The sequence below is a fragment of the Vombatus ursinus genome, unplaced genomic scaffold, assembly GCF_900497805.2.
Source record: "Vombatus ursinus unplaced genomic scaffold, bare-nosed wombat genome assembly UNPS02010320.1, whole genome shotgun sequence".
Lineage (NCBI taxonomy): Eukaryota > Metazoa > Chordata > Mammalia > Diprotodontia > Vombatidae > Vombatus > Vombatus ursinus.
In genome coordinates this window covers 4,659,224-4,796,028 of record NW_020950098.1, presented here as the reverse complement: position 1 = coordinate 4,796,028, position 136,805 = coordinate 4,659,224, and the positions used below count along the sequence as shown (strand labels likewise).

General features: G+C 38.8%; 1 protein-coding gene across 1 annotated transcript; it reads right to left on the bottom strand.

The window, feature by feature from the left end:
* Window positions 1-17,358: 17,358 nt before the first annotated feature.
* WIF1 (WNT inhibitory factor 1) lies at window positions 17,359-123,897 on the bottom strand. The gene is made up of 10 exons (XM_027854178.1): window positions 123,568-123,897; window positions 122,964-123,103; window positions 67,600-67,708; window positions 56,397-56,537; window positions 45,425-45,520; window positions 43,817-43,912; window positions 35,282-35,377; window positions 23,291-23,386; window positions 22,092-22,187; window positions 17,359-17,854 (listed from the first exon to the last, which is right to left on the bottom strand). The coding sequence occupies exons 1-10, from the start codon at window positions 123,713-123,715 to the stop codon at window positions 17,733-17,735; spliced, it is 1,140 nt and encodes a 379-aa protein (XP_027709979.1). The 5' UTR covers window positions 123,716-123,897; the 3' UTR covers window positions 17,359-17,732.
* Between the last annotated feature and the right edge of the window lie 12,908 nt (window positions 123,898-136,805).

The window sequence follows — 136,805 nt, the reverse complement described above, 5'->3', positions numbered from 1 at the left end:
AGAGAGAGAGAGAGAGAGAGAGAGAGAGAGAGAGAGAGAGAGAGAGAAGCCCTCTAGAATTTGTTGGTATATATTTATTTCCTTGTCTCTTACATTAGAATGGGAGCTCCTTGAGATCAGAGACTATCTTTTTTGTTTGTTTTTGGTATCCCCAGTGCTTATCACAGTGTACACAGTAGGTGCTTAATAAATGTTTATTGACTGCCTGACATAGAAGTTAAGTGCCTTGCCCAGGGCCACACAGTTAGTAGACAGCCAGAGGCAGGGTTTGAGCTGCAGTCTTCCTAACTCCAAGCCCACCGCTACCCTGAACTACTTCTCTCTATGTGCTAATTACTGTACATCATTTTGATACATAATTGTTTGTATATATGTCATCCTCCTACTAGACTGTAAGACCCAAGAGGGCAGAAACTGCATTACTATTTGTAACTCAGCATCAACCTCAATCACCCATATTTTCTGACTCCAAAATGACTGCTCTTTCTGCTGTATTTCCACTCTCATGTGCATAATATGGTCTTAGTGAAGTTTGATTTCCAAGTCTCATTTTAAATTGTGTATTCTCTTTATATATGTTTGTGTTAAGCCTAGTTAGTGTTTATGCTTAGCTGTTCCAATAAGAATGATTTCATTTTCCGTATAGAAAAGGCACTCTTCAATGGAAAGGTCGCTACTCTCTGCCCCACTTAACCACACCTAAGGGTAATGTGGCTGTTACGACCACTCAGGGCATTAAGGAAGATGCCATCAAGTCCCCAGAGCCTAAGGAGGCTCTCAAAGGCCACTGGGAAATGCCAGAATCAGGTTCAAAACAAGCAAAGGTCATTCACAGAGAAGTGTGAAGGAGATTAACCAAAGTGGCAACAAAGTCCAAAGGGAAAGGAAGAATCAAAAGGTAATGGAGGCTCTAAAGCTTTGACACTAATGTGTGAAGTAGAGCCAGCAGGTCAGGGTCAAGAAAATATCTGATTCAGGTACAAGCAAACAGAAGCCAGGCCGGAACACAATGAACTTACACTCTGGCTTGGGTGGTTTTTTTGCTCACTAGAGACCCCTGGCTTCTCTGCTGGTTTTTATCAGTTTGCTCCCATTCCTTTGGAATGTGGGCTGGAACTGTCTTCCAACCAAAACACAAGGAATCGTCATTCACTTAGTAGCAGTTTGCCTTAGCTGCAGGCAAAGAGGCCTTGAAGAAATCACACCTTTAGAGGGCTGGTTTTATGAACAGGAGGAAGGGAGGAAGGATGGAAGGAAGGAAGAATGGAAGGAAGGAAAAAAGGAAAGAAGGAAGGAAGGGAGGGAGGGAGGAGGGGAGGGAGGAAAGAAGGGAGGAAGGAGAAAGAGAAGGGAAGAGAGAGAAGAAGGAAGAGAGGAAGAAATAAAAGAAGAAAGGGAGACAAGGGAGGGAGGAAATGAAGAAATAAAACTTTATACCAACAAAGTGTTCTGAAGAGTCACTTAAACAAGGACAAGAAAATCAGTTTTCCTTCATGATAAAGACAGTTGATCTCATAGTTCCATACTATAGGCTGAATTGTTTTTACACAGCAGGTCCTGAAGGATATTCAGAGAGCTGTTTCATGTTGGAAGAAATTCTGCTCCTCAGGCATCAGTCAACATGTTAATAAACACTTGGGCTTGGAGTCAGGAAGACTTGAGTTCAAATCCAGCCTCAGTTGGAAATATATTAGTTGTTTGACCTAGTCACTTAACTTTGGCTGCCTCAGTTTTCTCATCTGTGAAATGGGGGGGGGGGTAATAACAGCATCTACAGTATCTGAAAGCTGTTGTGAGGATCAAATAAGATAGTATTTATAAAGTGCTTAGCACAGTACCTGGCACATAGGTACTATATAAATGCTAGTTATTGTTGTTGTTGTTGTTATGTGCTAGGAGAGGCAGGGGAAGGAAACAAGCATTGATTAAATGCCTACTGTGTGCCAGGCACAGTGCTAAGCATTTTACAAATATTAACACATTTGATTCTCGCAACAACTCTGTGAGGTCGGTATTGCTATCATCCCTATTTTACAGTTGAAGAAACTGAGGCAAATAGAGGTTAAATGACTTGCCCAATGTCACACAGCTAAGACATGTCTGAGGCTAGATCTGAACTGAGGTTCTCCTAACTCCAGGCCCAGCCCCTCTATCCATGTCACCATCTCTAAGGTGTAGCTCTACCATTTCAAGGGACTACATCTAGGTGCTGAAATGAAGTTAGAATGAGATGCTGGAAAAGTGAGATACAAGAGCCATCAAATCTGACAAGTGGCATGAAGGCCCTGCTTGACTTTGCTCTGTCAGACATTTTCCTGAACATGTTGCTAGAATCAAATATTCCCCTTGTTTGGGGACGTTCCTTTACTGTCTCAGCCTTTTATAGAGATTTGGGGAATTGGATTAGGCAAGTTTTTTCCTCAACTGCCTCAATAATCATCAGATTTCTATTGGCCAGATTGCTTCCATGATCCAATTAGAAATCCTTCTGTCATGATTCTGGCTGATTTATGGAATCATTAGAGACTACAACAGTCACACTGATAAACTGCAGGACAGATGCTGCAAAATTCACCCAAAAAATATCAAATACCTTTCATTTTCCCCTGAGCCCTCAAAGCTCATGATTTTGATGGATCAAGACATTTGCTGACACTCACCTTAAAAGTAATTTGGAATAGTCCATGAGAATCAGAGGCCCAGACTAACGTAAATCCCGCCAGATGGTTATTTCTGATAGGAGGCGTCCTGTCAAAAGACTGTATTGGGAGATCACAAACTCCCTGCTGAAAGGCTCATGAAATACAACCTGTCACATAGCCTCTCTTCATGTTAACCTTGGCAGGAAATCCAAGGCTACTGGCAGGTTTGTTTGTGAATAACAGGGTATTGAAAAGGATGTGTGTATTTGCGTGGGCTCTCTGGGATAATGTTCACTACCTCTCTGGGAAGATTTAGTCTCCTGAAAGAAGCCAGTCTTAGTGGTCTAATAAATGCCCCTTGTTGGGAAACTGGGAAAAGGCAAAAAGACCTAAGGAAAGCAGATGGATGCTAGAGACAAGGGTCTTGGAGAAAGGGAGTGGGTTTTCATTTCCCAACAAGCATTTACTGTCTATTAAACGTGTGATATTGTACTAGGCCCTAGGTGACAGAGCAGTTTGAGGGGTGGGGATAAATAAAACATAAGCTTCTCTCCTCATGGAGCTCATACTTGGAAACTCTTCAAAGACTGTTGCTTATTACAGATAAATTTCCTGACTCCCAAAGGTCATTGTTTATAATTCTATGACGCACTTATCACGTAATCTTGTGCACTGTTAAATCCTTTCTCAAGAGTCAATGGCTCACATCTTAGGGAAGTGGAGGGGAGGTGGGGTTTAGAAATCAAAATCTTATAAAAAGCGAATGTTGAAAACTACAAGTAAACTAACAAACAAATGAATGAAGGAATGAATAAATAAATAAAAGAGGAAAAAAAAGAGTTGATGGTTAAAATAAGAAATGATGAGCAGGCAGATTTCAGAAAAAAGCCTAGAAAGATTTGTAGGAACTGATGCAAAGTGAAATGAGCAGAACCAGGAATTGTACACAGTAACAGCAACATTGTATGATGATCAGCTATGAATGACTTAGCTCTTCTCAGCAATCCAACGATCCAAGACATTACAATGGACTCATGATGAAAAATGCTATCCACATCCAGATAAAGAACTGATGAACTTTGAATACACATCAAAGTATACTCTTTTCACTTACTTTATTATTTTTTTACTGTTTTTTTTTCCTTTTGGTCTGTTTTTTCTTCCAAAACTGTGACTAATATGGAAATATATTTTACATGATTGCACATAAATAACCTTTATTAAATTGCTTACTTTCATTTCTGTGATTGTAATAGCAGTTTTGTCTGCCTAGAGCACTCTGGCTCTTTGATGAGGTAATTAACATGAACTTCCTAATAAATTCTTCCTAATAAGTGACTATTCCTTAATCTCTTTTATGGGTTCCATTTGTCTTTGCTTAGGTGAAACTAGAGAAGCAAGTCATGATCTAAATAAGAAAATCTCTATAAAGAATAGGTGTTTTTAAAATGACTAACACTTGGACAAATAGGAATATACTGGGATCAAGTTGGGAAACAGAGAGGAAAAAATAGGTAATTGACATCATGGAATCATTATAAAATCATAGATTTAGATCGAGAATGAAACTCAGATCTCATCTAGTCCAATATTCTCATTTTACAGATGAGGAAAGTGAGGCTGAAGTCAGTTGATTTATTTGGGAAAAAAAACCCAAACATTGTTATGTAACCAGAAATTCTTCCAGTTGCATATTTTAAAAGTTTTTTAAGCAATAAAAAGGTATAAGGCTTATTGTTTATCAATACATTTAATTATTTTATTTTGTCCCAGTTAGTTTGCATACCATGAAACACAGTACCCATTAAGATAGTAACTAAGGTCCTTGAATTAGGCTGACAATCCTTCAGATCCCAGAGAAGCAGTTAACACCTTACATTTGTATAAAAATACACTTTCACAGATGTTGCCCTATCTGACTATCAGAACAACTATATAAGGTAGCCAGGGCAGGCATTATTGTTTCTATTTATGAGGCTCAAAGGAGTCAAGTATTTTCCAAATGTTATACGTATAGATGATGTCCAACTCTTAGTCTGAAGTTTGTTCATATGTCCAGGGATTCATTCATCCACTCATTTCCATTCATTTCAGCCCCTGTTACATGCCAGGCATAGTGTTAGGTGCTGAGAATACAAAAACACATTAAAATGATCTCTTTTCCCAAGAAGTTTATACTTCTTGTAGTAGGGAGTGTGGTATATGTTGTACTGTTTTAATCTTCTAGGTTACATATGTCCACATGAATCTGTCTAGAGGTTGCTCACGGGGAAGCGTGAATAGATATCTCCAAAGGTCTCCTTCATCTACCCTTCTCCAAGGAAGATTTTGATCACTGAGAGGTAGACGGTTGGGGCCAGTGGCTGGCCTCTCTCTCTCTCTTTCTGTCTCTCTGTCTCTCTTTGTCTCTGTCTTTCTCACACACACACACACACATACACATACAAATACATATTTTCTCTCTCACCACACACATATTTTCTCTCACTCCCTCTTACACACACTAATATTTTCTCTCTTCCCCACCTCTGATACTACTAGAATTCTATCTGTTTGCACCCTTAAATGTGGCAGTTTAGGGGAAAGAATTTTTAAGTTCAAACTGAGATCTTCCTTGCTATATCTTAATGGGGAAGGAGTGCCCCAAGTGATATGTGTGTATATATATATATATATATTATATATATATATATACACATACATACATACATACATATATATCTATGTATCTGTATCTATATCTACATATATACCCAAGGGATTCCCTTCCTACCAAAAACCGGTTCCACAAGGAACATACTTAGCAAATAGCAAATGAAGCAATTTATTCAAGTCAATAGCAAATCAAAAATCAGATGAGGTATACATGTGAGAATATACCAGACAATATAAAGTGAATGAACTCTCCAATTAGGAGCAAGACAACTCAATTAAGAGAAAGAAAATCCTAGACCTCAATCAAGGAGAAATTCTCCAAAGTCTAGAGACATGGTTGAAGTGCCAGCTTCTCTACGTGGTGGCTTCTTCTGAGAGTCTTTCTCTCCCTTCAGGGTCTTGAAAAGAATCTCGAACCCTGTGTCTGCTTTCTCGAAGCTAGAAGCCACAAGAACTAGGATCTCCATTTTCCCAAGCTTTTGCTTACTTCACCCCCTCATAAAAGTGTGGAGCACTGAATATTCAATTTCTATCAATGAAGAGAGTCTTATGCAAATAGACATTGAGTCACAGATCATACTTTATTGGTGGGAAACATGTACACAGATAACTAAACACACACAAAAGATAAAATAAATACTACGTAATTTTGGAGAGAATGGAAGAGGGCATCAGCAAAAGAAAGAATCATGCCCCAAAAGCTGAGCCTTGAAGGAACCTAGGATTTCTAAGAGGAGATGAAGAATAAATGCATATGTGAAACCCAACAAAATGGATGTCTTAGCTTCAATTCTAGTGTCCTTTTTAATAAGCTCATCTGATCATAGATTTAGAGCCAGAAGGGACTCTAGAGGTTGTATAATCTAATCTGTCATTTTACAAGTGATGAAACTGATACCAGAAAGGCAAAAGGACTTTACTAAAGTCACTGAGGCAGGAACCAATACACTCCCTAATACTCAACCACTACTACAGTACAGTGTGGTAGTAGCCTCAGTATCCTCATCTGTAAAAATTGAAGGGATTGGACCAGGGGACCTCCATGATTCCTTCCTACTCTAACTCTATGATCCAAGGAAGAGGACAATAAAAGTTTTGAATCTAGGTATCATCCGGTAAAAGCCATCACATCAAATCTCTAATTATCCTTCATTGCTAGCCACATTTCTCTCCTTGATGTTTGCCTTGCTAACTCTCACAATATTGTTGGATAAGCTAAAGCCTTATTAAGCGCTCAGCAAAGCCAATGCTATGACTTGCTTCCATTTCAACCTAATCATCTTTAAAAATTTTCTGTCCCAAAGAGCAGTCACTTCAGGAATTCCAGACTGTAGACTTTTAGCTCCCACCCTGAGACAGTATGTCATAGAATCGCCTATTTTTTTCACCAGCCAGTTCAAGTGTGGCGTAAAGCTGGAGCCAGGAAGGTTGTTACATTAAGACACACTTCATTACCACGCCATTGCCTCCTCTGTCTGGTTTTGGTTCAGAAATAAGGTAATATGTAATAATAAGCCAGGACCAGATTTTCAAACGACTAAGGAGGAAAATCATTTAAAAGCTCATTTCCAATACTTTCAGTTTAGCAGTGGGGATGCCAACTAAGGATTTCCTAAGGCATCTAATATCTATGAGGTCAGGGAGCACATTATAGCTAAATTGTGTATCTCTTCCAGCACCAGCTCTATGTGAGCCAAACTGGGCATGCTCTAAAGGCCCACCCTAGTTACACAGGCAAGAAGAGAATTCTCTTTGGAGTGATGAGAGAGATGGCGATGATATGGAGCAGTACGGCCATTTCTTCCTCTAACCCCTGTCATGTCTGGACCATGATGACTCCAGAGTCACGATGAGAGCTTTCAACTGCTCTCTAGTCTCCTAGGAAGTTATAGGAAAGATCATCTAAGCACTGGGACTATTCCCTACCACTATTCTAAAAAGTTTGAAGGATTGAAGGGGTATTCGATTATAACTCCCTCAGAGGTATAGAAAATTATACCTCTTTGTGTAGGGTATTGTGGATGTTTTATTACTTGATTCTCTTTCTTGTTTCTTATACTGTTTTGTCATCTCTTAATTACGTGCTTTTACTACTGGATTTATGTATTTCAGGTGTGGCCTGGCAATTGAGTAAAATATTGGAGTTTAAACATTTACCAGCAAACCTCTGCCTATAGCATATTTAGAGGTGGGTAACTACAGTGGTGAGGAAGTTCACAACCATGTGATGTAAGAATTTTTTGAAAGACAAGGGAATGTTTACATCTTGGAAAAGACTTACCAGGGTCATGATAGCTGTCTTCAAGTATTTGATGAGTTGGCAAATGGAAAATAAATCATTCAACAACCATTTATTAAGTGCCTACTATGTGTTTAATTGAAGCTAAGATATCCATTTTGTTGGATTTCACCTATTCATTTATTCTTCATCTCCTCTTAGAAATCCTAGGTTCCTTCAAGGCTCAGCTTTTGGGGTGTGATCCCTTCTTTTGCTGTTGCCCTCTTCCACCCTCTCCAAAATTACAAAGTATGTGGTGAAGTGGATAGAGGCTCTGATGTCAGGAGGACCTGAGTTCAAATTTGAGCTCTGACACTTACTAGCTGTGTGACCCTAGGCAAGTCATTTAACCTTGATTGCCTCAGTTTCCTCATCTATGAAATGAGCTGGAGAAGAACATGGTAAATCACTTCAGTATCTTTGCCAAGAAAACTCTAAATGGGGTCATGAAGAGTCAAACATGACTAATGGACTAAACAGCAAAAATGTGTTCGGTATGTACCAGGCATTATGCAATACTCTTGGAATACAAAGACAAAAATAGAACAGTCCCTTCCTTTAAGGAGCTTACATTCTACCAGGGGAGATGTGTACATAAATAAATGTGAATTACCATCTTAATTCTTCCATTTTGTCACTGGATCACACCCATCATTATGGCTTGCTTGAATATCTCTCTGGCTGCTTTAGTGTTTGCTGTACCTTGGAGATGACATCCTGGAACCAGGGAAAGCAAGGGTCCCAAGACTTCATTCCCTTGCTAGTCTTTGTGCAAAAATTTTAACTTGCTATGTAAATATTACATTTTTACTGGTTCTGAGCATCTAGCATCATTTAGTCAGTCAGTCATTCAAGAATGTCATTCATCCTCCTGTCATGAAAATGTTTTTCTTCCTTCTATTGTTGGTAGGAACACTGGAAAGAGCTCTGGGTTCGAATCCTACTTCTGACACTTACTACTTATGTGACCTAGGCATAGACTTCCTGGTCCTCCATTTTTCTAATGTGTGAGGAAGGGGTGTGGCTGGACTAACATTGAGATCAGTGAAAAAACCCTTGGAAGGGCTTTATCTCCTTCACCCTCTGCCTGTAGGCATTTACTAAAGTAAGTAAAGTAAGTAAGCAGGCATTTACTAAAATCTTATGCTTTGTTTTTGAAGTTGTTCCTAATACCTACCTAATGGTGTTTGGGAAAGCTAGGGTACCCTTGACATAAAACTATGACTGGTCATAACTTCTTTGTGACTTAAACAGCGAGGCTGCAACACAGCGAGCCAGAGAATAGTTCGTGGCACTGAGATTAAACAGGACAGACTTTTGACTCTCAGTCCAAAACACTTGGGTTTGTTTTTCCCTAGCTCGGGGGCGAAGCTGATTAAGAGAGAAACTTATGGCTTTGATTTTATTAATAACGCCTATAAGCTCCTCAATAGCAGAGGAGATTAACCACAGAACTGGAACCATTTAGCCCTGGCTTTTGCAGAAGTCTTGAGTGAACAGCCTTTGGTGGTATTAGCAGGTACAGTCAACCTTAGGCTTCTCTTTGAGGCCAGTTAGCCTCAGGAGCGAGTTATTTCCATCATTCCATCTGACGCTGGTCTGTGCCTGGTGAGGGCTAGGCTGCTGGAGGGCAGTCTTATCCATTATTTTCTCCCAAGGAGAGGAAATTGACGAGGAAGTTGAAGGGAGGGAAAAGGTGTGGTTTGAGAAGAGTGGCCACCCCTACATTCCAAAGGTGGGAGCTGGAGGAGAGAGTGAGAGGCTATCTCTCTTTCTGTTCCATTTCCTAACTTAAACCTCTGTATCCTGTCAGAAAGTGTCGCCATATTGGTTATATGGGTCTGAAACTTGGACACCACAGAAATCCTGTAAACTGTGGATGACTTGATTAGTTTGATAAGCATTCTAATATTTCTAGCACCAATAGTAGATTTTAAGAGCTGGCCAGGGACTGAATTCTAGGAAATAGAGCAGATTAGGTTTTCAGTGAACATTTTTGAAGTACCCACTAAGCATTATTCAAAGAAAAGGAAATGAGATATAAGTTCAAAGCTTATATGTCTAATTATACTTTACTCTCTATATCTATGGTCTTGGAAACCAGATTGAGGATCCTATCTCCTTGGGAAGAGGAATATTGATCGATAAACCTGCCCTCATCCTCTTTTTCATCAATTATCTAAATCATCAATCCATATCCTCCCTTAGGAACATACCCAGGGATGCCCTACAATAATTAGAAAGAAGCTCTGAATCCCTTGTTTTTAACTAGAGTGGGAAAGTGAGAATAACCTGTGCTTATATAAGCGCATCTATTTCTATTATTCATGTGTGGCTTAATCACTTTGTGGATGAGCTGTGGCAGCTTATCATCCCATTCTGGATTTCCCTTGATACCCAGTATATTTTTTGGCTTCCTGCCTTCTGTTGGTTATATGTGCTCTCAGGGAATGAAAAGTAATTTTAAAATCTGCTTAGGCAAAACATAATTAGGAAATTATATCTTCTATCTCATAATGCAAAGGACAAATTTAACTGAATTTTAATTACTTGTGGCTTTATTTGTCCATGCCATTAATATAGGTTCTTAGTACTGATCATGGACAGTCTGTGTGCTCAATTAGTGTCATGCAGAGGCAAGAAATATAAAGTAAGGCCCCTAGAACACTGGATGGACATGCTATGAAGCATTTGGGAAAGGAATTACACAGCCTGGGAATGCACAGATGGGTTACAAGCTGCTTCTTTGGAGGAAATACCCACATCATAGAGACTGTCAGATATCAAAGAGTGATGGATAAAACTGATGATAACACTCATAAAGAGGCATGCTATGGGATCCTCCTTGTTGTGCAGATTTTATTTGTATTTTGTATTTATCTGTAAAAGCTTTATGAGTGTTATACTAAACACAGGACCACCTCTTATGACAATGTGTATTTCCCATGTAGGGTTTCTAATTTTATCTGAGGTGTTTTTGTAAATATTTACTCAATGTATTTATTTAATGTTTATGTTTAGACTGTCTGTATGAGGGATTTGACCTCCTCTGCTTATGGTGACAAAGCATCCTATTTTTATATCATCATTTGATCATATTATTCTTTTTCCATTTCTGCCTGGTCTCCCAAGGAGAGGCAACGTGATACAGTAAACAGAGTAGGGGAACCTGGATTCAAATCTTGCCTCAATAGCTACCTCAATGGACTTCTCTTTCTTTCTTTTTTTTTTTTTGATGAGACAATTGGGGTCAAGTGACTTGCCCAGGGACACACAGTTAGTAAGTGTCATGTGTCTGAGGTCAGATTTGAACTCAGGTCTTCCTGACTCCAAGGCCAGAGCTCTATCCACTGCACCACCTAGCTTCCCCTCAATGGACCTTTCTTCAACTACTAATTTGCTACTTGTACCCATTCCCCAATCATTAGCATACTTGTACCCCCTCATGTTTCCCCATCCTAGGGATTCTGAACCACTGATCATCCTCGTACAAAGACTCCTTTATTCCCTCAATCATTTCAGGTCTACTCACCCCTTCCATTGTTCTCTATGGAAATTATACAACCCCAATTGTATAATTAACAAACTTGTTTTCATCTTAAACCTTTTTCTTTCTCAGTCCTTCCATCTTCTAGCTCTCACTGAGTCTTGGCTCTTTCTTGATAATTCTCCATCCCTGGTCTTACTTTCCAGTACTGGTCGAACTTTCACTCATCTTTCTAAGTCACTGGTCTTAATGGGGGAGTCAAAATATTCTTTATTCACCATTGCCATTCCCAAATGATCCCTCTTCCCAGTAACTCCTCTTCCTTTAAGGTTCATTAAATCCAAATTCATTATCCATTCAAGATTCTGGTGGCTTTGTCCTACTGATCCTCAGAACATTCTCCTTCCTTCCTCAATGGGTTTAGTGCCTGGCTCATAGGCTTCCCCCCCCCCCTCCCAACTCCTGCCCTTGTACCAGGAATAGTTCTAAGGACCTATTCTTCTGCTCATCCCCTTGATCTTGCCATCACCTTCAAGTGTTGCACTTCCATGCTCATGAACTCTGAAATTCCTTTACCTGATTATAATCTTTCCTCATTCCATCTTTTCCTCTACCTTGCAACCCTAAATCCTGTTCTTCATCTTCATTGTGACCTCTAACCTTTATGGCCCTCAATTCTTTCCTAGACCATCACTCCTGCACTGGCTACACCCTCCTCCCTTCCCTTTCTCAACCCCTTAGTGAACCAGTTCACCTTTATCCTATCCTTTATACTTGGGTCTCTTACCCCCTTGACTTATCACCAATTGTGTTTTGCCAAACCCCAATCTTGAATTACTCCTACTAACTGTCACCTTTTCTCCTATTTACATGCCGCTAAAAAAAAGAAAAAAATAACAAAATCGAGTGTGATATAAATGTACATTATATGGTCTCAACTGGGCCCTCACTGTGGCAAAGCAATCCTCTTACACTATTCATATGACAACTCTTCCAAATCTTTTCAACCCTCCTCAAGCCTCCCACAGCAACCCTCTCCCTACCTTCTTCATTGAGAACTTTATATTTCACTGAAAAAACTGAGGCCATTTGTTAACAGGTCCCTCTTTTTGCATCCTCTTCACCTCACCTCACTCAAATGTCTTCCCCCACTCTCTCCTCCTTCATTCAAAGAAGTGGCCCCTCCATAGGCATCTTTGATCTCATTCTATCCAATCTCCTCTGGCATTTTTCCCTCTATTTTATCCCCACCTTCTCAGTAGTCCCTAATGACTCCTTCTCTTTTGACTGCTTCCCTTCTGCTTACAAACACACCTGTGTCTCTCCCATCTTTAAAAGCCCTCACTTGATCTGGCCCTCCTTGGTAGCTATTGATTGTTGAATTCCTTTCCTCCCTTTTGGGGCTAAACTCCTTGGGAAAGCCATCTACAAATGATGCTTCCATTTCCTCTCCTCTCTTTCAATGCTAAACCCTCTGCAGCAGGCTTCTGACCTTCCCATTCATCTGAAATGGTTCTTCCCAAGGTTACCAAGAGCTCTTAATTGCTAACTGTAATGACTTTTTCTCAGTCCTCATCCTTATTGCCCCTCTATAGTCTTCAGCATTGTCAATCAACCTCCTCTCCTTCATAATTTTTTCTCTCTAGGTTTTCATTATACTGCTTTCTCTTGCTTCTTTTCCTATGTGTCTGACCACTCCTCCATCTCCTTTGCCACTGCTTTCTCCATGTCATGCCCGATCATTGTGGGTGTCCCTCAGGGATCTGCCTTGGGTCTTCTTCTATCTTGTCTCGCTTGGTGATCTCATCAGTTCTAATGGGCTCAGTTATTATCTCTAACAAAATGATCCTGATCTATTTTTGTTGTTGTTGTTTAGTTATTTCAGTTGTGCCTGACTCTTCATGACCCCATTTGGGGTTTTCTTCACAAAGATACTGGAATGGTTTGCTGTTTTCTGATCTATTTATTCCTCTCTCCTAATCCTTAGTTTCACTTCACCAGCTACCTCTTGGACATTTAGAACAGGATCCCGTGAATATTTCAATGCCAGTCTCATTTATCTTTTTCCCCAAATCATCCCTGTTTTCCATCTTTTCTCACTGTTGAAGGCACTACCATTTTCCCAGTCACCAAATCTTCTGACCTGTGTCACACTCTCCACTCTTCATTCTCATCCACCATACATATTCCAACATATTGCTTGGTTTTTCCATTTCCATCTTCAGAACATCTCTCACATAAGTTCCCTTCTTTCCACTTACAACATGACCGTGCTGTTGCAGGCCCCCACCACCTCCCTTCTAAAATACTACAATAACTTGCTTATTGTTCTCTCTACTTCAAATCTCCCCCCCAGTTTTATCTGTCCTCCATACAGGCTGCCAAAGTGATTGTCCTCAAATGCAGATCTGGGGGAGGTGGGGAGAGCCAAGATGGTGGAGTAAAAGCAGTGACTTGCTTGAGCTCTCCCCCAAACCCCTCCAAATGCCTGTAAAAAACGGCTTTTAACAAATTCTAAAGCAGAAGAACCCACAAAAAGAGAGAGTGAAACAAATTTCCAGCCCAAGACAACCTGGATGGTTGATTGGAAAGGTCTCTTGCGCTGGGCTGGGAGAGGAGTGCACAGGGTGCACAGGCAAAGACAAGGCCTCTGCGAACCCGGAGCAGGCATTAGGGGACTGAATCATGGGCAGTTGTGGTGGTTTCCAGACTTCTCAACCCACAAATGCCAAAGGCAACTTAGAAGGCCAGGAGGAAAGGTCTGTGACTGCAGAGAGAGAAACTTAGTCCCGGCCCCCGGAGTGGCGGCTACTTCTGGAACTCTCAGCTCACAGACAGAGGGGGAATCGAGTGGCTGATCAGCAGTGGAATTGCAGGGATCTCTTTGCTGCTCCTGAGGAAGGATTCTTTTGCTTTGCCCATGCTTGGATCTGAGTCACGGTTCTGGGTGGTGGTCCTGGGGCGAGGAGGAGCGCTGGCGTGGGGTGAAGCTTGTAGTAGCAGTGGAGAGGAAATCCTCCTCACAGTTCCAAGGCAGAAAAAAGTGCTTGTGGTCACTCACAGACAAGAGCACAGGCCAGGAAAGGGGTAAACACCTTGCTCTTGCTCTTGATCATACCACCTTGGAAGAACTGAAAATTTACAGGTCCCTAGAAGTATCTCTGAAAACAGCTGCACAAAACCCCTGAAGCTTGGGACAGTACATTCTCCACATTGGAAGCAGACCCCTACCTTAACAATAAGTTTAAAAGTTAAGTAATTGGCTGGGAACATGAGCAAAATGCACAAAAAAAGTCAGACAATAGAATCTTTCTTTGGTGACAAAGAAGATCAAAACATACAACCAGAAGAAGACAACAAAGTCAAAACTCCTACATCCAAAGCTTCCAAAAAAAAAAAATTTGAATCAAATGCAGATTTGACCAGATCAGCTGCCTCCAGGATCAAATATAAAACTCTCTGTTTGCTTTGAAATCCCTTCACAACCTGGCCTTTTCCTACTTTTCCAGGTTTCCAGGATTCTTACACTTTACTCCCCTCCACCTCCTATCAGACCCAGTGACACTGGCACTCTTTATGTTTCTGAAATATACCTTTCCACCTCTTATTTCCATACCTTTTTACTGGCCATCCCACATGCCCAGAATTCTCTCTCCCCTCAATTCTCTCTCCTGGCTTTACCAGATTCCTTCAAGCCTCAGCTCCAATCCCACCTTCTGAAGGAGGTCTTTCCCAATTTCCTCTACTGAAAGTGCCTTCCCTCAGAGATCACACTCCCTCTACTCTGTATATAGGGCAGCTAGGTAGTGCAGTAGATAGAACACTAGATTCATCTTCCTGAGTTCAAATGTGGCCTTAGACACTTACTAGCAATATGACTCTGAGTAAGTCACTCAACCCTGTTTGCCTCAGTTTCCTCATTTGTAAAATGAGCTGGAGAAGGAAATGACAAACCACTCCAGTATCTTTGCCAACAAAACCCCAAATGGGGTCACCAAGAGTCAGAAAAGACTGAAGATGAGTGAATAATCACAACGTTAAAATAATAATTTTAGAGGATTTTACTATAAGGGTTCTACAAAGTTTTGCAAAAATGGCATCATGAAGAGTCAGACATGACTGAAACGACCCACAAAACTTTCTATGTATCTTCTATGTACAAAGTTATTTATATGTTGTCTTCTCCATTAGGCTGTGAGCTCCTTGAGGGCAGGGTCTACATTTTGGTCTTTCTTTGTATCTTCAGTGCTCAGTGCAGTGACTGGCATGCCATAAACACTTAATAAATGCTTATTGACTGCTTATATGATGGAAGAAGCCAGGGCATGGGATTTCGCAGAATGAATGAGTAGGTGAGAAGGAATTAGATCTAGGTGAGTGTTTCTAGAAGTCTGGCAATGAAGGGAATCATTAGTTGGCACACTGCTGGACAATGTGCTGAAACCTCCAGCACTCTGACCACTGCTCCAACCAGCTACCTCACTTGATGTGTCCTAGCTCAGTAGTCGGTATAAACAGAGATCTGTTTTACAGAGCTATAACTAGGGTGGGTTGACAGCAGGTAGCAACCTGCTTTAGCACCTAGTTAGGAAGAAGTCAAAGTCCCACCAAATGGTACACTCCTACCCTGGCAACCTCATCCCAGGTAAACTCTCTGCCTAGGCCTGTCTCATCCCCCACAGTGACCTCTACCCATACAGGCCAATATCCCACAGTCTTTGTCCTCCCCCAGTAGGGTCCTGTTTCCTTGGGTCTCTTCTCCCCAAATGAATTTGTCTTTAAAAGTTGATTTTAGGAAACATTTCATGCTGCTTGTCCCATAGGGACCAAAATTGCTGCTATAGGATCCAATACATAAAGGAGTTTATTACTGGGTGGCTTAGAATATCCTTATAATACTCTTCTATTCTACTTATAATACAGTTTAAGGACAGCATTAGGCTGAAGTTCCAGCATGTCTTTCTATCCTTGAGGGATTGGCCATAACATTTTAAGCTAGAGGTTTAGCTAATCACTGTAGCTTTGCAGTGGCTTTCAAATCCTTCTGTCATGAGTCTGGAGACAGATAAAGGGAAATCAGCAGCTGAATTTTCTTCTTCTCCATGACATCATAACAAATGCCCATCATTGCCATCACACACCCAATTTTCAAAAATTTTATTTTTATTGATATCTTTTATTTTTAACTTTATTTCTGAATATATTTCTCTCCACTCTCCTTTCCAGCAAGCCATCCCTTGAAACAAAATTTTTTAAAAAAAGAAAAAAAAAAGCAATTCAGCAAAATCCACCAGTGCAAATGCTGTGTTTGGCAGTGTTTGCTATGTTCAGGGGTGAGCTAAAGCCAGTTCATATCATTTTGTGAGGGCCAATTGTTCAATTTCCAATGCCAGTGTTTATACCTGGGAAATCTGCAAGTGCTACAAGTCAGAGCTTGATTTATTGTTTTGTTGATTGTCTAGACCAGGGGTAGGGAACCTGCAGCCTCCAGGCTACATATGGCCCTCTAGGTCCTCAAGTGTAACCCTTTGACTGAATCCAAGCAGATTCAAAGGGTCACACTTGAGGACCTAAAAGGCCACATGTGGCCTCAAGGTGGCAGGTTCCCCATCCCTAGGACTCTGAACTTAAGAATGTGATGAAGAAACATTCATAATTCAGATTAAACTTAAAGTGTGTCGTGACTACATTCCCTTCCTCTCCCCCTCCCCCCCAGAGATCTGATTGTTAACTATTTACCAACATACCAATGGCTATATTCCACATTCACAGTCCCCAGTTTCTACTAAAAAAAAGAAAGCAGCTGCACTATTAATTCTCAGTCATGAGACTGATTACAACGTATAAAGACCACATCATGCAACCTTTGAGAAAATTAAAGCCTCACCTTTATTTTATACACATCAGTCAGTATACAGTTTATTACACAAGAGTTGTGCTTTGTTTACAATATATTATATTGCTTCAAGACGATGCAAAAGAGATCATACATTATATTTCTACTTTACTGTATACAATATATTATATTGTATAAATGCCACTGAGCAAGTGTTGTTTTTTTTTAATACTGAGAATTCAGGAAAAACAGGAAAATCAAAACATTGTGCTGAGATTGAAAAAAAATTAGGATGCATTCGTTTTTCCTTAAAAAGCAACACAGCTTTAAATGTCTAATGTTTAGATCTAAATATCCAATATTTAGATCTAAGTAACCGATATTTAGATTTAGATCTAAATAATAAAGAAATTTTTTAAGGGCAAAACACAGTAGCCAGTCACAGCAATCATTGCCTTGCCCAATCCCTTCTCTGTGATTTGTGGTTTGTTTTTTTTTTAAGTCAAGGGTACCGCCTCTATAATGTGCTACAATCACCTACCTTACCATTGCATTTTCAGTTTTGGAAAATCATCTGCAGCTAAGCTTAACTTGATCAATGGACTTTCTAACAGAAATGTCGTTAAAAAGAATCAAAATGAGATCTACGCCACCATGCTAAAGAAGCTCGTAGAAGACTTAAAAGGAAAATCAGCTCGGTGATTTATAATGAAGCTAATAAAATTCAGGCCAGTATTCTTCCCTGTAATGAACAGCATTCTAACATTCAACACATGAAAGGTTAACAAAGGCTATGAACATGGTGTAACTTAAAACGTTTCAGATGCTGGGGGTTCACCAGATGTAATTGGATTCAGGTGGAACATGCCTCTCTTCGGCCTTTTTAAGTAAAGGCGTGTGCTGTCTGTGCTTGGTAACCGGTGGCTTTAGGGCATGCATGAGGCTGGCTCCATACCCTGAAAAATTAACCACAGTTTAAGAGAAAAGAAATGACAAACACAGATCCTTCAGGTTCATGGTTAACCATAACGATGGAATCCATTTTCCCTTTCTGGTCCAACAGGCCTGGCCACAGAAACCACAGTATGTAGCTACCTGAGTGAGGATTGTGGGAGCACAGATCCTGATTTGGAAGATGTCAGAGGTCATCTGGTAAAAAGGTTCTTAGCCTGGGGTCCGTGAACTTAAAAAATATATATATATTGACAACTGTATTTCAATATAATTGGTCTCATTCGTAATCCTATGTAGTTTATATTTTATGTTTTTAAAGACATTCTTCTGAGGATAGGTGTCACTGCCAATGGGACAAAAAAAAAGGCTAAAAACTTATGTTCTAGTCTAACCCCTTCACTTTACAGATGAAGAAACTGTCTTGCCTAACTTTACATAGGTAGGAGATGCTAAAGGTATTCATTTCCAGAAGTCCTTCTGTGATTTGAGTTGATATGTGGTACGATTTGATTGCACCATATCAGACTTATCTTTATACAAAGACCCTGTCCTAGTAACATAGTCATAACCAAGGTGGTGACCTGGGTCTTCTAGAAACTCTTATCAATGTCAAGGGCAATTAAGAGATTGAAAAGAAACTCATGTTCTTCAGCCAAGGGCCATTAAATCTATAATGCTGATTCACAAAAAGAGAATGATAAGCCCTGTAGACAACCTGATCATAGCTTTTCTTTTGCTACACTTCCAATTCAACTGAAGCCATACAGATAGGAATTAATTTCATACTCCTTCCTCCCCCCCCGTCCCGCTCCCATATGATCAGATCTATCTTGTTGTTCACTTGTGTCTGACTCTCCGTGACCCCATTTGCGGGTTTTCGTGGCAAAGATACTAAAGTGTTTTGCCATTTCCTTCTCTAGCTCATTTTACAGATGAGGAAACTGAGGCAAACAGGGTTAAGTGACTTGCCCAGGGTCACACAGTTAGTAAGTGTCTGGGGCTAGATTTGAACACATGTCATCTTGACCCCAGGTTTGGTTCTCTATCCACTACGTCACCTAATTACTCCTAGATCTATCTACTCGAGTTATTTCAATAACCAAAATGATAAACAGCAATTAATCCTGAATGAATTTAATGCCTGTTCACCATTAGGGTTAAAAAGATAATTTAAAGAGCTCATTCTCGATGATGACTTATAAATTCATGTAAATAAGGATGGAATTATACACAGGAGTTATATCTATTTGGGAACCCACTTCCCACCAACCCAGGCCAGGGGTGCAGTGATAGCAATATACCAAGAGCCCATGTAATATCATGGAAAAACTGCTAGATGAAGAGTAACTGACTTCAACCTCTGATATTTACTAATAATGTGGCCATAGGTCCACTTACTTTCTCTAAGCCTGAGTTTTTCAAGTTCTTTTTTTTTTTTTTTTTTGCTTAGGCAATGGGGTTAAGTGACTTGCCCCGGGTCACACAGCTAGTAAGTGTTACGTGTCTGAGGCCACATTTGAACTCAGGTCCTCCTGAATCCAGGGCCGGTGCTCTATCCACTGTGCCATCTAGCTGCCCCACCTTAGTTTTTCTATCTGTAAAATGGGGGTGATAATGGCATCTATTTCATGGAGTTTTTGTGAGGCTCAAATAAGTTTGTCTGTGGGAGGTGCTTTGCAAACCTTAATTCACTATATAAATATTAGTTATTATTATTTCAAGTAGCTTGACTTGCTCCAATTCTGTCTGTGAACTCTCAGAGAGGGTTCTCTCAGTAAAAGGAGGCGGGGTGTTTCAGTTGAAACACTGCTGGGTTTGGAGTCAAAGGACCAGGGTTCAAATATTTGCCCTGATATTGTGTGACCTTGGACAAGTCATGAGCTCTCTGGGTCTCAGTTTCATCATCTGTAAAATAAAGTAGTTGAATTAGATGACCTATGAAGTCTCTTTCAACTCTAAGTCTACAATCTTATAACTTTTGTTTAGCTGTATATTAGTTCTTCATCCTAATTCAAGTCACCAAATGGATTTCCCCCAAATCTGGAAAATGGGGCCATGCTGGCAACACCTTCTGCATAGTTGCCATTTTTGTTTTGTTTTAATGAAGTTTCTTTTGCAAACAATGAAATATAATTTAATAAAGTTTATATACCTTTTTTTGATGGAAAAAAAGTTTAAAAATGGATTAGTGGAGGCTTATTAAAAGTGAAAAAAACCCCTCAAGAGTAAGCTTATGCCACTGATCAAATCAGAATTGGCATCTTCTTTGGCAATTTTGACTTTCCAGTGCAGGGCTTCTTAAACTTTTTCCACTCAAGACTCCTTTTTGTGTCTCTTCGGTGTTTGTTGGTGTTGTTGGCTTGATAGCATGCACAGTGCAAAGTGAGCATGTTGTGTGTTCAGAACCAAGGCTGCAGTGAAGTCTAGTGATGTAACACTGGCAAGCCCTGAAGAAACACCTCAGATTCATTACACGTTTGATTTTTAATTAATTTTTGGTCATTGCACATTCAGAAACCTTTGACTGTTGCCAAATTTTTCACACCCACAGTTTAAGAAGTGCTGTTCTGGTATACATAACAGTCCAGGACTGAAAACATGAGGTAGGTCTATGTTTAATTATCAGGGCATATACTATAGTTTTCCATGATGATTAAAATATGAGCCAATAATGCACCAGCGCCCCTCCCCCCAAAAAATGTCTGCCACTTGTGATCCCAGCACTTCCCTTTGAGACAAGATGGTCCTGGGCAAAATGAAGTAGGTAGACGTCTTCAGCAGTCTTCCCCATCTGTCTCCACCCAGGTACCCAGTGTTTCCATGCTGCGGCCTAGGGGTTCAGGACCTCTGAGATAGTAAACAAGCTGATATAGGTTATTGTGTGTGTGTTTTAAAAAAGGGGATAGGGGATTTGATGGAAGGGGTTATTGCTGAATTTGGTGTCCAGAACCTGAGTCAGAATCCTAGCTTTGCCACTTACTACTACCTGTGTGATCTTGGGCAAATCACGTAACTTTTCTGGGCCTTTCTCTCCTCATTTGTAAAGCAAAGGGGCCAGGGTGACTAGATCAGAGGGGTCAAACATGTACCCTCAAACACTTCTGACTGCAGCTGAACCAGATTAAAATGCAATCAGGAAATATTTAGCAAAATAAATGAAAGTACAGTAAAACATAGATAATATTGCTTCTTCTTAAACTGTCAATATGGAGCCCACAGGGATCCTCACGTATTGATTGGTGGTTCCCGTTTGTACTTTATTGTACTAGATGACCTCTAAAATGACTTTCAACACAATCTAGACCTGGAGTCCTAGGACTCCAGAACCTCTGAGGTCACCTTCTAGTCTAAATCTATGATTATTCCAGATTAGCTTAAAGATGTCCAGGCTTACTAGCTCTTGGTGATTCCTTGCCCAGAGGACTCTTGGGATACTGTGTGCTTTGGAAACTACCTGCGTAGACCTCCTCACACTTCATTTTTCCCTCAGTGGGTTCACCCAAACACTACCAAAACTAGTTATCCCTTCTAAATTGTGGTGGGTAGGAGGTGGGTGGGAGTATGGTGGCCTTCCTCTGCCCTCATGATCTGGAAAATCCACGTGAAATTTTTTTTGGCCTTCCCTTTGTACTAGAGAAGAAGTCTGAATTTTTTCTTTTTCTTTTATGGATGTTTACAGAACCTTATCATAAAATTTCGGTTGATATTATATAATAATATACATATATTTATGCATTTATGAGTTTTTAAACTTCTTCTGTATTGTCTATTGGCCTTTGTGTGTCATCAGTGGCTTCCCCAAAACTTCCCCTAAATTCCCCTTAAACTTCTTATGCCAACCCATGATATATTGAAACCAAGGTGGGTATGAGATGTGGAAGGGATAACTGTATATATGACCTTACCTTACCAAATCCATTGTTAAAAGTTGTTAAGTCCATCGTACACTATCTCAATGTGCCTTGGGCACAGCGCCATTTTAAAATTCCAGAAAAGACCTTTAGACTAAAGAATCAATGTCAATGGAATGCCAATTTCAAATATGATTTAAATAGACCTAAATTACAATTGACATGTACTTCATAATTTGAAATCTGCTGCATCAATAAGTCAAAAGTTACCATTAACAGAAGGCAGCTTTAAGTTACAAGATGTCCTCACCTCTGGAGTCAGTGGGATATGACTGAAAAAAGTTAGGGGAAATTCTGGGGCACACTCCAATAGAGCAATTCTACTCACTTTTGTTGCAATGCCGTCCGTGCCAGCCTTCCCTACACTGGCATTTATTGGGCTCCTGGCAGGTCCCGTGTGCTCCACAACCGGGCTCACAGACAGCTAGAATCAGAGGGTATAACAAAGAAAGCTTTCTGAATTTTTGTTTTCAGACCAAATTACACAGTTACTTTTCCTGCTGTTCTGTAGAATGTGTTAGTTTTGACCTCATCTCTTTCACTTGTGTGGGAAGAGGTGATTTTTTTTTCCTTAAAGTCATTCTCCAGTATAAAGTTGATTTAGCATCCGGGTCCTCTCAGTTGCCTATGAGATTAAACTATGCATGATGCCTTATGTCCACAAAACAATCAACAGCCAGTAGTGCTTTGACAGTGTAGGACAATGACCTTTGATTATCTTTTAGGAAGTTTATAATATTTAGAGAGTTCAATTTGCTCCTTTTCTCCCTCTCTTCTTTTCCTTCTTCTCTCCCTTCCCTCCCTCTCTTTCCCCTTCCCTCTTTTCTGTCCCTCCCTCTCTTCTTTCCCTCACTCTCTTCTTTCTCTCCCTCTCTCCCTTCTCTCCCTCTCTTTTTTCCCTTCCTCTTCTCTCTTTTCCATCCCTCTTTCCCTCCCTCTCTCCTTTCTTTGCCTCCTCTTTCCTTCCATCTCTCCCTTCCCTCCCTTCTTTCCATCTCTCTCTCCTTTCTCTACCTCTCTCCTTTCTCTCACTCTCTCTCCCTCTCTCCTTTCCCTCCCTCTCTTCTTCCTCTCCCTCTCTTTTTCCCCTTCCTTTTCTCTCTCTTCCATCCCCCTTTCCCTCCCTCTATTTTTTATCTCTCTTTTCCTTCCTCTCTTCTTTCTCACCCTCTCTCTTTTATTTTCCTCTTTCTTTTCCCTCTCTCCTTTCCCTCCTCTCTTTTTTCTTTCCTTCTGTCTCTCTTTTGCCCCTTTCCCTCTTATCTCCTTTCCTTTTTTCCTCCACAACCCCCTTTCCTCTTTTCTTTCCTCTCTCTCTCCCCTGTTCTTTTTCCCTCTCTTCTCCTTTTCTTTATAAGCTTGGAGTTTATCTAATTCTAAGAATCCACATAAAAAAAAACTTACATATTAGTGAAGACAAGTTAAAATGCTGCCAGTCTAGCAATAATGTACAGAAAATATAGAAGTCTCAGGAGACATCTTTTATCTACCCCATAACTGAATAGATTAGGTACACCAGGTACTTACGCTTGGAACAGAGATCTCCTTGGTAGCCTTTGGAACATTTGCATTTATTTTTACCAATACATTTACCACCATTTCTACAGGCTTGCTGACATTTGCCTAAAAGAGAAAGCCATATATGTTAACAAGCATTTAGTGCCAAGACCCGAGATCAAATCCTGTCCTGGGCACTAACTAGCTATATGACCCTGGGCAAATCATTTAATCTTTCTTAGCCTCAGTTTCCCTATCCAGAAAATGGAGCTAATTATAACACCTACCTCATAGGGTTGTAATAAGAACCAAAGGAGATTATACAAACACACATACACACATATTATGTATATAAATAAAGCACTCTATAAACCTTAAAGTGATATATATATTCTACTTATCATTACAGTGATTTAGAGATAATTACATTTTTAGTTGAGTTACATGGAATGTGTAAGAGAAATGTTTTGAAATAAAAAAATTTTGCTGTACATTTTGACACGTGTGATTCGAGATCATAGATTTAGAGATGGAAGACATCTCTGGTGTCATCTAGTCCAACTTCATATATTAGATATGGGGAAACTGAGGCCCAGAGAGGTCAAGTGATTTGCCTTAAGTCATATATGTAGTAAATAACAGAGCCAGATTTGAACTCAGGATCTTCTGACTCCAAATCCAGCATTTTTTCCACTGTACCATCCCAATTTATGGTTGTTAGTCTGAATTTCTTTTCAGGAACATACTAGTTACTTCCTTTTCCTGTAGGTATAGTTAGGTATGTCTGCTAGGTGGCGCCATATTGCAGTGGAGGGTGCAGGGCTGGGAGTTGAGAAGACTCATCTTCCTGAGTTTAAATCCAGTGTCAGACCCTTATTAGCTGTGTGACCCTGGGCAAGTCACTTCACCTTGTTTGCCTCAGTTTCCTCATCTATAAAATGAGCTAGAGAAGGAAATGGCAAACCACTCCAGTGTCTTTGCCAAGAAAATCCCAAATGAAGTCACAAAGAGCTGGACACAACTGAACAACAATATAATTAAATATTCCTTTTATTTTACAAAAGAGAAGTTTTGTTAAAAGTAATTTATGTCTATCAAAGTTTTGCAAACTGAATCAAAGAAGTTCAAAGTTGGAAGGGACCCCAGTGGCCATGCAGTCCAACCCATAACTGAAAAAGAATCTTTTCTTTATTATAATAACCAATATTTGTCCAGCTCTTGCTGGACTTGTCACAGAGAACCCACCACCTCTTGAGGCAGCCCTTTCCCCTCGGGGACAGCACTAATCATTAGTAAATCTGTTTTTGACATGACATTTAAATTTGCTTCTTTGCCATATCTAATCATCGTTCCTTGTGTCACCTCTTAGGAGCAAACAGAACAAATCTAATTCCATTTCTACCAAAAAAGTCTTTCCAGTACTTGAAGACAGCTCTTATGTCCCCCTTGAGCTTTCTGTCTTCCAGATTAAACACTCACAGTTCTTTCAGTTGGCATGTCTCCATTCTAGTTGCTCTCTGGATTATATATGTCCTTTCTAAATGTGGTACCCGGAACTGAAGACAATACTCCAGATGTAGAATGACCAAGACTTATTATAGTGACCTCCTTATTTCTGAAAGCTATACCTCTCTTAATGAAGCACAAGACTGCATTAGCTTTTTTGTCTGTTTTATCACTCTGCTAATTCATCTTGATCTTGTAGTCCACTAAAACCCTCAGATCTTTTTCATACAATTTAAGTATGTCTTCACTTTTTTTGTACTTTTAAGTTGATTTCTTTTTTTGGGGGGGATGTGCTTTTAAAGTATATTTCTTGAACATACGCATAAAAGTATAAGCATTTGTCCCCAGTAAATTTCATCTTAGTGGATTCTGACCAATTTTCTTCCCTGTCAAAATGTTGTTGGATCCTGATTCTGTCAATCTGTGTATTAATTATCCTAGTGTAGTGTGTGATGAGGGGGTGGTGTGTGTGTGGAGCTCACTTTAATTCTCTCTAGACCCTCTTTTCCTGGGCTGAGTGTATATATGTTTGTATGCATGTATGTATTGCACAGGAAGAATTTAAATAACAGAAAATCTGTCCCTTTCAGTTGGGCATAATTTCAGTTGGGTTAGAAAATAGGGTTCAAGGAGATCCTCCCATCTTGACATCTTAGGGGAAATTTTAGGCAATGTTCAATGTATATTTAATATTGATTTCTCCTTTGTGAAAGAAATTTCCAATCCACGAAAGGATTACCTATACTTGGGAAACACCTTCCAAAAAAACCAGAGAGCGTGATAATTAAGGGAATAGTTTATCATCACCTGATTCTCCCAAAAGAACATGCTGTTATTACTCCCTGAAATACGGATGAAAAAGTTATTCCTTAGGAAAAAATTATTTCAAAATTCATGAAGGGTTAATGGGGAGGAAGTTTGGCACCTCCTATTTTCGCACCTTCTTAGCTGGTGAGTGTTGGCTCAGACTGAAGTCAGTCTGACTTCTAAAGGTTTTTATTTCCAGAAGTTCAGCAAAGTTAAAATAGTCAATGTTCTACTAAGTGTCAGAGCAAGACTTCAAACACAGCTCTCTCTCGACTTCAGGCCCAGCAGTCTATTTGCTGTACCATATAAAGGTAATTTTCTTACCTTCACACCTCACTCCTTCTAATTAGCCTTGTATGATCTAACCCCTTCACTCCCAGGCTTAGATCAGAGGATGAGCAAAAAAGTGAGGCAGAAACGAGGGACATTCAGCTAGCATGCTTATATGTCGCCAGCCTTCACAGTTCTCCATACCTGCCTTTTCAGCCACGTTCCTTGTTGTTCATTTGTTTCAGTCACGTCCAACTGTTTGTGATCCCGTTTGGGGTTTTCTTGGCAAAGATACTGGAATGATTTGTCATTTCCTTCTCCGGTTCATTTTATATAGATGAGGAAACTGAGGCAAACAGGGTTAAGGGACTTGCCCAGGGTCACGTAAATAAGTGTCTGAGGCCCGATTTGAACTCAGGAAGACGAGTCTGCCTGACTCCAAGTGGGATACTCAATCCACTGTGCCACCTAGCTGCCCCATCAATGTTCCTACCAGATGAAATGGGCTCCCTTTTCTGCAAAGCTATTTTGTGATGGTAGGATATATACAAATTAAGATTCTAGAATCATGGCTCTGGAGTTGGAAAAGACCTTAGAGGCCATCTAGGATGCCTTTTTCTCATTTTACAGATGAGGATACTGAGATCTAGGGAAATTAAATGGTTTATGTGACATAAATTCCAAAGATGGGATTTGAACTGAAGTCTTCTAACATTGCTGGGTGAGGGCAAGAATATTAATGTTATTCTAGCAGCCTGGCTTGATGAGGAGAGCATTGGATTTAAAGTCATACCTCCCTTGGATTAGAATTCTGTTTCTGCTATGTAACCTTAGGCGACTGGACTTCAATTTCCTCATTCGTAAAATGAGGGGGCTGGAAGATAATGTCCCTTTAAGCTCTAGATATTTTGATTCTCTATTTTGGCGGAGGATGAAGGGAATAAGCACTTACATAGAACCTACTATGTGCCGGGCCCTGTGATAAGTGTTTTTATAAATATTATCTCATATGATACTCATAACAACCCCTTTGAGGTAGCTGCTATCATAATCCCCATTTTATAGCTGAGGAAACTGAGGCAAATAGAGATGCCCAAGGTCACCCTACTAGTACTTGTCTAAAGTCAGATTTAAACTTTGTTTTTCCTGATTCCAGGTCCAATATTCTATCCAATGTTGCTTCTGCCTCAGAGGGAAGGAGTGGGGGGAGATTTCTAAGGGAGGAAAACATTATTTGGTAAAACAGTTCGAAAAATCTTTTTCTAATTGAGTTTAAACAATTTGTATGGTTTTGTCATTGGAGAGTCATTAAAGTTCCTTGGGAAGTTTGCCAACTTAAAATTACAATCCCAATGCCCACCTTATCTGCATCTTTGTTCTTGGTGACAGGATATTTCTAACTAGCACTTTAGCCAAGCTAAACGACAGGATCGAGCCAGATTTAAATTTGGGGAGCCGTTTTGCCTTAATAGATCCCAGATGAGAAGAGATTAAATACAATATTAGGAGTGCAAACTTTCCTATCATTTATATTTCCTCCCCCTCTTGGGGTAGGAAAGGAGATAGGGCCGTGTGAATAGCTTTTCCTAACTCAGGCTCTATTTCCACAATCTTTTCCTGTGTTGTAGGGCCTATTAAACTGTGATTGCCACGATTCATTTCATAAGATATGGTTGAGGTTTCTTTGGGCCTTCTTGTTACGGGCATAAGGATATGTTTACTTCTTAGGACTTTGTAATTTCTAGCCCTAGCCTTCCACTGGGGCCTGTAATGGAATTGATATTGCAACTAGGTGGTTCAGTGGATAAAGAATTAGGCCAGGAGTCAGAAAGACCTGAGTTCAAATTCAGCTTCAGACACTTACTAACCATACATGGAAAAGTAACTGCTGTCTGCCTATTTCCTTAATTGTAAAATAAAGATAGTAATAGTACCTACTATATGGGGTTGTTGTAAGCCTCAAAGGAGATAATATTCGTCAAGCACTTAACACAGTGCCTGACACATAGTGAGTGATTAATATATATTTGTTCCCTTCTCTGTCCATGGAGAATGTACATGAATGGATGTTATATATTGGTACACTGAGGCATCATTAGAATCCTTGGTAAAGTTTCCCCCTCTCCCTGTGGAATATGAATCAACATTTCATATGCAGAATCTCAAAGGAAAAATGCCATGAACTTCTCCCTCCCTCCAAAGGCTTACTCTGAGAGAACAATATAAGGCCATTCTCTTGACACCAGCTAGGCAAATTGTGTCAAAGCTTCCTGGAAAGATTCATGACCATTGGCTGGTATCCTGTAAGAATTTATTGTTTCTTACTGCCTTTTACTTTCATTTCTAGAACCAGCCAAGAAGGCCTTCCCCTCATTTCCCAATAAAAGTTCCATAGGTAACTGTGCATCTGGGCCCAAATGGCATCATAGCACCTACCATCATAGATAAGGCCCTCTAACATCCCCCTGGTCAGCTAATATTGAATAAATCAGGAAACTTTCCAATCTCATCCTCAATTAATTACTGTAATCAAAGATCTCAGATCATAGATACTGAAGCAAAGGGAGCAGATAATACCTTGCTCCCCATCAAACACTGTCCTGGAACCCCTAAAAAGGATCATTTATGCCACATGTCAGAGATGGGATTTTTCCTATTAAAAAAACAGGAAATCCGGGAAGTCATCTTTGGAGATGCCACACCATCACTCCAAACTAGGGAAATGCCACGTTATTACCCAAATCTGGACACAGATCTAAGGGCCTGCAGCATCTAACTCCCATCTCCAGCCAGCTGTAAATAATATTCTTTAATAAATCTCTTTTGGACACACAAGCCTTATGTGTGACCTTCCTTTTCCCCTGCTCTAGTGTTGACGTCAAGTTAGCACATAATCATTCACTTAGAGAGGTACTTGCAGCCAAATGAAGGAACTGAAATGGGGTAGGAGAAATTGATGAAGACCCCATTCTCATTTGAAACTCTTAAAACTCAGAAGGCTTTTATCCTAATTGTTGCAGAGTGACTTTCATTTATCCTGTAATGTGCTCCCAGCAGCAGAAACAAGAATTTCTCTAGAAGGTCCTAGGAGTAGTCAGTTAGCAATATCTAAGACCACAATCTCATGCAAAATATTTATGTAAGGACATATAAAATAAAGAGAAAACTCGATCCCTATCCACAGAAAGTTGGAAATTGAAACGGGGAGAGAAACAAAGAAACTTTAGAAAGAAACCTAGAACCAAGTGCCAAGTCTGTGTGTGAGTTCTAAAAGGGACAAGAAGTGATGAGAGTTGAGGGGGATTAACTAATAGGGTAAACTTCATCAAAGAAGAGTAATTAATAATATAAAACCACATCCTGACAATCAAAGATCCATGTTCTATGCAAACCATTGGGGTAACACATTAACACTATTAAAGAAAAAAAAGGGCTTCTTTCAAATCATCTCATCTTCCACTGCAAATATAAAACAAATAAAATAGGGGTTGAAAGTTTAAAAACAAAACAAAACGAAGTCAGTGTTTTCGGGCTTTGAACTTCCTGGAGTCCTTGGAACTGTGATTGTACCAAGACACAGTGGTGTTTGCAATAGCTATAACACAGCTGGGACAAATAAGGACCTGCAAGTTTCCATTAGCACATACACAAAGGAGGGGAGGAAGGCAGCTTCCGAGGCAGACATGGGAGCAAAGGGAGGATGGGGAGAAATGCTGGGAGAGCTCACTAGGCTGTAGCTGCTTAGTGCTTGACCTCTGCATGCTCCGTGAATATGAAATAATATAAGCATCATCCACACTGAACCGGGTTAGACACCTATGTCCATATAGATTAGCTAGAGAGGAAAAAAGATTGAAACGATTCTTTTTACACTGGGACCAGAGGGATGGATTCTTTGCCTAAGCTACTAGAATGTTGTTCTCTCTGCATTTAAGTGAATTACTAACAAAAATTCAAAGACTGTGAGCTGCTTTAGCAACTAATTCCATTTGTCTATGGCTGATAATGCAGTTAGAACTCTATGATAATGAGGCTGCCACGGTCAAGGGTTCCAGACCTCCATGAGAGATGGGTTTCTCTCTGTTTTAATGGCCACAAACTACCCCTCTAATCTGCACCATTGATCTGAGAAATGCCCACTGTTCACATGGGGCACTTGGTAAGAGAATGGGGAGGGATCTGGGCAACACTCTACCAAGAACAGATCTGTTGTTTCACTGTGCACATAAAGGTCAATAAATGAATTCCTTGCCCACCTAGAAACTACAAGCTAACTACAAAAGGTCATAAGAATTCAATTCAACAAACATTTATAATTCTGTAGCACCACTAGCTGAGGGACCAGGGGACAAATCACACGCACCTCTCAATGCCCCTGAACAATTAAATATCCATGATGGGTGCAGGGTAAGAGAGAAGAAAGCCATTCCTAAAGAGAGACACTGTCCTACAGACATGGTAGTTACGGGGGAGGACAGAGGCCAATGGGAAATAGCATAGGTGGCCATCCTCCCCTCCCATTGTCCCCAGTACCACAGGCAGGCTAGTAGTTTCGCATTCAGCAGAATGAGTGCTATGACCACAGGCCTCAAAGCCACCCAGGCCTCAAACTTACAAAGAGGATACCCCCAAAGTCTCAGTGCAGTTTTCAACTTTTAATTGCTTAAAACTACACTAAGACTTTTGCAACAGACTGTAGCACTTTATGCAAAGAGCTGATGTGATACAAACAGGTATACGTATATAGATACATATACAGATATCTGCAGGTCAAAGCAGTAGGGTAGCCTGGACCACTGAAATCAGAGTACCTTATGAATTGTTTAAGAAGGAATAAAGAATGAGGGGCAGGGACCCAGCACATTTAAAGTCTAACCATGCCATAGCAAGCAAGTGGTTGGGGAGGGGTCAATGCCCAATCTCTGGGTCAGTTAAGCCTTAGCCTTCATGCATCTTGAGGGCTGAGGACACATCAGGCAAATCGGTTGTCATCAGATAACAATGAGTTCCTGATCTGCATTGGTGAAAGGAGTTTACACTCCAAGAGTACATTATACCAATGAAATTACACTGGACCGGAAAACAAGTTTTTTTGTTTGTTTGTTTTGGTGAGGCAATAGGGTTAAGTGACTTACCCGGGGTCACACAGCTAGTGTCAACATATATTTGAAAACAAATATATTTACTAAGCTCCTATTGTGTGCAATATACTGCCCTAGGCACTGGGGATAAAAAACAAATATATTTACTAAGCTCCTACTGTGTGCAATATACTGCCCTAGGCACTGGGGATAAAAAACAAAAAATATAACCATTCCTGGCCTCAAGAAGATGATATTCTATTGGGGGATATAACAGGGACAGAAGCAGATATAATACAAAGTTGGGAATGATGGGGGCAAAGGAAAGATTGCTAATGAGGAGACTGAGAAAAACTGGAAGGATTAGAGAAAAGGCTTCACAAAGAAGGTAGAAGCTGAGATTAAGAAAGAATAGTTTTTATAAGGAATATAATAACTCCGGTGGACAAGTGATCTGTTAAGCCAGCCTGGAATCTGGGTAATAACATACACTCACTATAGTCTCTCTGTTCCCCAAGCCGTAAGGGAGAGCCTTTACCTACTGATCTTGTACAAGGCCTGTGTTTGGGTCAGGGTTTTTCTGATTTAAGAGAATCTAATGACTGCTCCACTATGGATTGCCTTTATAATTTGTTTTTAGGTTGATGTTGATAAATACGTTTTCCCTTGAACCCAGCTCGTGCTTTTCTGATTCCTACCAGCAGAAAGTGATCACTCACTTCACAGAATTCTTATAATTACATGTAACTTGAGCTTCTCTGGGCATGCCCATTTCTAACATGGAAACACCCGTGAGGGCCTTTTGAGCATGCCCAGTTTACCTGACACGGAGCCCTTCTTCCCTACCTCATGGGTGGTGGTAGCCCCCTTTGACTGGCTGCCATGTCATTAAAACTGGCTGAGCTATGGATGCTTTGCCCCCACCTTATAGTTCCCCCCGACACACACATACATGTACAACCCTGTTTCTGCTGCCCTCAGCATGGATACCAGGAATTGAATCAATGAGAGTGGATGGACTTGCCATCCTCTTCTCCTCTTTTACCCTGGCTAGGGAGAAATGAGCCTGAGAAGGTTGATTTCAGTTCTCTATTATTTGTCCTTAGTTTCAGATACTGACTGGAGGTGATCCCTACAGCTACCCTGGAGCCAGGATAAATCAGGATGCCTAAACTGGAGGGGTATTTTGGACTTGGAACTGGGAATGTGTTTCATGGGAACCTCACTAAGCTATGGACCTCATCCCCTTCCCCTGCCCAGAGAATGATGTGCGGGGTATGTGTGAGGAGCACTGTACCTCCCATGTGTTGGGGAAATAAGTTTGTGTATTTATGATTATGCCTTTTGTAATAAATATTCTCATGGAAAAGGTCCTGTCTTTTACTATTTTGTCTAGACCCTTTCCTTTGTCCATTTATCACAAAGCATTGTGGATAGGTGGCTGTATCTCTCAAGAAATACCCCCAGCATTTACCACTTACATCCATATGCGACCTCTCTGGTCTCAGTTTCCGCATAAAGAATAAATGAAAATAATACTTGTACTACCAACAGGTATTAGATACACACCCACACACATACACACACACACACATATATATATAATAAAATAAGGAGGCTAATACCTGTAGTATCTACCTTGTAGGGCTGTTATGATAAATATATATTATATGTATATACACACATGTATGTATGTATGTCACTTTACAGTTTGTAAAGTGCTTTATATAGGATTATTTCATTTGTCATGTATTTTATTTGTTATAGGTATGTTTTTATATATTACATATACACACATGTGTGGATCTCTATCTATGTAGACAGATACAAACACACACATATGTCACAGAGAGTTGGTGAACATGTGCAAAGTGCTCCTCTGACACAACCCCCTTGTGAAAGAGTTTGGGTAGCCTGTTTCTGGAAAGGCATAATGGCATGTCCTACAGGGTTCCTACTCCCTGATTTGGAGCATGCACAGACCTCCTATAACTGGTTTGGTTCACAATGTGGTGAACTAGAGTCTTTTTAATGGGCTATTGAGTGAGAATTGGGGTTCATTCAAAAGACACTAACCAGCCAAAATAAGTCTCTTGCTTTATCTTCTCCTCTCCCTGGATAAAAGGATGAGCCACTATGCCCTTTGGGTTGAGGAGGGGTTTCAGCACACTGGTAATAATTGATTATCACAATGTTTCTTTAAGAGATACTGTCTACGGGCGGCTAGGTGATGCAGTGGATAGAGCTCTGACCTTGAAGTCAGGAGGACCTGAGTTCAAATATGGCCTCAGACACTTAACATTTATTAGCTGTGTGACCCTAGGCAAGTCACTTAACCCCAACTGCCTCGCCAAAAAGCAAAAAATAAAAATAAAAACAAAAAAAATAAAAAGGGCAGTGAAAGAGATACTGTCTAGCAAGAAGCTCCATATTTACTAGAGTTTGGCCTGGAGAGCCAGAAAACTGGATTGTCTAGGCACAAAGCCAAGAGCTACTATTGCTTCTGTCTCTGTTGAATCCATTCTGTCCAGTTCCTAAGTAAATGATATTGGAGATGACCACGAGTTTACAAGCCTTAAAAAGTCAGGAAAGAAAGCCACCAGAAGTCCAGGAGCTGGATCCATGTAGGGATTTGTAGAAGCCAAAGAATAAGGAATCAAGTCCCAAATCTGACCTCAGACACTTCATAGCTGTGTGATCCTGGGCAAGCCACTTAACCCTATTTGTCTCAGTTTCCTCATCTGTCAAATGAGTTGGAGAAGGAAATGACCAACCACTCCAGTATCTTTGCCAAGAAAATCCCAAAGAGGGTCACTAAGAGTCAGACATGATTGAAAAACAACTAAACAACAGCCACAACTTTCTGACTCCATGCCCAACACTCTACCCACCTGTGCCACCCGATGGACTTGTTCAGGGAAAGGGATGCCCTGGCCGATAGGCACTAGTGATGGGCACTGGGAGTCACATGACTCAGAAGAGTGGATAGCAATGTGAGCCCCAGCAGGAGTGGACTGGCAGCATGAGAGGCTACAGTGGCAGTGGACTGGGCAGAAAGAAGTCTAGTTTGTCAGGAGCGTAAAGTATGTGAGGGGAAATAGTGTAAGATAAAGTCAATTGGACTCAGGATGTTTGGGGCCTGGAATGCCGTGCCAAGGCATTTCTTTCTTATTCTTTAGGATAGTGGTCTCAAAAGTGAGGACTATGCAGCCCTAGAGGACCCTGGAATGACCCTAATGGGTGTGTGCTCAGTCAAGCAGCAAGCTGGAAAGATGGGCAGCATCTCTGTGATAGCCGGTTGTACGCTTGTCTCCAAAGTAACCACACCATCTTCTACACCTGTTATTGCTCATTTCTTCCTGGTCTTGACCTTTCTACTACCAGGGTCCTGTGGCATTGATGTGCATTGACTCCTCAGGTCAGTTAGAGCATAACTGTGACCCAGGCACCTGAGGCAGCCTGGAAGGCTGAAGTCCTCACTCCTTCTCTGCCATTGCTTCTAAATTCTGACTCCCTCAATCACCTTACGGTTGCAGCAGGCATCTCTCAGTAGAAGGCTCAGTGCTTTGGGGCAATGGCCAGTGATTCTAAGCTCCGTGAGGTCAGTGTCTGTCTTATTTCACTGCTGTATCCCGGGCCTAGGTCAGCACCTTGTCATACATAATTCAATGGTTCAAGTCTTCATGATTTCACCTACATGGGTACATGTTTTACCAATACAGATTATAACCTCTGCATACCTTCGTAGGGTGTCTTTGTGGGTTATCATAGCCTAAAACATCTAACAGCATAGAGTCAGTCTCCTTACGATAGTCCTCTGATCCTTGGTTGAGAGACATACTGTCCATCACAATAGGCCTTTAAATGATGGCTTTCCCTCTTGGTAGGAATGACCAGAATTTTGGTTCATTGACATAGCATTCAAGAACTAAGGGCCATCTCCATGCTATTTTTCAGTCATGTCCAACTCTTCATGACTCCGTTAGGGGTTTTCTTGGCAAAGACACTAGAGTGATTTGCCATTTCCTTCTTTAGCTCATTTTACAGATGAGAAAACTGAGGCAAACAGGGTTAAGTGACTTACTCAGGGTCGCACAGCTAGTAAGGGTCTGAGTCCAGATTTGAACTCAGGCAGATGAGTCTTCCTGACTCCAGGCCTGGCACTCTATCCACTGTACCATCTAGCTGCCCATGCTACTATGAGGCAGGGCTAATTTGAGGTGCTAGTGTGGTACTTTGTACACAGTAGAAAATAAATATTTTTAGAATTAAATGTAAAGTCATCCCCACAGATCCTTCCAACTCTGAAATTCTGTGGTTGTATAAAATAATAGAACATAGAAAGTCAAGTACTCACTTATCTCACAGTGGTCTCCCTCCAGTCCTGGTGGGCAAATACACTTTCCTAAGTAAAAGCAAGTTCCTCCATTGAAGCAGGTTGTTGAGCAATTGGCTGAAAGATAACAGGAGGGTATTGCATTAGATGGTGAGTGGCCTCAAACTCAATTAGAAACTGATGCCTGCAGACCACACATTGACTTAGAAAACCACAAATTAACATTATGTAGGTTGTATTGTATTTTTTATTTTTTCAACATTTCCTAATTACATTTTCATCTCATTCAGCTGCACAATTGAGGGTCTCTGGTTTGACATCTTTGCCTTAAATTTAGGAGAAATATGATTTTGAAGGTGTTGTTCATTCTTGAGATGTTTTTCTGAACAGCTGAAACTTGCTCACTATTTTCAGATAGAAACACCTTTCTTTTGGGCAAAATGATATTAGCAGCTGCATCAATTAAAACCATTTCTATAATTTGGTGATTAGGAGAGACCCACAGAATATTGGTTGGCCAGAGAGTGGTACCGAAGAATGTGAGCAAAAGAGCAAAAGATTTGGAATCAGGTACCTGAATTTAAATCATTGATGGCCTACTAACTACCAATATGATCCTTGGCATGTCATTTACCTTCTCTAGGTCTCTGTTTTCTCATCAGAGGACCTGGGTTCAAATTCTGGCACTACCTGTGTATTATACATATATTACATAATACACATACTACCTGTGTGACCCTGGGCAAGTAACTGTATCTCTCTTGGCTTCTATTACTCATCTATAAAATGAGGGAACTGGATGTTAGATTTGGAGTCAGAGGGTCTGGGATTAAGTACCCTCTCTACTAGTTACTTCCTGTATGAGTTTGGGTAAGTCAATTAACTTGTCTGAACTTGTTTGATCACCTGGAAAATGCAGGGGTTGGATTAAGGGGGTTCTAAGGTGCCTTGTGGCTCTAAATCTAAGATCTTAGACTAAATAATTGATCTCTGAAACTCCAGGACCTAATCACAGAAAGTAAAAAGTCAATTATGAAGTGTTAAACTAACAAAAAAAAAATGTGACCACGCCTCAGCGATCCCTTTATGAAGTGTGAACAAGTCTCTTGAGTGAACTAGGAAGAGAGCAATGATATTGGTCAAAGAATGTCTAGCCATGCCCCCAAGCCACCCTTAAAAGGCAGTGGATGAAGGCAGTTTTAGTCAATTCAGGAGAACACAGTTCCTAATGAGTTGCATAGATTCGTGGAGCATGCATGGAGCTGAATAAGGCTGAGAGGAAATGTGGAGTTAGGAGCACAAAAATATGGAAATAGGTAGCAAGGGGCTGGGCCTGGGAGAACGGAGGCTGTTTGGGCCAATTGGGTGTAAGGGATATTGGGACAGATGCTGGGTCACTTTAACCACTGGACCTCAAAGTAGTAATTCTGTACTTCCTTTCCATTCTTGAAGTCTTTTCCTTTCAGACCCAGGGACAATCTGTTTACTTTTCTTTGTTTTAAATGCTTATTTTGTTTTCATAAACTGTGTGAACTATAGACATTTGCTAGTCTGGGCATACTTACTGAGAATATGGTTGGAAGGCAACAATTAAGGGGAAACATCCTCAGGGAAAAAAGAGATAGAGATGTTTTGCCAAAGTGCCCTCTGTGACTAGGGGCTCAGAGCTAAAAACAAAACAAAACAAACACTCTCTCCTCCCAAATTTTAAATTTTTTTTGGCACAATTTCCCAGAGCAGAGAAAGAATGTTTATACTGAGAAAAACCATCTATGCAATGAGTTAATAGTGATAAGATAAAGTGAATACCAGGTATAAAATGCAGTTAGTGTAGTGTGAGAATCAGGACGAATCAGATTCTATTTTTGAACACTGACTCTATTTTGCTGTCACATGTATACTCCTCCATTTTGTTGTTTTTAATTTGATTTTTAATTTAAAAATTAAAATTTTTAATTAAATTTTTAGTTTAGTTATTCATCCATCCAAATCTAGATTATGTAAGCCATCTATTGTTTCACACATGGAGGTAGGTGTAATTAATCAATATCTTTTCATTTTACGAATAGAGGACCCCAAAACCTACTCACCCCCCTCCTAACTTGGAAAGCCCCTAAACATTCCTTCAATTAGAAATTAGATTACCAAATTTTGTATCCTGGCTAATTGTTTTTGCTATAATGAATTGGACTTTTTGGATTTATTTGATTTGGGGAGAAGGTATAAAAATCTACTTTCTTCTGTATTCAGGGTCTTTAGATTAACTGGGGAGTCCACTGATTCATTCATTTGAATGCCTAGCTAATAAATCATCTATGCTTGGATTGTTTCATCAGTTATTATTAATTACCCTTTACAATAGGAGAGTAGGTGTGAATAAGAGTGGCTAAATTACTCTGCTCACCACAGCACCCACGCCTGTTATACTCTGATCCTACAACTAAATTAACTCTGAGGCCCCATTCTACTTCTAAAGCTATGTTCCTATAGGATTTTTTTGGGGGGAAAATCACAATTTCTTCCAGTGGTAGCTAATATTTTAGCAAAATGGGTCTTGGTATGAGGAGAAATAGAAGTATATAATTCAATTTTTAAAATTTTCTAATATATTTATTTTATTATTATTATTTATCTTTTTTTGTCCAAAGTTTTACCAGAAGCCTTAGTATCACATATCAAATTTCTTGAATGGCAAGTTACAATGTGGTCTGGAAAAAGATCAAGACAGGGGTGGGAAATTAGGGATACTAAGATAAGGTTAATGTGACTGGGTTAAAAGAGGTATACGGGGGAGGACCTGAAAGATGTATCAGGAGGAAGCAGGTTGTTTGAATGAGTCAGTGCCATCAACTTGAATTTGATGAAGAGAATATCTTGAATCAAGTAAAGGGTTTTAAAGAGGGACAAAACATGATGAAAGTGCTTGGAGATTACAGGGAAGGGAGGAGAAGGAGGAGGAGGAAAAAGGAGGAAAAAAAGAGAAGAAAAAGAAGGAGAAAGAGGAGGAGGAGGAGAAGGAATTGGAGAAGAGGTCCAGGAGGTGCATTTTGGATTAATCAGTCCAAAAGAGGTCAAATATAAATAAAGTTCTAGCTTCTATGTTTGGTATTCAAAGCCTCCACAATATGGCACCATTCCACTTTTCCAGTCTTATCTTATAATACACACTCTATACACCAGCCAAACTGTTCTATTCTCTGTCCCCAGATATGCCCTGTGTTTTCCTACCCCTGTCACTTTGCTTACTCTGTTCCCCATGCCTTGTATGCTTTGTCTATCTTCTCTTTGCCTGTTAAATTCTACTCATCCTTTAAAGCCCAAATCAAATGTCACATAATTGAGGAAACCATCTCTAATCCCCCCATCAATAATAACTTCGTCTCTCAGACTTCATGACATTTTGTTTATGCTTCCTCAATGCAACTATCATGCAGTTTTGTATGTTATGATTATCTGTATTAGTTTGTTTCTTCCCCAAGACCTAATATGGCATTCTACATATAGTAGGTGCTTAATGTGTATTGAAATTAAATAAAATATGAAATTCCTAGGAAAGTGAAGTTGACACTATTCTTCTATGTTATGAAAATGCTTGTTTTATTTCACAAGTTCAGAATAAAATAAATAAAATTAAAAAAAATTAAAACCTAGATTAATTAATTAATTAAGAAACTAGAGATTTCTCTAAGATGAGGAGATGAGATCATCAGAGGATTAGCCCAAGTTGAGATTGACCTCATATGAGAAGACATTGACTCATGATGCAGGAACCAGAGTGATAGATCTAAGTGTGAGGTCCTGGGATTGAATTCTACCTCTCTCTCTGACTCCCTTACTCCTCTGGGACTTTGGACCAGGCATTACACCACTGTGGGCTTTAGTTTCCTCATCTGTAAAATGAGGAGGTGAGGCTAGATCACCTCTAGCTTTCAGCACTAAGTCTGTGAACCTATGAAGGGGTTAATTTTAATATACAGAGAAGGAGAGGTTAGTGGCTAGAAAGCTAACCTCATCAGGCTTTGAAGCCAGGAAGCGCACATTTAATTCAAATCCCATGTCAGACACATACTGGCTGCGTGATCTTGGGCCTTCTCACTGTCTCAGGAGCTCTCCAAGACTATAATTTGGGGTAAAGGTGATGGATGACCTGCATTGGTAGAAGGAATTTCCTCATCTGGGAGTTTCTTATACCAAAAAAAAATCACTAGACGAGGCCTTATTTCTATAGAGCGAGAAGTAGCAAGATTCAGGGCAGATTGGGGAGTTTCTGGAGCCAGTTGTTACCTCTTGAGAGAACTGATTATTAAATTTTCAGTGGGAACATTTATACCTCAGAAATCAACAAATACTGCAAATTAGGGCTTGATTTTTTGTTTTATTGATTGTCTAGACCTAAAAAAGTGATAGATAAAAATGGTAATAATGTGGATTAAACCTCTTAAGTGTGCCGCGCATTTTCAGAGAGCTGGTTGTTAAATATTTATAAGCATGCCACTGGGGCAGATAGAAGGGAAAAAAAAATAGGAAAAAACACTGAGATTCTTCATGTGGAAATGAAGGGAGGCCTCTATAAGCCATGGCATATGGTATATATAAGTATGATATAGACTTATAAGCATCTATGTATAAGTGATGCATAAGGATGATACAGAAATTGGATGTGATAATGTGGTAATGTGGTGACTTTTACCGACTACCCTGGTGAGGGATCATCCTAGGCTGAATGCTTCATCTTTCTCTCTCCCTTATTTTGTTGCTCAAAATGCCAGAGGGAGAAAAAAAATGAAAAGAAAAAAATTAAATTTCTAAAAATAAGCAATTTGGTTATTTATTAGTAGCTCTAGAGGCTTTGAGTGCAGTGGATAAAGCACCCACCCTGGAGTGAGTTCAAATCTGGCCTCAGACACTTACTAGCTGTGTGACCCTAAGTAAGTCTCATCTGTAAAATGAGCTGGAGAAGGAAACGGCAAAACCGCTTCAGGATCTTTGCCAAGAAAACCCCAAATGGGGTCACAACTGAACAAAAATAGAGCATTTTAAAGTTTGCAAAGTGCTCTATGTCTATGTGATCCTCACAATAACCCCGTGAGGCAGGAAACCAAAGGTCCAGGGGGGCAGAATTGGAAGCATTGAGTGGAAATTGAGAAGAAGCAAATTAAGACTTTATGTTAGGAAAAAACACTTCCTAAAAATCAGATTTGTAAGTGAGATAGACTGCCTCAGGAGGAAGTGCTTGTGCAATTCCTCTTTCCATCTTCTCCTTCACCTTGGAGGTACTTAAGCAGAATCTGGGCATATAGCATGATTGCAATTCCTTTATAGGTATGGCTTAGTCTCCATGACAGCTGAGATGTCTTTCAACTCTAACGTTCGATGACTCTGTGATTTCACCAACCACCAGCCCTTGGCCTGGAATGGGAGTATAAAGACATTGCGTGTGCCTCTCAGGCTCTCTCAGACTAGAAAACCTGACAAAAGTATTAGACCACCACTTAACTGGCTATGCCAGTTAGCACTTACGTTAGAGTTTTAAATGCCTAAATAAAGCCGCTAGTCCTTGGGAAAATAGGTCTGTAATAATTCCTAGGTAGAAAACCAAAAGAGAGACACGAAGTGACTTTCATTAAAGGTGACAGGTAAATGAATAACTTCTGATCTCCTAGAGCAGGGGCTTTTAACCTGTGGTCCTCTAACTGGTTTTTAAAGTATTTTGATAACTGTATTTCAAGGTAATTGGTTTCCTTTCTAACCCTATGTATTTTATTTTGTGCAATTAAAAACATTATTCTGAAAAGCCTTTTCTAAACTGCCCAAGGGGGTGCAGGACACACAAAAATGGTTAAGAACTCTTGTCCTAAAGTGGTATTTCTTTCTTTTTTTATTTTAAAAATTTTTTATTGATTTTTTTGGTTTTTATCTCACCTTGATTTCTCAATACATTTGCCTTACTCCCTCTCCCCTAGAGCCATCCCTAATAATAAAGATTTTTCTTTAAGGGGTGAGGGGAACAGTTCAACAAAACAAACTAGTACACCGATCAGGTCTAACATTATTCGGAGAAGTGTGTTAGATCTAGCTTGTACCGGCTCAGTCAATGGTTAAATTTTCAGTGTGAGCAGTGTAAATCAACCAAACAACAAATCAAGACCTGATTTATACTGTTTGTGTGCAAAAGCTAGCTTGTACTACTAGCTCTGTCAGTTAAACTCCCACACTGAAAATTTAACCGACTGAGCTGATAACAAGCTAGCTCTAGTACAGAAACACTACAAATCAGGTCTTGATTTGTTTTTGCTTGCTTGTTTGTTTGTTTAAATATTTATTTATTTATTTAAAATAAATTTTCCGCAGTTATATGTAAAAACAATTTTTAACATTCATTTTTAAAACTTTGAGTTCCAAATTCTCTCTCTACTTTTGATTTGTTTTGTTGATTGTCTAGACTTAAAGAAAGTGATGGAGAAAATGTTAACAATGCAGGTTAAATTTAAAAGTGTGCAGGTACCTTTTTTTTTTAAATTAGAGAGCTGGTTGTTAAAAATTTACCAACACACCACCCATGGGTCCATACCAACTATACACTTCTTCTGCACTGAAAGGAGGGAGGTACAGACAAATGTGTCTTCTTTGGGAGCAAGTTTAATCATTTTAATTTTATTGAATTCTTGTGGAGTTCTTTCCATTTACATTGTAGTCATTATGTATATTGTTTTCCTGGGCCTGCTTGCACTTTGCATTAAGTCACATAAGATTCCCCATACTTCTCTGTATTCATTTAAATTTTTTCAATGATTTTTTTATTTTTAATATTCTATTCTTTTCTTTTCAAATTTTGAGTTCCAAATTCTCTTCTTTCCTCCCATCCCTTCCCTTACCTACTGAAAAGGCAAGCAATGTGATATTTATTTCTGATGACTCAAAAGCTAAAGAGTTATTTATTAACATTTCTTCAAATATGTAGAAGGTACTAACTCTATGCCAAGTCTGAAATGAAACTTTTCAGGAGCTGCTTTTTCCCCCTTCTGAATAATAAAAGCCCCTTTTGTTTGAGGAGATGAAGAACACCATTTTTAATGTTCCCAGCCTCTCTAGAGGGGCCAAATGGAATTTCACAAGATTTTCCAAAGAACAGTCTAATGTGAACTAAAAACAAAGTTGGAAAATCTTCCATCCAAGAGGTGAGATATTCCAAAAAAGTAAATGTACTGGGTTTCTAGGGTAGATATTCCTTCAACAATGCCTGAGCATCATTGATGACTGAAAGATAGAAGAAGGAAAAACACATGCACACACAAAATATTCATCAGTTGATTGTCTTTCGGGCTAACCAAGCCAATAAAGTCACATTTATGTAAACAAGTTACCAGGGTGTACGGCTTTTAGTAATGTGGAGTAGGAAGACAGATGACACTAACCTTTGAAAGCATGAGTACTAAATGTTAATTTCATGCCTCTGAAGAACATAATGCTGAAAAGGTCTTTCCTCTATTACACAAGAGCATGAAAGCATTAATGGCAGGAGTCCCCATTTAAGAAACGCCAAATTACAATTGTCGAGGTGTGAGGTGATGGAGGACTGTGCCAGGATGGCAGCTGTGTGAATGGAGAGAGGGGGACATATACATGAGATGCTATGAAGGCAAAAATGACAAGACTTGGCAAAAGGTTGAGTATGTGAGATGAATGAAAGGGGAGAGTCAAGGCAAGGGTGTCATCAAGATTGTGAGCACGGGTGACTGGAAAGATTACTTTCCACAACAATAGGAAAGTTTAAAAGAAGGGCAGGTTGGAGTAGGGAAGGGAGACAATGAGTTCTGTTTTGGACATGCTGATTTTGAGAGGCAGATGAATCATTCAATTTGAGATGTCTAAATGGCAGTTGGTCATATGGACCTGGAACTCAGGAGAATGTCTAGGGCTTGATGTCTAGATGTGGGAAATTCAAGAAGTGATGATCTTTGAACCCATGGAAAGTGATGAGATCAGCAAATGAGATAGGATAAGGGCAGCTAGGTGGTGCAGTGGATAGAGCACCAGCCCTGGATTCAGGAGGATCTGAGTTCAAATCTGGCCTCAGACAGGTAACACTTACTAGCCATGTGACCTGGGCAAGTCACTTAACCCCATTGCCTAGCCAAAAAAAAATGAGATAGGATAAAGGGAAAAGAGAAAAGGGGATCAGGGCAGAGCCCCAAGGGACAAAATGACATGGATGAAAAACTAGCCTAAAAGGAACCCAAGAAGGAGACAAGTTGCTTCATGTGCCTGAGATGTAGATCTGTTCTAGGATAATGCATCCAAACTTCACAGAACAAAAACTTTTATTAAGGGGATTTATTCTGTGAAGTTTGGATTCAGTCAAAGGGCCACACTTGAGGACCTAGAGGGCCACATGTGGCCTCAAGGTCACAGGTTCCCCACCCCCAGAACCATTGTTTGCTTCTCAGTATGAGGATCAATAAGATGTTTTTCAAAGATGTTCAATCATTTTTTTACAGTCACTAAATAAATACAATAAATACTGTACTGCTATTCTAAAACAGCAATTTGTATTACCTTTTTCACAGTTTACACCGTAGAATCCAGGTGGGCAGATGCACAAGCCAGGAGTAACACAGAGCCCACCATTCATGCATCGTGGTATGCAGAGTGCTAATTGAAAAAGAATCATGATTAAAGGCAAGTAAGATTTGGAAACATGACCATTTTGCTACCATTAGTAACATAAGCCTGTTTATTTGTTATGACCCTAAAAGTTTAATTGTCAAGTAGGCTGCAATCAGATGGAATATTTGTGGTGGAAATTATGTTATTGATACTATCTCCATCAGTTTCAAGGAAGAGAATTTGGAGATCTTTCCATAGAACAACAGCTCAATCAGAACCTGACACATATTAGGAGCTTAATAAATTCTCATTGCCATAAGTTGAACACATATCTTTTTGCCTGCATTATTTCTATAATCTTTACTTTAAACATCCAAGTTATCCTTCCCAAATTAAAATACTAGGGAAAAGAATACAAAATTTTCTTCCCTAATGTTTTTAATGATAAAAAAGTTTCATTTGGCCAAATGAGTTAATAATTAAACTTTTGTAATGATTAGTTATTTTCTTGTTTGTGCTTTTTTTTATTTTTGTTTTTGGACCACACTTGTGATTTCATTGGCTTTTTGGAATTCCCAATGAGACCACTCTCTCTATAAAACAAAATAGATGGGATAGCCAGGTGGCGCAGTGGATAGAGCACCAGCCCTGGAGTCAGGAGGACCTGAGTTCAAATCCAGCCTCAGACACTTACTAGTTATGGGACCCTGGGCAAGTCACAACCCCAATTGCCTCCAGAAAAGAAAAAATAGGCACCTTCTACACAACTGAAAGTCTTAGAAAATGTCCTGAGGCACTAGGAAGTTAAATGACTTGTCTGAAGTCACACACAATGATTATGATTTCTGATTCTGAAGTGGGTTTTCTATCTGCTATACCATGTTGCCTCTCTGTGTTGTTTTTTTCTTAGAAGAGCCTTTAAACAAACCATTTTCCCCCAAAGGTGGAATTCTCATTAAACACCTAAAGGTTTTTTTATCAGCTCTTAGATTCATAACCATTTTATGATATTAGATATTGGTGACTAGGGCTGTTTTTGAAAAACTGGAAATGAGCATTTTGAATACATTTAACTTGGGGCTGAATGGCTTTTTAACACTTCACAGGATAGAACAAAGCCCCAGACATATTATATGGCCCTATAAGCTTATCCTAAAGTAGCTAGGTGCTTTAATGGTGGCATGTGGGACCAAGCAGTGTTAGGGTCTTCCAGTTTCACCATTACAGAAGTGACTGAAGAAGTCAGCAGTCATAACTCTTCGAGGAAAGAATTTCCATTTCCTGCATAGACTTTTTGTAATTTTCTGAGATTTCACTAATGCACCCTGAACAGATTACAATAAAGTGACTTAAAACAAGAGGAGGTATGTTTATAGTATCTCTGGGTCTCTGTTTGCATACAACTATGCCATGGACAAGTTACATGAAAGAAAGAAAATAAGTAAGATCAGTCAATCAACAAAGCTTTATTAAGTGCCTGCCCAGTGCCGGGAACTGTACTGGTGTCCCAGGAATACCAAGACGAGAACAAAACTGTAACACATTGATCTTGCCTACCTTTCTCACAGTGAGGCCCGTAGAATCCATCGGTGCATTTGCAGACACGTCTTTCATTACAGATACCTCCATTTCTGCACCCTCCTGGGCATTCGGCTTGAGCAAACAGAAATAATTCTAACATTAAGGCTCTGGATACATTAAAAAAGTTAGGCGACTCATACCCAACATGAAAACAATCTGAGTCTATCATTTTCTTATTGGTATCAATAGTAATAATCCATTTGACAATGATACATCTTAGTTTTCCTGCATTTTTGCTTAGATCTCTCATTCTTCCCACCCACTTTCATTCTGCATCTCACACAGGCTTCTCCTTCAATATATGAAACTTCACCCATTCTAACTTATGACAGAGAACGGAACAAGGAAGGAAGGAGAAGGATGAGCCATTTAGCATCCAAAACAGTGCTCCCTTTAAAAATGCTGGATCGAATTACATAGTTCCAAAATATAAATATTCACATTTGGAGACTGGAATGACATTTCAGTTTCAAATTCCATTCATTTCCTTGTACAAATATTAACAAAAATACGCATTCACCGTCCCTTTTATTTAACGAAAACTTTTTATATTTTTTATAACACAGTTGCCTTTTTTTTTTTTTGCATCTAGTAGTCTACTTGATAGCAAGGAAGAAGTCAAATGAGATGGGAAGAATTCATAAATATATTTCAGTTTGTCAACCTGCTATCCTTCCCATACAATAATCGGTCAACAAATAAGCATTTATTAAATCACACATTATATGCCAGGCATTGTGCTAAGCATTAGGAATACAAATGCAAGCATGAGACAGTCCCTGGTTAGGGACTGTGAGAAGAATAGCTCAATAGCCCCTCCCATAGAGGCTCTGGATACTCATCCTGTAGCTTTAAGAAAGAATGGAATCTTGAGGGGTTTCTGTTTAACTGTTTATTGTGAGGATTCAATCTAAAGAGGATGTCAGTTTCATTGTGATTCTGTAGTCTGTTTCAGCTGCCCTGGATGGAGAGAGGCTAGGTGAGGCTCAACCATAAAGAACTAGGAGGACTTCTTTCCTGAGAGACTCTTGTCTTGTGAAGAAACATTATAAAGAGAATTTCTGAATCACTTAGGCAGCTATCCTGAGAGAACTGAATGGGAGAACTGTGTTTCCGTAATTAAAAAATTGGCAGTAGCAATAATGGTTAGAGTTGACTCTGACTGTGACTTTACTCATAGCTACTATGTTGTAAATAAATATTTATGTCTTTTTTGTTTGCTATATTGTTTGTATAGCCAATAACTTTAGTGTTTAAGATAAGGAGATGGAGGTTGATATATAAGTATATATATGTATATATATATATATACACACACACATACATAAATATATGCAAACACAAACACACATACACATATCTGCATATATGTGAACAGATAGATACAGAGATGAATGAAAGCTTATGGGAAAAGAGGTCTCTACTTTATTAAGTAATATTTAATAAATTGGGTTAGTAGCTCAGAGATAATTGATTAATTAGTGATGGATATTTTGCCATTTTAATAACTCATGAGGACATATCTGAACATGCTCCTTGATTTCCTTAGAACCTGAATAAAGAATGAATAAAATAACAAGTCAAATAGCAGATAAAGATGGGTACCGACTCCACTTAGACTACATATGGATCACCAGTTTTAAAAACTTGCTATACATGGTTGTCATAACCTCGGTTTCATTTATAATTTGTAAAAATAACAACCATTACAAAATCAGTAATGTGATTGGGTTTTTTCTATGTAAAGTTTCCCAAAATGTAGCATCATTCATGATACTCTTATTCACAATTCTTTTTCAACCATTAGTTGAGATCAACCTTTTTTCCTAACTGCTACAAAACACCCTATTTCACAAAAATAAAAAGTTTAAAACAGTAGTTAAATGTATATGAATTTGTTTGATAAACCAAAGAACTCCTTATTCATCCATAGCCAAAACATTCAGATTTTGTGTTTCAAGGAACTATCCCAAATCAAGTCTATGGGCTACTCTTCTTTTAGACAGAATAAAACCAAATGGGGATTAGTGGAAGGAACCAGGAATGTTTAGCCTCAGAAAACTCAGGGGAGACAGTATAGCTATTTTCACATATCTGAAGGATTATCATGTGAAGGAGGGATCAGACATTTTATTTGGACCCAAAGAGCAGAAATTTAGTTGCAAAAAATAAAATTGAGGCTTAATGTCAGAGAAAACTTTCTAATAATTAAAGTTGTTCAAATGGGGGTTGGACTGCTCTAAGAGGTGATAGTAAGTCTTCAAGCAAATTCGGAATGATCACTTGTCAGGAATGGTAGAGTAGGGGGAGATTCCTTAGATTAGACTTGAGATCCCTTCCAGCTCTCAAGTTTGGTGATCCTGTGTGTTTCTGAGAATGTTTCCTCATTTTGCATGGCAAATGGATTCCTTATCCATTCATATCAGACTTAAAAATAAAATGATAAAATTACTTCTGAAGTGATTTATAAACCTTCCTTTATTTTCTCCTATTTCATTTGCAGGCCAAGTATTTTAAAAATTGTAAAACATAGGAAAATATTATTTTGCAAAATTATTAGCCACAGCTGTGACTTGTTTCATAAAGGCTGTTGCTTTATCTTTCTGGATCAGAGTAGCAATTGGAGGAAGTGATTGATTTATTTAGATCACTTGGTTTAAAAAAAAAGTTCAAAAAAACCAAAAAAATAAAAGGTTCAACAAATCTACAACATTGAGGAGGAAATTTCTGATATAGAGTGAATGTAATTCATTGTTATGAATACCTCTAGGAACCTTCAAAGTGCTTTGGCTCAAGAAAGCCAGTATGTTTGGCAATAATACAGAAATGCTCTGTGTCCTAGCTGGTTCTATACTGTTGCTCAATTTTGTGAAGAGCCTTCTTTTAATAGAGTTAAAAAAAAAAAGTTGATTAACCTTACAACAACTTGAAAACTGTGTGGCTTTTTGACCATATTTATCAATACAAATGATTTTCTATAAAGCACAAATGTCCAAATTGCATAAAAGACCATTTTTAACTAGTTTTTACAGAGTTGGATTTCATTCTGACATTAATTGAACTCCATCAGTGAAAAGTCCAATGCAGTTCTCCCACAATATATAATTTTCATTTAAAAAAATTTATCAATTACATTGAAAATGTATCTTGATTTGTCTTTGCCATCAATAGGCTTACAAAGCAATAAAGCTTTCCTCCTAACATCAATTTCAACAATATATCATGCCTAAATAACCGAATAAGCATCTTTTAACTACATATGTTACTTCATCCACTTGCAATGCAAAATAGGAATATTTTAGTTTCTCAATTAATTGTTCACAAAGGTCTTCAGACATATAGGTAATTTTCCTTCCCACCATATTATATACAAGTAGAGTCATTCAAAGCCGCTTTGCACTTAATTTTTGAGAAATTTCATTTTAATTATATCAATAGATACAAATATCACCACGATGTTTCTCTTATCAAAATGAGGCTTTTTACACTTAATGATACTACAAGCAACTTTTATCATGCAAGCAATCCCTTTGAGGTTACAGATTTTGAAAAAGTTAGCTTTTGCAAATAACTGGTTTTCTCTAGGAAGATTATAGTTTCTTGCTAACTTATTCTCTGCATATACTTTCAAAACATCTTTTGAATTCATTAGGTTTTGCACTATCTGCAGCAAAAGCATTCATACAAAGGAAAGAATAGTTTTTCCTCTCCAATAACAATATTTGTAAATTTCAGTGATAAATATAATAGGTCACTTTTTTGGGGATTTGGGCTCATTACTTCATGTTTATTTCTGCTACTTAAACTATCTTTATTATCCTGGTATAAGTTTTAGTCACTCTAGTGGACTTTTTCTTCAAAGTGGGTATTTATTCATCACGAAGGGTTTTTTTTGTTTTTAAAACTGAGAAACCATAAAATATTTGACAATTGAATTGAAATTTAATTGTTGAAAATTTCAATTATAAGTACTCATTTTCAAGTCATTTTAATTTTTTTAAAAAAGTTACTGGTATTTTTTTTTAAATCAGCTTGCTATATTGTACTCAAAAAATGATCTTAAGAAAAATGGCAGATATTGTGGTACCTTCTAACTTACACAGAAAGATTGTTTAGCATTGAAATTATACATTTACTGTCAAAATGCGAAAAGCAATTCAATACTACAAACTCATTTGGATCATCAGCTTCCATAGACCAACAGGGACACACTGAAATTTGTCATTTCCTGACTCAAATTTAATTTCATCTTCACCTGTCATATTAAATAGTTTTTGGACTGGAGTCACCATCAGTTGAAGTGAATTTGCTGTGTTAGTGTTGCCTTTGTTGATTTGGATTTAAACTTTGCTTTTACTTTTTAAAAAATAGATATATTTATACGGGAATTGTATTTATAAAGGAGTTGTATTTAAAAGTGGCCAATGATTTAATCCATTGGTTTGAATTTCCTTTAGAGAATCTCATACCCATCATTTCTCCCCTGTCCGAGAACATGTCTCACAGTTTGAAAAATTCTGCCTTAATTGAATGTGATAGTTTTCACATCATTAAAAATTCTAAATCTATTGTTTTAAAATTGCTTGCTGAATATTATTTGAAAGATATGAGATGGTGGAGTGGATAAAAGGCTGGACCTAGAGTCAGAAATATCTGAGTTCAAATCTAGTCTCAGACACTTAGCTATGTGATCTGGAGCAAGTCTCTTAACCTGTCTGCCTCAGTTACCTCAACTGTAAAATGGAGCATCTATCTCCCAGGTTGTTGTGAGGATAAATTGAGATAGTATTTGTAGTAATATTTGTAAAGCACTTTGCAAACCCAAAGCATTATATAAATGCTAGCTATTGTTGCTATTATTATTTTATTTTATTTTTAAAAAAAAATTTTTTTAGGCAATTGGGGTTAAGTGACTTGCCCAGGGTCACACAGCTAGTAAGTGTCAAGTGTTTGGTCTGAGGCCAGATTTGAATTCAGGTCCTCCTGACTTCAGGGCCAGTGCTCTATCCACTGCGCCACCTAGCTGCCCCCATTTTATTTTATTTTTTATGGTAATTTTTATTTATTTTTTTGTTTTCAACATTTACTTCCACAAGATTTTGAGTTCCAAATTTTCACCCTATCTCACCCCTCCCCCCACCCCAAGATGGCATGCATTCTGAATACCCCTTCCCCTAGTCTGCCTTCCCTTCTATCTCTCCCCCCCTTCTCTTATCCCCTCCCCCTTCAATTTTCCTGTAGGGCAGGATGGATTTCTGTACCCCATTTCCTGTATTTCTTATTTCCCAGTTGCATGTGAAAGCATTTTTTTTAAACATGTGTTTTTAAAACTTTGGGTTCCAAATTTTCTCCCTTCCTCCCTCCCCACCCACCCTCATTGATAAAGCAAGCAACTAAATACAGGTTATATATGTGCAGTTATGCAAAACACTTCCATAGTAGACATGCTGTGAAAAACTAACTTTATTTCCTTTAATCCTATCCCGCCCACCCATTTATTCTATTCTTTCTTTTGACCCGGTCTCTCCTCAGAAGTATTTGCTTCTGATTACTCCCTTTCCCAATCTGCCCTCCTCTCTATCATTCCCCTACTCTCTTGTCCCCTTCCCCCCTCCCCATTTTCCTGTAGGGTAAGACAGATTTCCCCACCCAATTGAGTGTGTATGTTATTCCCTCCTTAAGTCAAATCCTATGAGAATAAGATTCACTCATTCCCTCTCACCTTCCCCTGTTTCCCCTCCACTGTAAGAGCCTTTTCTTTTCTGTTTTTTTTTGTGGGATAATTTACCCCATTCTACCTCTCCTTTTCTCCTTCTCCAAATATATTCCTCTCTCACTGCTTAATTTTATTCTCTAGATATGACCCCTTCATTTTCAACTCACCCTGTATCCTCTATCTATCTATCTATATCTATGTATATGTACATATAGTTTTTCCCCTCCAACTACCCTAATACTGACAAAGGTCTCATGAGTTACAAATATCATCTTTCCATGCAGGAATGTAAACAGTTCAACCTTAATAAGTCTCTTATGATTTTGTCTTTCCTGTTTACCTCTTCATGTTCCATTCGAGTCTTGTATTTGAAAATCAAATTTTCTATTCAACTCTGGTCTTTTCATCAAGAATGCTTCAAAGTCCTCTATTTCACTGAATGACCATTTTTTCCCCTGCAGGATTATACTCAGTTTTGCTGGGTAGGTGATTCTTGGTTGTAATCCTATCTCCTTTGCACTCCAGAATATTATATTCCATGCCCTGTGGTCCCTTAATGTAGAAGCAGCTAAATCTTGTGTTATCCTGATTGTGTTTCCACAATACTTGAATTGTTTCTTTCTGGCTGCTTGCAATATTTTCTCCCTGACCTGGGAACGCTGAAATTTGGCTACAATATTCCTAGGAGTTTTCCTTTGGGGATCTCTTTCAGGAGGAGATCGGTGGATTCTTTCAATTTCTATTTTGCCCTCTGGTTCTAAAATATCAGGACAGTTTTCCTGGATAGTTTCTTGAAAGATGATGTCTAGGCTCTTTCTTTGATCATGGCTTTCAGATAGTCCAATAATTTTTAAATTATCTCTCCTGGATCGATTTTCCAGGTCAGTTGTTTTTCCAATGAGATATTTCACATTGTTTTCTAATTTTTCATTCTTTTGGATTTGTTTTACAGTGTCTTGATTTCTCATAAAGTCACTAGCTTACAATTGCTCTTATCTAATTTTTAAGGAAGTATTTTCTTCAGTAATCTTTTGGACTTCCTTTTCCATTTGGCCAATTTTGCTTTTTAGGGCATTCTTCTCCTCATTGGCTTTTTGGACCTCTTTTGCCATTTGGGTTAGGCTATTTTTTAAGGTGGTTTTTTTGGGTCTCCTTTAGCAAGCTGTTGACTTGTTTTTCATGATTTTCTTGCATCACTCTCAGTTTTTCCTCTACTTCTCTCACTTGCTTCTCAAAATCCCTTTTGAGCTCTTCCATGGCCTGGGACTGATTCATATTTTTCTTGGAGGCTTTGGATGTAGGAGCTTTGACTTTGTTTTCTTCTTCTGGTTGTATGTTTTGATATTCTTTGTCACCAAAGTAAGATAATATAGTCTGACTCTTTTTGCACTGCTTGCTCATGATCCTGACCAATTACTTGAGTTTTAAACTCTTTGTTAAGGTAAAAGTCTGCTTCCAATGTGAAGAGTGTACTGTCCCAAGCTTCAGGGGTTTGTACAGCTGTTTTCAGAGGTACTTCTAGGGACCTGTAAATTTTCATTTCTTCCAAGGTGCTATGATAAGGGGCGAGGTGTTTTCTCTCCACCACCACAACAAGCTCCACTGCACCAGCATTCCTCCTAGCCCCAGGACCGCCCCTCAGAACTGTGACCCAGATCTGAGCATGGGCAAAGCAAGAGACTCCTGCCTCAGCACTGGCAAAGAGATCCCTGCAATCCCCCTCTGATCAGCCACTGGATTCCCCCTCAGTCTGTGGGCCAGAAGCTCAAAAGCTGCAGCCTTGGGCCACGCTCGAGACTTGAGGCTGAGACCTAGCTCCTCTCTCACCGCAGTCACAGACTTTTCCCACTGACCTTCTAAGTTGTCTTTGGTGTTCAGGGGTTGAGAAGTCTGGAAACTGCCACAGCTGCCTGTGATTCAATCCTCTGAGGCCTGCTCCAGGGTCACTGTGGCCTGCGTGCCCACATCGAACTGCGCTTCTCTCCCAGCCCGGCACGATATACCTTTCTGATCAGCCATGCAGGTTGTCTTGGGCTGGAAATTTGTTTCACTCTGTCTTTTTGTGGGTTCTGCTGCTTTAGAATTTGTTTAGAGCCATTTTTTATAGGTATTTGGAGGGCTTTGGGAGAGAGCTCAAGACAGTCACTGCTTTCCCTCCACCATCTTGGCTCTGCCCCACCCTCCGTAATGTTATTATTATTTTAGTTCTGGCACTGTACTGTCTAAAGTATACAAGTGTGATCTAATTTGAGCATTCCTTTGTATTTCAAGAGGTTTTATTTATGATAAAAAATGAAAGCAAGTGAGCTTATCTATAACTAGACTGCTGTCCTCTACAGGGGAAAAACAGATTTCTCTATATCTTCTCTACTATGGGTCTTTTAAAAGTTGTCAGAAAACAATTGGAAAAGAAGAAACTGGAGGAGACATGAAATATCATGTTTATAACCACTTAAAACATCTTTGTGGAATTTTCCATTAAAAAATTGGTTCTGTCTTATTAAGTTGTTTTTAGTCCTGGCACTGGCCACTTCTTTCCAAATAAGAATTCAAATTTTTAAATCCAGAAAAATAAGCTCTCAATTCAAATTGCAAAAACTGAACCAAAGTTAAAAACTTCATTTAAATCACTAGAATAATAAACACTGATTCAGTGGGAAAAGTACTAGATTTGAAGGTGGGGGACCTCAGCTGAAATCCTGATTCTGACACATAGACTACAATTGTAACTTGGGCAAGTCATTTGACCTCTATGAACTTCAGTTTTTCTATCTGTAAAATGAGAGATCTGGGCTCTATAACATCTTAGGTATCTTCAAGTTCTACATATATTATTAGCCTATGGAATGCTATTCCATAGCAACCTCTATGCAGTATTTATATCCTGGGCACTTTTCCCCTTGACCTTCAATTTCAGCAGTGAAAATAATGGAGTGGAAAGTGGAAAGGCTTATCAAGATAGCCATCCTCTGGATAGGCTCTAAGGTGGAGTAATCTAATGGACCCCTTCGGCCATGGTTTGGTGAAGCCTGTGGCCCTCTTCTCAAAATAATGTTTTAAATTCATAAAATAAAATATTTAGCATTACAAAGGAAACTAGTTACATTAATATTTGGCTATCTATAAACATTTATATATATACACATATTGTTGTTATTGTTGAGTTGATCAGTTGTGGCAGATTCTTTGTGATCCCATTATCGGGTTTTCTTAGAAAAGATTCTGGAGTGGTTTACCATTTCCTTCTCCAGATGACTGAGGCAAATAGAAGATAAGTGATTTGTCTAGGGTCACACAGTAAGTGTCTGAGGCTAGATTTGAATTCTGGTCTTCCTCATTCCAGGCCCAGCATTCTATCCACTGGGACACCTAGGATATACATACATACACACATACATACATACATACATATACATATATACACACACACATATATACATATGCACACATTTGTATATGTATATATTTGCATATACATGCATATGTGTACAGATACACATATATGTACAGATACACATGTGTCTATATATATCTATTTCTATGGCTCTATATCTAGCTATGTAATCATATCTATTTCTGTCTCTTTGTATCTATATCTCTATCCATCTATGTATCTCTACCTATCTCTATCTCTCTATCTATATTTATATCTATCTCTATATACATCTATTTCCATCTATCTCTATATGTTTATCTTTATCTCGTATCTATGCATCTTATTCCATGGACCTCAAATTAAGAATTCCTGCTCAAAGGTGATAATTCCCAACTCTGATTTTACAAAAACTCAGGGTGTTTCTAATTATCCTATGAGACATCTCAAAATTCTCATTTAAAAAATATAAATTACAAAGAGAAAAACATGCCATTCAGCAGTTTGAGAGGGTATAGGAAGAAAAGATAGGAAACAGGAGTGTCGCAGAATCCAACAAATGGGAATAGATTTGGACAGCCCTAAAGACTGGAAATTGTTATTGCAGTAGAAGATGTAGAACAGTGGCCCTGAATCACGTACATCTCTATGCTTCTCTGCCCATTCTCACGGTTCCAAACTTCTTTTCATATACTGCCTTTGGGCATCTACTACTTCCACTTTCTTATTTGCTTCCTTTCTTAAGATGTGAGATACAAAATGTTGGTTATGCCACATTTGCATGGCAATGCTCTTCTTACTTTTGTCCTTTATTTGGTCGTCCCCTCCCCAGTACACACACATACACACACACACACACACACACACACACACACACACACACACACTATTCCCATTTCCAATGAATCTGAGATGCACACTCAGATATTTTCCTCCTTTAGGATATGATCTGAGACTCAGATATGGGGAGTGAGTTTTTATTAATGGCCCTATAGCTTTCTTAGTAGGAAGAGGGAAATGTGATAGAGAGGAAAAACTGCTGTATTTCAAGTCAGAAGATCTGGTTTCACATCTTGGCTCTCTATCACTTATTCCCTGTGTGACCCTAGACATGTCACTTAAGCCCTCACTCTTCTCATCTGCAAAATGGGGGTGTTGGATTAAATGACATCTCAAAACTCTTTTGAATCCAGATCTTTGGGAAAGGAATTTCTCTTTTGGTTTCTCCATCTGGAGACAGAACTTTTTGGGGGGGGGGAGGCAATGGGGTTAAATGACTTGCCCAGGGTCACACAGCTAGTGTCAAGTGTCTGAGGCCAGATTTGAACTTAGGTCCTCCTGACTCCAGGGTCAGTGCTCTATCCACTGCACCAGCTAGCTGTCCCTGGAGATAGAACTTCTGATCCTTCAACATAATAGGAAATGTTTATGTTCATTGGTTACTATTGAAAGCAGGTAGAAACTCAATGCTATTAAAAAAACAAACAAACTAAAAAACTAAAACAAAAATGTTGCCTGGCAAGGTTAACTGGAATTAGTCTAGGGTTACATAGCTGTCACATATGTAATCAGAGGAAGAATTTAAACCTACGTCTTTCTGATACCAGATCAGGATTCCACAAGAACACACTGCTTCTAATATCCTAGTGCTTTTTAGCTAACATATTGTAGAGCTTTTGTGACAACTTGAAAAAAAAACTTTTTTGGAAAAAAAAAAAAGACCTAGTAGATAACATAATAGTAGTTTACAAGGTTATCCTATAAATAGAACCAGAATGTGTCAAATACAGGGCAAGTTCCCCTTAACCCAGATTATATTCGTGGACCCAGTAATCTTTACTCAACCCAACAGTGATTACCTTGTTGGCATGTTTTAAAGAAGATGGCATTCTGAGGAGTTTGGAGGATGATATCACCTTCAGAGTTCATTATGATCACATTCACTTCAAATGCTGCCACTCCATCTTGTTTTCCAAGACATGGAAATCCTACTTGAACAACTAAAAGAAAAACCAAAAAAAATGATGACCATACTAAAAAAACATTAATCTGATTCTAGTTCTCTGGCAATTTTGGAATGGGGAATGCAGACTAAAATAAAAAATGTTCACATTACATTGAAATCCCACTCATTTCGGTGGTACTTATTTGGAATCTGTAATAATGTAATAATAATCTGTAATAATAGGCTAGGTTGGTTTTGCTCAGAAAATCAATTGTGAAAACATGGTTGCAGTGAGAATGATTCTTTGCAATTTCATGTTTGGCTTTGAGGCCAACTCTCTATCCATTACACCAGGGGTGTCAAACTCAAATAGAAACAGGCCAATAAATTGTACATAAGTATTCCTACAGGCAGCAGATTGACTTAGAAAATCACATGTTCACATTATCTATGTTCTAGTGTATTTTTAATTATTTTCTAAAGCATTTTCCAATTAAGTTTTAGTCTGAATCATCAGTGCTCAGCAGAAAAGATGTACAGTGGAGGTGACCCAAGGTTTGAATATTAAAAGGAAATGACCAGCAGAAAAAATTCATGAAAGGAAAATAGTGCCCTTCTTGGGTTGGTTATAGAATCAAAATGATTATAGTATGGCCAGAGGCTCAGATAGCTCTCCTGTGCACATCCTGTTGTGGGGGCTGAGCCCCTTACTTGGGGAAGAGATGTATCCCACCCCCCCTTGCCCCACCCCCCACCATGGGAAATCCAAGGGAGAGTTGTCTAAGTAGCATGCCATAGGCTACCTATTCAGAAAGGAAGAAGAAGAGTGCAAAAAGATGAGTTGTCTCTCCATTTAAAGTCTAAGTGGGCAGTTCTTCCTGACGAAGTAGCCAGTCCTCATTGAAACAGCCCATCCCTCTGTTGGTATCATGGTAATGAAAGAATTGATGAAATATCCCAAAAACCTTCAGTGCTAGGCATATGTGCTTCCCAAAGTAGCCAGGGAAACTTATTTCAGCTCCATAAATACTCCATGGAGTGTGTGATAGCCATTGCAGGTCTAAGGGTTCCTCTAATTGCCTCCATTACATCATGAAGAAAGGGAAGGGAGGCCAGAAGGAGAAGAGATTTAGCACAGAGGCTACATGGTGTAGTATAGGGGAGTCAAACACACTGCCCCCAGCACTCAGAGGGCTGACCAACCAGACCAAAATTTAATTGGGAAATGTTTAAAAATAATTAAAAATACAATAGAGCATTTGTTGTTGAGTCATTTTAGTCATGTCTCACTCTTCATGACTGCATTTGGGGTTTTCTTGACAAAGATACTGGAGTGATTTGTAATTTCCTTCTCCAACTCATTTTACAGATGAGGAAGCTGAGGCAAGCAGTGTTAAGGGACTTGCAGAGAGTCACATAGCTAGTAATCTGAAACCAGATTTGTACTCAGGATGATGAATCTTCCTGACTCCAGGCTCACTTATTAAGTGCTTACTATGTGATGAGCAGTAGGGATTAAAATACAAGCAAGCAACAGCCCCTGGCCTCAAGGAGCTTAAGTTCTAATACAGGAAGACAGCACACAAAGAGAATCTGCAAAAGGATGAAATTGGCCATTTAAATCTTCAAAATCTGCTAATCAATCCCAACCATGGTATAATGGAAAAAAAAAACATTGAATCTTGAGTCAGAGAACTGAGTTCAGATATGAGCTCTGGTACTTACTACCTGTGTAACCTTGGGCAAGTCACTTAACCCCTTAGTTTTCTCATAGGTAAAATGCAGAAGTTGGATTAGATTATCTCTAAGGGCCCTTTGCAGCTCTGAAACTATGAAAAATCAACTAGTTGAAAGAAACTTGTTCCATTTACAAAAATGAGATCTCCTAAAGAGACGTTTCCCAACAAATAACACTCTAGGATTCTAGATCTTAATCAGGAAGGGACCTTAGATATTATCTGTCCCCTACTACATTTTCCAGATGAAGAAACTGATGCCAGAAAAAAAAAGAAAAAAAAAGATAATCCATAATTTGGGGTAGTTAGGTGGCGCAGTGGATAGAGCTCTGTCCTTGGAGTCAGGAGGACCTGAGTTCAAATTCTTACTAACTGTGTAACCCTGGGCAAATCATTTGATCTTGTTTGCCTCAGTTTCCTCCTCTGTAAAATGAGCTGGAGAAGGAAATGGCAAACCACTCCAGTATCTTTGCCAAGAAAATCCCAAATGGGGTGACAAAGTGTTGGAAATGACTGAACAACAATAAAAATAACTGAAGTCATTTCCATTTTAAACAGCACCTGGAAGAATTCTTAGAAAGTGGAGGGCAGCTAGGTGGCACAGTAGATAGAGCTCTGGCCTTGGAGTCAAGAGGATCTGAGTTCAAATCCAGCCTCAGACACTTGACACTTACTAGCTGTGTGACCATGGGCAAGTCACTTAACCTTAATTGCCTCACCAAAAAGAAAAAAAAAAGAAACTGAGGCCACCCGAAGTCACATAAGTAATAAGTACCAGGCCTTCTATTTTAACTCAGATCCTTTGACTTCAAATTCAGGCCTCCAAGAATTTCCCTTTGTTTTTGTTTCTGTCTGCCTGACTCGTCATTGCCAAACTCAGGGAAATTATCTTAGATGAAGGCAAGTCCTTTCCTTTTAGGGTTTTCATAAAACTCTTTGCTTACTTTTATAAAAAAAATGGGCTGGAAACCACTCTGTGCTTTTCTATAAAGTACTGTCTGCAAGCCAGTACCAAGGCTTTCCCAATGTATTTAGCAACCCAAAGAACATCTCGGGACTTTGATATTGTCAGTAATCATTAGAATATAGTTCCCAGAATAACAGGTAATTTTAGTTTCCCTGAATCTTTGAGACTTGAATAGCGTAAATAACTGATTAAATGAAAGAGAGAGAGAAAAAAAAAGAAACAGCAACAATTTAAAAAGAAAATATAAAACCAAAATTGGTCTTGGGAATTCAAGGATGGAATTTATCCCAATGGAACTATGCCTTGCTTTTTAAAAAATGGTATATAAAAACCTCTACTTATGAAGCAGTAAAAAATAGGAGGAGACAGGGAATTATTTGAATTGCAGAAGGAATTTTTGCATTTCACCTATACACTTAATACACCAATACCCTATACATTCCCTTGTAGTTGACATCCTTCCCTTCTCCCCCATAGCCAATCAATTGTCAAGCCTTCTAAGTTTACTTCTGTAATTTCTTTCCCATCCATCCTCTTCTCTTCCCTCACAAGACTATCCATTCATATGATCATGAATCTGACTACTGACATCCTTGGCTTCCTTTAAATCCTAACTACAATCCCCACTTCTACAGAAGTTTCCCAACCCAACTCTTAATTCCAGTGTTTTCCCCCTATTAATTATTTCTTATTTATCCTGTATATAGCTTGCTTTGTATACATTTGTTTGCATATTGTCTCCATTAGATTTTAAGCTCCTTGAGGGCAGGGACTTTTGCCTCTTTTTGTATCCCCAGTGCTTAGCACAGTGCCTGGCACATAGTAGTCACTTAATAAATATTTATTGATTGACTGATGGATTGATAGATGAATTGTCTAATCTGGGTCATTGTAATGGTCTCCTGACCGGCCTCCTTGCTTCCAGTTTCTCTCCTTCAATATCTACATAGCTGTTAAAATAACTTTCCTAGTGGTGCAGTGGATAGAGCACCCGCCCTGAAGTGTAGAGGACCTGAGTTCAAATCTGGCCTCAGATACGTACTAGCTGTGTGACCCTGGGTAAGTCACTTAACCCTGACTGCCTCCAAAACAACCCCAACAACAAAAATAACCTTCCTAAAGCATAGATCTGACAATGATCAGCCACTCTTCAAGAAGCTTCAGTGGTTCCCTAATACTTCTAGGATAAAATGAAATGCCTTCACCTGGCTTTTAATGCTCCTTGCGGTCTGGGAGTCTATTTCCAGACTTATTTCACTGTATTATACCCATTCACACACTCTTCTTTATAGCCAGACTGACCTACTTGCTCCTCCCCAAACTCAGTGCTCATCCCCCAAACCTGGAATGTAGTCCCTCCTCTCCTCTGCCTCTTAGAATCCCAAACTTCCTTCAAGGCTCAACTCAGCTGCCACCTATAGGAGTCCTTTGTTGATTCCCCTAGTCATTCACGTTCTCTTTCTCCTTGAGTTTTCTTCTTCTTCTTCTTCTTCTTGTTCTTCTTGTTCTTCTTGTTCTTCTTCTTGTTCTTCTTCTTGTTCTTGTTCTTCTTCTTCTTCTCCTTCTTCTCAGGTTCTCCTGACTCCAGTGCCACTCTATCCACTGTGCCACCTAGCTGCCCCATATTGTCATCCTTTCAATGTTCTCTCCCCAGGGAAAACATTAAGGCAGCCTCCAAGGACAGGTGGACAGCCTTCTTTATCCTGAGCAAAGTGCCTTATTAAATCATTGAATCGCCAAGTCTCAGAGTTGGAAGAAACATCAAAGGCCATGCAGTCCAAGTCATAATTGAGAAAAATCCTTTGCTACGTCCTGCTGGCTGACAAGAGGTCATCCAATCTTCCTCTGAAAAGTCAGTGAGGGGGGACACATCACCTCCCCAGGCAGTCCTTCCTACTTTCAGATAAGTCTAAGGCGTATACATTTTTTCTACCATCATACCTAAAGTTATTTCTTCACTCTATCTGCTGGTCTTGCAAATACTCTTAAATCACTATCGTTTTCCCCTGCCCCCTCCTATCAAAAAAAGTCACATGTTATCACTTGTCTTCTCCTTTAAACTCTGCAGCTTGTCAATGTTCTTTCTCTAATGTGACACCCAGGACGGAATAGGACATTACTAAGGCAGAGTGACCAGGGGAGAGTGCTGTGGAATTTATCACCTCCCTAGTCCTAGAAACTCTGGCTTTCTCAGCCTAAGATTCCTCGACAGTCTCATGACATTCTGAGCTCCTGCACTGCTGAATTGAATTAGATTGAGTTGGATTGAGTTGCACTTAGTTGAGCTGAGATTTCTCCTAGTCTCTGTGTGTGGGGAGATGTCACAAAGTCTGCTAAAGGGGAATGCAATTATTGTCAGGCACGATGAAGGGCCCAGTTAGGTTATAAAGCATGATTTCATTAGAACGACTGGTTTTGCTTTGTTTCTCAGAAAATTATTGTTTTAGTTGTTTATGTTGAGGTGTTTTTCAGTCGTGTCTGACTCTTCGTGACCCCATTTGGGATTTTCTTGGCAAAGAAACTGGAGTGGTTTGCCATTTCCTTCTCCAGCTTACTTGAAGAAACAAGGCAAGCAAGGTTAAGCGACTTGCCCAAGGTCACACAATTAGTAAGTATCTGAGGCCAGATTTGAACTCAGGAATATGAATATTCCTGACTCTGGACCCAGCACTCTATCCACTGCACCACCAAGCTGCCATACCTTACTGTATGGCAACATAAGGTCAAGCATCTAGTTTTATAACTTAAACTCCTTTTGTTCCACATTTTCATCAACGAATTGGATAAAAATTTGTGTTAAGCAAATGTGTAGATAATGCAGTCCTTGGTGGGGGAGGTGGTGATGGTAGTAAGGACAACTGCTAAGTTTAATGAGAGAATCAGGATTTTCAAGTATCTCAAGAGACTGGAATGATGGGCTGACAGGAAGAAGATTTGGTTTAATAGGAATAAATGTATTATTTGTACCCTTAAAAAAAAAAGAAATTTCCCCTACTGCACTTAAAATGCAATTCGTTTTGTGAAAAGTTGATTCAGTCTTTCATGAACACATTAGTTGTATAAAGTAGTATTGAAACACTGGAAGGTAGACTGGATGTTACAGGATACTTTAAAATACAAATTTTAGAATCTTCCCTGACTTCATCTCATTGCTGAAATTATGTCACTATCTTTCTAAATATATCTTTTTTCCCTCTTGATTTTATTAAACTCCCCCTTTCCAGCTCATCTGGCATAATTAAAATGTTGCAGCATCAGTTTCTTGGAGTTTTTAGACCTTCCCTTGGTAAAGAGACAAAGAAAACTCTTTATCTAATTCCTCTCTGTTTACCAGCTTGTCAAATTCCAACGATATCCTGGCTGCTATTAACCAAAAATCTCTGGTAAGACGTGTACAGATCTGTTAGTAATATCAATTAATTCACTCATACTTACAGATGTGTTCAAAAGCAGATGAGGTAAACAGGCAGTTGAATGATTACTATAGTAGTAACGTGTTCCAGGGCCCACTCCCAGATCAGTCTTCTAGAGGTTGTAAGTGAACTCCATATGCTGGCAGAAAAGTTTGCTGCTGATTTGCATGACCTGTAAGCCACTGAAATTAAGACTGGCCCCAACCCATCATTTCTCCTTATTAGATTCATTGAATTTTCACTAAAGCTCTACTCTGTCATCCTTCTTCACAGACTGTACTTTCTGTTCCAAATGGCCTACTGTTTCCTTAAACTTGACATTCAGTTTCTACCTTTGCAAAAGTTGCTCCTGACTACAATATCCAAAATGCTATCCTCTTTACCTTATTGTCTCTGGGGATCCTTTGCTTCCTTCAAAAATTCTTCAAGGTAACACCAGAACTGGGAACTTTCCCTCATTGCCCTAGTATTAGAGCATTGATCCTCAAGTTACATTATCCAGGCTCTATACCCCTATCCCTATCCCATTTACACATTATATTTTTCAACAGAATGTCCCTTGAATGAAGGACTGTTTTTCATCTTAGTTATTGCAGTCTGTGCCTTACATATCGTAAGTCCTTAATAAATATTTGTTGAGTAGAATAGAGGTGACCAATGGCTCTTAAAGACTATGCTGGCATAGCAAAATTCTTGATAGGTCCTTCCAAGCCAAAAAGGTTTCAAGTACTAGTCTAGTATTGGATTATGAATCTTTCTCCAAGTATGAGCTTTAGGATAAGTTTAGAGCAGTTTAGAGCTTATCCGTTGGGGGTGATATTTATTCAGCCACTTCATGGGGTGAGGGGTAGAGTAGGCAAGGAGGTTGTTACCACCCCCTTCATCTGAAGGAGTATGCACCAAAAAATTTTAAAGTATGCATTATAATTGTAAGAACTTTCATTCATTTATCTTATTTGAAATAGTAGTATTATATAGTGGGTAAGGTGCTGAGCGTGGAACCAGAAAGTTGTTGTTGTTTAGTCGTTTCAGTTGTGTCCGATTCTTTGTGACCCCATTTGAGGTCTTCTTGGCAAAGACACTGGAGTAGTTTGCCCTTTCCTTCTCATTTTACAGATGAGGAAAGTGAGGCAAAGAGAGTTAAGTGACTTACCCAGGGTCACACAACTAGTAAGTGTCTGAGGCTGGATTTGAACTCAGGAAGATGAGTCTCCTGATTCCAATCCCATTGCTCTACCCACTTCACCACCTAGCCATCCTACCTAATCTAAACCTCTTGGCTTGTCTACAACTGGTTTCCCTGCTTCAACACACGTATCACCTATGACCTGCAGAGCCCTTCACTTGTCATGCAGTTTCACAGAGAGGTTTTATACATCTTTCTTTCTACTGTGGGGTCACCATAAGCTTCCACTTTCCACTTATTTTATTATGGACCTAGTAGACTGAAGTGGGGACCATGGTAAGTATCATTGAAAAGGTTCTTATAAACCTTCAAAAGGTTTTCACAAACCTTCAGTTTAGAATCTGGTACTCTGTTGGCTTCCCAGGGTGACAGAGACAGTGCCCAAAGAGGGATCGCCCCACTTTTATGTAAATCTTTTTTTTCTTATATAATGGAATAATTTTACTGAAACCACCCTGCAGTTTGCAGTTCCTGTTTTTGTTCTTTTCAGATGCCAGAAAGCAGACCCTTCAGGAATTGTTAAAGATCAAGAGTTTCTGTAGTGCAGGGGTTTAGGAATAGAAGAGTCTGTGGGACTTTTTTTTTAAGGACCTAAACACTTTGAGGATATAAAAGAGCACACGTGCTTTGTTCTGAGCAGAATAATGAAAGCTACCTGGACGTTTAAAAGTGCAGACACACTTACTTAGTTACTTTTTAATAATTCAGTCCACCTACACATGCTTCCACTGTGGAGTCTGTGCTAATTAGGCTAATGAATAACTGCCCTGCACCAATTACGGTCTCTGGGGAATGGGATAAGGTCCCAATAAAATCCTTGCACCTGCATTTCTGTGAAGGAGTCCTAAATCTGACCAAGAAACCCTCCAAACCTGTTCCTAGACATCACTTCAAAGGAAATCAGAATGAGTCCCTCAAGGAGTTATTCTCTCCCCCTCCTCCCTCTCAAATGCTTGAGGTGTCTACCTTCATCTCATTCAAAGAAGCATAAATCCCATAAAGACCTGGATGCCTTGGAATTTGTCTGATCCAAATATATTCAAAATCTACTTGATACTATTCATTTTGATACTATTTAATACTATATTATAATACATATAAGAGAATAAAATAGAATAGAAAATAAAAATACTATTCAAATAGTCTCAACTATTCTATAAATTCTACAAATATTCCTCCCTAGTAGGTAGAGGGCTATCTTTGGAGTTAGGAATGTTTGATATCCAGACCACCTCTTGACACATGGTGGCGTGACTATGGGCAAATCACTTAACAGCTCTGTACCTCAGTGAACTCTAAGACTCTAAGTGATATAAGACACGAGACATAACTCTAAGACTGTAAGTGACTGTAAGTTGCTGATATGTTCAGGAGGAAGAAGGGTATGCTTCCATACTTAGTATTACCCTACTCTGCTTAAAATCACAGACTCCTTCCCCCAAACAACCAAAAAAATCCCCTATGTTCAAGACACTATACTAGGTACTTGTGGATACAAAGTTAAAAATAAAAGCACTCTTCTCCCTAAGCTTAAATTCTATTGCCGCTTACTACCTCTATGACTTTGGGGGGATTTATTTAGCATCTCTATGCCTCAGTTTCCTCGTCTATATAATTAGGAGGATGACTAGATGACCAGTTCTAAACTTATGATCCTGTAACTGCTCAAAATCTGTGAATATTAATATTATCCCTCCAAGAACAAGTTCAGAAATTCAGCATGTAATTTAGCTATCTTAGATACAGACCTGACTGATATACACAGAAATAGAAGAAATTTGAACCCAGGACACCTGATTCCATGTTTTTTTCCACACTACAGGACACTGCCCCAACTTTCTGTTAAAATTGTCTTAGTAAGTAATTAACGAGTTCCATGTAACTGAGGGTTTTTAGGTGGAGATCGAATGGCTGCTGGTCAGGGACAAGACAGAGGGAGTACCTGCTCAGGTACAGACTCCCTGAAGTTCCCTAAAGTCCCTTCTAACCTGAATATTATGTCCTTCACATTCACAAGACACTTTTGTCTTGTTTGAATCATGTCCTTACAACATAAAACAGCTCTTTTTACAGATGAGGGAACTGAGGCAAACAGGATTAAATTATTTGCCCAGGGTCACACAACTACTAAGTGTCTGAGGCTGGATTTGAACTCAGGTCTTCCTGACTCCAGGCCCAGTGCTCTAACCACTGTACCACCTAGTAAACCTTTGGTGACTCACCCAAGGTAATATAGCTAGTAAATGTCTGAAGCTGGATTTGAAGTCAAGCCTTCCTGACTCCAGGTCTAGTGTTCTGTCTGCTGCACCACCTAGTTGCAATGCTGGCCCCTGGGATCATAAATCTGAATCTAGAAGGGACTATGGATGCTGACCCCTTTATTTTACAGATCAGGAAACTGAGGCCCAGAGACTCCAAACCCAGCACTTTATTCATTCTGCCTGGGATGAACAATATGAAAACTGTAATTTTAAAAAAAAATCATCTGTTTAAAGCAAAATCAGTTGAAAGGTGGTGGAAATAGATGACCTTGGGGAAATAATTCAGACCCCAAGGCATTTTTCCATGGAGATGGAGACATAGCTATTCACAGACTCCCTTGAGACCACTGCTGAGGGGCAAGCTACTGGGGGTACAGAGAGCAGAGGTAGGCTGGACCTGGAAAGAATGCCCCAGGTCATTTCTTGCCAACTAGGTGCTAATCTCAGTCATCTCTGCTTTCAGGAGTATAAGTGTTATTTCAATTTTCTGCATGGGTCAGAAATTGACTAGTAAGATAGCCAAGAAACCCTAGCATGCCTTCATGGAGCCATGCTTCCCAGGAAATGATTCTCAGTCAACTTGATCTACTTTTTCCTATCTCTGAAAAACTGGGTGGAATAAAAAAGACAGCTCTGTAGTATTTTCAAGATGTGGCCAGGAAAAAATATGTTCCTGCTTAAGATCCTCTTGAAACTCAAGTGGTTTAGACTGGAACTAACTAGGATAGAAATTGTTGATCCTTCAGAAAGCACAGCAGGTTCATTAGATGAAGAATGTAGACCTCTCTTTTCTAACATTCCTTATCTCTCCCCTTCTTCAAAGTCTTATTTAAAACTCTCCTCAAGAAAACCTTCCTTAGCTGACCCCAAGAGCTCCTTTATTCCACATCTCCCTTATGAATTTACCCCCACCACATTAATATTTGTCTGTTGGGTGTATATATAGAGCCTTCCAAAAGTCTTAGTACAGTCTTAAGTTTTAATACCTTACTGCAGTCTGAAGTTGTAACAGCTTAAGTCTGCACTAAGACTTTTGGGACATTCTATATAATAACCTAATAGCCAAAGAAAGCCAAAAAAACCATTAAGAAGCTCAAGATCATTCACTTGATACATGTGATTAGTAACCTTACATTTCTAGGAAGCTATAAAACTTTTGTTTTTTCACTTCTATCATTATCTTTTTGCCTAATGGGCTTAAGATAAAATGAGAAGCAAGATGATATTGTAAATAGGATTCTAGTCCTGGAATTAGGAAGAGATATGTTCATATGCTCTCCCCACTCCTCCCCCCACCACTAGCTATGTGCCTAAAGGCAAGTCATTTTCTCTGGAACTCAGTTTCCCCATCTATAAAATGAAAAGCTTGAATTGATGGCATGAAAGTTTCCTCTAATTCTATATCTCTGATCCATTTTAGATATGCCAAGTGGCCTACAGCGTTTAATATTGTCTAGTCATTACAAGAGCAATTGCGTTTAAAATAAAGTTTAACACATGAAACTGCATTTCATTATTTTCACAATAGCTTTCCCAAAGTTGAAAACTACCAACCTGATGCTTTGTGGGGAACTGTCCCAAGCAATGGGATGTTGACAGTGGGGTCATCCATGATGCCTTTATCCAGAGACCGTAAAGATAAGAATTCATAGAAATATTCAGCCTACAACAGAATGCATTGAAAATCAGTACTTATTAAAATTAGCATCCAATGGAATAACTACTCAACATCTACTCAATAGAAATTTATCATATTTCATCAAAAGGTCACTGAATCAAGCAAAGACTGAGGCATTATGTAGATGCAACTCTCCAAAATGAGGACTCTCATTGAAACTCTTCATTTTGAGAGGAGTTCTGAAATACCAGCAGCAGACTGTGTGGTCCAAAAGGATTAGCTTATTCATTCACCTAAAAGAATTCTTTGGCTGGTGTATGCTGGAAAAAGTCTCCTTAGAGATGATAGTTTTGGAGCTAGAAGGAACTTTAGGAATCATATAGTACAACCTTCTCATTTTGCAGCCAAAGATGTTGAGGGTCAGAAAAGTGGTGATTTACCCAAAGTTATATAACTGATAGCCATAGTAAGTAAAATAGCTGGAACTCGAACCCAGATTCTCCGACTGTAAATTCCCTTTTGCTTCCATTTCCCTACAGACTCCCCTACAATATTTTGACGAGATGTTCTTATAGATAAATGACTTTAAGGCTCTCTGACTAGTCATTAGAAGGGCTTTTGCAAAGGAAGGAGTCTGAGTACCCCCTGGATCATCCTTTGAATCCTTTCAAATCTACAGTGAAAAAGTTTTCCCCAAAGTGGAAGCCATAATCACTAGCACTAATGGATAGAAATGGATAGAAATGATAGCCTATTCAAAATGCTTTGGTTGCCAATACTTGAATGAAATAGGAACGTCAATGATTTTACTATTATATCTATTTTCTTGTCTCTTTGTCTTTGGGAATATTATATTTGAGGCCAAAATTCAGCCAAAGGTAGAAGAGAATAACAAGTCAATAACCATAGTCACAATATGAAAACAAATCATATAACTTTATGTTCTGGCCATTTATATTTTTTCAGCAGATCTCTATTAAGAAAATTGTTTTCTGTTCCTCAAATATCCATGGTAACCCAGATGCTGACAATGAGTTCTCTCTCACCACCTAGTTTTGACACTTAATTGAATTTAAAGCAGATTCTAAATTAAAAGGGCCGTCATTGAAACTGGCTGCTCTTGATGTGAAAGAAAGAACAAGCAATAAGCGACTCAAATGCTAAGATGAGATATGGGTAAGGTGAGTGCCTCCCAAAATGTGCATGCATCCTTCTTGCAGAATTGAGAAGGATTAAGGAAGGCATAGTGAAGTATGTAAAGAAAGGACCATAAGAAGAGTCCTACATGCAAAATTTGTTTTCCATTATGGTAGTCATAGGACTATGATTTCTGAAAAAATGAAGTTAAGAATCATCCCAAATGCAATGGAGAAGAGCATGAGGAGCATGCATAGGCTGAAATGTATCACAAAGGAAAGAGTTACAAAGAAGTGGTTTAAAGGATGTCATCAGAGAGATGTATCATTGGGGAAAAAAAGAGATGGGTCAGGAATGAAGAAAGATGGAGTCACTCACTAGGTGACCAGTGTACTCTGTTGGTGTTCTCATGGTGTCAGAAGGATGAAAGGAAGCTCAACAGCGCGTTAGGGGGATCCCTGCAGGAAATCTATTTGAGGAAATAGATGAAGGTCAGATAGGATGGGAAAACAGCTAGGTGGTACAGTGGATAGGGTACAGGGCCTGGAGTCAGGAATACTCATCTTCATGAGTTCAAATATGGCCTCTGACACTTATTAGTTGTGTGACCTTGGGCAAGTCACTTAACCCTGTTTGCCTCAGTTTACTCATCTATAAAATGAGCTGGAGAAGGAAATGGCAAACCACTCCCCAGTGTCTTTGCCAAGAAAACCCCAAAAGGAGTCACGAATAGTTGCACATGACTGAAATGACTGAACAACAGTGAGGTTGTGATGTGTATCATTGCAGGAAATGAATACTCAAATTGATGATATCACAGATGGTCTGGAGTACTGGACTATGAGAGATCCTTCCTCTCCACTCCCCAATCCCTATTGATTTCTTCTCATGAGTTAGTTAGAATGCTCTCTCTCCTCTCGCCTGGTCAAACACCTTGAGTTTTGAACTCTCTTGCTGGCTTTATAAAAGCTCACAACTTCACCAATTGATCAAGGATGTTTTCCTCACTTGATCTAAAATCTATGATAGATTGGTTGTGATACGTTTGCATGTGGTAAAAGTGCCAGAGCATAGTAGTGTATGTCTGACTTTAAATGGAGTGGGATGACTTGATTGATTTATTCAATCAACCCTGACCTTACATCAGAGATTATTGAGGATTCAGTGAGTATTAGAAAACTTTTCTCTTAACCAAATCACAAAAGCAAATGTATGTAATTTTATTTAGATAAGAGAGGAGAAAGGAAGAGGGACAGACAAACATGTGGAGACAGAAAAAGATAGCGAGAGAGAGACAGATCTATTTGTGTGTGTAAGAGGGAGTGAGAGAGAATGTGTGTGTGTGTTTGAGAGAGAAAGAGAGACAGAGAGACACAGAGAGAGAGACAGAGAGAGACAGAGACAGAGAGAGAGACAGATCTATTTGTGTGTGTAAGAGGGAGTGAGAGAGAATGTATGTGTGTGTGTGTGTGTGAGAGAGAGAGAGAGAGAGAGAGAGAGAGAGGGAGACAGAGAGAGACAGAGACAGAGAGAGAGGCCACTCTCCCATCTTGACTGGTTCATATCAATGAGCCAAATGAAAATATGATGAGGGAAGCCTCTGCCAAAAAAGCCTTCATATTTAGTATTCTAAGTGACTCTGGGAATTCATATGCATCTTTTGGACTAATGGTTGCTCATTCAAGGGCTTTTGACTCCTACCTCAAGTAGTTAAAGCTGTGGGACCCTGGACAAGTCATTTAAACTCTCTGAGTCCCACGTCCCTCATCTGGAAAATGAAATGGTTGGATTCAATGACATCTAAGGACCTTTCCAGTTCAATATCTATGTTTCTGTGGACCTATTTTTTGCTTTATTCCTTCTTTAAATAAACATTTCTATTGTGATATTGCGCATAGCATGCTTGTTGAGTAATCCATCTTGGCATACTTGGTGAGAGGTGGAGGGCAGGGGCTTATGGGAGTTTAGGGAACCATTTCCCCATTTTTCTGAACTGTGAGCTCTAAGCCCAGAAAGTGAGAAAGTGCCCCTAGGTATATCCCAGCCCTTCATAGGATATGAAATGGACTTTTAGGATGTTAGGATCATAAAAGGAGAGTCTGTGATGTCTAACCCTCCTTAGGTGAAGATCTGAGACTGAAAGTTATCTCAGAAGAGATCCAGTTCAACCCCCTCATTTTCAGTTGAAAGATCTAAGTCCCAGGAAGGTTAATGACTTGCATAAGGTCACTTAGGTAGTAAGAAGCAGACAAAGGATTTGAACCCATGGTCTCTGACTCCTGAGTCAGAGATTATTATATTATACAGTGAGAGTCACTGGCAGAGGGATTACACAGAACTTTTTGTGAAAACAGTGGCCTGAAAATCTTTTTTCAAACACTTTCAGTCACGTCCTACTTTCTGTGACCCGCTTTGGGATTTTCTTTGCAAAGGTACTTGAAGTGGTTTGTGATTTCCTTCTCCAGCTCATTTTACAGATGAAGAACTGAGGTAAACAGGGTTAAGTGACTAACCCAGGGTCACACAGCTTGTTGTCTGAGGTCAGATTTGAACTCAGGAAGATGAGTCTCCCTGATTTCAGGCCCAACACTCTATCCACTGCACCACTTAGCTGCCCTTTCAAATACTACATAAGTATAATTTATAACACTTATTCCATAATGATACTTTTTAGCTTTCACCTTTTTGAAATTAAATCTATCTTCCTATTAATGATTCTTAAAAACATACTTGTGATTTTATCATTATAGGTAACTTTTCTTCCTTTTTCAAAAGTTTTATTTTTTGTTATGAAATTAAAAAACATCAATCAACATAAATATTTCAATATTCAAAAAAATTTCAATATGCAAAGAACTGAGAGGATTGTATGATATAATTACAATAATAATAGCTAAATTTATATAGTTTTTAAGGTATGCACAGTGCTTTATAAATGTCATCTTTTTTTAATTCTCACAGCAACCTTGGGAGGTAGATGCTATTATTACTCCCATTTTATAAAGGAGGAAATTGAGACAGACAGAGATGAAGTGACATGCCCGGGATCACATAGCTAGTAAATATCTGAGGCCATATCTGAACTCAGGTCTTCCTGACTCCAGGCCCAGTACTCTCTCCACTGAGCTACCACTATAGCATCAATGAAAAATGAATTCCCAAGGAATAGCTAGATGGCACAGTGGATAAAGTGCTGGCCTTGAAGTTAGGAGGTCCTGAGTTCAAATCCAACCTCAGACACTTGACACTTACTAGCTGTGTGACCTTGGGCAAGTCATTTAACCCTGATTGTCTCACCCCCCCCAAATAAGATGTGAACTCACGTATGCTAAAACAATATAGTAAAAAAGCGCACTGCTTGCTCACTCATTTGAATATTTGATCTCTCTGTGTTTTTTTTAATATTTTATTGATGCTCTTTTTTCTTTCATTCCTTTTCTTTTTTTCCACATCATTATCACTGCTAACAAACTCCCCTTCAACAACTCCATCCCAGTAGAAGCTTTCCCTTTGGACCAATGAATATTACCCAACAAAACAAATCCATACATTGACCATGTCTAGAAATCTACATGCTATTTTGCACCCCTAACCCATCACTTCTCTGGTAGGGGGGAAAACAATCTTCATCATCAGTCACAAGTGGTCCTTGCATTGTTTAGAGTTGACTTTCAGAATTGTTTTCCTTTATGTTATTTTAATCATTTTATAAATTAATCTCACAGTTCTGTCTAATTATCTCCTATAATTTCTTACAAGTCTTTAGAAGATTCTCTGAATATTTTTTTCATGATTTCTTACAGTATGATAATATTCCATTACATTTTTCTACTATAATTTGTTCAACCATTCCACAATGTATGAGTGCTCATTTTGTTTCCATGTCTTTATCATAGCAAAAAGTAATGCTATAAATATTTTATGCATTTGGGTCCTTTTACTCTGTCTTTGACCTTTTGGATACCTAAGAGAGTATCATTGGATTGAAGGGTATGCACAATTCAGTGTCATTTTAAGCGCAGTTCAAAATGACTTTCAATGATGCCAATAATAGGGGCAGCTAGGTGGCACAGGGGATAGAGCACCAACTCTGGAGTCAGGAGGACCTGAGTTCAAATTCCGACCTCAGACACTCGACACTTACTAGATGTGTGACCCTGGGCAAGTCACTTCACCCCATTGCCTAACAAAAAATAACAAAACAAAAAAAAAATGCCAACAATACATTAGTGCATTAGTGTGTTCCTTATCTCTCTCCCTCTCACACACAGCCCCTCCAACAATTGTTTTATTTTTCTTTTTGGACCAATGAGTGTGAGGTAATTTGCATTTTACTTATTGGTGATTTAGAGCATTTTATATCATTTATGTGGTTACCATATAAGCTGCATATAATTTATATAATAGCTTACATTTATTTTTGAAACTTCTGTCTATTGGAGTCATTTGTCTATTGGAGAATGGCTCTTTTTCACATCTCTATATTGATTTATTCTATATATTAAATATAAGACCTTTAGCAGAAAAAAAATACAAAGTTTTTTTTTGTTTTTTTGGTTTTTTTTTTACCACTTAACTGTTTCCTTTCTAATCTTGATGTTCTGCTTCTAATATATTTGTTCAGAAGCTTTTCAATTTTATATAATTAAAATTGTCCTTTTGAAGGATTATCTTTATCCTTTGTTTATTCAAGAATTCTCTCTAACAACAATCGTCAAAGGTATATCCTTCCTTTCCCCTTTCATTTGTTCATTTGTTTGCATATGACCCTTTCATTTAGTTCATGTAGCCATTTGGAGAAAATTATGGTATACGATGTGAGATTTTGATCTAAGTCTAATTTTTACCAGACTGCTCCCCAGTTTTCCCAGCGTTTTTTGTGAGCAAGTCCTTACGGCAGTAGCTGGAGTTCTTGGGTTTTATTTAATATTATGCTAATATGTTTAACGGCTTCTGGGTCTTATTTACCTAATCTGGCCCACTGATCAACTTTGCTATATGTAATGGGTGTCTGGCACATGCTCAGGCCCCATCAGCTGATTTAACCTTCACACAGAGAGTGCTGGCAAGATTGCTTCTGGGATTATCATGATTGTGTAGAAGGGAAGAGAATGGAAAACATGTGTGGACGTGTTTTAATTGGTTCCAGTTGGTTAACTACATGGTTGGAGGAACCTTTTATAATTGGCTGAGTAGGTAAACTGTCAATGTCTTCAAAAAGACTTGACACAGTGTCAGCCACCTCTTTGATTGATTCTCATCTGAGGAAACTTGGTAACTCTTCTTATGGCTTCCAGTGGATGACTCTTCTGTAAGGGGAAAGCTCTCAGGGCTTTTTTCCCTTCTGAGGCTACATGAACCCATGAAATAGGTCTAGGTCCTTGACCTTTTTGTTCAGTCATTCTGTCCTGTTTCAGGAGCAAAGAGTGGAGTCTCTGACCTTGATTGGGACAATGAGCCATAGAAATCCAAGAATCAGAAATCCAGCTGGCTGTTGCAGCCATCCCAGCATCAATGTTCCGAGGAGAAGGGAACAATCCTCAGGGATGTCATTTGGGACCCCAGTGGAAGGATTCTCCCAGCAGTCATTTCACATTTGGACATGAACTTGGTAGAACCAAGGTCCATGTAAGAACTGAACCAAGTTTTCGTTCTACTACCTTAGAGTGTGAGGTGGTATAGGAGAGAGTATACCCTGGAGGAACTGGTGAATAATGCTTATAGTTTGTTCTTGCTATATTTTTGAATAGAGTTATCCAAGTATCTTTGTAAAGCAATCGATTATTAAGTAGTTAAATGGAATTGGAGATGCTAGTCACAGGCCTATAACAAAATGGATGAAGGAAGGAAGAGACAACCCATAAACCTCTTAGGGTATCCTGGAATAGTTTTAATGATTCCTATTTATAATATAGTTTAATATCTGCAACTGGTAGGCCCCATTCATTCCTATATTTTGTCATAATTTCCAGTAAGATTCTTGACCTTTTCCCTCCAGATGAATTGTATTATTATTTTACTAGTACAGTCTGATGTAGTCTCACTGCCTATTGCTTTTGCCTTGTACCTGTTTGTTTGGATTCACCTAGGGTGTAATAAATGCTGCTCTAGTCCCTCATTTTAACTCCATGAGTCTTTATGTTTTAAGTGTGTTTCTTGTCAACAACATATTATTGGATTCTGTTTTCAAATCCCATCTGTTACCATCCTCCATTTCATAAGTGGGTTTAACCCATTCACATTCATTAGTATGATTGTTAATTGCCTTTTTTGCTCCATCATATCTCTTTATAATCTTTGTTCTCTCTGTCTGTCATCCCCTTGTTTACTAAGAAAAAGAAAGTGGGGGGAAAATAATGGGATTAACATTCAGAAATTATAGAGGTCTGATCTTACTTTTCTGTCCCTTTTTCACTCAGCCCTGACCCAAATCACTATTTCTTATACTTTCTTCCTATCATTTTAATTCCATCTCTTCCCCACCCCCTTATGGTCCTGCCACATTGACTCTCTTTATAACTTCATTTCTGAATCAGTGGAGACCCCTGAGAGATACAGAATTAGAAATGATCAGCACAGGTGATAGTAGTTAAAGGAAGTTCCTGAAAATGAAACTGATACTTCAGTCTTCACAACTGTGTGGCATTTCCTTGGAATTCCATTCATAATTAAAAATTTTGTGTTGATATTCACACATCCACACATGTACCTACTTGAAAAAAGCATGGCACACAATCCACTCAGTCTAAGAGATTTGCTATTCTTTGTAGCCCACGTATTTACATTGACTTTCTTAAAAGCTTACAATAGTTTTTGTTAAAAAAAAATTTAAAAAATAGTGAACATTATATTGGAGTCTTTCCAGTTTTTTAACACAGTGCCTGGCACATAGAAGGTAATTAATATTTATTGATAAATAGATTGATTTTCTAGAAATCTGTGATCCATGACATGGATTACAGGAGGGAAATGCCTACATAAATACTACAATGTGCCTGAAGTGGGAAGCAAATATTAGCCTCATTTTACTGTAAAAACATAAATTCTTTTCCCAGGGTCACAGGAAAGAGGTGATGAAACCAGGAACATTAATGGTCTAGTCCCTAGACAGGGCTTCCTGTTCTTATCTTACTTAAAAATCTAATACTCTAAATTCAAAAATCTCTGCATCAGAAAAACTTGCTTTTTGAGACAGGTAAGATCAATGCCAAAAAGAAAAGAGAGCTAACTTTTGGGTTTGGGAACATAGCTTCACAAATTGAATATTTTTTTTAGATAAAAAGGGAGGCAAAAAATAAAATATGAGGATCAGTGTTTTAGAAAGGGTCAAAAAACCTATTGAGAAAAATAGCCTTTTGTTTCCCTAAGGGATATGACTGGAAACTTGCAAAAGGGCAGGTAAGATGCTTAGCTGGAAAATTTTTTTTAAAAAATCATTTCCTCGTGTTTGAACAAAGAATGGGACTAGGCACTTATAAAAGTCTAAAATAATTTCTCTGATTTGTATTTTATTCAAAGTGATTTTTTCCTTCAATTAGCATGAAAGGATACCCATCTAAGGAGTGCTGGGAAAGTAGGAAATTGCTTCCAAGAGACTTGGATTAGTATCAGGGTCATTCCCTTTAGTGGATATCTGAAAGGGACTTATAGCATAATGGAACATCTTACTGAGTCTCAGCACTAGCACTCTTTTTGGGTAGTGTTGGGGAAAAGAACCACAGAAATAGAATCCAGAACTTTATTTCTAACAATTAAAGCTTTGGACCCTGATATAGTCTCAAGTGTGTATGTTCAACAGCTGCAGACACATTTGATGTCTGAAGAATTAGAGAGAAAAACCTGCAAGAGAAGATCACCTCCAAATCCCCCATTTATTTAATGGATTATCATGACAGTCAAGTTACTCTGCTTGCCTAGCCTTATCTCATATACTAATCTCCAGGTACCAACCCATTTTTTATACTGGATCACTTGTTATTGTTAAGTCATTTTTCAGTCATGTCCAACTCTTTGTGACCCCATTTGGGGGTTTTCTTGACAAAGATACTAGAGTGGTTTACCATTTCCTCCTCCAGCTCATTTTTCCAGATAAGCAAACTGAGGCAAACAAGGCTAAGTGACTTGCCCAGAGTCACACAGCTAGGTCAGATTTGAACTTCCTGACTCTAGGCCAGCATTCTATTCTGTACCACCGAGCTGCCTGCCTAGCACATAGTAGGTGATTAATAAATGCTTACTGGTTGATTGGTGATGAGATCCTAAACTGATATGGTTACTGTGTGAGTAGAAAGAAAGGATTTAATACAAGAGATGTCACGAAGATAGACATGACAAGATTTGGTGACTAATTGGTCATATAGGATAAGGAAGAATGAGGATTATAGTATAATGCCAAGGTTACAAACCTGAGTAACTAGAAGGATGGTGGTGCCTTGGGCAGCAATAGTGAAATTTGGGAAAACAGATGGTTTGGGTGGAAAGACAACATATTCAGCTTTGGATGTGTTAAACACCCATAGCAAGAGATTGTGATGTAGAAGAGTAACCCAACACAATGTATTAACAATCAAAGTGACCTAGATTGCTTAAGGAGATGGTGGGTTCCCCATCACTTTAGAGATGCAAGCAGAGGCTGGAAAACTGTTTTGTCAGGGATATTAGAGAAAAAATGCTTCTTCAGGTACAAGTTGATTAAATGGCTTCAAAGTTGCCTTCCAACTTCTACGATTCTCTTTCTCTCCCACAGTGCTGTACACGTATGCACACACTCAGTAAATATTTCTCAATCGAATGATGGTACAGCTGAAGAATATCTCAATGCCTAGTTCTCATGTTCCCCAGAATCCTAACTGGAACACTGGAATAGTTTCAGTCTCTGATTTTTCTGAGACAGATTTTTTTTTCTCAAAGCACAACAGTCAAATTACCTTCAGGGTTAGATGATTATCTCTTACCTTGATGTATAGCCAGACACCCAAACAACCAGTCAGTCAGACCAAAAGGACAAGTATGTGCAGTGGTTAAAACTTTTTTTTAAGGTAATCAACAGAAGAAATGAACACAGCTATTTGATATCCTGCCAACCAGCTCCGTAGTTTGTGATGATGACTTGTTCTTTCTGGGATGAATGTTAAGCAACAAGGTTCTCAGAAAGAATGTGAGAAGATAATGTGAATGAAGTCCAGATCTGAAATAAGACTTTCTACAAAGCTGTCCTAGGCTCCCATTTACTATCAGACTCTCTAGGCATCTTGCCTGATGTAACCATGGAGAAACAACTAAGATATTGCTGAGCAGATGAACGTAAGGGCTACTTGTTCTTTCTGTCTTTGTATCTAAAGGGCCAGTGCCCCAGGGCGTCTTGGTGACTCAGGAGTCTCAGACCACCTGGCCTGGAGTCAGAAAGACCTGAGCTCAAATCTGGCTTCAGACACTTACCAGCTGTGTGACCCCAGATCCCGGGCAAGTCACTTACCCAGTTTGCCTCAGTTTCCTCATCTGTAAAATGAGCTGGAGAGAAATGGCAAACCACTCCAGCATCTTTGCCAAGAAAGCCCCAAAAGGGGTCACAAAGAGTAGGACATGACTGAAAATGACTAAACAACAACAACAAATGTTAGCTATTATTAAATTAGTGAGGAAACTCTCTCTACCAATGTAGATTGGCATTTGTTTTACAACTTAAAGTCTTAGAATGTTGCCTGGGGCAGGGCTTCTTAAACTTTTTCCACTTGGGACCCCATTTTGATTTCCATGTTGCATGACTTGAGGGCGTGCAAAGTGCAAAGTGTGCATGCTTTGTGTTGAGAACCAAGGGTGCAGTGAAGTGGCATGATACAACACGGGCAAGCACTTCCAGAAACACCTTGGATTCATTACGCGTTTGATTTTTAATTTTTGATTGTTGCGCATTCAGAAACCTTTTACTGTTGCCAAATTTCTCATGACCACATATGGGGTCGAGACCCACAGTTTAAGAAGCACTGGCCTAGGACATTGGGAGGTTCAATGCCTTGCCTAGGGTCACGTACAGTCAACATATGTAATAAGTAGAACTTGAACTCAGGTTTTCTACCAATAGCTCTCTATCCCCTTCAGCACTTCTTAAACTGTGCGTCTCAACCTTACATGTGGTCATGAAAAATTTGGCAACAGTAAAGGGTTTCTGAATGTGCAACAACCAAAACTTTATTAAATATCAAATATATAATGAATCCAAGGTGCTTCCAGCCGCATTTGCCAATGTTGCATTGCACAACTTCACTGCATCCTTGCTTTTGAACATACAGCATGCAAACTTTGCACTGCATACACCCTCATGCCAAGAAACCCCTAGAAACGCTGCAAAAATGCAAAAGGGGGTCATGAGTGGAAAAAGTTTAAGAAACCCTGCCCTAGATCATGTTATCTCCCTGACAGACATGCTTCGTGCACATAGTAGGTGTTTAATAAATGTTTACTGAATTGAATCAAATCTCACTTAGCTAAAATTGACTCTACTAAATGAGCTCTTCATTTTATAGTGGAAGAAACTGAGGCTCAGAGAGGAAGTGACTTGTGCAACAAGAAGTAACAGATGAGAAATCCAGCCCTGGGTCTTCTGCCTCCAAACCCAAGGCTCTTGCCCATATACTAGGCTGCCTCTTCCTTCATTTTTAAAATCTGTTCTAAATGCACACTGAAACGTTGTATATAAGAGAAAGTAGACTGTGATCAACTCAGCTCTTCCTTCCCCTACGTTAACTCCGTGTCTACACGAAGAGTCATTGTGTCGAAAAGAGAGATTATAACTACTGGCGTGTAAATATAATATTAAAGTTTAAAGGTCAAGTAAACACCATTAAATCCATGAGGGTTTTGTACACCAAAGCTGGCAGGGGTTCACTGGGCTCATTTTCACATGAATCTGAAATGACCAAGGCATTCATTCCCCCTTTTCCCTTTTAGGATTCAGGATTGTCTTTGCCCTGTACAAACTAAAATCAGACTTGGGTATCTGAGGATAATTGGCTTTTCACAATCCCTCAAGTATTCCTGAGCAGCTGAAGACACTTCCTTAAGTTGTTGATTATTTGGTTATCCCATACTAAACTGAAACAAAAGTCAAGATGCTTTGAAAGGGAACAAGGAATAGGGAAGCAAGGTTTGGGGGTGACTAAAGTGATTTTCTCTGACTTCCACAAACAAGCTGACAGAAGGATGTTGACATGTAGTAGGCTAATGAATCCAAAGGTCCATATTAAACAAATCAGCACCATGTAATCAACCAACCAACCAACCAATCCATAAGTTTTTATTATGTTGGCCACTGGGAATGAAAGAAGACAAAAGAGAGATAGACACTATACACCGAGAACTTACATTCTACTGAGCATAGAAAGGAGAGAGAAGTTATCACACATTAATAGTAATCAAGATATCTAGAAACCTAACCTGGTTGATCTCCAAGCCAGTTTCTGCCCACATGCCTCAATTTCCTTAAAAAGTTTTCTGAAACATATCCCATACTCCCCTGTTGACTAAGCTTAATAGACCGTACTGTCAGCACTAGAAGAGATGTTAGAGATCATATAGTCTGGGGTCAGAAAACTATGGCCTGAGGGCGAAATCCACCTGACTTGCCTTTGTATGCTCCCAGCTAGGCATGTTTTTACATTTTAAAACAAAACAAAACCTTATTTTAAAATGCAAAAATTATTTTTAACTTACAGGAAGATTGCAAAAGCAAATGGCAGGCTGAATTTGGCACCTAGGCCAGAGTTTGCTGACCCTGATCTAGTCCTTTTCCTTCATTTTAGAGAAGGGGAAAATGAGACCCAGAGGTTAAACAAACCATATAAGGTCAAACAGAGCTGAGGTTTCTAAGAACAGCATGAGGACATCATGAGATGTGGAAAGACCTCAAAGACCTTCAGTACTGGAGTTGTGAAATGCCTTGGCAATATATGTCCTCTACATGTGTGTCTCACTACTACTGTATTCTAAATTCTACATGTATTTGTGGTCATAGCTACTATTCTTACTATGTCATTTCAGTAAATGCTTTTGCTTTGAACTAATTGTATGTACTGTGTTTTTGTAAATGGAAAGTTCACTGATGGGGGCTCATGAGCTATAGTTTTAGAAGGACAGCCTGAGTATGGCCCTTTGACTGAATCCATACTTCCAAGAACAAATCCTTTTATTAAGGGGATTTGTTCTTGGAAGTATGGATTCAGTCAAAGTGCTGCTTTTGAGGACATTGAGGGCCACATGTGGCCTCAAGGCCACAGGTTCCCCATTCCTGCACCTAGCATCTAAGAGTAGCACTTGTCCTCTGAGGATCCAATGCACATGTGTGAGTGCAAATTGGGAAGGTAGCCTCCAGAAGGAATTATACTTAACCAGCCTAAAAAATGTCGGGGGATGTCATTTATGACTTCTCTCATATTTAACACTAGATAATCATTTTCATAGTTTAAACTTAAACTAGTTTCCTTAAAATATCAATCAATTAGCAATCAATAAGCATTTATTAACCTCCTACAATATGTTATGCATTCTGTAAGCTGTAAAAATACAAATACAAACATTAAACAGTACTTTATATTCTACTGGAGAGATAGAACATTTATATGAATAAGTAAATACAAGACATAGACTTGGAACTCATTGTTCAGGGCCCCCTAAAGTCCTCTGGGTTCACACAAAAGGTAAATGCTCTCTTCGGTTCTTTGCTTCCAGCTTGAGTTAATACAGGAAAATCTCCCCAAAAGCTTAGGTTTAGCTTGTGTCTAGGTTTTCCCAAATGTGAGTAATACGGTCCCCAATTCCTGCACAGGGACTTAACATAGAATATGAATATAAGTTTTGGGTATGGAACAGCCTTTATTTCATCCTGAGAGAAAATGGATATAGTTCTAAGGACCCATAGGAGCCTATAAACAAATATAAAAATATTTGTATTTCTATAATTTTTATTTATATTACACATTACATATTTATATAATATATAAATTCTCTCTAGAAGGGAAGTGAACTTGGGATTGCTATCAAAGCAATCTTCTGTCATTCTAGTTATTCCCTCTTTCCCACAGTCTTCCAAAGGCTCATAGTACCACCCTATTGTTTAGACTCCTGGAAGATCCTTGGATTTGTTCTGGGAAGTATGGATTCAGTCAAAGGGCCACACTTGAGGACCTAGAGGGCCACTTGTGACTTCAAGGCCACAGGGGACCCCACCCCTGTCTAGGGTATATCTCAGTTAGATTGTCCTGCTAAAACTATAGTTCATGAGCCCCTATCAGTGTACTTTCCATTTATAAAAAGTCAGTAGATACAATTAGTTCAAAGCAAAAGCATTTACTGAGATGACATAGTAAGAATAGTAGCTATGACCACAAATACATACCGGATAATCTAACTTAGCCCTTCTCATTAGACCTGTACTTTATGAATAACTCACTGGCTTTGCTTTCCAAGTAAGAATCCATGAAGGAATCATGTGGACTGTTTTCTCCTTTTTTCCAAGAAGCTTTCTTCATTGAGAAATCTTTCTTTAGAAAATCTGGTATCTGTACTCAAGCATTTAAAGAATTCTTGAACAGGGATTATCTATGAGGCAACTTCCAAAGTTGATGGCTCCCAGGAAATCTTACTTCTTTGGCTAGAAGACAAGATTGTGGGATCACACTGCCTATGGAATTCAAAATTACCCCTTCTCTCCACAGGAAATTAGAGTTTAGAAACAGTTTAAGTAACAGTGGATTTCTCTTTCACATTTGACTTGAAAGAATAAATAATACGGAAAAAAAGCGAATTCCGGAAAAACCAACAAACACATAAACTGATTCTGACAATATATTCAATGTTCCACATCCATAGTCCCCTACCTCTACAAAGAAGGGAGGGAGGTGTCTTTCCAGGTAAACAGTATTGTTTTTGTATGATCGCAAGGTCATAGGATTTAGAACTGAAAGGGATCCTCAAGCCCAGCTCCTTCCTTTTATAGGTGAGAAAACAAGTCCCAGAAAGGTAAAGTCAAACAGCCATTCTTAAAGGCTTAGCCAATGGAGAACAAGCTCTGGTAGGTCCTACCAAGCTCACAAGGCTTGGATGGGCCAAATGTTGGACTATGTCTATTAATCCAGAAACCAAGCTGGCCACATTATGCAATGCTCATCACCAGAATTGCCATACAACGATGAATTTTTCAGCTACTTTTTATTGTTCAGTTGTTTTCAGTCATATCTACTCTTCATGACCCCATTTGGGGTTTTCTTGGCAAAGATACTGGAATGGTTTGCCATTTCCTTCTCCAGCTTATTTTACAGATTTGGAAACTGAGGCATAAGGGAGTAGGTGACTTGCCCAGGGTCACACAGCTAGTAATTGTCTGTGGCCAGATTTGAACTAGGGAAGATGAGTTTAGGCCCCAGTGCCTATCCACTGCACCACTAGGTTTTGAGTCACAATAGCTCTCAAAGACCTATTTATATCATAGAGGAATGGTGACCTGTGCCAGGACATCAATGAAATCACAAGTCATGGAAGTATTGGAGTATTATAGGAATTCGAAGGATAGGAAATGGACCTGTGATTTCACCAGTACAAGGGACTTCCAGACATGGACACTCTTCCACTGCAACTTAAAAGTCTTAGAGAGCTGCCTAGAGCTCTGAGTGGTTAACTAACTTGCCCAGGGTCACACAGTCATAGATAGCAGATTCAGAACTTGAACCTGGGCTTTCATGGCATTTTCCTATCCATTATGACATACTGCCTAATACGGCCATTAGATTTTGAAAATCAATACCCCAGAGTACTCCAATTCTCAATTTGCATGGATTAGTCATAGTCAATCACAAATTGAGTTAGAAGAGACCTCAGAAGCAATCCAGTCCAATCCTCTCCTTTTACAAATGGGAAAAGTGAGACCCAGAAAAATATCAAGTGATTTGCCCAAGATCACACTGGTAACAACCATCAGAGAGTAGGATTTGAACTCAGGTCCTCTGCTTCCAAAACCAATGTTCCTTCCAAAATACCACACTGGCTCAGGTATGTAGCTTTTTATTTTGAGGTAGCGTGGGATAAAAGCTTTTTTGGTGCAGGAGGCATTATCCACTGTACTCTTCAAATAGCGATAACCAGGTAGAGCAGTGGATTAAGCACTGTACCTGGAATTGGGAAGACCTGAGGATGAGAGAAGGGTAGTAAATTTCTATCTTTTATAACAAGTGATTGGAAAGGCACAATGCTGTATGCAAAAAGAAGGCTGGATAATAGTAAAGAAGACCTGGGTTCAAATCCTGGCCCTGGCACTTTTCAGGTGTGTGACATCCAGCAAGTCACTCAGCCTCTTAGTGTCCAAGGCACTTGATCCATCCTGGTGGAAGGAATTTTCACACCAGGAGTTCCATCACTTTTCCAGATTGCTCCCCCTTACCAAAAAAAGCCAGTTAATTTCATGTCCACCTAAAAATATGTCCTCCAATATCTGAGTCAACCCAAATACTTGTATTAACATTAGAGATGGCATGATATATATATGGATAAGGGTCAGCCATGAGTTCGAAAGACCTGAATTCAAATCTCACCTCTAACATGTACCAGCTCTTTGACCATGGGCAAGTCCTCTTCATTACCCCCAAAGAATTCTCTAAGACTAGAAATGTCAGATGAATTGCAAATCTATAGCACTGAATGGATTTTCCATGCAAAGATTTCCCTGCAACAACTCTTTTACTAAGGGGGTTTGTTCTGTGAATTTTGGATTCAGTCAAAGGGCCACACTTGAGGACCTAGAGGGTTATATGTGGTCTCAAGGCTATAGGTTCCCCACCCCTAGCTCTAGACCTTTTCACCCAATTCCATCAAGCTATTACATATTAATTATTATAACAAGAGCCCTACCAGTCTTCTTGTTTTAAATGTTTTTTTCTTTCTATATATTCTATAGTATTGACTTTCATTTATACCTAATTAGCTACAGTTAGGCAGCTAGTTATCTGAGGCAGCCAGGTGGCATAGTGGATAGAGCGCTGGACCTGGAGTCAGGAAGACCTGAGTTCAAATCTGGCTTCAGATACTTGCTAGCTATATGATGCGGGACAAGTCACTTAACCTCTGCTTCCCTTAATTCACTGGAGAAAGAAATGGCAAACCACTCCAGCATCTTCGCCAAAAAAACCCCCAAAAACCCCACGGACAGCATTGGTGTGTTATGGTCTATGAGGTCACAGAGAGTTGGACAGACTAAACAACAATTATTTTCTCGAGAGCTCACAATGAAATCCATTTACTTTAGAGTAAAATGTGCTTTAAAACAATTATGAAACTGATAGGAACCGACATTGGAGTTAGTTAAGCCAGTTTACATAAAACAATTGACAGATTAAGGCTTTCTCATTTGTCATCTTTTAGCTCTGATGGTTGATCTGATGTGATGAGAGAAAGTTCCCAGGAGCCAAATAGGTGGCTTCAGTTCCTGCATAGTAAGTTAGACCACCGTTAATTCATACAGATTGGCTTTGGCCCTGCTTCAAAATCCTGATCCTTTGTTCTTGAGGTTTAGAGGATAGCTTTGAAGTTCAGGATAAAACTCTTCTGACACACCATTACTAAGGAATAACCTTCTGATTGTGATATCGAGAAAGTATAATCAATAACGTATAGTACGTAAGTTAAAACTGGGGCAAATGGTGATGGACTGATAATTGGACCTTTATAGACTCCACATGTTCTGATGGTTGCATTAAGCAAGAAGCCCTGCATAATAAATACCTATTCCCCAAACATGGCGGTGGTACTTTCTCAAAAGGCTGCAAACTTTTTGCAATTACAGTGAACCTTGTAGTTTTTCAGGTTCCCATAATGAGGTCTGCATACTTAATGAACAGGTCTGGAAACCTAAAATGATGAGAAGCAAGGTCTTCTAAAAAATAGAATCATAGCATCTCAGAGTCGGTTAGAAGGGTCTACAGAGGTTATCTCACCTAAACCCCAAACCAGGTAGAAATCCCTAACAGTGGGACAAGTAATCAAAGGACCTGTGTTAGCGTCTCAGGAGTAGGCATTCTATCTTAATTATTCTTTTGCCTCCTCCAAGGCCTAAAGCAAAAGTCTTATACAAAATAAGTACCTAATAAATGTTTGTGGGATGGATGAATTAATTACAGACCTATCAACTTAAAAGTCAATAAAGAACTCACCTGATCTTACCTTACCACTTTTTTTTGTACTTCTCCAATATTTTATTTGTTTACTTTAAACATTTATTTATGATTTTTGTATATTAGTTATTTGTGTCATGTGTCATATGCCACTGTTAGATAATAATCCTGTGTTGTCTTACGTTTGTGTAACCCCCAGCACCTAATGCAGTGTTCTACACAAAATGGCATTTAAATGTGCATAAAATGGAATGGAATTCCAGGATAGGTGAAAGCTGGGGTCAGTATTCATCTCTGAGAAAGAGTCAAGCATAAACAGATGACAACTTTGCCAGCTTAATTTGATCAGCTTATCCTACTCTGAAAAGGAAGGAAGGGAGGTTCAGGGTCAGTACAAGTTGTGCTGGCATGAGATTCTTCTTCCATAGGCATTGGATAAAAGAATATCAAAATCTAAGGGGGAAAAAACTTTTGGAAATAGGCCATTGTGGAGAGAGGCCAACTTTCAGAGATGAACACTTCAGGCACAAAAAAAAGGATGCCATTTGACATCTATTACATATTGGCCAGATTGAATAATTGAGTTAGATAATCTATATCTTCATGCTTTTTTGATGTCATCTTCAGCTAAATTCCTGCAGTTGTGGGCCTGAAAGAGCTTTACAAAGTATATCAGTTCTCACAATGACATAAGGGGTAAAATAATAGAACACAGAATTTGAAAACTGGACATTACCTTAGAGAATGTCCAGTCTAACTATCTTATTTTATAAATAATGAAACTATGCCCAGAGACACTAAAAGATTTGCCCACCATGATACAGCCGGCTAGTGGAAGAGTAAGGAACACACCCCATATCTCCAGACTTCTATTTTCTTTATATATGCTACCACCCCATCTATCATTTCTAGTCTACAGATATTTAAATTAAAGACACATAAATATTAATGCTATAGTTATTTGATCAGAATAACTAACTTATGGCTGTAAGACTATACTGGTTATTATAGGCAATAGAAAAGGCAGAGAGGTATTATGGAATGAGCCCTGGGTTTAAGGTAGAAGTCTTGAGTCTGAGTCTTACTCTGCCAGGTAGTGTTGTCATTGAATCTCTCTGAGCTTCATTTCTCTTATATATTAAATGGGGTTACTGCCCCTACCCTCAGAAAGGGCCATTGGGAAAATCAAAGGGAAATAACATATGTAAAGTGTTTTATAACAATGAAGTGCTACATAAATGTAAATGTGTGTTATTAATCAAAATAATTAATAATAACAATAATAATATTAATCATAAACATCTGGATATTTCATCCAGTTGGGTAATGCAACACAGCTAGGCATTGAGTTGGGAAAAAAAGAAAAAATACCATACCATTAAAAAAATTAGAAGATTATCTTTCATAAGCTTGGCTAGGAGGGAGAATTCTTGAGCAGACAAGTGACAGAAATAAAACCAACTTTGATTTCATAAAATGTAGAAACTTTTACATGAATAAAATTAATAAATGCTGAATAAGAAGAGATATTATAGAGAAGGGAAAATATTTGCATCAAATATCACCAGTAAAAGTCTAATAACCAAGATATATAGGGAAGTGACACAAACACATAGCACCAACAGCCACTACAGTTATCCCTTCCACATCACAATTTTCCCATCCTGAGTTTAGATGTATCGCAGGTAGGCATAAGAAATTAAATGGGAATTTGGGGGGACTTTTGTGGAAGCTACAGATGACAAGTGAAAGCCAGCAGACAAAACAAAGCCTATGAACAAATATTTAACCCAAATTTTACAATAAGGTACCGCAAACACCCCATTAAAAAAAAAGTTTAAAAATCTAGACTTCTCTATTACAAAAGGAGGGCCACAATATTTTGGGTGGATTTTCCAGGCCATGGGGGTGCTATGCTCCTAACCCCCATGATGTGGAAGGGATAACTATACTTAATTCTATCCCTAAAGGGTCTGAATGTTGTTTAAATGAAAAGTGGCAACCTATAAATAAACTATTATAAAACATGTTTTATACCACTAATATTAAAAGAAATGGGACTTCTGGTTAGGATAGTGACATAGAAGATCACCAAAGCTCCTTCAAAATCACAGAAAACATCTGAATAGCACCCCAGGAGGATCAATTATAAAGATATATGGGGGGGGGGGGGAATGTGTGTCTATGGAGTCCAGAACTGCACAAAAAGACTGGCAGAAATGAGAAGATAGGGAAAAGAGTTTCACCTGAGCTTCATAAGAGTTCAGGTAGATGCAGAAGCAGGTGGAGGTGGGGAGGGGAATCTGTGTGAAGGATTCCAGCAGCTCTTGTAAATGGATTTATAGCCAATTGGTGCTCTGAACAGAAGAGCTGCAAGCTCAAATTCTAAAAATCGAGTGCCTAAAGCCAGTCTCAGCCCTGGACTAGCAGAACAGAATCAGGAAACAGAGTCAGCCTCCATAGGTCACTACACAGAGACATAGAGCTCAGCTGTGCACTCCATAAAGCAACACAGGTCACTGAGGGCCAGCTTGGTGATTGAGCACCAGCGCTGGTAATGGAAGGGTTTTGCAAGACCAGTATCATCTCCAAAATCCCAGTAAGGTCCATCAGTGACATAGCAGAGAACAGAACCAACTCTCTATTGTGGCTTGTGCAAGAAGATAGTACCTGGACACAGCCAGAACCCATAGTGAATCAATCACCTGGAGACTGAGATAAAAGTCAAAGACAATGACAGAGAGTGGGGCCCACTGCCAGTCATTTTGTCCAGGTTATTCTGACTGGAGCTCGAGTTACCCACCTCCTCCTTCCTTTGCAGTTGCCTTGTCCACTTCTGGATGATCCTGCCCTGCCTACTCAACTGATTGGTAAATCCCTACTCAGGGCCACCATTTTTGAAGGAGCCCCAGACATGCTTCTCGCTTTACTCCTGGCTCAACTCTAAACTGTTCCAATCTTGCCCCTGTGCTCATATACATCTCACTGCCCTCCCTCCTTCCAGCTTCCCTTTATGTTTTTATCTCACTCTTTAATAATGCAAACTTCTAGAGAGTAGAGACCAACTTGTCACTTCCAAAATCCAGAGCTGGCAAGTCAAACTGAAAAACAAAAACAAAAACAAAAACAAAAAAACAAAAACCCAACACTACAAGCATTCAAATATTCAAGGAGTATAGTCAAAGTCACACAAGACTCAAAAGCAACTACAATAAAGAAAAGAAAAGAATGGAATGTGATATTCCAAAAGATAAGAGAACACCTTGCAACTAAGAATGACATTCTGCAAAACTGAATATAATTCTACAAGGGAAAAAATGGATTAGATTTTAAGCATTCCTGATGAACATATCAGAGCTAAGTAGAAAGTATGAAATGCAAACACAGGCATCAAGAGAAACCTAAAAAGATAAGTATATTTGAGCAACTGGAAAAGAGTAAATGATGATAAAGGGCCTAAACTCTAATGAGGGATGACAGGGAAGTGATCTTTTGGAATTTTTAATGTTTTCAAGACATACAGAGGGAGCCATAGGGTATAGTTTTGTTGGTTTTAATAGAGAAAAGAAAAGAAAGGGAGAAAAAGAAATCCACTAGGGAACAAATGAAGAAGAAGAGAAGGGAGGAACTAATCATTTTGAAAAGAAGAATATATAAACATGAAGAAAGGGTTAGAGGAAAAGGTATCTAATGACCTCACTCCTATGTAAAACAAATAAAGGAAGGCTGAACACACACACACACACATGCATGCAAGTGCACATGCACAAATACATACACAAACAGAACTTAGTATAAAAATATATTCAACTCAATAGAGAAACAGGCAGGGATAGGGAAAGGAAAAGGAGTAATAAGGGGCAGGAAGGGTAGAATCAGAGTTCATAAGCAAACAAATTTCAGCTTCAGAGGATTACTCACAAAAAGGGAATTTAAAAGGGAGAAAGAAAGTACTAGTACTAGAAAAAAGGGTCTGGGCTTAGTGAGGAAAGTAGAGGCAGGAGAATATGAAGGGAAAACTTCAATCATTAATTAGTGTTAATAAGCTTCTTTCTCTTTCTTCATCTGCTTGTTCTTTATAAAGGCCTCAAACTTAAATGGAAACTAAACAATTCAATTTTAAAGAATCCTTAAGTCAAGGAACAAATCACAGGAACAACAACTAACTTCATTAAAGAAAATGACAACAATGAGACATCAAGCCAAAAGCAGTCCTTAGGGGAAATTTTATTTCCAAGCACTTTCATCATCAAAAGAGAGAAAGAACAAATAAATGAATTGTATGTTCAACTAAAAAGTTAGAAAAGCAAATTTTTCTTCTTCTTCTTTTTTTTTTTTGCAAAGCAATCAGGGTTAACTGACTTGCCCAGAGTCACACAGCTAGTGAGTAACACGTGTCTGAGGTGGAATTTGAACTGGGGTCTTCCTGACTCCAGGGCCAGTGCTCTATCTGCTGCATCACCTAGCTGCTCCCTGAATTTTTTTAGATTAAAACCCCCCAAAATAGAAATTCTGAAAATTGAGAAAAATAAATAAAATTGAAAACAAAAAAGTGAATTAATTTAACTAGGAATTGATTTTAACAGAACAAAAATGAAAGAGAGAATTTAAATAACCCTGTCTCTCAAAAAAGAAATAGAACGAACAATAAAAGTTGAAGTGAAAGAAAAAAACAGGACCAGATAGATTTCCAAGTGAAATCTATCAAAGAATTAATTCCAATATTATATAAATTGTCTGTAAAAATAGAGAAAGAAAGAACCTTCCAAACTCCTTAAATGAGACAATATTGTCCTGATTCCTAAACCAGGGAAAGATAAAGCAAAGAAAGAAATCTAAAGTCTAAAATCTCAAATGAACATAAATGCAAAAATGTTAAATAAAATATTAACAAAGATGCTATAGTCACATAATAAAATTATTTGCACTATGACCAGGTTGGATTTATTCTAAATGAGGGATTCAGAATTGGTTCAATATTAAGAAAACTTTAAGTGTAATTTTTTTTTGTTGTTTAGTCTTTTCAGTCATGTCTGACTCATCATTACCCAATACATGGGTTTTCTTGGCAAATATACTACAGTGGTTTGCCATTTCCTTCTCCAGTTCATTTTACAGAGGAGGAAACTGAGGCAAACATGGTGACTCGCTGAAATATACTTAGCTTTCTAGTAAATGTCTGAGGCCAGATTTGAAATCAGGTCTTCCTGACTCTAGGTCTGGTGCTCTTTACTATGACCATATTAATAACAAAAACATAAATTACATGACTATACCAATATTTCCAGAAGGAGTTTTTAACAAAAATCTTTCAAAAGAGAGTTCAGTCGAAGGTTGGGGACTGGGGAGTTTTTGTTTTTGTTTTTGTTTCTTCAGAAATTACAGCTATAAGGACAAGTGGCATCAATAAAATATGTGTATATGCACATATGCATATAGATATACATAGAATTTAGATAGATTGATAATAGATAGATAGATAGATAAAAATTTTTTTTTAAAAAAAAGGATTGTATGAGCTGATTTGGTTACATGTTCCAGATACAGATGAAGTGATTCACTTAAGAATGTGATGACTGTGTATGGGATTGAATGAATAGATGTTTGATAGTGAGAAAACTGGATTGGACCTAAAATTATTTTACTATAGTTATAAGGATGGACTTGAAACCACTCCACTCCATTTTAGCCTTTTTAACTCTCAATAAATCAATCACCTCCTAGCTACCTTCAAATAAAGAATGATGTTGCAGAAGAAGCACTAATAAATTATCAAGCAAACTGAGAGAGGATTAAATGACAGAAACTTAAGCAAGCATGGAATTCTCTGAGAAGGAATTACTTTGGGGAGGGTGCTTCAGACTTGACCAGATCTCCTACCCCCTATCTTCTTTGGCCAGAGGAAGTTCTGCTGAACTTCACAGTGTCTGTGAAGTTTCCATCTTCCCATCTTCCCATCAGTGTTATGGCAGTATCCCCAGATTACTAGCGATAGTAGCTACATTAGGAACCAGGGACAAATGGACACACTTTCACCATCATGCTTAAGGGTAACTTCTTGAGCACCCTACAAATGATAAACCAGAAACCAGGAACAGTTGAAATCTCCCTTTGCCACATATGCTATTGAACCTGGAGCCCATTTTCCCTTGAACTCCATCTGTATTGTGCAGGAGGGTGTCTCAGACTTTGGGGAGGATGTTTTCTATCAACTACTCTTACTGTAGCACACAAGTAAATATCCCTTTCTATCTGGGAAGACCCTCAAGGTTTCTGGCCAAAATGGAAACAATTGTTATTTACATTTACTCTGAGTCAATCAGGGCCCAAACAATGACCACTAAGTCAGGCTTGGATTGGAACCTATTGTTGACCAATAAATGAGAGCCAGAGTGAATCTGGCTAACAACATCCCTTTCTAAAACCTATTTATGGTTAATTGATTCTCAACTGATAATCTTGAAGGTTACAGGCTCAAGACAACAACTAGAGATTTATCCCTCACCCCTCAGAGGTACCCATAGAAGAGTGAAAGGAAAATTTAGCCAACCTAATTCTGGAAACCCTACTCCTCAGTGAGGGTGGGAGCTGGAATAAGGATCCTTGGCATTTATATGGTCTATATAATATTTGTTTGGGATTGGTTTCTTTACCATAACAAGACTTTTTTTTTTTAGCAAAATAACTCATTGGTGCCTAATGAGAAAAATTAAATTTATACCAAAAAGTTATAAAGGTCATCTAGTCTAACCCTTTAATTTTATAGATGATGGAAATTTTAAATGACTTGACTGAAGTCATATAGCTAGGAACCTTCAGAGGCATGATTTGAACTCAGGTCCTCTCCAGAGGAAAGAAGAAAGGAAAGAAACAGTGGTTTACAAATATCGTCTTCATTTGATCCTCACAACAGCCTGTGAAGTAGGTACTATTATTATCCCCATTTTACAGTTGGGGAAACTGAGGCAGACAGAAATTAAGTAACTTGCCTTGGGTCACACAGCTAGTAAGTGTCTAAGGCCAGATTTGAACTTAGAATTTCCTGACTCAAACCCCAGTGTTCTATCCACTATACCATCTAGCTGCCTCCAGAGCCAGTGTTCTTTTACTATATCATTACGCTTCCTCAATATTTTTCTGCATAAGCGCTCATTGTTATCCTTGCATATACTTCAAGAGTTGGTAAACAACTTAAACATGTCACCATTTTATCTATTTTGTATATATTCTAGATAGAGCAGCTAGGTGATGCAGTGGATAGAGCTCCAGGCCTGGAGTCAGGAAGACTTATTTTCATGAGTTCAAATCCGGCCTCAGATACTTACTAGCTGTGCAACACTGGGCAAGTTACTTAACCTGTTTGCCTCCGTTTCCTCATCTGTAAAATGAGCCGGGGAAGGAAATGGCAAACCACTCCAGTATCTTTGCCAAGAAAACTCCCCCAAAATGGTGTCACAAAGCATCAGACGTAGCTGAAAACACTGAAAACACTGAAAACCACTGAACAATAAAAATATGTTCTTCATATACCCATATAAAAATGTACATGTTACCTCTCTGACAGAATATAAGCTGTTTATGGACAGGAATTCTTGTCGATTGATTGGTCATAAAAAAAAAGAGCTATCGGTAATTATAACTAAAGTAACATGAGTTAAATACTGTTGAGAGCATGACATGCTCATATTTTCTGCTACTATCTATTTTCTGGCAAGTTGGTCCCAGAGCTTAATGATATTATTCTTTGCCATGGCTAAATTACAGCAGTGAGCTGGTACAACCCAGCCTTAGCTTCTCTTGTCATTAACTTTGTTGGGGAAGATCCTATGGCACCCTATTTTATCTTTAGTGAGTTTCCTTAAAATCAGGTATACTTGAAAGTGGATGCTCATTTCCAGTATCTGGACTTATTAGAGGTTCATGTTTGAATTGTGCTGTGAGTTAGGCCTGAATCAAGCTATTCCACTGAGAGCTTCAGCCCAATATGGGAATGAAATGAGATTCCCACCGGCCACTTGATGGTTGACAAAAATCTTGCTTAACCATCGCAAAGAAAAGATATGCACCACGGACACAACACTCAGGCCTTTTTATGCTCTTGAGTGACCAAGTGATCTAAACGACTGGGAATCTGTATCAAGAGTGACTTGGCTTGATCCTTAGCCTACTTGGTCAAGTGGATATTAAGGACAGTTTCTTCATGTTTTAGGGAAAGAGGAAAGAAGGAAGGAAGAACAAATGAAGGAAGGAAACAATAAAAGAAGGAAAGGAAGAAGGAAGGAAGAAGAGAGGGAGGAAAGACAGAAGGAAGGGAAGAATAAAAGAAGGGAAGAAGGAAGAAAATAAGGGAGGAAGGGAGAAAGAGAGGGATGAAAGAAGGAAGGAAGAAAAGAAGAAAGGAAAGAAGATAGGAAGAAAGGAAGGAAAGAAGAGTGGGAGGGTAAGGGAGGGAGGGAAGAAGGAAAGAAGGAAGGAAAGGTGAGGGAAGAAGGAAAGAAAGAAGGAAGGAAAGAAGAAAGGAAGGGAAGAAGGAAGGAAGGAAAGAGAAAGAAGAAAGAAGGAAGGAAAGAAGGTGGGAAGGAGGGAGAAAGGAGCAAATATGAGAGATTATTAAGAGTATCCCACTAGTATAGTTGATAGATCTCCAGCACTCTGAAAACTGCTGGTTTCCCTTCTGTCTCCCACGCATACACAGCAGGAGAGGTCATGGAGAAGCCCCTATCTCTGGCTTTTGAAGTAGCCACAGAAGATGCTCCTCAGTAAAGTGGAACCAGCACTTCATCAACAATGGTATTTGAGTCTACCTGCCAGACTGTTTCTTTTCCACTATTTCACTCCACAGAGATCAGCTTCAACCACAGTCAGAGGACACTTCAAAGGCAAGGGATTTACTCAGCTCTTAAGACTGTTGCTTCAAGGAAAACCGAGTGATCTGAATGCCTAAGAAGTTCTGCTAGTAGCTTATCTCTGTCTTCCTTTTTCTCATCTCCTCAACTCCTTTCCTTTGAATACTTAGCTTTAGAAGTTCTCAAAAGCAAATAAATTGCTTCATCTCAGCACCAATGAAAATATTTGTAGGTCACTGCCATGCCATTCCAGCTTTAAGGAAGAGATAGGATCTGGTGTTCTGTCTTAAGTCCCCAGGAACAATTTAGACCCTAAAAGTGATTCCTTTGATGGTCCTGACCAAGTGTCTAAATTACAGCTCTGGCTTCTTTCTATGGAAAAAATGGGAAGAAATAAGGTGACAATGGGGAAGAAAAATTAGTTAATATCTTGAAAACATCTTGAGTTGTAGGTGCAGAGAAACATTTAAAAATATTTAGGGAGAAATACTGACCCATACTTGTATGAAACTTACAGAGTAGAGTAACAGAAAACTAAAATTCTCTCTCTCTCTCTCTCTCTCTCTCTCTCTCTCTCTCTCTCTCTCTTTCTCTTTCTCTCTCATTTCTTCAGTGCAGGACATCCCTGGCATGGAAATTCTTCCAATTAATATAGATCATCTATGATGCAACTCATAGTCTTACAAAGTTGATTGGAGCACAAAAATCTCGTCTACAGACATGCACTCAGCTTGCAGCATGTTGCAGAAATGATACTTGAATTCAGATCTTTCTGATTCTGGACTGACCCTCTGTCCCATTATACCCCCTTTGCTTCTTAGTAATATGCATGTAAAATTAAATGCATTTCAGTAGGATACTTAACAGAAAATTTTTTCCCTTATAATATATGCATATATATGCGTTTTAAATTGCATTACTTTTTTTTCTTTTTACTCTGTTTTAATAATTTACTCTCTTTATCTGTCACACTCCCCTACCCTTTCTGAATTTAACAAAATAGAGAGAAAGAGAGAAGGAAAGACAGAGAGAGAAAGACAGAGAGAGAAAGAGAGAGAGAGAGAGAGAGAGAGAGAGAGAGAGAGAGAGAATCCTTATAACAAATATATGCAGTCAAGCAAGACAAATTCCCTCATTGACCTGGCTTAAAATGTATGCCTCATACTGAATCTTGAGATTTTCACTTCTTTGTCAGGAATTGGATGGCATACTTCATCCTGAGTCCTCTAGAATCATGATTTGTCATTTCTTGAATGAGAATTCTAAAGTATTTTATTTTTCTTTAGAATGTTATTGTATAAGTTGTTCTACTGAGTCTTCTCACTTCGCTCTTCATCAGTTCATTCAATCCTTCCCAGATGTATTTGAAATAATCTATTTCATTCTTTCTTATGGCACAATGATGTTCCATGACATTCATATACCATATTTGGTCTACCCATTCCCCCGTAAGTGGTCACCCCCTTTAGTTTCTAGGGCTTTTTTGCTACTACAAAAAATAGTTGCTATAAATATTTTTGTACATTTGGGTCCTTTTCTTCTTTCTTTGATCTCTTTGGGGTATATGGCCAGAAGTAATGTCTCTGGATCGATATCAGGCATGTTTTAGTAACCTTTGGGGGCTTAATTGCAAATTGCCCTCTTGAATGGCTGGACCAATTCATAGCTCCATAAATAATGTATGACTGTGATTGTTATTTTCCTTTTTTTTGGCCAACTTTGTTCACCTGGTGAGTGTGAGAAGGAACCTTGGAGTGGTTTTAATTTGTATCTTTCAAATTATTAATGATTTGGACATTCTTTCATATAGTTGTTATAATTTGTGATTCTTTTTTTGAAAATGACTTTTTCTTACTTTTGATGATTTATTGGAGAACAGCATTTATTCATACAAATTTCAATTAGTTCCTTATATATTTTGGATAATAGATTTTTGTCAGAGAAACTTGCTGAAAAGATTTCTCCCCCTGGCTACTTGTTTCCCTTCTAATTTTAAAAGCATTAGTTATATTTATATATATTTTATATATATATTAGTTATATATATAATATGCATGTATTTATATATTTATATATTAGATATATTTATATATTAGTTATATTTAAAAATTTTATAGAATGTATACAATTTATATATTTATACATAATTTATAATATATAACTTATATATAATATATAACATATATAATATATAATTTAGAATAAAATGTATAAAATTTAATAAAATTTTATATAATTAAAATTGTCCATTTTATTTTCTACAACCTCTCTATCCCTTGTTTGGTTATGAACTCTTTCCCTATCCATAGATTGAAAAGGTAATTTCTTGCTCCTCTAATTTGTTTATGATGTCACCTTTTATGTCCAAGTACATCTTTTATGTATACATTTGGAATTTATTTTGGTATATGATGTAAGATGTTGGTCTATACCTAATTCCTGCCAGGCTGCTATCCAAGTGTCCCTGAAGTTTGTTCAAATAGTAAGTCATTACTCTAGATGGATTCCTCCAAATTAATTTTGTTATTATTTTTCCTAGTTCTATTAAATTATCCTTTTGTAGTTTGAGGCACTGAATAAGTAAATTAATTTAGGTAATATTGTCATATTTGTTACACGGACAACCTACTCATAAGAAATTAATATTTCATCAATTACTTGTGTCTATTTTTCTATAAAAAGTGTTTTACAGTTGCATTCATATAGTCCCTGGGTGTATTTTGGTCAATAGATTCCTGAATATTTAATAGATTCTCTAGTTATTTTAGATGGATTTCTCTTTCCATCTCCTTGTTGCTGAGTTTTGTGGGCAACATACAGGAATGTTGATGATTTCTATGGATTTATTCTATATCTGCTGAATTTATTGTTTCATTTCCTTTTTTGAGGTGATTCTTTAGGACTCTCTAGCTTGACCATCATATCATGCTAAGTTATAGTTTTGTTTCCTTTTTTGCCTGTGTTTATTCCTGTGATTTCTTTCTTTTTTTTTTTTATTTTGGTCTTAATGCTGGAATTTGCATTTCTAGCACTTTGTAGTAATAATGAAGACAATGGGCATATGTGCTTTACTCTTACATAACTCCTATCATATAACTTTTTTTTGGTGAGATAATTGGGGTTAAGTGACTTGCCCAGAGTCACACAGCTACTAAGTGTTTTGTGTCTGAGGCCAGATTTGAACTCAGGTCCTCCTGACTCCAAGGCTGGAGCTCTATCCACTGCACCATGTAGCTGCCCCTCCTATCACATACTTTAAAAAAATTAGAGGATTTATCCTTTGATCTTTCCACTGCATTATGTTAATTGTAGCTATACAAGGATACAGTTGTTTGAAATCTTTTGAAACATGCTAACAATTAATAAGCACAATTATGTACATCTTTTATATAGATGGTCCTTGAGAACACTTTATAAACTTACATAGGCATACACTACTCACCACTGCTGATTATCTACTTCCACTAATGGAGTCCAGTTCCAAAAAAAGAATTTTAAAATTCCAGAACATGGGGCAGCTAGGTGGCACAATGGATAGAGCACCAGCCCTGGAGTCAAGAGGACCTGAGTTCAAATCCCACCTCAGACACATAACACTTACTAGCTGTGTGACCCTGGGCAAGTCACTTAACCCCATTGCCTAGCAAAAAACAAAACAAACAAACAAAAAATTCCAGAACAGATATAGTCACAAATCAGTAATAATAAGAGCTGACATTTATAGAGAGATTTAAGGTTTGCAAAGCTATATATTTCAAATCTCCTCATTTGAGTCTCAGGGCAACATTGTGAGGTAGATGCCATTAACCCCACTGATTAATGAGGAAATGTAAACACAGGGATGACTTGAACAATGTCACATGATAGAGACAAAATTCAAACCCAGGTCTATCCAACTCCAGGCCCATCATAGCCACTTATGATAAACTTTTAAGGTAATGTGTCTAATCAAACCTCAAATTCAAAGTCCTTTTCCATAGCCATAAAGGAAAGCTAAACTCAAAAAATTAAAAATTATAAGCTGTAATATAGGCCTACTTATGTTTGCAAGTGAGTAAAAGATTTTGTGAATTTGTAATTACTACCAACACTACTTGCAATATCAGATTTCAATTTGTAGCCAAAAATGGATTGAATTTGTTCCCCCATCTCAACCCCCCACTCCATCATTTCTCTATTTCTCTAAAGAACCCAGTCTACAACTGCTTGGAAATTGTGAGGTAGACTTTAGAAATAGTTTTAGAAAGTGAATGATGTCTCTGTCCTCTCTACCTGGCCCAGAGTCCCTACTTATGTCAACCCATTCTTTAAGGCAAATAAAGCTAAGCTGATGTCTAAGTAAAAGACACAAATGAATCTTACTAGAGCTGACCTCCAAAAAAGAAGGGGGTGGGGAAGGACCTATTTGTACAAAAATATTTGTAGCAGCTCTCTTTGTGGCAGCAAAGAATTGGAAATTGAGGGGATATTCATCTATTAGAGAATAGCTAAATAAGTTTTGTAGTATATGATTATAATGGAATATTACTGTGCTATAAGAAATGATGAGCAGGGAGATTTCAGAAAAACCTGGAAAGACTTACATGAACTGATGCTGAGTGAAAAGTGAGAAGAACCAGGAGAACATTGTACACAGTAACAGGAACATTGTGTGATGATCAACTATCATAGACTTGGCTCTTTTCAGTAATACAATGATCTAAGACAATTCCAAAGGACTTATGATGAAAAATGCTGTCCCACCTCCAGAAAAAGAACCAATGGAGTTTGAATGCAGATCGAAGCATACTATTTTTCACTTTCTGTATTTTTTCATGTTTTTTTTGGGGGGGGGACACAGTCTGTGTCTTCTTTCACAACATGCTAATAAGTTTTGCGTGATGGGACATGTATAACAAACTGCTTACTGTCTCATAGAGGGGAGAGGTGCAAGAGGGAGAGAGAAAATTTAGAGCTCAAAATTTTTTTAAAATGAATGTTAAAAATTGTCTTTTCATGTAACTGGGGGAAAGAAAATATTATTTTAAATAGAAAATTTTAAAAATAGAGCTGACCAGCATTATTTAGATAACCATTCAAGTCTACTTAGTTTTTGCCCCAATATCTGAGCTCTTATGTTATTCTATAATCTTTTTTCAAGCACAAAATTTTTAACAGTGCAAAAGTCCAATGGCTAATTAAATAGGACCCTAGAGCTTCAGAGTTATGAAGGAATTTTGAGGACCTATGTAACATATGTAATAGATGAAAAAACAGAGCTCCTGAGAAAAGAAGTGATTTGCCCAAAGTCACACAACTAATTAGTGGTAGAATCCAGACAACAAACATAGTCCAGAGCTCTTTTTCCTGCACCATGCAGCTTGAAAAGCATACAATTGTCTCTTTTGATTTCCAAGTGCTTTTGTATAAACAACCGATTACAAGCATGTGGATTTCAATTACAGAAAACTTAAAAGACATTCTCTTGCACAATATCCATCCCATTTTCTTGAAAATCAAACAAACTAAAATCATATGAAGGGAAGAAATGATTTTCTACTTTTTCTTCATCTCATTGTAAAGACACCCACAATATAGGGTAGAGATGGGAAACAAAATTCTAATAAATGTGAAATGTTAAGAAGTTAAGTATGGGGGGCAGCTAGGTGGCACAGTGGATAGAGCTCCAGTCTTGGAGTCAGGAGGACCTGAGTTCAAATTTGGCCTCAGACACTTGACACTTACTAGCTATGTGACCCTAGGCAAGTCACCCCATTGCCTAGCCAAAAAGAAAAAAAAAAGTTGAGTATGATAAGTACATGTTGGAATGTTAACTTTTCCAATGAAGATGTTTCAATTCCATTCAACAAGTAATTTTATAAAATTCCTAATAATGCACAAGCCAATTTCCATTAAAGAACAGGTGCAAGGCTTTTATGATGGTTCAGGTCAGAATTTTATTGCTTTTGGCCAAAGGTTGTGATTAGCAGTTGCATGCAATCCTTATATTCACTGCTACCTTATTAAAGGTGTTAATGCTGTAAAGATGGCAACCTTTGGCAACCTCAGAAGTATTCATTTTTTAAAAGTGAATCTTCATCTAGCCAAGAAGCTGGATACAGGCTTCATAGCACAAATTTTGGGAACAAAAGGCTATTGATATAAACCTCTCACTTTGGATCCAAGTGGCTTTGCATTAACCCTGTGAGTACTGTCTGTGTTTCAGAGACCTTGGCTTCCTGACCAGGTTCCAAAGTGATAAAACTGTTTGTATGCATTGTAAAGTTTTAAACTTTTGCCTTACCTTGTTGTTGTTTGAATATTTTTCAGTCACGCCTGACTTTTCATGACCCCATAATGGAGTGGTTTGCCATTTTCTTCTCCAGGTCATTTTACAGATGAGAAAACTGAGGCAAACAGGGTTGAGTGACCTACCCAGGGTGGAAATGAGTTTTCCTGACTCCAGGCCCCCAGCACTCTAACCAATTGCACCACCTAGCTGCTTTTGCCTCAGAAAAGTACTTTCTCTATCTTGCCCTACAGGAAAATAGAGGGAGAAGGGGATAAGAGAAGGGGGGGTGATAGAAGTGTAGGCAGATTAGGGGAAGGGGTATTCAGAATGGTAGCTGTCTGGGGGGGGGGGGGGGGCGAGATGGGGAGAAAATTTGGAACTCGGAATCTTGTGGAAATGAATGTTAAAAACTAAAATAAGTAAATAAGAAAGGAAAAACAAAACAAAACAAAAAAACCAAAGGTACTTTCTAATGAAACTCTTCAATTGAAAATTGACTGCATTGATTGGCTAGCTGACTCATGAGCTAAATACTAGTGATCTTTTATTGTAACTCTACCATGGTCAAACTATTACATTCTCCTCTCAGATTGCATCTCCTAGAGGCCAAGGAGCTGATCACATGCAATACCTAATATGGGACTATGTGCCTTCTTTCAGTCAATCAACAAATATTTATTCAGCACCTAAAACTCACATTTATATGGAACTTTAAAGTTTGCAAAATCCTTTACATACATGATCTCATTTGATAATCACAGCAACCCTATGAGATAAGTGTAATCCCTCCTCCATAGACATTGATGCTAGAACACTATAGGCCAGAGTGAATTCAATCATACAGGAGAGATTGCATTACTGCTGGTTTCCAATACTTTTGACCTTCCTTCTAAGGAGAAACTATGAGAAGAAAGCATAGTAGCACTTAGGTCCATACTTCTCCTACCGAGTTTGGCAGGGAGCTCCCAGGGAGCTTGGGAAGAATGCATTGGTCCTGCTGCTATGGAAAGCAAGGAACTATAGAATCAAGACTGGAAGAAAAGAAAAGAAAGAAAAAAGAAAAAAAGGATTATGACCAGTCCATAGGGAGATGAAGAATGGAAGTGACATATTGACCAGACCAGAGGAAGAGAGACCAGGAACCAGCAACTGTGACGCTGAATGAGAGCAAAGTCTAGCCTGCAGTTCATTTCTCTTTCCTCTTCACCCCCACCCCTTCTTTCTTTAAGGACTACCTAGGGAAACTCCAGTCTGACCACTTTTCTTCACATTTCCCCTTCCAACTGATGGGGGAGGGGTAAGGGAGAAAACAATGGTCCTTATAGTCACCATCTTCAAGTCATATTGCAGTCTACTATAAACCTTGTTTAATGACTCTGGGTATTTACGGTATTTGATAGTGCTGTTAAAATACATGAAGGCATCTATGTGGCACAGTGGGTAGAGAGCCAGGCCTGGAATCAGGAAGACTTGAGTTCAAATTTGACTTCAGACACTTACTAGCTGTGTGACCCTGGGCAAATCACTTAACCATTTTTACCTCAGTTTCCTCATCTGTACAATGAGTTGGAGAAGGAAATGACTGACCACTCTAGTATCTTTGCCAAGAAAACCCCAAATGGGGTCATGAAGAGTCACACAGGACTCAACAAAAACAACAACAAAGTACATGATCATTAACTATGATTTGTATTCACATTTATAAGTGCAGACTTTGGGATGGAGAAAGAAAAAAATCACCCAAAGAGAGAGGAGATTCTCCCTAATTCAGGCTGGTGGTATTCAAGGCAGAAAAGTGATTAGAGATAGGGTGACTGCCTTTGGGATGAGTTTGAGCATATCTTGCTCAACTGCTTATGAACCTGAAGAAAAATTTAACAAGGAAATGAGCCTGTAAGCAGAGAGTTGCAGGGTGTTGGTGAAGTTGCATCCAAGTGTAGTCTTTGGTTTGGGGTGGTTGTATCTTACCTTGCCCAGCATTAGAGGATTCCTAATGCTACACAACTTATAGAAAGCCATGGGTCCTGTAATAGGTGGGGGCCCAATACTTATATAAGTATTATGATAATCCCCATTTTACAGAAGAGGAAGCTGAGGGTCAGGAGCATTAATGGATTTGCCCTTGGTCACACAACTAATTCATATTTGAGGTAGAATTTGAATGCCAATCTTCTTGACTCCAAATCCAACGCTGTATCCATTATATCATGTCACCTCTCCACAACAAAACGTTTTTGATGATAGTGTCAGATATTCAGTCTGAGCTGAAATGTCTCTAAAAATGTGTATTCATATAAATATTTATTTTGTATTCTAGGTAATATTATTTATAAACCCAGAAAAGATAACTCACCTTTCTATAATATATTGAGTTAAGAATTTGCTCACGATATCCCCAACATGTAGGTAACATAAATATTATCACCCCCATATTACAGATGAAAAATCTATGGCTGCTAAATGTACTCAAGGTAGTAAGTGGCAGTGAGACTTAATTCCTATCTCCAAGTCTAGCATTTTTTCCACTACTACAACCATGCTGCCTATGAGTGGATGAAATAAATACATAAATTAAAAACCTGAACCCAAAGTATTACATTACTGTATTAGTATTTATTACTTATTTATTACTATTAATACATTAATGTATTACTATTTTTTTATTAAGTAAGATGGTTACATCAAAAATAAAAATAACTAAAGATCAGTGAGAGGTTTTACCTATGACGTGCTTAGCACAGAACCTGGTACATTGTAGGTACTTAATAAATGTTTATGGCTTGATCGAAAGTATTTAGTAGTTCTGCTTGAGTATTTGGCTCCTAGGTCTGACATAAAAAAATGAAGTGGAAAAAGAAAGGAAGAAATGGGCTAATTATAGAAGAATGAATCTAGAAAGAAACCCTGAGTAAATACTGGAAATAACTGGAAATAAGGAATATGCTTATTAGGGTATAAGCAAATGATTCACAATTTTAGTTGTGTCAGAGTAATTTTCAGTGAGAACTTGGCTTTAATGATTTAATTCCTAAGGGTAATTGGCAGGCAAAGTGTTTTCCAGTGTCTTGAAAGAGATTAACAGGGTACCCAAAGGGCAAAACCCCCTGAAAATGAGACGATCTGCTAGATAATTGCTTTGGGGGACTGCAACCTTAAAATCTTTCTTCAGGTCTTCAATATATATTATTTCATTAGTATGGATGTTTACTCAACTGACACACATTTTACCAAATATGGGGCTGAAAAAAATCATCACCTGGTGATGAATGTTTTGGTGATGAGCCTCTCTGAATTTAGCTAGGCTGGTCTTTAGACAGTAGGTACCCAAGCGGGCCGTTACTGATCCTGGGAAGCGTTTCCAATTTGTAGGACCCACCAAAACTTGTGCTCTGCTAGCATAATCTCAGAGATCTCAAGGTCACCTCTAAATTACAAGGATACTTCCAAACTGGATTTTAGTGGATTGGGTGGGAGAAATCAGTCAAGAAGCAACTTTCACATTGCCATCTGCTGGATACTGAGATAAATGACCTAAACTTAACTAAGGTAAAAATTCTCCAGTCACAAAAGAATTCCAAAATACACATCAAAGGATGAGGAGAAAATTTCTTGGATTTTCAAATAAATGGAACGACATTGCTTTGTGAAATACGTGTATGATACTTTCAAGAGTATTTCTATAGAGAGGTCTTAATGGAGAGAATCAGTCTCAGAAAGACCACTTTTCAGGTACAACCTCTAACATAGACTGACAGCGTGACCCTGGGTAAGTTGCATCTCTCAGTGCCCGAGGCAGTGCTCTTGGATCAAGGGACAGCAAATTATGGCCTGTTGGCCAAATTCAGCCTGCGTGTTTTTGTCCTCCTAGTCAGCTAAGAGTGGTTAGTTGAATAAAAACAGACAGTAGGTTGAATTTGGCCATAGGTCAAAACTTGCTGTCCCTTTCTTGTTATTGTTCAGTCGCTCCATTGTGTCTGACTCTTTTTGACCACCAGGCCCTTCTATCCTCCACTATCCTTAGAAGTCTGTCCAAGTTCATATTCACCGTTTCCATGATGCTATCTATCCATCCCATCCTCTGCCATCTACTTTTCCTTTTGCCTTCAATCTTTCCCAACATCAGGGTCTTTTCTAATAAGTCCTGTCTTCTCAATGTGCGGCCAAAGTATTTAAGCTTCAGCTTTAGTATTTGACTTCTCAGTGAACCACCTGAATTAATTTCTTTAAGTATTGACTGATTTGATCTCCTTGTTTTCCAAGGGACTGTCAAAAGTCCTCTCCAGCACCGCAATTCAAAAGTGCTGGTTCTGTGGTGCTCAGCTTTCTTTATAGTCCAACTCTCATAGCCATTCATTGCTACTAGAAAAACCATAGCTTTGACTATATGGACCTTTGTTGGAAAAATGATATCTCTGCTTTTTAGTATGCTATCTAGATGTGCCATAGCTTTTTTTCCAAGGAGCAAGCATCTTTCAATTTCATGGCTGCAGTGGCCATCTACAGTGATCTTTGAGCCCAAGAATATAAAATCTGACATTGCTTCCATTTCTTCTCCCTCTATTTGCCAGGAAATGATGGGACCAGTTGCCAGGATCTTAGTTGTTTGTTTCCTTTTAAAATACTAACTATAGAACAGTTGTCCATCTGTATTGGCAGAGGGAGTTTTCTTCCTGAGAATTCCTTAATCTAGCAAAATCACAGGTTTGACTTTAAGAAAAAAACCAAAACATTTTTGAAAATAGATCTGCCACTGCCCTAATGAAGACATTTCCTATCTACTAGGCCAATAAATACTACTGAAAATAAAATTAGAATTTAGATATAAACCCTCCTAATGATATTTGTTGTTGTTCCATCAATTCAGTCATGCGCAACTGTTCATGACCCCTTGGACCATACTGTCCATGGGGTTTTCTTAGCAAAAATACTGAAGTGGTTTGAGATTTCCTTCTCCAGTGGATTAAGGCAAATGGAGGTTAAGTGATTTGTCCAAAGACATAGCTAGTAAATGTCTGAGGTTGGATATGAACTCAGGTCTTCCTGAATCCAGGCCCACTTCTCTATCCACTAAGGCCATGATGATATACCTTCTCATTATTGCTACTGACATGGTCCTTGGGAACAAAATGGCCTAGAATTTCTGAAGCACTAAATTTATTCAGGTTCACCCTCTCACCCATAAGTTTGTTTCCACCAGTTCCAAACCTACCCATACTTTACACCTACATGCTATGTCATTCTGAAATCTAACTTGTCCTGGATCAAAACCAAGAAGAACTCAGTATCTCAAACAAAATCCCTAAGAAGAGATCCTCAGCTCTGGTACTTACTACCTATTTGACTTTGGGCAAGTCACTTGATTTCTCTGGGCCTGCTTCTCATTTTGAAAATGAATGGGTTGGATGAAATATCTTTAAGACCTCTTCCAATTCTAAGTCTATGATTTACGGTCTTTTGGATCTAAAGGCCACTTGGCCTGTTGTAGAAAGAGGCCAAAGTACGTCTTAAAATGTATAAACGTGGGAATGAAACATCCACCAAACCTCCCATCACTTATTAAACAAAGAGGAACCCTATAAAAGTGTCAAGGATTGACCAATGGGTCGCTCATTGAGCTCTGTAAGGGACAAGATCATTTTCTTTTTCATTTCCAGGGAAGGCCATAACTTGCTTTCAGTTCCATCAGATGATTCTTATAGGGCTTACTTGACAAGTCTCATCAGTTTCTAAGCTAGGATTCTCTTGTTCAAGGATAATAATAACAATAATAACAACAACATCTGACATTTACATAGTGCTTTTGGAAACGATGTGGAGCAGTGGATAGAGTGCTGCGCCTGGAAGACTCATCTTCCTCGGTTCAAATCTGACCTCAGACACCCCTAGCTGTGTGACTCTGGGCAAGTCATTGCACCCTGTTTTCCTTAGTTTCCTTATCTGTAAAATAAGCTGGAGAAGGAACTGGCAAACCATTCTAGTCTCTTTACCAAGAAAACCCCAAATGGGGTCATGAAGACTTGGACACAACTGAAAACAACTAAACAAGAACCCTTCACACACTTTAGATTCTAGCCAAGCTATTCCTCAATAAGACATACCATCTCCTGCTTCCATATCTTTGCAGAGCCTACCCTGCACACCAGGAATGTTCTCTCTCCTGGCTTCCAAGGTCCTTTTAAGCACTACGTCCATGCTCTCCAAATGTCTACTAGACATCCCAAAATGTATATTTACTAGGTAAATGACACTCACTATATCCTTTTGGACTTCTCTCTTATACCCTCATGAACCTCATCATTGGGAAATCTCATCATCTCATCAGCCTTAGTACTCCCAACTCATTGGTATCTTCCGCCTCTCTACTAGTAGGGTGGAGCCATGAACTCTATAACTTCCATCTAAAGAGAGGGCTCAGGCCCGGCCATCTCCTCATTTCCCAGTGACTGCACTCTTTTTGGACTCCTTTGGATTTCTCCATCCTGCTCCCTCACTGGGTACCTTCTCTTCCCCACCCCACCCCACCCCACCCCTTTTCAGCTTCCTATTAAGTGATGTCTTCTCCCATTAGACTGTAAGCTCCTTGAGGGCAAAGATTGTCTTTCTTTGTCGTATTTCTATCCCCAGCACTCAGCATAGTGCCTGGCACATAGTAGGTACTTAATAAATGTTTATTGACTGGTAAAGCAGAACTAATAATCTTTCCCCTCAAATCACCATAGGAGGGTAAGATTTGGAGGAAAGAAAGAAATGCCATAGCTGTCCCCTCAATATACATATACATATGCACACATATCTATACATGTATATATGTGTATACATATGTATATGTATGCATGCGTATTTACATATGTTTATATATACATTTGTGTGGATAGATAGATAGATAACAAGATAGATAGATGTCATGCACAAGTAAGCCTCACAGATATAATGTTACATTTGATATGGGCCTTTCTGGGTTGCCATGAAATACTGAACTTGTTAGTATTTTAATGCTTTGGTGGGGTCAGTTCTACACAAATAGGAAGAAAAGAGTTTTACTAATTAATCTAGCATATGCTTTTTGATATTCTGTGGAGACAGCACCACTCAGTAGCTTTGAAATAAGCAAAAAAACTAGTTCACTGGATGGGCCTTTTATACTTTCTAAGAATTCTTTTTTTTTTTTTTTTTGCTTTTTTTGGTGAGTCAATCAGGGTTAAGTGACTTGCCCAGGGTGACACAACTAGTAAGTTTCAAGTGTCTGAGGCCAGATTTGAACTCATATCCTCCTGACTCCAAGGCCAGAGCTCTATCTATTGCACCACCTAGCTGCCCTCCACTTTCTAAGAATTCTTCCAGATGCTGTTTAAAATGAAAATGACTTCAGTTATTTTTATTGTTGTTCAGTCATTTCCAACTCTTTGTCACCCCATTTGGGATTTTCTTGGCAAAGATACTGGAGTGGTTTGCCATTTCCTTCTCCAGCTCATTTTACAGAGGAGGAAACTGAGGCAAACAAGATCAAATGATTTGCCCAGGGTTACACAGCTAGTAAGAGTTTGAGGCCAGGTTTGAACTCAGGTCTTCCTGACTCCAGAGCCTGGGTTCTATCTCCTGATCCACCTAGCTTCCCCAGCAGTGACCACACCAGAAGGCAAATCCAAGCGTTAGTAAACATTCCTCACTAGTGAAATCCAGGTGCACAAAATATTCTCCAACCCATTCTCTTTAGATAGAGCTAAAAGAACAAACAAAAAATCTTTTTACCATCTTTCTACCCTTTCTCCCCACTGATAATATTCATAAGACGGATTCTCTTTTTACAAATAAGTTTATTTCCATTGTCTGTGAGCATGTGGCCAGGGTATGCATCAGCAATAGCCCTGAAAGGTGTCATATTCCCCAGAGAATATAAGCTCCAATTCTTCATGGGGGTTAAAAGGCACACACCCTCCCCTCTTCTCTCCCCCACTCTCACCCCTGGGTAGAGAGAGTGAGCTACATTTTAGTTTTTTTTAATTATTCTGTAATTCTCCCAACAGACAGAACTTGAACTTGGGGTTGACTGACTTGTCCCTTAGAAGAATGAGCTGGTTGTGATTGTGAGTAAATCTCACCTGAAGACCATGGAATTGAGGGTTGCTGGTGCTCACTACTCTTTTGCCCAGTTCCAGGAGAAGGGCACTAGCATAGGAGTTCTGAACATGAAGGAAAGTAGGGATATAATATGTGAGGGAAAGTAGGTATATTAATATATGAATATATAATGTTCATATATTGAACATGAGGGAAAGTAGGAATAGTAATATATGAATATGTATTCCCTCATATTCAAAACTTCTATGCTAGCCAGGTGGTTAATCATTATTGCCACCTAAATAGCTGAACCTGATGGAGACAAGTAAAAAACTCAACAAAGATATGAGTGGAAGAGGCATGATTATGTCTAAGGAAAAACATAGACAATAAGAGAAAATTACACAACTACAAATATGGTGGACATTTTAAAAGTTCCTACTACATCCAGAGACCTGTGCTAAGTTCTAAGGCAAACACTATGTTTACATAAGATATGGTGCTGACCGCAAGGATCTAATAGTCTATTAGGGGGATAAGGTACCAATAGATATCTATAAATAATATTATGTGACAAATGAAATTATAGAGTTTCAAAACAAAGCTCTATCTAAGGTCTAAAGTGGAAAGACATTATTGATCAGGAAATTATGGAAGATTTTCTGGAAGGAACCAACATTTAAGTTGGGTTTTGTTTGTTGGTGAGGCAATTGAGATTAAATGACTTGCCCAGGGTCGCACAGCTACTAAGTGACAAGTGTCTGAGGTCATATTTGACCTTAGGTCAAATAACTTAGGTCCTCCTGACTCCAAGGCCAATGCTCTATCCACTGCGCCACCTAGCTGCCCCTAAATTGGGTTTTAAAGAAAAGATAGGAATTTAGGGAGTGAAAAGGAGAGGAGGCATTCTAGACACAAAGAACAGCGTGGAGGCAAGAGGGTATAGCTCCATTGAGGGGGCAGAGACTAGTCCAGTTTGGTTGCACTATAGATTGTTTGAAGGGAAGTAATGTAAGTCTGGAAAAAGTAGGGTTGAGTTAGATTTTAGAAGACCTTAAATGCCAGGACAGTATCAGAGAATATCTCTTCTGTGACTAGATGGAAAGAGGAATAAAAATCTCTCTGGGTGTCAGTTTCCTATAAAATGACCTCATTCCTATGAATTCAAGCCAGATTGACTCAATCAACAAATATTATTGAGTTCCCACTAGGGACTGGTGATACAAGGACCATACTCACATAGTTGTTGTTGTTGTTATTTGTCCTTCATTCTCCAAGACGACCATGACATCGGGGAAGTGATGCCTTGACTTGCAATTGAATTGGATTTAAGTGAGGGAGAGCTGTGCAAAGTCACCAGCCTCACTTTCTCTTCAGGAGCCATTTGGGTCCAGGGGCCAGATATGGATCAGGACAACCAGAGATGGCCCTCCATACTCATGGATCTCAGTGAAGTAAGAGGTTAGGTCATTTGTTATCAGTGCGAATAGTGGATAGATGCTAGACTTCGAGCCAGAAAGGTCTGGGTTCAAACCCTAACTCCGACCCTAATTAGTTGTGCTATCATAGGCAAATCATGACCTTTCTAGGTCTTAGTCTTCTCGTTTATAAAATGCCAGTGGTTGGATTAGATGGCCACTAAGCTCCCTTCCAGCTCTAAATCGAGTCTATTCTCACTTTTAGTGCTTGTTAGAACTTGATAACATAGACTTTAGTCACAAGCCACATGGAGAGACTTGCTTTGTTCTGGGGAGACAAGAATTAGCTAGGTGGTGGAGATATGAGCATTGAACCTGGAGTAAGGAAGATCTGAATTCAAATCCAATCCCAGACATTTAATAGCTATGTGGCCCCGGCCAAGTCACTGAATATATCTGCCTCAGTTTCCTCAACTATAAAGTGGGGATAATAATAGCTCCTACCTCCCAGGGTTGTTGTGAGGATCAAATGAGATAATATTTGTAAAGTGCTTAGCATGGTGCCTGGTTCATAGTGTCAAATAAATGCTGATTTCCCTCCAATCTACCAGATCCTTGTCTATTCATCTTGTCAACCCATAACAAGAAGGCTGGTTAAAATCAAGACATGACAAAGAATAAATGTTCCTGGATCAACAATAATATCCTGGTTCTGCTGTTATGTGAACCTGCCCATTTGCACTTGACTGATTCCAGGTCCAGACTCTGTTTCTTCATGCTCAATTTAAACCGCTGGATGCTGAACACCTACCCAGATGCTTGGACTGTGTTTCTGTTGCCTCGGGAAATCTAGACAACTACCCCTCCAAAAAGCTGTTGTTTGTATGGGTTATATCTATTGATGTTTACCATATTAGAAATTCAAATATCTGCTAATAATGGAAAAGAGAATGGAGGAAGAGGATCTCCATTGTCATTAGCTTTGGCATTAGTTGTTAAATATTCATTTTACTTCCTTCTCTCTTATTTGTTGTGACTCAGAGAATTTCAGCTCTCATCTTTCTCCCCTATCTCTATTAAAATATTTCTAAGGGATATTGTGTTGTGTTGACTTTGTCTCTTTAAGATGTATTATTTTGGTGAGTCTAAAGGCAAACCTGCCCTACAATGTTGCATAACAATGCTGCTGACAAACTTTAAAATGCTGCTTTCTTGAAGTATGAGAAAATATCCCAGTTACAGTATATAAATCAAGTTAGACAAACTATTCCTGAGTTTAAGCCTATAATCTGGAATAGTAATGGATAGATTTATCGGAAATATCTTTTTCTAGATAAAAATCAGCTCTACAAGCAGTTTTTCTTAATGAAAACTCTTTGTTGTCATCCTTTTTCCTTCTTTCTTCTGTTTTTCATTGGACATGGGCATCTGTCTGAGCTGTAAATTTCATTCTCTCCTTTTGGCCCAGCATGTGAATGGGACCTAAACTCATTAAAATCCTCAGATTTCTTTTTAGATTCATTTTCTTGATCTCTGTAGGGGTGGAGGTCCTTCAATAATCACTGGACAAAATCTCTCAGGGCAGCCTTTAGTTGCATATCTGGAGAGAAGGGATTGGAGAATGTTTGGGCATAATGAAAGAGAGAATTCAGTCACGTTCATCTTGCTGCCTTTAAGGTCAAGGAGACTGTGTATTTAATTTGGCAGCATTTCTCAGTTTCACTAGATTCATTATAGCCAGTTCTCTGTTTGCCAGGGTATGCACTTTCCTTAGCCATAGAGGAATGTAAATTTCCTCTTTGCCCTAAAACATAATTAGGAATTCTTGCACCTTGAACAAATTCAGTTAAATTTGGTAGGGGAGGCAATGATGGAGAAGACAGTCTCGCTGTGGGTACAGTTGTTCTGGGAGAACAGATGGCCTACTCAGAGAGACTCTGGTTTTTACCCCATTGATTTGGTGGAAGAGTAGGCTCCATCAAATGAGACCCTGGGGTTGGTGGCTTTGGGGGGTGATCATGCCAGGAGACCAGAACTGTGTGGCAAGGTGAGGGCACAGCAGTGATTGCGAGGAGGAAGCACATTCACTTCCCTGTTTTGGTACCCCACAAATGCATGGCCCCGTCTTTACCTCGTGTCTTAGGTTTGTATTGCAAACTGCCTCTAGACCTTAAAGAGTTTAATAAGATATATTCATAATTACAATAATACAAGGGAGAACAAAAGAGAGGCTGGAAGTATAACAAGAAAAGTGAAGAAGGAAAGGAAAGGGAAGGCAAGGGAAGGGAGGAAAAGAAGTATCTATATAGGGATAGCACACAACCTTGCTAGGTAGGTTCTGTTATTATCCCTATTTTACCATTGAGAAAACTGAGGCAGACAGAAGCTAAATAATTTGCTCAAGGTCAAGCTATTAAGTTTCTGAGGCAGAATTAGAACTCAGGTCTTCTTGATTCCAGGCCCAATGGTCTAGCCAACCTAGCAGTACTTTCACCTGAGAGAATCAGGAAATATTCCATGTAAATGGTTGCAAGTGAACTAGGACTTCAAGAAAAGGGACTGAAAATGTAGACTAGAACCAGAATATGGAGGACTTTGAGGGAAAGAGCATAGAGTTTGTGTTTTTTCCTATGAGTTATGGGTAGTTTCTGATGGTTTTTTGAATGAAGGAACAATGCAGCTATGCCTGTGCATTAGGTTATTGGAGTTATAAATAGTAGGAAGTGATCAATAATGTCCCATGCCACAGAAAAAAATCAGAGAAGAGAAAGAGTGAAATGCTCTTGGATTTGACAATTAAGAAGCCACTAATGACTCAGGAGAGAACTGTTGGAGCAGTGGTAAGAACCCAAGCTGGATTGCAGTGGCTGAAGAGTGAACAGATGGTGAACAACAATGATTACAATGAGCATAAACTATTCTTTCTAAAAGTGTCAGCTGTAATGAAGAAGAAGAAGAAGAATTTGAAAGCGTGGCAGGGTCAAGGGAAGGTTTGCTTCTAGAATACAAGTGATCTGAGCATATTTGCAGGCAGAAGAGAAAGAGATAGTAGAATAATAAGAGGTTGAAGTTGGACAAGAAAAGGAAGGAGAAGAGAGAAGGGATTGTTTGTTGAATGATGGCATACGGTCCCAGAGAGAAGGCCGATGGGTAGGATCAAGGACACAAAGGGGAGGGACAAGCCCCATAAGAACTTTCAGAGGGAGGCATCACTGAGCAACAGTCCATTCCCTCTTATAGGACAGAAAGATTGGGTTTTCCTAATTGCCAAACTGCTTAAGAGATTCAATTCCGGCACACATTTCTTCATTTCCTCCCTCTGTGTTTTCAGAAGGGTCCCTTGATCCCAGATGTTTTCAAATCACCACACCTCTCTTTTTTAATACGGACACTAATGCATCAAACACCAAATTCCCCTGTGAGATATTTTCAGTATAATGCACAACTGTTCTATTTCAACTCTGTGAGCAACCAACAGAAAAAAATACAAGAACAAACACCCATGGATGCCAATGAAGGATTTATTTACCATAACTTTACACCACTACTTAAAGAAACAATAATGTAGTTTACATTTATCCCATGTAAATTACTATGGAACCAGATGTAGCTTACAAGGTGCCTTGTAACTCATCTCCTCTAAGCAATAAAGTCTTTTCTTTCTTTTTTTTTTCCTCTGGCAAAGGTTCTAGAAACTGTTTTCTATCAGCAGATACAACAGATGGCTGGCACATGCCTGCTTTCCTCAATGAAGTGGGATCTCCACAGCAATACTCTTTGATCCTTAGTGGCATGTCTACAACACCATGATGCAAAATACCACAGCAGAACAGAATCTAAATATTAAAGGTTTTAGGCTGTGCTTTTGATATGAGAACCTCCTTTTAAAAAAAATCATGCCCACAGTATGTAAACATGTTCACATTCCCACTTTGAAACTGTGGTACAGAGGTCAGAAAATGAGGTATTTCCTCTGTTTGGTGACAGAAAACTACAGTAAAGACACTACTGTAAATCCCAAGAGTGCAAAGGTATGCAGCTTGGTCTGGACCTTCCAAAACTATCATAACTCCATTAGGAAAAAATGTGAGCAGTACCCATTATGCGACTTAAAAAATCATAAGTGTTACCATAACTTCAGAGATGGAATGAGGTGTTTAACGGTGGTAGGCATTTCCTTTGAAGATTAAGGGGAAGTATACTTAAATTAAAATTCATTCTCTGTGCCTTTGATTTGATTTTGTCAAAGGCATGGGGGCAAGGGAGAAGAAAATATTCCAATATAAATCTCCCCACAGCTCAGTCAGATCAATGGGACCTCTTGGTGTGACTGAAGCCAGCAAAACTGAGTGAGCTGAAGCTGTGTTATACAACGTAGAACAGTTGCTCAGGGGCCAAAAAAGGCTCTTATGTTTTGAGGCCACCTTAATGAATGAATGTGATGGTGGCTGATTATATAGTAATCATTTGCCAGAGTGGCCATATAAACATTTTTGGATTTTAAAAAGTGAGCCTAGTTTTCAGTAAGAGGATTTGATTCAAATTTCTTTTCTCTCATAGTGTTTTTGTTTATTTGTTTTACTTTGTAATGAAATTTAGTTTGGGTGTTAAGGAGGAGATTTCTTCTGAAAGATATCCATAGCTATTAAGTACTTTCTGGTTCTTCTCATACTGGATATTTCCTTATTTCTGATAATATTCACTAGTTCAAAAAGTCTTTATAGCAGGGACAGCTAGGTGGCGCAGTGGATAGAGCACCAGCCCTGGAGTCAGGAGGACCTGAGTTTAAATTTGGCCTCAGACACATAACACTTACTAGCTGTGTGACTCTGGGCAAGTCACTTAACCCTAATTGCCTCACCAAAAAAAAGAAAAAAAAAAGTCTTATAGTTATATTGATTTAGAACTGGAAAGGACCTTAGAGCTTATCCCATCCAACACCCCTATTTTACAGATAAGGAAACTGAGTTTCAGAGGAGCTAAATGGCTTGCCCAAAATCACACAAAGCCCCCAAGATTTAGAGTCAGGTCCTCTGACTACAGCTACAGCCCACATTCCACTGTCCAACACTTTGAAATTGCCAATCAGATTAATTTTATTTACTAGAAGCAGGTGTGAAAAGCTGATGGGCGAGTCACATAGAAAGGCTAGAGAGGAACTACCCAGCTAACAAATTGGTTCCCACAGGACCACAAATTACTGACTGTTCAAGAAACCAAAAATGTAATGGAATCAGCCCACCTAGTCTAGCTAGCTTTTTGAACAAAAAAAAAGTGGAAAGAATATCTACAAGATCAATTCTGGGATCAGTGTCTCCAATCTTCCATCAAGGTAAGTGATCAGAATGTGATTGAAGATTTACCCATTTTATAAACATAAAGTATGTTCCCAACCCTTTCAATATTGTTATGTTGGTATTAATAATGCAAAAAAGCTGTAGGGTGAGACAACTTGGTGCACGAAGAGAGATTTGGCTTTGGAATTAGTTAAGACCTGGGTTCAAGTTTTACCTCTTACATATGCCAGCTAATACGACCCTGGGCAGCAAGGCGGTGCAGTGGATACAGCCTCAGACACTAGCTGTGTGACCTTAGGCAGGTCACTTAACCTGTTTGCCTCAGTTTCCTCATCTATAAAATGAGCCAGAGAAGAAAATGGCAAACCACTTCAGTATCTTTGCCAAGAAAACCCCAAATGGGGTCATAAAAAGTCAAACACGAGTGAAACAACTGAATAACAATATCAAGAAGTCACTTAGCCAAAGGTAAGTTGCAAAGCAGGTGCCCATCTGACATCAAAGAAATCAGGAGTCAATTTAAAAAAAAAAAAAAAAAGGACTCTGGGATAATGTAGAGATGTTCTGGAGCCAGCTTGGACCATCTCTGGAGAACCAATGATTAAATTTTCAGTGTGATCACTTAAATCTCAGAAACAGGCAAACACCACAAATAAGGGCTTGATTTATTGTTTTGTTAGTTGTCTAGACTTGAGGAAATGATGGAGAAAATGTCAATAATGCAGATTAAATTAAAAAATGTGTCCTGCATTTCCAGAGAGCTGGTTGTTAAACATTTACCAGCACACTTCTGGACTAATGAGCACATATTTATGTGTCTGTTCTTCATTCAGGGTACAAGGTCCTACATATAAAGTCCCTTAGGCAGGAACAAAATATTTTCCTTCTCCTCTTCCCACATCCCTTGCAAAATATCTCAATTTTGGTTCTGGAACATTTTGCAATTGAGTAGATGAAACACTACCACTGACTTCTAGTGGTTATAAAGATTTATGAACAATACATAAATGTCACAAAGGTTTATACTAAGCTCTGGATGTGTTATCTTAGTTGTCTAAAGAAAGGAAAGGGCAAAACCCAGGTTATAGGTTTGATCCCAATATAGGCCACTTGATATCCATTCAGAAGAAAAGATTTCACCATTAACTATGGTCAATTACCTCAATAACAATAACAGTAACAATAAGTTTGTTCTCACTTTGAAGTGGAATCATTTTAAAGAGGGTAGATAATTCCATATGAACCTATGGTCAATTTTTAAAAAAAACTCAAAAAATGCCCCACTGCACTAGCACCAGGAATATCATCTTCCAATGTGAGGAAAAGGACATTTTAGAAAGATATTAAACCCAGCATGGTGTAGAGGCTAGAGAGCCAGCTCCAAAGCAGTATGACCTGGGTTTCAGTCACATCTTTGACCTCTACTGGCTATATACCTACTACGTGTCAGGCACTGTGTTAGGTGCTGTGGATGTTGTTTTTCAGTCGTGTCCAACTTTTTATGACCCCATTTGGGGTTTTTTTGGATTTACCATTTCCTTCTCCAGCGCATTTTACAGATGAGGAAACTGAAGCAAACAGGGCTAGTACTTGCCCAGGGTCACACAGTTTGCAAATGTCTGAGGCTAAATTTGAACTCAGGTCCTCCTGACTCCAGGTCCAGCACTCTATCCACTGCACCATCTAGCTGCCCAACGAGCTGTGGATACAAATTAAATAAATGAAACAATCTGTCCTTGCAAAGAGCTCATGTTCTCAATGGCCCAATTAACTCAAGTCTAAGACTCTTAGTTGCAGAACAGGTACTGATGTGTATTGTTGAAAAGAATTGCCTCACTTGGAATTCCCTATATTGATCAAAGAACAGACCTAGTTCAAAATAAAGGCCATATCTACATGGTGCACATTAATATTTTGTCAAGTAATATATAAATATAACAGGTAGCAATGGCCCCACGTTGATACTAGACCAATCTGTCCAACAAAAGCTTTCGCAAAAACTTCCCTTGGAAGGAACCCTGCGCATAGTAGGATGTTTTCAAGATAATAGGGTTAACTGTTTTCTGCTTCAAGCATCAAAGAAAGATCACCTGGCAAAGTGGATAGAAGGCTGACCTTATAGTCAGGAAAAACCTGATTCAATTCCTATATACTAGCTGTGTGATCTTGAGCAAGTAACTTGTCCACTCAATATTCTCAAGCAACTCTGTGGGACTCTTAAGTTGGTGAAGAAAGTTTACATACTTAGAGTTCCCTTCATTGATGAAATCATAAGTTCATCAAAGGTCTAGGGCAGGGATGGGGAACCTGTGGCCTCGAGGCCACACGTGACCCTCTACGTCCTCAAGCGGCCCTTTGACTGAATCCAAGCTTCACAGTCAATGGGCTGCTTGAGGACCTAGAGGGGGGCAGCTAGGTGGTGCAGTGGGTAGAACACTGGCCCTGAAGTCAGGAGACCCTGATTTCAAATCCAACCTCAGACCAAACACTTGACATTTACTAGCTGTGTGACCCTGGGCAAGTCACTTAACCTCAATTGCCTAAGAAAAAAAAAAAAAAAAAAAAGACCTAGAGGGTCACATGTGGCCTTGAGGCCACAGGTTCCCCACTCCTGGTGGGAAAGGAAAAAAAATGAGGGACTAATAGGCATTGAAATGGGTGTCCTCGCTTAAGATATAGCCCCTGCCTTGGAGTATGTCTAAAATAAGGTGAGGTAGTAATGAATAGAGTGTTGAACTGAGAGTCAAAAAGGCCTGAGTTCAAATCCTGCCTCATTCATTAGCTAATTGTGTGACCCTAAGTAAGTCACTAAAATTCTCTGTGCCTTAGTTTTCTCATCTGTAAAATAAGGAGATTAGATTCAATGGCATCTAAGATTCTTTCTAGCTTTAAATCCATGGTCCTAAATTACTTGTGACAAACACCTATGAGCTGCTAAAGGATTGTTATTGTTAAAGACCAGACCTGTGATTTAATTGGTTTAGGTAGCAACCAATAAAGAAGCTCCCCCTACCAATTCAGACACATGTTTATTCTGAAAGGTCTAGCCTTAGAGAAGTGCCTAGAACATCGGGAGGTCAAGAGACTTGCCCAGGGTTTATTGCTGTTCAGCCATTTTTTCAGTCGAGTTCAAACTCTTTGTGACCCATTTGGAGTTTTCTTGGCAATGATACTAGAGTGGTTTGCCATTTCCTTTTCCAGCTCATTTTACAGATGAGAAAACTGAGCCAAACAGGGTTAAGTGGCTTGCCCAGGGTCACACAGCTAGTACATGTCTAAGGCCAGATTTGAACTTAGGCCCTCATGACTCAAACTTTAGCACTCTATCCGCTTCGCCACCTAGCTGCCTAGGGTTACATAACCAGTATATGTCAGAGACAGGATTTGAACTCAGGTCTTCTTGACGCAAAGGCCTGCAAAATCCACCACCCCATGATGCCTGTCATTAAAGGGCAATAGATACCCAACAGTAAAAATGCTCCTCCAACTTAATATCTCAAGCGAAAGGGAATTATAGTGGGAAGAGAAGAGTTCTTAAGAATGACGGCAGGAAAGGGAGTTTTATAATTGGAAAGTGAGTTTTCAGAGACAAAGGTGGGAAGTTTTCAGGTCGTAGAGGCATTTAAGGGTTTTCAGAAAGCCTAGAGAGAATTAGCAAGTAATAGGCAGGTATATATTAGTGAACTCTATGGAGACTATTTAAACTGACCCACAAAAGTTATTTATTTGCTTACTTTCTTTTAGTTTGTTGATTCAATTATAGGATCATAGATTATAGTGAGAAGGAAACTTTTGTTACTATTGTTCAGTTATGTCCCACTCTTCATGACCCCATGGACCATAGCGTGCCAGACCCTTCTATCTTTCACTATCTTCTGAAGTCTGGCCAAGCTCATGTTCATAGAAATAAACTTACTGATCCCCTAATCCAACCCCTTCATTTTAGCCCAGTGAGGCTAAGTGATTTATCCAAGGTCAAACAGATAGTAAGTGGGAGAACTAGAATTCAAAACCATCTGATTCCAAATTCAGATAAGTCATATACGATGAGGAAAAACAAAGTGATGCCAAAAGATTTATTCAGATATACACTTAGTGCATACTTAATACCCTTATGAAATCAATCGACATAGAGAGAACATTGCATAACTGTTAACTCTAAAATCTGTATTTTTCCCCCTCAAATGTATTTTAAAAGTTACTAGACTGGCACCTGAGTAAAAAAGAAGATAATGACTTCCCCCAGTAGGTATTCTTAAAGTTTTTGTAATTTTGTCCATGTGATACCAAAACATCTGGATAAAACAATTAAAAAATTACACAATCTCCCAGATTTTTGTTGATACACTGGAAACATCTTAATATTCAGGATCATTTGGACAAAGCACCTGCATGACTTTGGATTTTTTTTAACCTTTTATCTCAATGAAAATTAATTCTCTTTGCATCTTCCTCTATGCTGAGCATAGTGCTTTGCTCATGACATGTGTTTAATAAATTGTTGTTTACTGAATGAGTGGCTTGGTGTCATATAAACTCAATCACAAATGATTTGTGAATATCCAAGCAATATTCAAAATATTATTTTCCTTTCATTAAAGAGTCATTCCACTATGGTTTGCATCATATGTATAATCAATATCAAATTGCTTGCCTTCTCAAGGAGAGAGTGAGAGAATTTGGAACTTAAATTTTTTTAAATGAATGTTAAAATTTTTTACATGTAATTAGGAAGTATCTAACAAAATGAATAAAAATATATAGGAAAAAATGTCATTCCAATGGATCTTTTGGAGAAAAAGACACAGTGTTCTTTCCTGGTACTATAATTATGTTATTTCATTGACTGAAATTTAATCGATACAATTTCATATTTGGGATACTTAGAAACATCTGGCCATTTGGCAGTCTATCCAGATGACAGATAAGGCATAGTAGTATAGTAGAATAAGATGGATTTTTTAAAGATAGCCTAGGTTTGAATCCAGGCTCTACTACTTAATAGCTGTGTGACTTTGCTCAAATCACTTAAACTTTTGGGCCTCAGTTTCCTCATCTATAAAAAGAAGTTGGACTAGATGATCTCTGAGGACACTTCTAGTTCTAATTCCTATGATCTGTTAATCTGTCCCTTCTTATTTGCTTATTGTGGCACAATATAGTAAAAAAAACAACAACAACAACAACAACAACAACTTCAATTCACCTAAGCAGAGAAGCCTGACTTCAGCAAAGAAAATGAGATAATTTAATATTGGAGCTAAAATTTCCAGAAGATTGAAATAACAACACACCTAAACATCTAAACAAAAGGTAAGAAAAACAAAATGCTGATTCAAATGCTACTCTGACTTTTTTTTTCTACTCCAGCTTCATGAGAGTAACAAAAAAAGTACCTGTTCTGAGATCAGATGATATCCTAATCTATTTATAGTCAACCAATCACCTAAAGTCTGCACACCCTTGCAATGCCTAAAACACAAGAAAAAGGGAAAAGATAGCATTTCAGCTTTTGCTCAGAAATTTCCCGTTTGGAAAGTTGGATCTCAAACAAAAACCTGATTGGTTATTTTCATCTGTATCTTCAAGGGTTCTCATCCATTCCCAAGGACAGAGGTGTTGTTCAAACTACCTTTCAATGCAAATGTGAAGCAATAGCATGATAGGTCAAATTTATTTTTTAAAGTAAACTATGATATTAATATTGAGGTTCTTTTAACAGCTGCCCAAAAGATATTAGGTAAAAGAATTAGAACACAAAGGAGGGGAAATTGGCCAACTTATTTCCATGATCCAGATTTCCATCTGTAGACAGTTTCCATACTTGTATTTCCCCTACCTCAGTGAAATAACAGGTTTGACCAATTCCCAATACTCCAATAAAATAATTTTTTTTCTTAAAAGTCATGAAGAAGCAACCATAATAGTAAGGAGTAAATGGTTCAATATAGTAAAAGAGAGGACAGTTATATTATAACAAAAATGTGTTATTGGTAGGTTGAATACAATAGAAGATGAAAAGTTAATATTATAAATTTAAGCAGTTTTTTTAAAAGAACAAAATTGAAGAAGACAGAGTCAAAATGATTGTGCCTGTGCTTTCAGAAAGCAATTAAACTGGAAATGTTTCTCATTATATAAGAGTTATCATGTTAGGAAATGCTTGTGGGACAACACTTGATAAAAATGGTCATTTTTGTAACTTTTGAATTTAAGCTGAAGAGAGAAATGTTGCCATTACTGTAAATAATAATTTTAAAATTCATGGATTATTCCACATTTCTCTGTCAGTTCCTTGATTATACAAAGACATGTAGTCAATACATTTTAAGTCTTTACCACCCCACCTCCTTCCCTAAAATTAGACGTCATTGATGTTCAATTCAATTGTTGATAGCTATCTTTTCATAAACCAGATACAGATAGATAAACACAATGCTGAGAAGAAAATGCTATGCTTCTTCATGAGAAAAAAACCATACTCTATTTTCCATTATGATTTAAATTATTTAAAGTAGTAACTTTTAAAACCAATTGCCCCTCAAAATATTCATACTTTCCAGTATGGATCCTCAACTGAGGTTTTTTGTAAGTTTGCCTTCAGGTGAAATGTAGTCTGTTAACGTGTTGCATCATATCATATCATGTTCATGTAAATTACATAACATGAAAATTACTGCCTCCATTCATGCAGTTTAAATTGTATATGTTGGAATTTGCTTAAAGTTCAAATAATGCAACATTATTTAGTCCACATTAAAAGCTGGTGGCATTTTGACTATTCCTCTAAATTTTAATGTTAAGGAATCAGTGAAGACACCAAGGTCACATTAGCAATCACCAAATGCTAATGCATCTTACTTAGACATACAGCATGTTCTTGGACATAGTTTCCATTATTTTTGTTAGAATTCTGAATTTATCTGATTAATAATGCTAAAAACAAGGAGCTTTGTCTTTTAAATATTTACAGGAAAATCATGTGACAAATAATTTTCCTGATTACAGTATTCTAAAATGATCATACTAGGTACTTTACAGTATTATTCCTGCTTCATTGCAAGCAATGAGATTACTCAAGGACAGCATTCCACACCCTTCAGAAATTATCAGTACTTACTTTCCCTGTGGCTTGCCAGGTAAAATTCATGGAATGAATATTAACAGGAATAGCTGGCATTCTCTGTTGAGCTTTTCTGAAATCATGAGTGAATGGGGCCATTTTCCCCTCTGAAACAATCAGAATATCCTCTTCAAAACCTGTTTTAGAAAACAAACCAAAATATGTAAACCTGTAAGAGGGAGGTCATGTATTTCCAGAAACACCTGCCTTTCTTATCTATTTCTTTTGAAACAGCAAAGCTACAGAGATGACCATTCAATTATATGGGAAAAGAGTGATGCTTAGGACTGATGTTTGCTAGGGGGGGGGAAGTGTATAAGAGAGTGATGAATAAAAAGAAAGGCTGTATATACAACCAGACTTGAGGGTACCTAGAAAAGTAGCCTTGAGATACAATGTAATTAAGAAACGTATTCAATGAAGTTCCTTGGGATTAAAAAAAAAACAAAAACCAAAACCCTGGAATTTAAGGAGTTTTTCAAAGAGGAAAATACCATGATTTTGAAAGACTTTGTTTAAAGTCAGTGTTGTTATAAAGACATGTCAATTGCCCAAGAACTCTCTGCTGAACCGAAGTGGGAAAGGTAAAGGGCGATCTTACCTATGAGGACTCTTGCTTGGTGAGCATCAATCCACATGTACAAGCTGTCTTCTTGCTGTGGCCCAGCTTCAGTCTGTAGGACAAAAAGCCACGGGAGGATGCTGCAGAGCCGCACTAGAAAAGAAGAGAGGAAGCTTTCCCTGGCCATGCTGGGCAGCGGAATTTATTCTTGGTACTTTGCTGAAACTCTGGTCTCACGGAAACTCTCGTCTCTGCCCCACCCGCTTGAGCTTGCCGCTCGCTGCTCGCTGCGTTCGTACTACTTCTCCCTCTACCCCTGCTGGTCGTCCTTGCACCGCTGAGCCTGTCTTCTGGCCTCTCCTGGCTGCTGAAAAAGCAAGGATATGAGCTGGGGGGGGGGGGGGGGGGGAGGGGGGGGGGGGAGGGGAAGAAAGGGGGAAAGAGAGGAGGAGGGACTGCTGGAAAAAGGAGAGTGAAAAAAAAAAAAAAAACTCCAGACAGAAAATGGGAGAGAAGCAAGACAGTACGGGAGGGGAAAGGAGAGAGGGAGGGATAAGTGGGATAGAGAAGGAAATGGGATCAGAGAAGAAAGGGAGCGAGATAGAGACAGATAGAAAGAGAGAGAGTCAAAAAGAAACAGAGAAACAGAAAAAGAGACAGAAATAGACAAAAACGAGGAATCAGACAGAGACAGAAACGCAAAAAATGAGGAGATAGAGATCAAGTCAGAGAGAAAGACAGAGATATAGAGACAGAGACAAAAAGAAACAGGGAAACGGGGAAAAAGAAATAGATAAAAACAAAGAGAGGAACAAGGAGAGAGAGACAGAAATAGACAAAAACAAGGAAACAGAGACAAGAGTCAGAGAGAGACAGAGATAGAGAGACACAGAGAGAAAGACAGCTCTCACTCTGACTCTGGGAAAGGGACTGTTAGCAACAGAATCTGCGGGAGTAATGCTGGGGAACTAGAGCCAGGGGTGGAATAGAACCAGGGCTCTGACTGCTGTTTCATCGCCTTATCGGTGGCGCAGGAGAGCCCCTAAGTTTGGCACAGACCAAGTGTGGCGCAGTGCCAAGTGCTCAGGTCGTTCTGTAAAGTCTCCGTAAAGGGAAGGAGCTCAAAAGAAAGGCGAGCCTTTCGTCCCCCAAGAAGCCAGAACTGTGTTGGTGGAGGCTGTAGGCACGAACGCTAAGAAACAAGTGTTCTTGATGCTCCCACTCCCTTAGGCTAGAGTGCTCCGACCCTGGGACTGTTCCACTCCTTTACTCCCTCCATTGAGGAGTTGAGAGAGGGGAGAAGCACATGAAGAAGGTTAAATAATAAGATGAGACCCCAAATTTGTGGGGTGCAAAAATCTACAAGAAACAAAGACCACTGGGCTCTCCCATTCATGCTATTAAAGCCGCATTCATTATGTCTGCACCTTCTCTCTGCACATCATCTAAAACAGCAGCTTTTACTTGTTTGCAAAGATTTCATCCACAGCTACTCCCCATCCCCACCCCAGCCCATTTCATTCTGCTTTACTAGAAGCAGTCCCTCTCAACTCTAGCTAGAAGAGAGACTCTGTTAAATGGGCCTCAGTTTCCTGCTCTGTAAAATGAAGGGTTTAGACATCATTGCCTCTAAAGCCCCTTCCAGGTAAAACTCTAGGAATCCTGTTGAAAAGCTGGGGCTCTGCTATGTGGGACAAGCAGACCCCCCCCACCTCATGGAGTCTATCAGAGCTTTATTCCGACTCCAGTCAGTCATTGGAGCATAGATCTAGGGCTGAAAGAGACTCCAAGATCATAAAGTCCAAGGGTTCTTAACCTTTTTGTGTGTCATGGACCCCTTTGGAAGTCTGGAAGGCCCCTTCTCAGAACAATGTTTTTAAATGCACAAAATAAAATATATAGGCATAAAAAAGGATATCAATTACATGAAAATGCAATTATCAAAATGTTTTTAAAAGAAGTTTTCACGGGATCAGGAGAAGAAGCCCTGATCTAGTTCAATCATTTTATTTTTCAGCTGAGGAAAGATGAGGCTGTGACTTGCTCAATGTTACACAGCTCTTAAATGAGGCAGAGTTTGAGTTTGACTCCACAGCCCATGCTCTCTCCAATGTATCAGTCAGTAAGTCAGTCAACAAACATTTCTTACATGCCTACTATACACCAAATTCTGTTCTAAGCAGTGTAGTTTCATGGTTGTTGATAATTTTTGCTTTAAATGTTTCATATAAGAACTGAACTGCCTGAAGAAATTTCTCTGAACACAGAACTAAATCCCTGAGCCCTACTATGTAGTATCAAGTGCCCAGCCATCATGAGAATCCTTCAATTTGCTTGTCCTTTAATAGACTTGGAGAGAGAGAGCATGCATAACTCAACACCACTGAAACCTTAAGGCTTAGGGAAAAAATAGCATCCAAACCACAGGTGTTTTCAGGACTGTGGTGGGGTATGCAGGGCCCCAGGAGGTATACCCTACTCTTGCTTCCCTCCTGACTCCCTGGACCTCCTCCCTTGCCCAAATCAAAAGGAGGCTAAAGGGTTTTTTTTTTTTTGAATGTCAGAAAGTTATAGTACTGAGAAAAACCTTGTTTATTTGTCTTTGTTCTTTAGCACCCTACCTCCCCCTGGACAAATGCCACAGATTAAGTGTCTGTCTGGGTTAGGGGTTGTGTTTCACTTAGTTCTTTGTGGGAGAGTGGATCCCTAAAGAAGAAAAAACAAACAAATCCTGAAAACACAGAAGCAGGAAGCATACATTCAATAAAATAAAGGACACTGGGCCCTTGGATCACAGAAGTCATTAAACAGCCCCAAAACGGGAGGTTTTCCAATTAAGAAAAACTATTAGTCCAAGGAGAAAGTTGACCTAAGACACGTCCTCGAAGCATTTCCCTTTTGACTGCATATGCACGATTTTATCAGAGTATTTTTAGAGAGAATAAAATACCATAATCTTATATTTAAATCAACCATGAGCAAACTCAAGGTTTTTGAAAATAAATAGAATTTGTATGTTTACAATGTTTTCCAACTATTCTTCCTGTAAAATAACAAAACTGTTTTAGTCTGTCTTAAAATATTTTCCTTTACAAGGTGGAACGTTTTTTTTTTTTTTTTTTTTTTACTTCAAAGAAAGTATTTTCATTTACATGATGGATTAAAAATGTTAGGCATCTTTTAAAGGATTTTTAATGACCTAGGCTCAGTTGGCACTTGGTTATATGTCTTAATATCACAAAATAACAGATTTCCTATTCAACCTTGCAGGTGCAATTTTAACTGAGAATTTTTCAGTTGACTGAGAGGCTGCCTAAGGCTCTATGGCTCTCAATGCAAGGAGGCCCTCTACAGGTTGTCCTGGTCAACTACAAGTTGATAAATTAGGAAAAAAAAATGCCCCTGCATCAAAGATTGTCTTCTTTTGTATGCAATGAGGGACTAAATTATCTCCCAATAAGCCCCTTCTAGGCATGATTCTTTTCCAGCAGTAGAATTTAATATTACTGTTTGTCAACAATAATGTAGGACAGTAGAAAGAATGTTTGATTTGAACTCAAGGGTCTTGGGTTTAAATTGCTATATAACCTTGAGCACGTCACAACACCTACCTGTTGGTTTGAGTTCTGCCCTCTGGGATTAAGCAGAACAAGACTTCTTGGTCTTCCAAAGGATAACCTGTCAAATACACAAAGAACCTATGATCCTAGATTTTATAGCTGGAAGGAACCTCAGAGGATACCCCGTACAACCCCTTCGTTTTACATATGAGAAAACTGTGGCTCACAGGGGTTGTGACTTGCCTGGGCTAAGTAGCAGAGTCAGGATTTGAACCTAGGTCCTCTGATGTCAACTACAATACCATTTCTATGGCATGTCGTTGCCTTCCATGGAAATAGATACCATGGGGACTCCTAAGGCTTCCCTTCCCCAAGCTAAATATTCCCAATATTCCAAATATTCTTCAGTTGATTCTCAGGTGATGTGAACTCAAGGCCCTTCACTATCTTTGACGGGCACCTCTGGATTCTCTCTGGATTGTCAAAGTCTTTTCTAAAATGTGGCACTAACAACTGAATATCCTATTCCACGGTTAGGTGATGCCATAGTGCACAGACTACCAAGCCTGGAGGCAGGAAGTTGTTGTTCAGTCATTTTCCAGTTGTGTCCAACTCTTTGTGACCCCATTTGGGGTTTTCTTGGCAAAAATACTGGAGCTGTTTGCCATTTCCTTCTCCAGTCCATTTTACAGATGAGGAAACTGAGGCAAATAGGGTTAAGTGACTTGCCCAGGGTCACACAGCTAGTGTCTGAGTCCAGATATTAACTCAGATCTTCCCATCTTCCAGTGCTCTAACCTTTGCACCAGAAGACTTCAGCTCAAATCCAGCCTGACACTTACTAGCTGTGTGGATCTAGGTAAGTCAACCTCAGTTTCCTTAACTGTAAAATGTAAATAATAACAGCACTGACCTTACAATATTTTTATGAGGGTTCAATGAGATCCAATACCTGGGCGTATAGTAGGTGCTATATAAATTCTTATTCCTTCTTATTCCTATATCCTTCTTATTCTGTCTCTTTTTGTCCATATAGAGTCTAAAAAGCATAGAATATGGTAACACTATCACCTCTCCAGTCCTAGAGACAGTATCTCCAAATGTGGCCTAAAAGCACATTATTTTGTTTTGTTTTGTTTTTGACACAGTTGAATCATATTGAGCTTGCAGGCCACTAAAACCCTCAGATCTTTTTTTTTTCAGATGAATTATTATCTAGTCATGCCTCCCCCTCTTACATACAAAAAGTTCATTTAGGGAACCTCTCATTTAACCTTATTCAAGTTAATAACCTTGAATACAAGGTTATCAAGATAACTAATATTCTAACTTATCAAGATATTTCTGGACTCTGACTCTATCACCCAATATATTAGCTACTACTTCCAACCAAGTATGTGTCATCTGACACGTGGGACCAGCATGCCCTCTAAATCTTTACCCAAGTTGGCGATAAAAATGTTAAGCAGCAGAAGATCCTTGGGGTGTTCCACTTGAGACTTCCTTCCAGGGTGACATCAAATAAGCAGATTTCACTTAGGTAAATGTTTCCATGTCTATGAACTAATAACAATAACAGTCATAATAGCTAATGCTTATATAGTACTTTGAGTTTTGCAAAGCTTTTTGCCTATATCATCTCATTTGATTATACACACACATACATACATATATATATATGTATGGGCAGCTAGGTGGCACAGTGGATGGAATTCTGGGCCTAGAGGCAGGAAGACCCATCAGTCTCAGACACTTTGCCCAGTGGTAGGACCCTGGGCAAATCAATTAACCCTGTTTCCTTCAGTTTCCTCATTTGTAAGATGGACTGGAAAAAGAAATGGCGAACCACTCCAAATGGGGTCACTACGAGTCGGACACAACTGAAAAATGACTGAACAACATATGTGTATATATCATGTGTGTATTTATATATACTACGTATATATGCATGAATATGTTACATGTGATATACATATATAGTTATATGGTATATGGAATGTTCAAGGAGGACTAGCACCTCTGGTGTGAGGGCTACTTAGCCCTTTTCAGGGGCTGTCATTCAACACTTAGCTGTGGCTCCAAGAAGCTGTAGCATGTGCAGCAGCCACAACCTGGTAAAGCTGTCTGGGCAGACAGGCTAAACCAAGGTGAGGGTAACCAATGGACATCAAACCCAACAGTGAGTTAGGGGGATGTCTACCCCCAAGCATGGGAAGACTTCCCCTGGCTGAATGGTCAAGTGGGCACAATTTGTTCCAATGGCCATGAAGGTGATTGAAACAGGCACTGTGGAGTGCTTAGAGCTTGGTGAGACATCAAAGACACCAGGGTCATCCACTGCATCCCAGGGCCATCTTGACCTTTGTCCTACCACTGGGCTATGATGACCCTGGAGGAGAGAGGGAGGCTGATGACTTTGTGCAACTCTGCCTCACTCAAATCCAGTTCACGAGCAAGTCAAGACATCACCGCCCCATGATGTCATTGGTCCTTTTCAAAAGCAAAGGGAGGAGGCAGCTAAATGGCACAGTGGATAGAGCACTGGCCCTGGATTCAAGAAGACCTGAGTTCAAATCCAGCCTCAGACACTTGATACTTACTAGCTGTGTGACCCTGGACAAGTCACTTCACCCCATTGCCTCAGCAAAAAAAACAAAAAACATACAAACAAAGGACGAACAACAATATATATACATATGTGTATGTAATACATGTATTTTATATATGTGTGTACATGTACATAATCTCATAAACTCTTCCCCATACCTTGAATGAGCTCATTTCCTGTGTTCTACTCTCAGATTTCTTAGCTTTCTTTGAGGTTCAGTGCAGTTACCATTGATTCTAAGTAGCCTTCCCTGATATCCCAAGTTATTAACACTCTCCCTCCTCCAATTATCTTGTAGGGAAGGGGAAGGGAATGAGCATTTATATAGTGCCTACTATGGGTCAGGCAGTATGCTACGTGCTGTTATAAATATTATCCCATTTATCAGATCCTCACAATAACCCTGGAAGGCAGGTACTATTATTCTCATTTTACAGATGAGGAAATTGAGGTAAACAGAGGTTAATTGACTTACCCAGGGTTACACAGCTAGTAAGTATCTAAGGCCAGATTTTAACTCAGGTCTCCTAACTACAGGCCCACTGCTTTCTCTACTGTGTCACCAACTGCCTTGTATTAACTTATCCATGAACACATTCTGCCCCCCACCCACAAGAATGTAAGCTATTTGACAGCAAAAAATGGCTTTTTCTTGCTTTGTCTTTGTCTCTCCGGTGCCTAGTACAGTTCCATGCACATAGTGAACCCTAAATAAATGTTCTTGAATTGTTGAATGGAAGTTTTATTCTCAGGAGATGAAAGTTTACTCCCTTCATGTGATTGCAGAGCCCTCACTTTTCCCCGACAGTGGGCAGCCACTTGTAAGGACTAAATAGAGTGCTCAATGATTGGAGAATTACATTAAAAACTGTAATATATAAATACAATGTAATATTATTGCACATCTCCAGCTTCCTCAGGTGAGAAGAGGAGATGAAAATTCCTCTGATCGTGTGTCTTGTGTCTTTCATCTCCTACTGGACATAATGTGTCCCCTGAGGGAAGGTGAGAAGGGACTGAGCTGAGCATCTTCTATCTGCCACAAAGCAATGACTTCTGTCTGTGTCAGCACAAGGCAACTTTTACCTCCTGCTGCCAGTCCAATCTTCCAACTGAGATGTGGAGAACCTCAGCTGCAAAAAGGAAGACAATCTTCCCTTTGATGTCAGGCCTTCCATCTCTGGCTATAACCTGTCCCTTGAGAGAAGAGGAAGATGAATTTCTACTTCTACCACCTGGGGCCCTCCTTCCTGCCTGATCTCCAACCTTAAGAGGGAGGAGGAATAGTGATGTGAGACCTCCTGTCTGAGCATCTGACCACGTGCCTGATACCTCATACTACACTTGTCTTCAGCCCAAAATCTCGTCTCCTTTGGGAAGGAGAGTGACATCCTCCACTCATTGATGAATATCTGGTCAAATACTATCTAGCCCTTCCACTGTGCCCTCTGGAATTCCTATTCCATAGGTAACACACTTCTCTTTATCAACAACCTGAAGACGGTCTGGAACCATGTGTCCTCTCTCTTAAAGCTGGAAGCCAGAAGAACACGGTCTCTTTTTTCTCTCAAAGCTCTTTCCAATTCTGCCCCTCACTCAGGCATGAAGCATTAAGTAATCAATCTTCACCAATAAGAAGAGATCCATGCAAATTGGCTTTGAGCTCCAGTTTATATTTGCAATAACAAATTACGGGCTACAGAGAGCCCATGCGTCAAACATCTGGGACCTTGTGCGTCACATGAATATGATAAAATATTAATGTGCCAAAAAAGAATAAATAAGAATTCAAAGAAATAAAGGAAAGCTGTGAAGTGATGTAAAGTAAGTAGAATCAGGTCAATATACATATACTATAATGATAATAATAATAATAATAATAGCAACAACAAGGGCAGCTAGGTGGTGCAGATGATAAAGCACAGGCCCTGGAGTCAGGAGGACCTGAGTTCAAATCCAGGCTCAGACATTTGACACTTACTAGCTGTGTGACCCTGGACAAGTCACTCAAACCCATTGCCTAGCCCTTCCCCCCACCAAAAATAACAACAGCAACAAATATCCAAAAATACGCACATAAGAAATGGAATTCAGAATAAGATGTGGAAACAAACAAAATGTTTTTATTATTACCCTTGATAAATTTAATATGTATATTTCATAATAAACTATAAATAGAGATTATAGTTTAATACACAATCTTTGTTTATTTGAACATTTGTTTTGATTGACTGATATTGTTTAGAATCAATTAAAATATCAAAAATAAAGATTTTTAAAATGAAAACAGACTTGCTTATAAGGTAAGATTCTCATAACTAGACTTCAAAACTAGCAAATATTAACAGTCTACCATGTGCGAAGGAATTGTAAGAAAGCCAACCCCAGTCTGCCAGCACAGCACAAAGCAGTGACTGGGACCCATCCTGGCCATGTATTTATTCCACAGCCAAGAATGATGAGTCCTACAAGCAAGAAAGTCATTCTGTCCATCAGCTATGTCTCCTTTGGAAGAGAATTTGATGAGGCAATTGCTTTGTAACAACTGCTCTAAGGTTGGGCTCCTTTCTCCTGGATTATACATACTTGTGGGAGAATATGTTATAGACTGTTAGAAGGAAATGTTTGTACTTTTATTCTTGCATATATTCTCAGTAAATATCTCTTTGTGACAATTTGTGTTAATTGGTTAAAATGAAACTGTGATGCTAATCATTGGTGATTGATATTAGGGAGAACACACCAGAATAGGAGCTCATGCTGATAGCATTTGAAAAACACTCCCAATCCCTCAGGCGATCACTAGACCCCTGAGGGGAAGATGTGGTCTGGCTTTGGGGCACCCAGCTCTTCTTCAGTGTGAGTGTAATTTGGGAAAGTCCTCCCTTCACAGAGCATAAGCTTTATTTATATTTTTAAAATGGATATCTTGATTTCTTATAAAAATAGGACTTTACCTCACTTTCCAGTCTCCAGATGAGATATCTCACATTCAAACTTTTCCAGTTGGTTATTACATCTCTCCAATACTGTCTGAACACCACAATTCTTCAGTAAAACGTTATTGTCTTAAGTTCTTTGTAACAAAATCAGGGCTTCATGGCATCACTTGTTTCTCCACACTGATTCCTTGTGTAATTTCCTCTGAAACAAATGGCCGTTATCCTCTTGAATGAACTTGGCATATCTGTGGCCATTGAATATGTTTACAATAAAAGATTATTCTACTTCTCTGATTTTATTTGGATAGTAATGTTCTTTTATCAAATTGTGGTGATCTAATTGATACAAGGTCTTTTTTCCTGTTTTCAGGGTCTGGGATGACCTGCATCTCTAGCCCCATATTTGTTTCTTGATGCTTGTTCTTTGGAAGTCAGCTATTTGAAAACTAATTTTGCCTTCTTCTTTTGTGTACATTCATCCTCATGTGTCTATCCAGGACTCAGTCATAACAGAAGATGAACTGGTTCCTCCATACCGTGCTGCTGGTAATTTTGCAACATACTATTGTGACCTCTGTTCTCTGTTCTCTTGGTCTATTGTCTATAGTTTCAATAGACTCCCTATTGACTTTTGTCTTTAAATCTGAACCATCAATGTGACTCCCTTTGCTGGGCTTCTTGAGCCCATACATGAGAAAATGCTTGAGAGAAAGGGAAGGATGAGTCTTTCCAGGCCAAGGAGCCCTGGACAGTTTTGTACTCACATCACATCCTATGTACTATATCTATCAGCTTTCAAAATTTGATTGAATCGGGTGCAGGTCAATGTCAAATAGGAACCACTTTACTTCTGGTCTACATAAGTCATCTTACATTCATTCCAGCCTAACTTCATTGGCTTCCTCAGATTTTATTATTCCCCTCTATTGTAGTCTTATTAAATTAATTGATCATTTATGCCCTTCTGCTATAATATACCTAGTTTCAGTCTTGCCCACAGGAACTATGTCTCTGTTCAACTCAGGAGATCTAGTCTATGTCTTACCAACAGGCAATCTCTTTCTGTCATAGGGCACCTAGCTATACTCGTTCTACATGTTGTTGAGAGAAATGATTCATTGAGGACTCCTACTCAAACTCTAATCAATATTAGTTCATTACAATTTTATAAGAGGTAGTGATTGTTACCCCTTAGTTATTATTAGTAATTATTTTAATACATTCATCTAGTAATACATATCTAGTCAGTCACCTAATAATAAGTATAAGAAGAAACAATGTATTAATCCACACATTGTATGTCACAAAGGAATATAGATTCTAATAGAAGGGCCATATAATAAGCCTCAAACTTGAACGTAGTGTTCATTACTTGTTGAACAGCTATGGAACTCACTTGTGCAACCACAAGAATGCTGACAAAGATATCTCCACCCTGTTTTGCTTAAATGCCATGACCAACCCAAGCATGGGTGGTGGCATGGTACGGAAAGTCTTTCTGTCCCCCCCTACCCCTCTCCTCCATATTCTTGGAGCGTATGTGTAGCTTGTACCATCTCCTCCTGACTAACCTAAGAAGGAGCCCATTTGTCTTATAACCACCTAGTCAGAGGAGATATTCCTTGATTCATCCAACTTGTGACCTTGTTGATATATCACTTTTGCTTATTTTAGCTTACATGTCATATGTCAACCAATGGGATTCTGTATTTTACCATTCCTCTTTTGCATATTTGGGTATCAAACTCTATAAATACAAGGTTCTGGAAGAAGGAGGCATCTCAGATCATGAAGAAGATCTGAGATCCACTTCATTATGGACCCTTTAATAAAGTGCCATTGGCTCAGAGCTCTGCCTCAATCTCTTTTATAATAGATTGGACAATTTTAATCTCCACATTGTCTCCCCTATGGAATATAAACTCCTTGAAGATAGGAACTACCTTTTTGTCTCTGCAGCCCCAGCACTCAGCACACTGTTTAGCACATAGCAGGTTTTAAATATTTACTAACTCAGCCCCAACCACCCTTCTCTCCACTAAACCCATCATAGAACATAGTGAGAGGAATTTGGGGCTTCAGGCACAATGAGGAAAATGTTTGAAGGCAGACTGACTTTCTTTATTTTCCTAAAATTAAATTCTGGTAGGTATTCTAAGACTCCAGAAAATGTATAAAGCAAATTCAATTATGTCCTACCTTTAGGATATAAAATATCTAGTTAGAAATTGATTGATGAAAATATAGTAATAGGGATTTTATTAAAAGGCTAAGTTGGCCTTTTTAAAGAAAGGAATTTATTTTCAGTCTAAATAATATGTAGCAGAGAGATACTAATGGCCCTATCTTTGCTAAGGAATTTCCCCTAAATGATTTCCACTCAACCAAATTTCTTTTCCTATCTTATTAAATCATATGGCTAAAGCAAACTGACAACTTGCTAACTATTTCTTCACCTCTTTCGCACAGTATCTTTCTGGTGCTCAGACCCTGACACTGCCTGTCCAACTGATGAATTTGCAAACATTTCATGACTCATTACTTTCTGACTTAGCTCCCAGTTAGGAGCATTTCACATAAACTGAAGTTTTCTTCAGATTACTAAGCATGGTTTAATCTCAGACTGACTAGTACAAATATTATTTATTTAATCTCTTAAATTACAACTCTCAACCTAGAAATCAAAGAAATTTCTAAGTTGGAAAAGCATAAAAAATCTTTTGCTCCAAATAATTCCCAAACAGGATTACCCTTTCCAATGTTTGACAAATTCAACAAAATATGTATTAAGTATGTACTGTGCAAGTCATAGTTCATTTAGCTTCTACTTACATATTTCTGGGGAATCCACTACCTCCATTTAGATTTTGGATAACTCCAATTGTTCAAAAGTCTTTCCTTGCATTGAGCCAAAGTCTTTCTCTCTGTAGTTTTCTCCCATTATTTCTATTTCTGCCCTTAGAAGCCAAGGAAAATATGCTTAATTTCTCTTCCATTTGTTGTTGTTTAGTTGTTATTCAGTCCTGTCTGACTCTTTGTGACCCCATCTGGGATTTTTTAGCAAAGATGCTGAGTGGTTTGCCATTTCCCTCTCCAGTTCATTTTACGGCTGAGTAAACTGAGGAAAACAGAAAGTTTCAAATGCTTGAAGACTGATATGATGTCCCTTCTGAATTTTCCCCTCCCTAGGAGAAGGCTCTTGTATGACAAGATCTTCAGTATCTTCACTATCCTAACCGCCCTCCTCTGAAAGCAATTCAGCTTATTAAGGTCCTAATGAGATGACCAGAACTGAACACAATATTCCAGAGGTTGTCAGACCAGGGCAGGGTACCTCCTTCATCCAGGACATTGCCTGGCCATATTAGGATTGCATTAGCCGTTTTTTAGCTGCCACATCAACACTCACCATTGACTCATAGTAAGCCTCACAGTCACTAGCATTTTTTATTCTTTTTTCACAACTGCTATCTAGCTATGCCTCCCTTCTCTGTACTTGTGAAGTCGATTTTTTTAACGCAAATGTAAGACAGGGATAACCCTGTGTGACCAGTCACTTAATTCTGTTTGCCTCAGTTCCTCATCTGTAAAATAAGCTAGAGAAGAAAATGCAAACCACTCCAATATCTTTGTCAAGGAAACCCCAAATGGGGTCACAGAGAGTTGGACATGACTGAAATAACTGAACAACATTTATCCCCACCAGGAGTCATAATAGATTCAATTCAGTTCAACAAGTTATTTATTAGGTGTCTGCTATTGGCTAGATAGGTTCTAGAAGTACAAATACAAGAATTAAATACTTCTGCCCTCAAAAAGCTTACATTTTACAGGATACAGCCCATTGTTTTAGGTCATCAAACTCCTTTGTTTCTTGACATTATTAACCAGTATAGTGGATCCTTCATTCAAATTTGACCATGCATGCCCTACCTATGTCCTCCTTCAAGTGACTAATAAAATTGCTAAATAGCTCAGGGCCAAAGTCATATCATCCTTCTAGGGTGACATGGATTCTTTTTTTTTAATTAATATTTTATTTCCCCCAATTACATGTAAAAAAATTTTAACATAATATTTTTTCAAATTTTGAGTTCCAAATTCTCTCCTTCCTTCTCCTCTCCATTGAGAAGGCAAACAATTTTACATAGGTTATACATGTGTTGT

Bases quoted from the DNA above. Each gene is read 5' to 3' on its own strand.
- WIF1 (XM_027854178.1), bottom strand. From the start codon at position 123,715: ATGGCCAGGGAAAGCTTCCTCTCTTCTTTTCTAGTGCGGCTCTGCAGC. The intron at 23,387-35,281 runs GTGAGTACTTGA...TTTCTCTTTTAG, and splicing joins GGGAGACCACTGTGAGATAA to GCAAATGTCAGCAAGCCTGT. The intron at 22,188-23,290 runs GTAAGTACCTGG...CTCTGATTCTAG, and splicing joins AGGAGATCTCTGTTCCAAGC to CTGTCTGTGAGCCCGGTTGT.